Genomic DNA, 144,179 nt, shown 5'->3' on the forward strand with positions numbered 1-144,179 from the left:
CTCTCTTAATTTTTAGCTTTCGCTCACAGTTCTCCAGTAGAACTCCTAACCTCATCTCTGGGTCGACGCCAGACTAAGCACCTGTCCTTGAGGCTGAGGTAGTAGATTGAATAGTTGTGGGGTATATGTCCTCCCTCTGAGATAACTATACAATCTACTGTCTTTCCTAAGGAGACAGACTGATCGTCAATACCCCTGAAGATTGACCGTTCTCCCCTGGCTGTCCCACCCATCTTCCCAGCCTGGACACCTGCCTGCAGCCTGTCTCTGCTCTTTGGGGAAGTTACACCATTAGCATATCACCTCCATTTATACCCATTCATAGACTGTTCAAGGACAAAATGAGGATGGGTAACATTTCCTTTGTTAGACCACCCAATGCTTTATTTGGGTTATTGGGGCCTGTTGTGTTTGAGTGAAAGTGTACTTTAGGGCGAGTGTGTTTGTGTTGTCGCCTCTCGCTGTATCTGTTTGAGTGTGTTTTAATTACATTCCCCCTTCATCCGTCAGTCTTTCAGGTGAATGTGTCCTGGCGAGGTGAGGTAGTAGGTTGTATAGTTTGTGGGAGGGATTTAATCCTATTCAGGTGATAACTATACAGTCTATTGCCTTCCTTGAGAGGCACAATGACTGTCGGCAGCAATGAGGAACTCCACAGAAAGCTACTCTCTGAATTCCTCAGTGCATTGGATGCAATCTCACTATGATAAAGCAACTGCTGGAGCACTAATGTGTTTATAGCCTCGCCAGCGCCACTTGGTGGCCAAGGAGCAGCAGGACTCCAGAGACCTCGGAGGTTCACGATTCAGAGCTACTCATGAATGAAAGAATATGAAATGCACTCAATAGAGAATGCATGTGTTACAAAACTTAAACTATAAGGGTTGGTTCTCAGGAACCAAATCAAGCCCTAAATAAGTGCTTTTAGGCTTGTTTTATGGTAACATTATTCAAGGTGTTATGAATTAATACAGGTTAAATAAAGCTATTAAACTAGCATCTAGTCTTTTAATCAGACTTTTTAGGGCATTAAAGACATCTGATTACTCCTACTTTCAATTCTGAAGATTGTTTTGTTAGTAACTATACATGTTATAGGGATATAAGCCTTATTTTGTAGTCAGTAACCATACATGATATAGGTTTATACATTTACTGCCAGTCAATTCAAAAGTTGCTGAGAGGGTATTAGGGTCGTTCCACAAAAAGAGTGCCTTTTTGCGTCCCTTTGATATTTTAAGTAGAAATTGTGCACCAATATTTAATTTTTAAAGCCTGTTACACTAAATGTAGTGCCTTTTAATATAGACCACATGGAGAATTCAATAATCAGATATGTTATGTGAATAAAGGCTTGCTAAAGTGCCCCTTTGTCAACCCTGTGTCACTTGTGTCACAAGATTTCAACCCCCTTACTCCCCAAATGTCTATAAATTGGAAAGTTAAAAAGCCAGATTTCATCATGGGGGACAACTACATCTAAATTTAGCACAGCGATGGTACTATTATCACAATGACTTGAACAGTTACAGTCTGTAGCTACTTCTCTTTAAAGAAAATATAAACAACTGCCAGGAAGGTCAGTTGAGGTCTGATACAGAGTACCCAGCCATTTTATCACTATGGCAGGAACACAATGCATTTGTTCATCTATTGCAATATGCCACATCGCAATAATAAAAAACATATCCCACTGCCATCTAGTGTGCTTACACAAGACTAGGGGAATATAGGGATGTGCTGCAAGCCAATAGATATTAATCAAGACACAATATTGTCATTACAACATTTGTATAATACATCAAATGTAATAGTATGTATTTTACAAACCATTTTGAAATAAAAACTTTACTTTAGATTGGATTTCTTAATCTCAGAACATATATGATGATATCGAAGAATGTCAGAGAGCTATTTGTAGAGGTCTACAGACTCTTAACGTTAAACACAACCTTATGTGAAAAGTTGAAGTGTGGTTGTGTTAAAAATAACTGTAATCATAAAAAAGGTAATTAGAGAAGTATTTATTTATTGGATAACTGTAAGGTAGTACATCTTATTTCCAATTCTGGGAAACCCCTGTGATACAGTACATTTGAGGAACTGGCATTTAGACACAGGAAATGCAACATTGAAATGAAACTTACAAGCTTTTCATTCTCTCCTTCATTCACAAGAAATGCTATTTGCTGCGATATGCCAAAACCATTGAACAATGCAAAAATAAAATACTTTGACATCTCTCCCTGACCTATAACAGTTATACAACAGGTGGGTCTAATCCTGAATGCTTATTGGTTAAAACTGCATTCCAGCCGGTGTCTATTCCACAAGTTACCACCGGCTAAATCTATGATGTTAAAACACCTATTTACTCTGTTCCATCTGACTGCACAATCCACTGTCTCATCAGCCCAGCCAAGCAATTTATAAACTTGATCTCCACTATAAAAAGCATCTAGACCCTATCTCACATTTCATTTAGACTAACATTTATTTTTCAACAGCTGAGATTTGTATAAATCTTACTGTCTGTCTCACTGACATTTGCAACATTGTTTCCATATTAAAATTCGATCTCCAGATGTCCCATAGTAATGATTGTGTCGGGACGAGACAGGCAGCGTTTCTCAGCCAGTCGAAATAATGAATCAGCATGCATAATTTTTATGGATATATACAAAGGTCAAACGAAACGAAGTGCAGCTAGTTTGCAGTCTTTCCAGCTTCAGTTTGAAGTGATTGCGTTAGGTGTGTTGTTGGCTAACTCCTCTTAGTGTCCTAACGAGTGAGCACATTTTCTATGCCAGGCAAAATCGCGCCTCATTAGCTCATTGTTATGGATATATCCAAATAAATGCTAGTAGAAAACAGCTTCAACAAATGTAAATGCAGCTACTTTGCTGTTATTCTGGCTGCACTTTTTGACGTGACTGTAAGTTAGCCGTAGTTGACTAGCTAGCAAGCAAGGGATAAGATCATTGCCAGCCAGTATGGCAATGGAACATTTAGAACGAACGACTGGGTCACGTCCATAGATACAGAACAAAAAGACTGAACGACTGGGTCGCGTCTCTAGCAACCGAACCGATAGAACGAACGACCAGCCAGCTTGGGTAGCAACCCTAGATTTGTGTCGGGACTATATCTTGTGGAAGGATGAAATAGTATGAATAAATTCATAAAAATAAAGTTTTTAATGAAAATATGTCAATCATTATTTTAATATGTTGGTAACCCGTTGCTTAAAAGTGATAATGCCCTCGAAGCCGGTGTTCGGGGGATATATTGGCAAGGTTTGCTAACAACACCTGTGCCAATATATCCTCCAAACACCGGCTTCTCAGGCATTAAAACCCTAGAACTATCACTTCTTACTACACTAGAGTAAAGATCTTTACATATCACTAACTAACATATCACTAACTAACTGTCTTTTATTCACAATGTTGAAAACATCAGTCATGTCTGGCTGCACTAGTGTTGCTGCTGAAATTCTTCTCAGGGGTCTGGTTGCTGTGAGAGCCCAGATTGTCCTCTTGACACACAAAGAACCTCCTCCAGATCTGCAGGTACGCTTCCTGGATCTTGCAGATATTGAAGGCATAGATGGCTGGGTTGACAGCTGAATTGGCAATAAATAGGCTAAGGAGGTGTGAAAACCAAAACTCAACCACATGTAAATATTATGTTTCTGTAGTCAACATAAAGAAAAGCTTTGCAGCATATCTCACTGACAGAGAGCAACACATCACTTTTAACTTTTTAAACGTTATTTATACAATGCATCAGTAGTGTGTTAAAGTATGTATTTTATTTATACAATACTTGAAGACTTTTACATTGAAAATGGTATAATGGTATTGCAGAGATGGTAATATTCCATAGAGTTAGATAGCATTATTTGCATTTTATGTCCAAATCATCTTAAAGTAACTTTCTTAAAGTAACCCGTAGACACTTTGGGATGATTTGGACATAAAACACCCCACAAAGTGCTAATATCTGGGATACTGACTTGCATTGGTTTTTGGACACAAATGCTAACAACTTAGCATTTGGAGACAGTGGCCAGGTAAACAATACCAAAAGCTCAGATTGCTGTCTTACCTTGTCCACCGCTATCAGGGTAAGGAAACCAATGTCATTTTGTAATTTGGGTGAACTATCCTTTTAAACACTCTTCTTTCCTGCATCATTGTCCTACTCCTCCTCCTGTTCACTTTCAGTTTCATTCTCAGCATGCAAAATGCTACCATAACGCCAACATGGTAAAGGAAACCTGTGCTGAAATACATTGGCAAAAGCTCTTCATTATATGTTTAATAACCTCTCAAGCTGACATTAGAAGGATTTTGTGCCTGTATCGGCTATGCCAGGTAAATCTAGAGAGGGCTATGAAGAATAGAGTAGGGAGAGTGGGGTAAGTTGAGCCTTTTTTACATTGAGCATCACTCCGTCAAGGGAAATATAGTATTCTTTCTAACAGATATCTATATTAAGGCCCGGTTCTAGCCTTTTGGGTATATGAATATGACACAACATAATTTTGGCCAGTAATCGCCCCTATCTCTAACTTCCTGGTCTCCTCTCCTCAGGGTGCATTTCCTGCTGGGTGGTCGTCATGGAGACTTTAAGTTCCTACCCCTGGTGGGTTACTCCCGGTGTTACGAGGCACTGCTCCCAAAGGAGAAGATTAGGGTGGAGGCTGTGAAGGAGTACAAGAGGGACCATGGAGGGGTTAGGGACCGACAGGGACAACACAGTTCCTGTCCCAGGCCTCATTCATCCCAACACTTGTAGACACCAGCCAGGGGGCCCCCTCTTGACGGTGGAGAGAAAAATGTGAGTTGCATTTCCTGCAATTCTACACATTTTGCCATGGGGCGTAGAGAAGATGTTGCAGTTTTAAAGGCCCAGTGCAGCCAAAAACGGGATTTTCCTGTGTTTTATATATATTTCCACACTATGAGGTTGGAAGAATACAGTGAAATGGTGAACATGATGATAATGCCCTTTTAGTGTAAGAGCTGTTTGAAAAAAACGGCTGAAATTTCAGCCTGTTTTGGTGCCATGGAAAACATATACATGTTATTCAAAACATTATGCAATTCTACTCATTCTACTCAACAACAAAATATCTACCCATTCTGCCATGGGGAGGAGAGACATATTTGCAGTTTTAAAACTCATTTTATGCAATTCTACATACAGTGGGGGAAAAAAGTATTTAGTCAGCCACCAATTGTGCAAGTTCTCCCACTTAAAAAGATGAGAGAGGCCTGTAATTTTCATCATAGGTACACGTCAACTATGACAGACAAATTGAGAAAAAAAATAAAAAAAATAATGGTGGAAAATAAGTATTTGGTCACCTACAAACAAGCAAGATTTCTGGCTCTCACAGATCTGTAACTTCTTCTTTAAGAGGCTCCTCTGTCCTCCACTCGTTACCTGTATTAATGGCACCTGTTTGAACTTGTTATCAGTATAAAAGACACCTGTCCACAACCTCAAACAGTCACACTCCAAACTCCACTATGGCCAAGACCAAAGAGCTGTCAAAGGACACCAGAAACAAAATTGTAGACCTGCACCAGGCTGGGAAGACTGAATCTCCAATAGGTAAGCAGCTTCGTTTGAAAAAATCAACTGTAGGAGCAATTATTAGGAAATGGAAGACATACAAGACCACTGATAATCTCCCTCGATCTGGGGCTCCACGCAAGATCTCACCCCGTGGGGTCAAAATGATCACAAGAACGGTGAGCAAAGATCCCAGAACCACACGGGCGGACCTAGTGAATGACCTGCAGAGAGCTGGGACCAAAGTAACAAAGCCTACCATCAGTATCACACTACGCCACCAGGGACTCAGCTTAAGCCAGTACATGTCCAGGCCCGTCTGAAGTTTGCTAGAGTGCATTTGGATGATCCAGAAGAGGATTGGGAGAATGTCATATGGTCAGATGAAACCAAAATATAACTTTTTGGTAAAAACTCAACTCGTCGTGTTTGGAGGACAAAGAATGCTGAGTTGCATCCAAAGAACACCATACCTACTGTGAAGCATGGGGGTGGAAACATCATGCTTTGGGGCTGTTTTTCTGCAAAGGGACCAGGACGACTGATCTGTGTAAAGGAAAGAATGAATGGGGCCATGTATCGTGAGATTTTGAGTGAAAACCTCCTTCCATCAGCAAGGGCATTGAAGATGAAATGTGGCTGGGTCTTTCAGCATGACAATGATCCCAAACACACCGCCCGGGCAACGAAGGAGTGGCTTCGTAAGAAGCATTTCAAGGTCCTGGAGTGGCCTAGCCAGTCTCCAGATCTCAACCCCATAGAAAATCTTTGGAGGGAGTTGAAAGTCCGTGTTGCCCAGCGACAGCCCCAAAACATCACTGCTCTAGAGGAGATCTGCATGGAGGAATGGGCCAAAATACCAGCAACAGTGTGTGAAAACCTTGTGAAGACTTACAGAAAAGCGTTTGACCTGTGTCATTGCCAACAAAGGGTATATAACAAAGTATTGAGAAACTTTTGTTATTGACCAAATACCATAATTTGCAAATAAATTCATTAAAAATCCTACAATGTGATTTTCTGGAATTTATTTTCTCATTTTGTCTGTCATAGTTGACGTGTACCTATGATGAAAATTACAGGCCTCTCTCATCTTTTTAAGTGGGAGAACTTGCACAATTGGTGGCTGACTAAATACTTTTTTCCCCCACTGTATGTTCTTTATTTTGTAATTACTTATGCCATGTTAATATGATATCTGGGTGAGAATGACTAACAAAATCAATGGGGATCCCCTGGAGGTCAGGCCCTGTCTACATACTGTATATTTCAGGATGTTGTGTATCCCTGGTAATAATCAGATTTCATGTAAACATTACAGTTTTGAAAACATAGCTTGTCCAAAAAAAGTGGTCTCTTGGCAGAACTTACCCCAGGTATAGGGTAAATTGAGCCGCAGGACAGGGTAAGTTAAGCTGCCTACAGATTTCTGTACTAAATGAAATATTACCACTACCTTTTTAAAACCATGTCTATCTTTATTTTCCACACCCAATTCAACACAATCACAATAGCTTTTTTGTCTTTTAATAATTTTAAGCATATTTTGACACAGGCTTAACACCTAACAAACACTTTGTACTTTAAAAAAAATGCACTGCTGTCATTCCTTGTACATAGAATGCTTACCGGGTAAAGAAAACCAATATATAATTTTGTCATTTGGGTGAACTACCCCTTTAACTTTTTACTGCAGTGGGCTAAATCAGGTTCACACAGAGTGTTTGTCTTAAACAAATCTACTTTGTAACAAAGATATACACCTCACACACATGGTCATGGGCTTAAAAAAGAAGACACCATGTCAGATATAGAGTTGAAATGTATTAAATTTTGAGTTTGCATCCCAATATTACACTTTATATACATCATAGAAGACTGAAATATAACAAAACTGTTTGACATAGAAACATTGGATTTTTGGCAACAGCAAAATAAATGTTTTTTTATTAATCATGAAATTATGAAAAATATGAATAACATTCCACCCATGAGGCCACAAGATCATTTGACTGCAGGAAAGGGCTACGGTTAAAGCTGAAATCTGCGTGAGGGGAAACAGTGCCACAGTTTGCCCCAGCAAATGTGTTATTGTTTTTGTTTGGTTGATGAAAACATACTCTGACGTTCTATCGCGCGTGCAATTATGTCAGAGGGAAAAATAAATGTTTGAAGTAACCTTTTTGTTGTTATAATATCGCAAACGGACATGGCAGTTTCACCATTAAGGTTTAAGCTTTAAGGTTAAGTATAATATTGTGATGTTAAGGTAAGGGTTAGGGTTAGGGAAAGGCATAAAAGGGAACTTTGCTAGCGTACCGCGGTCCGCTGCCATTAATTTTCTGCCGGTCTGTTACAAACAGAGGGTGCATGATAGTACATGAAGGATTACTTGTCATATACTGTTTACATGTATTATGACGTTATATAATGTTTAAGAAAATCAACAAATTGCTGAATTTCTGTGGCAATACTTCCACAAATGTCACTCTAGCGACGTCCCCCTCTGTCTCACACTGACAAACAATATAGGCTACCTATCGACACGTATGGAGCAGCCCGTTTGTTTGGTTTTATCTGTTTCCAAATCAGACAAACTCACGCATATTTATTGATCCTTTTCTTGTATTTCTACCTTTCAGGAGGTCTGTAGGGCTGATTTAAAAGCGACTAAAATTTAGCATGGATTGTGTGGGCAGTCTGGAGTGTAGTAACGCCACCATCTATCACAGACAGACATAGCTTGTGCCATTCAAAGCATGGAGAAAAGACAAATCCAACATGTGGTCAGTTGTATAGTGATTGATAAAATCAATGAAAACTGAAGTAAAAACATAAAAATAACCAGTTTGTCAGCTAAAGTTTTAGTAAAGAATGTAAATATAATGTGAGTATGGTTTTGATGATAAGATAATGCTCATTATGATATTAATGATGTAGACCACTTCATCTGATCTGCATCCCTGGGATTATCTTTTTCAAAGTATCAGAGAATAAATATGTGGGATTATCATTCAACACATCATTAACTATCCCTTGCTCACAACGTTAGGGTTGCTGCTGATATTGTTCTCAGTGGTATGATTGCTCTGAGAGCCCAGGTTGTCATCGCGACACACAAAGAACCTCCTCCAGATCCTCAGGTACGCTCCCTGGATCTTGTGGATCTTGAAGGCATAGACGACTGGGTTGACAGCTGAATTTGCATGGGAAAGGAGGATGCCCACATAGAAGGCTGTGTGGGGTATGTCTGACGGGCTGCCAAAGTAGGCAGTACAGTTCATAATGTGCAGGGGGAGCCAGCAGAAGGCGAACAGCACCAGGACCAGAGCCAGGGATCGGGCCAGGCTCCTCTCCTTCCTGAAGTAGGTGTGGGACTGGGCCCCGTGCCCCGCTTTCTCCCTCAAGTTCCTCCAGATGGTACAGAAGATGCAGATGTACAGGACAGCCATGACAATTAACGGGGTGAGGGTGCAGAGGAAGAAATTGAAGTAAACAATGTATGACATGGGGATCACAGCCAGGAAATGGCAGAGGATGGTGGTTGAGTTCTCTGAGTGAGACAACGTTTCACGGTTGTTCCATCCAAACATGGGAGGGAAGCTCAATATAAAAGCCACAAACCAACATGTTGTTACCACCACCCAAGATCTTCTCTCTGTTACCGTCTTTTTGTATCTGTTGAAGCAGAAAAGTTATGATGTTTTAATGAATTGCTTTGCAAAAGAAAACAAGGAATCTGATTCCACCCATGCATGACTTTCTGTCTTAAAATGTGGTTCACATGGGACACAGCTAGGAGAATAATATTTCCAACTGTAAACATCCTGAAATGTCATCATAACAGCTCACCTGAGAGGGATGAAGACGCGTAGGTATCGGTCCACAGCAATGGCTAGCAGAGACAAGACGGAGGCCACTGTCAACATGATGACCACACAGCTAATGAAGAGACAGACATTGAACGAGGAGTGCACCCGTCCATCCACCAGCACAGCCAGCGGCATGGCCACAGAACCCACGAGAAAGTCAGCCACAGCCAGAGAAACGATAAAGCAGAAGGTGGGCTGCCGCAGAGCACTGCTTGACCACACTGCCCAGATAACCAGCACATTCCCCAGGCAGCAGGCAATGGCGATCAGCACCTCCAGCACTGTGTAGACCACCTCTCCTCCAGACATCATGTCAGCTGTCCAATGGAAGTTTACTCTATGACTGAGTATGCTTTATTGTGAATTCCTCCTCCAGGGAATGTACCAGCACTTTTGGTTTCTTGGATCTGCAGGCTTTTGAGGAAGTTTTCTTGCTCAATGAAAAAGTTCATGAAAATGCTACGCCCCCTTGCAATTTACCCTTTGGTGGGTGTTCAATTTACCCTTTGGTAGAGATCTGAAAGCACAAATACATAAAAACATATATATTACAAACATTCATACACCTGCCGAGCAAACATTATAGCCACTTGACAATACATGTTAATTGTTGCTGAAAATTAAGTAAAGTTTTAGATATCCTGTGTCATAATGTTTGTAGACCATTGTTTCAGAGGCATGTTTTTTAGAACATCTTTAAATTTTTGCTTTTCCTGGCCTGAGAAACAGGAAATATGAAAACACAATGCTACCACAGCTAGATATTAATAGCCTCGCAAATCGGCCTGATCTCCTGAGCTTCCATATATGGTTCGCTGCACGAATACAGTCTTGTCATTGATATCAACCAATCAGACCAATGAACCATATGACTTAGTACCAGAGCGCCGTTTCAGTACATTCTCTAAGACCTAAACCTCAGCTGGAGTATAAAGGGTGTGACCATTGAGCAAGTTGAGGAAGCTAAACTCCTAGGTATAGCATTGGATGGCCAATTATCATGATCAAGTCATATTGACAAAGTTGTTGTGAAGATGGGCAGGGGTATGTCTGTTATAAAAATATGTTCTGTGTTTTGACACAAAAAAAAAGTATCTGGTCTTGTCCCATCTTCATTACTGTCCAGTAATATGGTCAAGTGCAGCAAAGAAAGACTAGCAAAGCTGCAGCTGGCTCAAAACAGAGCAGCACACCTTGCCCTTAACTGCACATACAGAACTAAAATCAACAACATGCATGCCAGTCATTTCTGGTTGAGGGTTGATTAGAGACTAACTGCTTCTCTTCTAGTATTTATGAGAAGTATTACTGTAATGAAAATTCCAGATTGTCTGCATAATCAAATAACATTTAGCTCAGACACCCATACATACCCCACTAGACATGCCACCAGGGGTCTCTTCACAGTCCCCAAGTCCGAAATGAATTCACGGCAACGCACAGTATTATACAGAGCCATGATCACATGGAACTCCCTTCAATCTCCAATTGCTCAAGCAAACAGCGAAATTACTTTAAAAAATGTTTTTTATTAAACAACATCTCATGGAACGGTTGGGACTGTGAGGGGACACACACAAACACAAACACACGCACACACTGTCACGCTCTTGCTCGGGGGACTCTTAAATGTTGAGCCAGAGTGTGGAGTTTCTGTTACATTTTCTATGCTTTTGTTCTAGATCGTTTATATCTATGTTGGCCAGGGTGGTTCCCAATCAGAGACAGCTGTAGCTCGTTGTCTCTGATTGGGGACCATACTTAGGCAGCCTGTTTGGCACTAGTATTTTGTGGGATCTTGTTCCGTAAGGTTTTGTGTATAACCTAGGACTTCACGTATCGTTTCGTTTGTTGTTTTGGTTCGTGTGTGTACTAATAAAGAATGTACGCTTATCACGCTGCGCCTTGCTCCGTCTCATCAGTCGACGATCGTGACAGAAGATCCCACCACCAGAGGACCAAGCAGCTTTCCCAGGAGGAGAAGTTGGCGATGTCCCAGGTGGGCGAATGGTGGTCTTGGGAGGACATATTCGCGGGCAGAGGGCCATGGGCAAAAGTAAATGCCCAGGCAGGAGAGGAGAAACGGCGCCAACCGTGCCGACGACGGACACGCGAGAGGCAACCCCAAGTAATTTTTTGGGGGGGGCACACAGCGTGGACGACGGGGCTGCTGGAGGCAGCTACAGGACGAATCGGCGGACTAGGAGAGGAGGCCACCAGGTTTGGGGGGCTGGAAGGGTGGTTGGCAGAGCCTAGAGGTAGAGCAGAGCCAACTCCCCGTACTCAGGCTAGGCAGCGTGAGACTGGGCAGGTTCCGTGTTATGCGGAGCCACGTACTGTGCCGCGAGTGTTCCGGCACAGTCCTGTACGTCCTGTGCTAGCACCACGAACGGGTCGTGCTAAGGTGGGCATGCATCCAGGACGGAGTGTGCCGGCTCAACGCTCGTGGCCTCCAGTACCCCTCCTCGGTTCCGGATATCCTGCGCCAGTGCCACGTGCTGTAGTGCCAGTACGAGTGCACAGCCCTGTACGTCCTGTGCTGATGCCTCACACAGATTGTGTGGAAATAGGCATTCAGCCAGGACGGGTTGTGTCAGCTCTCTGCTCCAGACCTCCAGTCCGTCTCCACAGTCCTGTGGAGTTCCTGTCCCTCGCACCAAGCCTGTGGTGCGCGTCGTCAGCCCGGTCCGGCCTGTTCCTGCTCCCCGCACCAAGCCTGTGGTGCGCGTCGCCAGCCCGGTCCGGCCTGTTCCTGCTCCCCGCACCAAGCCTGTGGTGCGCGTCGCCAGCCCGGTCCGGCCTGTTCCTGTCCCTCGCACCAAGCCTGTGGTGCGCGTCGCCAGCCCGGTCCGGCCTGTGCCTGCTCCCCGCACCAAGCCTGTGGTGCGCGTCGCCAGCCCGGTCTGGCCTGTTCCTGCTCCCCGCACCAAGCCTGTGGTGCGCGTCGCCAGCCCGGTCCGGCCTGTTCCTGCTCCCCGCACCAAGCCTGTGGTGCGCGTCGCCAGCCCGGTCCGGCCTGTTCCTGCTCCCGCACCAAGCCTGTGGTGCGCGTCGCCAGCCCGGTCCGGCCTGTTCCTGCTCCTCGCACCAAGCCTGTGGTGCGCGTCGTCAGCCCGGTCCGGCCTGTTCCTGTCCCTCGCACCAAGCCAGTGGTGCGCGTCGCCAGTCCGGTCCGGTCCGGCCTGTTCCTGCTCCCCACACCAAGCCAATGGTGCGCGTCGTCAGCCCGGTCCGGCCCGTTCCTGCTCCCCGCACCAAGACAGTGGTGCGCGTCGTCAGCCCGGTCCGGCCCGTTCCTGCTCCCCGCACCAAGACAGTGGTGCGCGTCGTCAGTCCGGCACGGTCCGTGCCTGTTCCACCGGTGCCTGGTCCGGCACCGGTCAGCTGCTCCACACCAGAGCCAGAGCAATCCGCTCCACCGGTGTCCAGTCCAGCTCCGGCCAGCGGGGCCAGACCTGACCAGGGGCGCTACGGGGGGGTAGAGAGAGAGTGGTGGTCACGCCCGGCCCCTACCCCATTGTGTTGGTGTGGCGCGGTCGCAGTCCGCGCCTTTGGGGGGGGTACTGTCACGCCCTGGCTCGGGGGACTCTTAAATGTTGAGCCAGGGTGTGGAGTTTCTGTTACATTTTCTATGCTTTTGTTCTAGATCGTTTATATCTATGTTGGCCAGGGTGGTTCCCAATCAGAGACAGCTGTAGCTCGTTGTCTCTGATTGGGGACCATACTTAGGCAGCCTGTTTGGCACTAGTATTTTGTGGGATCTTGTTTCGTAAGGTTTTGTGTATAACCTAGGACTTCACGTATCGTTTCGTTTGTTGTTTTGGTTCGTGTGTGTACTAATAAAGAATGTACGCTTATCACGCTGCGCCTTGGTCCGTCTCATCAGTCGACGATCGTGACACACACAGACACACTCTAACACACATTTTCTTTTATTTGTATTTTTTGTATTATTATAATTTTTTGTTGTTGTATTATTTGTATTATTTGTATATAATTGTATTTACATTTGTGTCTCTGTCCTCTATCGGTGTATCAGTGTTTTGTTACTTTTTGTGGACCCCAGGAAGAAAGCTAATGGGGATCCAAACAAACAAATAAATATACAAATATACATGCGTCTGTTCTATGTATGTAAACAACATTACTACTAGCAGCAGTTGTCAAGGAAGCAGGTCCGTGTAACTACTTAGCATGTCTGTACACGATTCTTGCCATCTTTGTCACGAAAATGTGCGCATAAAAGGAACCTTAGCGAACACCAAGAAAGTATTTGATCCAACATAGGCAGCAAACGACTGATATAATTAGGATTAACATTGCCTCAAGTTCCAGGACGATCGATTAGAATTGATTAGAAGTGCTTTCACTTGGTTGGTAGAGTAGTAGAGGATTTTGCCATTTTTAAAAGATGGCAAGAAGCAGAGAAGGAAACAAGTCCCAATGTCGAAGCAACAACTTCAACAGCTGACAAACGGGACCGAGAGCCGACACCTTCAAAGACCCCCCAAGGGCTCTAAAAACGTTGTGTCCCAATCCCCAAAACCCAGCTCGGACGAAGTTGTCAAGGCCATCTACCGAGATGCCCACACAGCATAGTCTGAAGGAGGTAAATTGCAAAGTGCATCTGCTCAATTAGGGACTATTACTGCTTTTCAACAGTCATTTAAAAATATTACAGCTAGAATCTACTCAATGATTCTAGAACAATACAACTTAAGTAGCATACAACTGTATTACACCTTGTCAGTCCAAATCCAATGTTGTGTATTTCATTATTTATGATGGTTTTGTCATTTGAAATGTGTGTACAGGAGATTAGTGTAGAGGAGAGCAGCTCTTATAAAAGGGAACTTTATTGCCAGAGGAGATATGTAAATGATGTGGTTTTGTGTCCATGCAAACCATCACAAATATCCACTTGGAGTAGAACCAAGGAGCCACTGTCCTGCACAGGTACTCCATGGGGAAGTTTCCCCTAGGTACAGCTATAAAATCTGCTTCCCCTCCCCTAATGCTAACCTTAACCATTAATGGGAGAAAAGTTAAATTTACCCAAGATCAGCGTCTAGGGGCAAATTTACCCTACACCTGAATAAGCAGGAGGGGCGTTGTGGCCAGATTAGATTACTACATGGGGTTGTGGGATAGGCAGTAGTGTGAGGTGTTAGATGGTGCGAGAGGGACAGCAACAAATGTGGAATTCCCAACACGGTATGTCACAGTATACAAGATACATGTCAGTATGTGTAGTTAATCACAATGTTAATCATTAGGCCTATCACATGTTATGAGACAGTTAGGCCTACTACTGATGAACCCTTGGCTTTATCTTTCAGGGTCTGGGTCCGAACATGACTGAGCAGACAGGATTAGCAAGTCTATTGGTGTCCTCAAGGAATTGATGGACACTGCAGATGCTGACTTGGAGGTGTCAAAGTCTAGTGGCATCCATCATGCTGCTCGCCAGACCGAGGACATTCTAGCCCTTGTGGAGGTCGTCATGGAGGCAGAGCTGTTCAAAAGCCAACCAGGCAAAGAGTTCACGACATTCCCTGGTTTTAACGGAAACATTCTAGCTAATGTCAAGTAAAGTGAGTTGTGCGGGTGGTTAAGGTCCAAATGGTAAATATAGCTACATAATTTCATATCAAACAAGTGTGCGCTTGTTGAAGCTAGCAGCTAGCTAGCTAGTAGTGCATACATGTAAGTAAACAACCTGAAAGACGATAAGCTAGCTAGCTATATGCCTTGCTCGCACCTAACATTATAACATTAGCAAGTAATGGACAGATGACTAATGTTTGCAAGTCCATAACTAGCTAGCTATGTAGCTATGTTAATATTAAACTTTCTGAACAAGACTCTCATTGTTGGATCTTATTTTCTTTCAACCAGGGGAAAGGGTGCAAAAGGGGAGCCAGCCTTTAGAGAGCTTTGCAAAGCAGGGAGAACTCAGAGGGTGAATAAACCTTGTCATCAAATACACCGAGTGCCAGTTCATGTCCTGGGCCGATAGTCATAAAGCGTCTTAGAGTAGGAGTGCTGATCAAGGATCAGGTCCCACCTGTTTGTAACTTCCTAAATATGGGCCTTGTTAATTTTCACTTCCTTTTCAAACCTATCCTGTAGCACTCAAATTCAAGAGGAAGCCTAACCAGCTGATTTCCCATAATGAATCATGACAATATCTTTAGGTCATGCTGAGTGGAGGGCCTGTAAGTTTGTGAGGGACATGTGATAACACAGTCATGCGCACTTTTGATATGAATTGTGTTAGCTAGCTAAGATGATGGATAAAATAAATGTGTGTTTCGCATATACACCACCGTTTAAAAAATATTACATCAGGAAACACAGCAGTGTGTCTATAATATTTTCAAGAACATCAGACATGACTCAGCTTTTCCTTTTAGAACTTTCCCTAACTTTAGGCTATAATGGTTATGATTACTGATGCATTGGTTCCAGTGGAGGCTGGTGGGAGGAGCTATAGGAGGACGGGCTCATTGTAATGGCTGGAATGGAATTAATAGAACGGGGTCAAACAAGTGGTTTCCATATGTTTGATGTGTTTGATACCATTCCAGTTATTCAATTCCAGCCATTACAATGAGCCCGTCCTCCTATACCTCCTCCCACCAGCCTCCACTGATTGGTTAAATTTTTTGTCTTGCAGGTACACCTGTGTTGTCGCTTCGTTTGATAACAGTCTCAATTGTCAACATTTACAAGCAAACAAAAACAGGGAGAAGGGAGAATCTGTAGACATGCTAAGATAAAAGACATACTCTGCCAGAATTCAGCCAGCCTTCACAAGAACATAACATGCTGTATGCAAATATGTCCCCTTTTGTGTTTTACACCTCTAGCAGAGGAAAGACATTTCTGAGTGCATGTTATTTGGCATATAGTGGATGGTCTTAAACTGCAGTAAATTATGTCTGAGATTATATGAACATTACTGAGCATTCAAACATACAGTGGGGAGAACAAGTATTTGATACACTGCCGATTTTGCAGGTTTTCCTACTTACAAAGCATGTAGAGGTCTGTCATTTGTATCATAGGTACACTTCAACTGTGAGAGACGGAATCTAAAACAAAAATCCAGAAAATCACATTGTATGATTTTTAAGTAATTAATTTGCATTTTATTGCATGACATAAGTATTTGATACATCAGAAAAGCAGAACTTAATATTTGGTACAGAAACCTTTGTTTGCAATTACAGAGATCATACGTTTCCTGTAGGTCTTGACCAGGTTTGCACACACTGCAGCAGGGATTTTGGCCCACTCCTCCATACAGACCTTCTCCAGATCCTTCAGGTTTCGGGGTTGTCGCTGGGCAATACGGACTTTCAGCTCCCTCCAAAGATTTTCTATTGGGTTCAGGTCTGGAGACTGGCTAGGCCACTCCAGGACCTTGAGATGTTTCTTACGGAGCCACTCCTTAGTTGCCCTGGCTGTGTGTTTCGGGTTGTTGTCATGCTGGAAGACCCAGCCACGACCCATCTTCAATGCTCTCACTGAGGGAAGGAGGTTGTTGGCCAAGATCTCGCGATACATGGCCCCATCCATCCTCCCCTCAATATGGTGCAGTCGTCCTGTCCCCTTTGCAGAAAAGCATCCCCAAAGAATGATGTTTCCACCTCCATGCTTCACGGTTGGGATGGTGTTCTTGGGGTTGTACTCATCATTCTTCTTCCTCCAAACACGGCGAGTGGAGTTTAGACCAAAAAGCTCTATTTTTGTCTCATCAGACCACATGACCTTCTCCCATTCCTCCTCTGGATCATCCAGATGCTCATTGGCAAACTTCAGACGGGCCTGGACATGCGCTGGCTTGAGATTTTAATCCATGACGGCGTAGTGTGTTACTAATGGTTTTCTTTGAGACTGTGGTCCCAGCTCTCTTCAGGTCATTGACCAGGTCCTGCCGTGTACTTCTGGGCTGATCCCTCACCTTCCTCATGATCATTGATGCCCCACGAGGTGAGATCTTGCATGGAGCCCCAGACCGAGGGTGATTGACCGTCATCTTGAACTTCTTCCATTTTCTAATAATTGCGCCAACAGTTGTTGCCTTCTCACCAAGCTGCTTGCCTATTGTCCTGTAGCCCATCCCAGCCTTGTGCAGGTCTACAATTTTATCCCTGATGTCCTTACACAGCTCTCTGGTCTTGGCCATTGTGGAGAGGTTGGAGTCTGTTTGATTGAGTGTGTGGACAGGTGTATTTTATACAGGTAACGAGCCCAAACAGGTGCAGTTAATACAGGTAATGAGTGGAGAACAGGAGGGCTTCTTAAAGAAAAACTAACAGGTCTGTGAGAGCCGGAATTCGTACTGGTTGGTAGGTGATCAAATACTTATGTTATGCAATAAAATGCAAATTATTACTTAAAAATCATACAATGTGATTTTCTGGATTTTTTTTATAGATTCCGTCTCTCACAGTTGAAGTGTACCTATGATAAAAAATTACAGACCTCTACATGCTTTGTAAGTAGGAAAACCTGCAAAATCGGCAGTGTATCAAATACTTGTTCTCCCCACTGTATCTGTATCCATTAATCATCATCATCAATAGCTTCCACCAGGACTTCCTCACATCTTTGTTTTACATGCTTTGTGTCATTGGGAAAAGCCTCTATCAAACCTTGTTACAGTTTGGAGGTTTGTCAGACTGCCTTAAAATAGTTTGAATCTTTGAAGCATCTGGCTTGTCCAGTGTTTGCTGGACAGAGAGAATAAAGTGTTGTATCTGCAAAAATTCACCTTAGCTCCGTCACAGACTGGTCTTCCCTGGCTGCCTGACCCTGCTGAGGCCCGTCACCATCTGCTCCTCCTAAGATGAGGCATGACAAAGAATTACCTTGGTGTACATGTATACATTATGTTATCCAAGAATAGAATCAATGGCTCAATAATTGAAATAACCATTATTTCCAGATCCCAGACTGTAGCTTTAAAATTAAGCTGCTTTCCTGTAGCTATTGTAGGTCTACCCATCAACTCAAGATGGAACTTTGTATCATTCACTGATAATGTGAATACACTGTATACTGCAAAATGTACCCTGAGCTCCGTAGACTGGTCTTCCCTGGCTGTCTGGCCCTACTGGGACACCTGTCACCATCGGATCCTGCTAAGACATGATGATCATAGTGTTGTGTACTGATGGTGCACCATGACAGTGAAGCCTGTAGAGCTGTTTATTACTGTGTCAGTGTGAAAAGTAGGGAATTAGCTAAGGAAACTGACAAATCAATAACATTACATTGCGATACTGACTCTAATAAAAACTCACATTGCACAAAAGAAACGTAAGAATGATCAATCTTCAATCGTTTTGCCGCTGGTTTCATTGTTTGATTCAGGTCTCTACGATTCGGAGAGGGTCCTGTCAAGAGTGCACTCATAATCCCTTCCTGTCTAGTTGTAGCCACTGTGGTCTGGGACGTAGATGTGGACATTCGACAGGCTGTGGAGAGGGAGCCTGCACCCACTACCTGTCCTCCTGAGCGCATCTACATTCCCACAGGGATAAGGGATCGGCTGCTGACCTGGGTGCACACAGCTGTCGTCGCTGGACATCCAGGTATTTCTCGTACTACTCAATCTATCTCCGAGAAGTATTGGTGGCCTACCTTGGCGCAGGACGTTTTTCGCTATGTCAATTCCGGTTCCGTATGTGCTCAAACCAAATCCCCCCCTGCACGCTCCAGCAGGGAACTCCTTCCCCTTCCCGTACCTCAGCGTCCCTGGTTTCATCTATCCATTGACTTTGTCACTGATCTCCCCTCCTCTGACGGTTTCACCACCATTTTGGTGGTTGTGGATAGATTTTCCAAATAATGTTGTTTCATCCCTGTCTCTGGTCTCCCTACTGCTCTCCAGGTCGCTGAGGCACTATTCCAGCAGGTCTTCCGGCATTATGGCCTTCTGGAGGACATAATCTCCGACAGTGGCCCCCAATTCACATCACAGGTATGGACAGCCTTTATGGAGAAGCTCGGGGTAACGGTCAGCCTCACTTCTGGGTATAGGCCTCAGTCTCACGGGCAGGTAGAGAGGATTAACCAGGAGCTGGGGAGGTTCCTTCCATGGGCGGAGTACGCCCAGAATTCGTTACGTCAATCCTCCACCGGGCTGACTCCCTTCCAGTGTGTTCTGGGTTTTCAGCCGACCATGGCTCCGTGGACCCCAGGCCAGACTGACGCTCCTGCGGTGGATGAGTGGTTCAGGCATGCAGAAGTGTGGAGCGAGCCCACGTGAGACTCCAGCGTGCCGTCCACCGTCAGAAGGAGCAGGCAGACCGCCACCGCAGTGAGACTCCCGTGCTCCATCCTGGGGATTGTGTCTGGCTCTCTACCAGGAACCTCCCACTCCGCCTGCCCTGCAAGAAGCTGAGCCCCCGGTTTGTGGGGCCGTTCAAGGTTCTCCCCCCCAGACTTCGAGGGAGGTCCCGCCAATGCCGTCAGATCCTGACGTTGTGGGGATCGGCTCCAGTACCTGGTGGACTGAGGGGTACGGCCCAGAGGAGCGCCTACTTTGGTCACGCGTCAGACATACCCCAACAGGCTTCATACGTGGGCATCCTCTCCCGTGTCAACCCAGTCCTCTATGCCTTCAAGATCAGCAAGATCCAGGAATCTGGAAGACTTTCTTTGTGTGTCAAGATTACAACCAGGCCTCTCAGAGCAACCAGACCACTGAGAACAATCAGCAGCAACCCTAATAGAGCGGACAGAAATATTGACAGAGATGCTACACAGTTGATGATACATGTTAATAGTGTAGGCAGCCATAAGAGGTGATAGTCCCTTAGCAAAGAGCATCAATACCTTATTTAGAACCTGTATAACTATAAGGGAAATCTATTGCCAAGGGTTTATAAATAATATTTGCATATTGTTTTAAAAAATGCATCAAAGTAAAAAAGGTGAGAATAAAAATGGACATTGGGCAGGAGAAGTCAAGTGGGTGGGCACTTCTAGGTTTCATTTGACTGTTATAGATGTCCTGTCCTTTTCTATGATTAAGTTGCTCAGAAATAGAAATACCATGCAGTATTCGCCAGTTAACCAATTCATGTCTAATCTTTAATGTAAAGGTGTATGTTTGATGGGCAGATGAAACAAGAAAATACAAATTGCAATCTCATTTAATGATTTGTTTGCTTCAGCAATAAATAGTTATATATTCAGTTTGATCCAGTTGAGTGACAGCGGCCAGGGATGTGGGTCGTTGTTGGGTAATGTTGCACTATGTTCCAGTACAGATGTCAAATGTTTATACCCACAATCCCTTGGGGGTCACAAGGGAATCAACACTTTCACTTCTCCTGTAGGACATATTGCTGAGTTATACTTAAATTCTACTGAATTTATGAAAGCAAGAATGACGTCCCCCAACGAAGCAAACACAAATTATTACAAACACAATAACCACTATAAGAGATGAAACATTTACACAAACATAAAAAGTAACGAGATAGCATGCTTACCAGTGGCTCGGTTATTTGTCTTTGTGTAATATTGATATCTTTCTAGCTTGTAGACAAACTTTTAAATTGAATATACCTCTGACACAGTGATTTTCCTATGTCTAGTCTAGTCTGTCCAATAAGCCCCAGCCCATAACTGAAGCTGTGTGGGCGATAATGCAGGAGCAGCTTGTGCTCCTCCTAGCCTTCTGAGATGCTATTGGTATTTTGCTTTCAATGCCATTGTTGTATTGCTGGCTCCCCCAGAACAGAACAACGATATCTGGTGACTCATTGTGCTTTATGTTTCACCATTGGAACACATTCATCCAGTCTACGACCGTCTTCTCTGTATGGAGGTGCATTAGCGCAGTCAAAATAATATAGCAAGTGCTATATGTACTGTAGCTTCAGAGCTGTATTAGCACTAATGGGTTGTTGGAGTCATCCTTTATCTCTAGAATAGGATGTTTGGTGAGGATGTGGAGAATATTGCACTCAATTGGTAACCGGTAATAGGACCACTTCACCACAGCCACATAATCCCCTGAGGAACCTGACGGATAGCTGCATATCTACTAATGTAATACATTACTGCTATTCATAGTGATACAGTCTCAGAGGTGTAATCACTGGACAGTTGTTTTCTGTTGCAAAACGTACCCAGAGGTCAGAAGTGTAGTGCCATTTCATTTCAACGAGAGGTCTACTGTAGATAGTATACAATTTAGCAAGACTTTCTCCAAAGGAACTCCACTCCAAAGTACATACATTTTTCATATGGGTGGTCCCACCGGGAATTGGACTCACAATCCTGACATTGCAAGTGCCATGCTCTAACAACTGAGCCACTCTACTGCTAGACTACATTATACTTACAGGTTGGTTTATCAGTGGTCCGTTTGAGTAAAATGTTCTCATTGGCCTGAAACAGCTCTTCTATAGGTGTATTATAAATTATACAATGGGTGGGTCTAATCCTGAATGCTGATGGGTTAAAACCGCATTCCAGCTGGTGTCTTTTCCACAAGTTTCCACCGGCTAAATCTATGATGTTAAAATGCCTATTTACTCTGTTCCATCTGACTGCGCAATCCACTGTCTCATCCACTATTAAAAGCATATAGACATTGTCTCACATTTCCCGTAGACTAACATTTCGTTTTCAACAGCAGATATTTGTATAAACCTTGCTGTCTGTCTCTCCAACATTTGCAACATTATTTCAATATTCAAATTCTATCTCAAGCTGTCGCATAGTAATGAACTTGTCGGGAGTCAGGAGTCAGAATGAGACAGACAGGCAGGTTTTTTTTTTTTTTTTTAGTCATTTTTAGCAGACGCTCTTATCCAGAGCGACTTACAGTTAGTGAGTGCATACATTTTCATACTTGCCCCCAGTGGGAAACGAACCCACAACCCTGGCGTTGCAAGCACCATGCTCTACCAACTGAGCTACAGGGGACTTTTCTCAGCCATTCAAAATCATGAATCAGCATAATTTTTATGGATACAAAAATAGAAAAAAACTGGCAAAACGAAGTGCAGCTAGTTTGCAGTCTTTCCAGCTTCAGTTTGAAGTGATTGTGTTATGTGTTGTTGGCTAGCTCTTCTGAACAACAGTGTGCTGACGAGAGAGCACATTTTCTATGCCAGATGAAATCAGGCATCATTAGCTCATTGTTATGGATGTATCCAAATAAATGTCACTAGAAAACAGCTTAAACAAATGCGAATGCAGCTACTTTGTTCTTATTCTGGCTGCACTGTTTGACTTGACTGTAAGTTAGCCGTAGTTGGCAATATAACATTTAGAACGAACTACTGGGTCGTATCCAAAGATACAGAAGAAAAATACTTAATGACTCGGTTGCGTCTCTGGCAACCGAACCTATAAAATCAACGACCAGCCGGGTTGGGTAACAACCCTAGATTTGTGTTGAGATTATATCTGGTGGAAGGATGAAATAGTATGAATACATTAATCAAAATATGTATGATGGGTAAATCCCGCAGGGTTTTGAAATGCATAAATAGGTGCTACTGTCTCATCTCTCTCTCTTTCGATTCGGGATTTTGATCTGCTCCTATGAGTCTGCCACTTAACTTTACATTGTGTATTTGTGTACCTTCGGAATTTAGCGGTGTGGGCTGTGGCCTGAACCATAGCCCAGTTTAGGAATAAACCTGTGTTCTGCCCTGCACATCTATATTACGATTATCGCTCTGTCATAGACACACACACACAAAGCCGAATATCCCTGGGACCAATGTTCCTCTAAATTGCGCGCGTGCGCGGCGGTGCACCTCCTCCAGGACTGCGCAGAAGAAATGCCATGCCACGCAGAGACGCAAGAGATTTAACTTCACTGAGTTCGTCCCATTAGTTTGCACTATATAGATTAACGTTTTTTCTGTGATCGAATCAACATTATATCAGCCCCTTTTCAATGCAACAAACCAAACCAAATCTAACTTGCAAGATTGAGTCTGTGATTTTGTTGTATGCAGAGCCAGAGCGCAACGGAGTAGAATTCTATTGGCGGGGGTAGCCCACAAGCGGTCTTTCAATCACCCGCAAGTGAATGCGCTTTTCAGATCAGTTCACATCAGAGCGCAGAGCCGCGCGTGTGTACATTTGTTTCTATGCTTTGCTAGTTAGCGAGTTATTAGCCCAATTATAGATAAGTATAGGTCAGCAATGGGGAGTTACTGCTTCCTATAAGAGCACAAAACGAGTAGGCCACATTTCAAACTATCTTTGAAAAGCCAGTGAAGTAAAAAGCTTAGGTCTTAATTAAAGGGACAGTGTTGTATTTTGAGAGGCTTGAATATGCAAATAAGCCAATAGTCAGAGGGGGAGCCTACATTGTCTAATTCTCTGTTGTAACAATGTACGCTGGGAGTCGGGAAGCAAGTACAGGGAGTGCATTTAATGATCAAAAACAAAAAACAAGAGTAGCATACAGACAGGAACAGAGTAACAGAATCAAAAACGCCTGGGGAAGGAACCAAAGGGAGAGACATATATAGGGGAGGTAATCAGGAAGGTGATGGAGTCCAGGTGAGTCTGATGAGGCACTGGTGCACGTAACGATGGTGACAGGTGTGCGTAATAAAGAGCAGCCTGGTGACCTAGAGGCCAGATGGGGCATATACGTGACAGTACCCCCTCACTGACGCGCGGCTCCAGCTGCAGGACGCTGACCAAAGGGACGATCCCGGGGATCAGGAGCGGATCGTCACCTCTGCTAAGGCGCGGGAACCTGTCGAGCCGGCTGAGGCGCGGGAGCCTGTCAGAGCCGGCTGAGGCGCGGGAGCCTGTCGAGCCAGCTGAGGCATGGGAGCCTGACGAGCCTACCAAGTCTTGTAAACCTGTCGAGCCAGCTGAGGCATGAAAGCCTGACGAGCTAGCTGAGGCATCCTCAGTAGACACGGCAACGGACGCTTGACGGGCCAACCGGGTCTTGTAAACCTGACGAGCTGGCTGAAGCATGGAAGCCTGACGAGCCAGCTGAGGCATCCCCGGTATCGGCACCCGGACCCGACGTCACCTACACCAACAAAAAAACAAAAAACACTCCCTGATGCTTCCCTTTGGTGAGGTGTTATTCTGTAACAATGTACGCTGGGAGTCAGGAAGCAAGTACAGGGAGTGCATTTAATGGTAAATGAAACAAAACAAGAGTAGCGTAGGAACAGAGTAACAGAATCAATAACGCCTGGGGAAGGGACCAAAGGGAGTGACATATATAGGGGAGGTAATCAGGAAGGTGATGGAGTCAAGGTGAGTCTGATGAGGCGCCGGTGCACGTAACGATGGTGACAGGTGTGCGTAATAAAGAGCAGCCTGGTGACCTAGAGGCCAGAGGTTGAGTATACAGTGGGGAAAAAAAGTATTTAGTCAGCCACCAATTGTGCAAGTTCTCCCACTTAAAAAGATGAGAGAGGCCTGTAATTTCATCATAGGTACACATCAACTATGACAGACAAAAATGGAATTTTTTTTCCAGGAAAATCACATTGTAGATTTTTAATGAATTTATTTGCAAATTATGGTGGAAAATAAGTATTTGATCAATAACTAAAGTTTCTCAATACTTTGTTATATACCCTTTGTTGGCAATGACACAGGTCAAACGTTTTCTGTAAGTCTTCACAAGTTTTTCACACACTGTTGCTGGTATTTTGGCCCATTCCTCCATGCAGATCTCCTCTAGAGCAGTGATGTTTTGGGGCTGTCGCTGGGCAACACAGACTTTCAACTCCCTCCAAAGATTTTCTATGGGGTTGTGATCTGGAGACTGGCTAGGCCACTCCAGGACCTTGAAATGCTTCTTACAAAGCCACTCCTTCGTTGCCCGGGCAGTGTGTTTGGGATCATTGTCATGCTGAAAGACCCAGCCACGTTTCATCTTCAATTCCCTTGCTGATGGAAGGAGGTTTTCACTCAAAATCTCACGATACATGGCCCCATTCATTCTTTCCTTTACACGGATCAGTCGTCCTGGTCCCTTTGCAGAAAAACAGCCCCAAAGCATGATTTTTCCACCCCCATGCTTCACAGTAGGTATGGTGTTCTTTGGATGCAACTCAGCATTCTTTGTCCTCCAAACACGACGAGTTGAGTTTTTACCAAAAAGTTCTATTTTGGTTTCATCTGACCATATGACATTCTCCCAATCCTCTTCTGGATCATCCAAATGCACTCTAGCAAACTTCAGACGGGCCTGGACATGTACTGGCTTAAGCAGGGGGACACGTTTTGCACTGCAGGATTTGAGTCCCTGGCGGCGTAGTGTGTTACTGATGGTAGGCTTTGTTACTTTGGTCCCAGCTCTCTGCAGGTCACTCACTAGGTCCCCCCGTATGGTTCTGGGATTTTTGCTCACTGTTCTTGTGATCATTTTGACCCCACAGGGTGAGATCTTGCGTGGAGCCCCAGATCGAGGGAGATTATCAGTGGTCTTGTATGTCTTCCATTTCCTAATAATTGCTCCCACAGTTGATTTCTTCAAACCAAGCTGCTTACCTATTGCAGATTCAGTCTTCCCAGCCTGGTGCAGGTCTACAATTTTGTTTCTGGTGTCCTTTGACAGCTCTTTGGTCTTGGCCATAGTAGAGTTTGGAGTGTGACTTTTTGAGGTTGTGGACAGGTGTCTTTTATACTGATAACAAGTTCAAACAGGTGCCATTAATACAGGTAACGAGTTGAGGACAGAGGAGCCTCTTAAAGAAGAAGTTACAGGTCTGTGAGAGCCAGAAATCTTGCTTGTTTGTAGGTGACCAAATACTTATTTTCCACCATAATTTGCAAATAAATTCATTAAAAATCCTACAATGTGATTTTCTGGATTTTTTTCCCTCAATTTGTCTGTCATAGTTGACGTGTACCTATGATGAAAATTACAGGCCTCTCTCATCTTTTTAAGTGGGAGAACTTGCACAATTGGTGGCTGACTAAATACTTTTTTCCCCCACTGTACGTGACATCTGTATGGTAATAATAATTAATTTCATTTTGTAAAGTGGTTTCTTGCATCATACAGCACAATACAATGCAATTTACAGTCACCTATTTGGCCCATGGTGTTACAGACCAAGTAAAAAATTAAAATATCAAGGCCTTCATAATGTAAAAACTTTTTTAAAAAGTCTCATGCAATGTAGGCCTGCATTGAACACCACATATACTGTAGGCTATATCATAGAAATCAAAAGCTATTTCCATGTGAAAATGTTATGTGATTCGCTCCATTGGTTTTGTTGGTAGGCCTACATTATGCTCAAATAGCCACAATAGCCTATTGGCTACTGTGTAAAACTGTAAGGGTACAGCCTCAGTGTTCACTGTAAACGCGCGCCGGAAGTTGCACAAAATTCTCACAATGTTCAAGTTTCCGCTCACAAGACCTAAAATTTGCTCAGTGCCCCAAAACATTACAGGGAACATTGCCTGGGACCCTCTCTGCAGATGACGTACAGCACATGGGAAAAGTGATACCATCTCCAATACAAGTGAGATACTGTTGTGTCTGCTCACCAACACGCTAACGCACAGAGCACAGTCTGAGGTCGGAGGCAATGTTCCCCAAAAAAGTCCTGAGTCATCGGTTTCCTCAAAAAAAGGGAGTATAAAATGAATGTGTTTACAGGCAGACGTTGAAACTTCTGCTCTCCTTAATGGATTGCGAGGGGCCATCACAGAGATTGCTTCATTACTGCATCCTTTGAAGTGGCTGCCAACTGCCAGGACTTTCTGATTCAGAGATGAACATTGCCTTACTGTGGTTTAGGATAATTAAATGTTTTCGGCTATAGGCTTGCTTAGCCTCGAACGAACCATCCAGGCTCGCGAGATCAGGATGGTTCGTACGAGGCTTGCTGGCAGTCATCAAAATTCTGCAATGCCACTCCAATTCATTTCAATGCATATGATATGATGTTTCAATAAGTGAATGTTTTAATTGTGTGTGTCCCTTTTCTGGCTCCATGACTATTCTAGCAAAGAGCTGGTCCAGACTGTTTAAGTTGATGCAGCGAAGATACTGAATGAGGATTGATGTACAACTGGTGGGCTGTTAGCCTGTGTGAAGTTCAAGTAAAAAAATCACAGAAAAGGATGATGATGTTTTCAGATGATAAAAAGGAAGAAAATGTGTGTTGAAATGTATTAATGAGCATAAATGTGATACAATCACAATAATCTGCCTGCTGATATGGAATAACATAATGGAGTGGGTACTGTTAAGCACTAATGTACTATTCGAAACTTACTATCATTCTCACAAGTTAATTAGCTGGGGTATGAAATTAAACCATGGATTGCACCTGAATAACCACAAATCATAACTTGCACATTACTTAATTCTAATTCCTCCCATGTATCTTATGTATTGATGCTTTTCTGATTGAGAAATCAATATCAGCAGTGTAGGTTAGCCTTAAGACTGGGAAGCACTCCAGTCACACGAAAGATGATTCATTTATTAATTAATTCACCTTTAAGGCAAAAAGGCATGGTATAATATTTATCTATGGGGGATTTAAGGCATAGAAGTAAAAACATCACATCGCTTACAGAACATTTGGACACAGTGTACGGTCCATTAATTTATGCAAAGCTATTTGAGAGGATGACAGCGGTCTTGGTTAGCACAAATGCGTGGGGGGCAGAATGTTAGTTTGGTTCTTCACAAATCTTCTTGGGTAAGTGTCACGGTCCTGTCTGCAGTGCATCTCAGATGACAGAGTACTAAAAACTTAAGATGGCACCTTGGCACTCCAACTTTCATTTGATACCCTGTTAGCTTGAGTGGCACTGCCGAAAGCATCCAATCTCACAAATGCTTATTTTATAAGACCCACCTGTCAGACCACAGTCACAGCTCCCCTCTATAACACACACACAAACACACACACATACACACTTCTGATGGTATGTGAGGAGCTCGCTACTGTTCCAGAGGAGTGAAGGGAGGAGGTGGTGCTGCAGACTGCTGCAAAGAGAACGAGGCCCCTCCCTTGTTTCAGAGAGAGCCTCTCTCCAAGAGTGAGAGCAAGTGAGGAGAAGGAGGAGAGGAGGAGAGAAGCAGGGGATCAGCCTGTCAGCCAGTCAGTGTGGAGCTAAAAGAGGATGCTGGACATTCATCTCCCCAGATCCCCTCATTGACGAAGGGCCCACTCAGTCAATGCCAGGTCAGCGACAACCCACACTTCTCTCAACAGCAGCAACTCAGAGGGAATACGCAGAATGGAAGAAGACACAATGAAATTAGTTGAATCCATAGGACCAATTGAAGAAAAACCTCTTAAACCATTTCCAATCTGAGGCAAGCAAAGGAGAGATCTGAAGACTTTTAAAATGTTTTCCTCTCCCGGTATCAAGCCACGGGAGCATGTGGACATGATGTACATCTCCATCGAGACAGCCATCGCCCTGGCCTCTGTGCTGGGCAACGTGCTGGTGGTGCTGGTGGTTTGTGTAAACCGCGCCCTGAGGGACACCACGTTCTGCTTTATCGTGTCTCTGGCGGTGGCCGATATTGCTGTGGGAGCCCTGGTCATCCCCCTGGCTATAGTGATCAGTCTGGGGCTGAAGACTCAGTTCTACACCTGCCTCTTCCTCTCCTGTCTGCTCCTCATCATCACCCAAGGCTCCATCCTGTCTCTAATGGCCATCGCCATCGACCGCTACCTCCGGGTCAAGATTCCCATCAAGTGAGTCCACCGTATAGCCACCAGTTGCATGCTATTTACTAAACAGTCTGAAAAACAACTGCCAAATTCATGACACAAAAATGTACTGTAACTGCATCAGATTAAATACACTCATCTTGTCTGCAGCACCACCTGTAATTAAATTACAGTATATTAGGGGTTTAAAACTTTTAATAGAGGATTGTCCATAATGAGATGGATTTTGCTTGAGGGCAACAAATTAAGTATTTTACTGTATTCCAAGTGAGGACCATTTTCTGTTAATTCTAATTACACATTGCCTTCAGAAAGTATTCACGCCACTTGACTTCCACATTTAGAATTTAAAATGGATTAAATTGAGATTTTGTTTCACTGGCCTACACACAATACCCCATAATGTCAAAGTGGAGTTATGTTTTTCGAAATTAATAAAGAATGAAAAGCTGAAAAGTCTTGAGTCAATAAGTATTCAACCCCTTTGTTATGGCAAGCCTAAATAAGTTCAGCAGTAAAAATGTGCTTAACAAGTCACATAATGAGTGTGTGTGCAATAATAGTGTTTAACATGATCTTTGAATGACTACCTCATCTCTGTATCCCACACACAATTATCTGTTAAGGTCCCTCAGTCGAGCAGTGAATTTCAAACACAGATTCAACCACAAAGACCAGGGAGGTTTTCCAATGCCTCACAAAGAAGGGCACCTATTGGTATGTGGTTAAAAATACAAAAAGCAGACATTTAATATCCCTTTGAGCATGGTGAAGTTATTAATTACACTTTGGATGGTGTATCAATACACCTAGTGACTACAAAGATACAGGCGTCCTTCCTAACTCAGTTGCTCAGGGATTTCACCATGAGGCCAATGGTGACTTTAAAACAGTTACAGAGAACTGAGGATGGATCAACAACATTGTAGTTACTCCACAATACTAACCTAAAAGACAGAGTGAAATGAAGGAAGCCCGTACAGATGAAGGAAGCTTTTACAGAATAATAAAAAAAAAAAACATGCATTCTGTTTGCAATAAGTAAAACTGTAAAAATATTGGCCAAAAAATGAACTTTATGTCCTGAATATAAAGCGTTATGTTTGGGGCAAATCCAACACAACACATCACTGAGTACCACTCTTCATATTTTCAAGCATGGTGGTGGCTGCATCATGTTATGGGTATGCTTGTCATCAGCAAGGACTAGGACGTTTTTTTTGGGATCAAAATAAACGGTACTAAGCACAGGCAAAATCGTAGAAGAAAACCTGGTTCAGACACTCAGAGACAAATTCACCTTTCAGCAAGACAATAACCTAAAACACAAGGCCAAATATACACTGGAGTTGCTTACCAAGATTACATGTAATGTTTCTGAGTGGCCTTGTTACAGTTTGGCTTGAAAATCTATGGGAAGTCTTGAAAATGTCTGTCTAGCAATGATCAACAACCAACTTGACAGAGCTTGAATAATTTTTTTAAGAATAATGTGCAAATATTGTACAATCCAGGTGTGCAAAGCTCTTAGAGACTTACCCAGAAAGACTCACAGATGTGATCGCTGCCAAAGGTGATTCTAACATGTATTGATTCAGGGGTGTGATTACTTATGTAAATTACATATTTACTTTCTGAAGGCACAAAGTTTTGAGAATGACACAAATACTAATTTTCACAAAGTCTGCTGCCTCAGTTTTGATGATGGCAATTTGCATATACTTCAGAATGTCATGAAGAGTGATCAGATGAATTGCAATTAATTGCAAAGTCCCTCTTTGCCATGAAAATGAACTTAATCCCCCCCAAAACATTTCCACTGCATTTCAGCCCTGCCACAAAAGAACCAGCTGCTATCATGTCAGTGATTCTCTCGTTAACACAGGTGAGAGGGTTGACGAGGACAAGGCTGGAGATCACTCTGTCATGCTGATTGAGTTAGAATAACAGACTGGAAGCTTTAAAAGGAGGGTGGTGCTTGAAATCATTGTTCTTCCTCTGTTAACCATGGTTACCTTCAAGGAAACACGTGCCGTCATCATTGCTTTGCACAAAAAGGGCTTCACAGGCAAGGATATTGCTGCTAGTAAGATTGCACCTAAATCAACCATTTATCGGATCATCAAGAACTTCAAGGAGAGAGGTTCAATTGTTGTGAAGAAGGCGTCAGGACGCCCAAGAAAGTCCAGCAAGCGCCAGGACCGTCTCCTAAAGTTGGTTCAGCTGCAGGATCGGGGCACCACCAGTGCAGAGCTTGCTCAGGAATGGCAGCAGGCAGGTGTGAGTGCATCTGCACACACAGTGAGGCAAAGACTTTTGGAGGATGGCCTGGTGTCAAGAAGGGCAGAAAAGAAGCCACTTCTCTCCAGGAAAAAATCAGGGACAGACTGATATTCTGCAAAAGGTACAGGGATTGGACTGCTGAGGACTGGGGTAAAGTCATTTTCTCTGATGAATCCCCTCTCCGATTGTTTGGGGCATTCGGAAAACACCTTGTCCGGAGAAGACAAGGTGAGCGCTACCATCAGTCCTGTGTCATGCCAACAGTAAAGCATCCTGAGACCATTCATGTGTGGGGTTGCTTCTCAGCCAAGGGAGTGGCTCACTCACAATTTTGCCTAAGAACACAGCCATGAATAAAGAATGGTACGAACAAATCCTTCGAGAGCAACTTCTCCCAACCATCCAAGAACAGTTTGGTGACGAACAATGCCTTTTCCAGCATGATGGAGCACCTTGCCATAAGGCAAAAGTGATAACTAAGTGGCTCGGGGAACAATATTTGTGTCATTTTCAAAACTTTTGACCACGATTGTATATGTGGACTTTTTTTTTTTTTAAAGCCTTGTTTGTATTGATGTGTGAGGGATACCAAGGGAGTATGCGGTAGCAATGTACACTATATATACAAAAGTATGTGGACACGCTTTCAAATGAGTGGATTCGGCTATTTCAGCCACACCCGTTGCTGACTTGTTTAAAATCGAGCACACAGCCATGCAATCTCCATAGACAAACATTGGCAGTAGAATGGCCTTACTGAAGAGCTCAGTGCCTGTCAACGTGTCACCGTCATAGGAAGCCACCTTTTCAACAAGTCAGTTCGTCAAATTTCGGCCCTGCTAGAGCTGTCCCGGTCAACTGTAAGTGCTGTTATTGTGAAGTGGAAACGTCTAAGAGCAACTCAGCCATGAAGTGGTAGGCCACACAAGCTCACAGAATGGGACGACCGAGTCCTGAAGCACATAGCGCATAAAAACTGTCTGTCCTCGTTGCAACACTCACTACTGACTTCCAAACTGCCTCTGGAAGCAACGTCAGCAGAACTGTTCATTAGGAGCTTCATGAAATTGATTTCCATGGCCAAGCAGCCGCAGACAAGCCTAAGATCACCATGCGCAATGCCAAGCGTCGGCTGGAGTGGTGTAAAGCTTGCCGCCATTGGACTCTGGAGCAGTGGAAACGCGTTCTCTGGAGTGATGAATCACATTTCACCCTCTGGCAGTCCGACGGATGAATCTGGGTTTGGCGGATGCCAGCAGAACGCTATCTACCCCAATGCATAGTGCCAACTGTAAAGTTTGGTGGAGGAGTAATAATGTTCTGGGGCTGTGTTTCATGGTTCGGGCTAGGCCCTTAGTTCCAGTGAAGGGAAATCTTAACGCTACAGCATACAATGACATTCTAGACGATTCTGTGCTTCCAACTTTGTGGCAACAGTTTGGGGAAGGCCCTTTCCTGTTTCAGCATGACAATGTCCCCGTGCACAAAGCGAGGTCCATACAGAAATGTTTTAACGAGATCGGTGTGGAAGAACTTGACTGGCCTGCACAGAGCCCTGACCTCAACCCCATCGAACACCTTTGGGATGAATTGGAACGCTGACTGCGAGCCAGGCCTAATCACCCAACATCAGTGCCCGACCTCACTAATTATCTTGTGGCTGAGTGGAAGCAAGTCCCTGCAGCAATGTTCCAACATCTATTGGAAAGCCTTCCCAGAAGAGTGGAGGCTGTTATAGCAGCAAAGTGGGACCAACTCCATATTAATGCCCATGATTTTGGAATGAGATGTTCGACAAGCAGGTATCCACATACTTTTGGTCATGTAGTGTATCTGAGGAGAATTTCTCTCAGACTGCTGGAAAGCCATATATCACCGCTTAGTTGAATAGAAATCAATGGGCCAGACATTGAAAGCTTTTAAGTATATTAAAATGTTCCTGTCCGTCCCAAGGAGTGATTTTTAAGGCTGTTTCGTTAGGCATTTTTGGCAGAGTTTTTGGTGAGTCTTATTTATTTTTAGTGTTATGTGGACAGGGGACCAACCCACTGGGTACACACTAGTTGAATCAACGTTGTTTCCATGTCATTTCAATTAAATTACGTTGAACCAATGTGGAATAGACGTTGATTTGACGTCTGTGCCCAGTGGGAACTTACTATTAAAGGGAACGGTTCTTTCATTTTGCTGTGTGATATAAAATGATCATACATTTTGTTTAAATTGTATTGGTTTCATAGTGCCACCTTTTATTTTCTCACATAAAAAATCGGGAAAGGAATGTAGACGCTTGCATTTGCTTAGCTCTCAGTATTTTGCATTCTAAAATCAATACGTGCCAAATAAAAATCCATATCTTTGTCCTGAGGAAATTTGGTGGCACTTTTTGAATCACCTTCAATGCATATATGAATGCATTGTGCTTCTGTCACAGAATAAGTTTGACACCCTGTTATCTTAAGTGGCACTTTCTATTTATTTCTATTTTTATTTAACCTTTATTTAACTAGGCAAGTCAGTTAAGAACAAATTCTTATTTACAATGACGGCCTACCAAAAGGCAAAAGGCCTCCTGCGGGGGCGGGGGCTGGGATTAAAAATAAAAATATAGGACCAAACACACATCACGACAAGAGAGACTCTACAACACTACATAAAGAGAGACCTATGACAACAACATAGCATGGCAGCAACACATGACAACAACATGGTAGCAACACAACATGGCAGCAGCACAACATGGTAGCAGCACAAATCATGGTACAAACATTATTGGGCACAGACAACAGCACAAAGGCAATAAGTAAATAGGGACAACAGTTTGACAGTCCATGAATTAATTTAATTCATAATGCTTTAAACCGAGATTGTGCATCATTGTTATTCATAACAGCTCATACTTTGCTACTTATAACAACATGTACTGTAAAAATGCATGCCTAATGTATCTATCAAGCATTTCACACAGGTGGCTTATGAAAAGGGTTTCTAGATATATCTAAGCTAAACTTTACCTCCAACTGTTTTGTATGTTGTATGTTTGACTGTATAGTTTTTCAAACCGACTTTGATCGTTCCTCTGGTCCTCTTCAGGTACAGCATCATCGTGACCCAGAACAGGGCATGGGTGGCAGTGTTCCTGTGCTGGCTCCTCTCTGCCCTGACCGGGCTGGTGCCAATGTTGGGCTGGCACAACGAGCACAGTCAAGGTAACCTCAGCACCACCAGCGATGACATAATAGTTTGCAAGTTTACCACGGTCATGCGCATGGACTACATGGTCTACTTCAACTTCTTCGGCTGGGTGGTGGTTCCTCTGACCATCATGATTGCGCTGTATGCTGAGATCTTCAGGGTGATCCGGAAGCAGCTCAACATGCGTGCCGAGGCCACCTGCGACACAAGCAAGTACTTGCACAAGGAGCTAAAGCTAGCCAAGTCCCTGGCGCTAGTCGTCTTCTTATTCGCTCTGTGCTGGCTGCCCCTGCATGTCATGAACTGCATCCTCTTCTTCTGCCCGGAGTGTGGGATGCCCAAGAGCGCCATGTACGTGGGCATCTTTATGTCCCATGTCAACTCTGCCGTCAACCCGCTGGTCTATGCCTTCCGGATACAGCGGTTCCGCGCCACGCTAGTCCAAATTGCCCGCCGCTGCATGCTGTGCAAACAAACGGAGACCAGCCCCTGCCCCAACCAGCCCAGCCCGCCACCCCTGTCTGAGAAAACTCCAGTCCACCCGTAGCCAGGACCTGCCCTGTTTCTATGCTTTTCCTGCAGAATAGTTGTGTCAAAGAAGTAGCCGTAGTGCAATAATGATTAGACTTGTGTAATGCAACGTGTGTGAGACATCCAGGATGAAGGAAACAGCATGTGGACTGCAGTCTATTTTGTAATGGCCCCCAATTAGTGGAATGAACGCAAAAGAAAGAGCACTTCACTGAATTATGGAAACTAAATCAATTTACATTTGAAATAGGCCCCTCCTGGGAAAGACAATCCAGGAAACAGGAAGACTTTAAATAAGAATTAGCCCAGCCCATATCTGTTATTTCACTCACTGACGCCAGCTGCAATTCATATTGAACAATTTGCTTTATAACGAGATCCTTGTCAAACTGCCCTGTAGCACACTAACACACCCTTGGACTCCTTCATACAAATGGCTTGCTTCTAAATTTGAATCATACAACAAACATGTATGCCTTCTGTGGTATTCTGTGTCAATCTGAGGTATGATATTTGGACCATTATTGTTTTTATGAAATTGTCTATGAAAATGATAATCCTCTTTCAGCTTTATTGCCAAGCTAGTGGTATGTATATTGTAACAAAAATAACGATTTACAAGAGTTGGTTCAATACTACTGTGAAATCCCATGAAGATCACTCAATATGCCTATTTCCGTTTTACAGTCAAGCTATTGTCCATCAAGATCCACAAAGGAAATGTTCTGTAAACCAAGCTCCAACGATTATTCTAAAGAAGAATGCTGTTTGCAGGTAAAAATGCTTTGTTTGAGAAGACAGATCTCTAGTATTTTCTACTGATCTTGGTTGTGCCATAATTTTCATAACACTGACAGGGTGTTGGAAAAGGCTCCGGGCATCTGAGTGAGCCCGATTTAATTCCAGAGTGAATTAATTACATGCAGTATATTATGGCTGTGTGATTTATACAACCCTGGAAAACCTTTATGCAAGCCATGCAAGCCTTTGTCAGTTCTGCTTTGTCATCAACTTGACCCTCACAAGGTACTTCTGTATAACTGATACACATGGGGGTAGGGGTAGGAAAGAGAGTCTAGGGATATTGTATTTGCATTAAAAGTTAATAAAAAATAATATCCTACTAATTACACACTAGCTAAATTGCTTGACAATCTGCTTCATCAGCATTGTTTTATATGGCTATCAGAGTATGGGATTTTTTGAGATTCTGATTTTACCTCCAAATGTTTCCTAAAAGTAGAGATACTGAAAGCATGCACTGTCCTTGTTTATTATGTACTTCTACATAATCTTTATTACAAAGTATAAACACATCTGTGACTGAGGAGCATGCCAAACGTGGGCAACCCACCACTTGGCAAAACACACCTCAGAAACCAATCAATCCTGAGCCCAAAGGTGGTTAGCACCTGACCCCACTGATACAGAGAGTGAAGTGGTGGACTCATGTAAAGAGATGGCTCAGATCCTGCATGGAACTGTTAGAAATGGACTGGACATGGGGGAGGTGACTGATGCAAGGGCTTGTGCAATTTGCTCCTGTCAATCATGCTGTCTGTGAAAGAGGAGACTAACCTGATTGACAAAAGCCAGTTTTCCATGTTCATTCTCTCTCTCTCTCTCTCTCTCTCTCTCTCTCTCTCTCTCTCTCTCTCTCTCTCTCTCTCACAAGCACTCCCCCGAACAAAATACAAATCTTCAGAAAGGACACTAGCAGTATTGGTGCTGTAAAACTAATCACCAGACAATCTGCATTTCTCTCCCTCTCTCGTTATTCTTTAGTTTTGTGAATGTTGAAATCTTGAAATCTTGACAGGATTTAGGGTGACGTGATTCATAGAATCGCCCAATGGAGGAAGTCTTAAAGAAATGGCGCAGGAAGACCCACGTGCTGCTTGGGGAGGTTATCTACAAAATGTGGTGGGTGTCAAACGTGCATAAGATTAAGGCGTTTTTGATCGACTTTGCCACATACCTGTTCACCCAGGATGAAGGGGAGGAGATGATTGAACTGTATGCCTATTGGACAGTATGATATCCTCATGATTACCTGAGGATCACCACACCAGACATTACGATTTGTCAGTAGGCCATTTTGCTTTGACAGAAATATTTGAAATGTGATTAATTGTTTTCTGTTTGTAAATCCTGTTTTTGTTTGTTACTGAATGTGTGCATCAAAATCAACTAGATGTACTCTGAATAATCATCTAAACTCTAAGATTGTCAATTACTCAATAAACTAAACTGTGTAATGAAAGTGTGCCTGCTGCCACCTGTAGCGGCAAAACCATAAAAGCTACCAACACCAATACAACTTTAAAGGTCAATTGCCCCTTAGAACCAACTTCTCTGGTTTTAAACAGCCTATGTCGCATAGATATTAGTCAGAAACATTAATTGTAGTGTCAAAATTGACTACCAAGTGTAAATAGGATAATTATGGTCATAAAGTCAGGCTCGTCCAAAACAGAGTTTTGTAAGTGAGTTTGTCAAAATTTACTGGAGGGTTGGGTATGGATTACTTACATGCCCACTTTTGCCAATGATGCCCAATTGCCCAGAGATAACACGTTGTGGTCCGCCCCCCAGCTGCCATGTGGACATTTGATGTCTGTATATAGATGTAACGCTCGCACATTTTCTTCGGCAAATAGGAGTGCAAATGGGCTTCCATCAATTTGTTCAACAATCTTGGGCAGATGGATAGGATATGGATTACATCCGACTAGCTTCTACTTGGGCTATCAACCGTCAAACCTAAAACTGGCGTGTTGTTGATAAGTAGCTAAGTTTTGTTTATAGCTAGCTACGTTACGAAGCATGTGATAAATGTACTCACTCAAACTGTCAAAACGAACCCAAAACTTTACACAATGTTAGACACGGACACAAATGATCTGTTTGGCGTGTTAACACACTGGTGGTTTGTTGTAACCGAGTATTGGTGCTAAACCGTGTTATTGGAGGCTGGCATGCTAGTTGGCTATGGCGTCATAGTATTCGGTGCCCTGGACGGTTTTCACAGAAGAATACTGTACCAAGTTAGCTAGCTGAATAAACTAAGTTAGAGTCTATTCCTAGAAAACATTGAACCGCTGTAGTTTACAACAATAATAATTTCTAAAGTGGAAGTTGGGAGAGTTATATTTGAGTGTTTCAGTGAAACATAAGTGAGGGAGGCCCCGCTCTCTCGCTTTCCCAGATGTTTAGTTCATTTCATTCCGATCTCCTGTGCATTATTGCAGCCTTTTTCTATAGCCTGTCAACTATGTGTCTGTCTATCCCTGTTCTCTCCTCTGCACAGGCCATACAAACGCTTCACACCGCGTGGCTGCTGCCACTCTAATCTGGTGGTCCCTGCACGCACGACCCACTCTGCCTTGTTGGCCGTTCTGCGGCCAACAAGGCAGAGTTCATCTCAGCCTATGCTACCCTCCAGTCCCTCGACTTCTTGGCGCTGACGGAAACATGGATTACCACAGAAAACACTGCTACTCCTACTGCTCTTTCCTCGTCTGACCATGTGTTCTCGCATACCCCGAGAGCATCTGGTCAGCGCGGCGGTGGCACAGGAATTCTCATCTCTCCCAAGTGGACATTCTCTCTTTTTCCCCTGACCCATCTGTCTATCTCCTCATTTGAATTCTATGTTGTCACAGTCACTAGCCCATTCAAGCTTAACATCCTTGTCATTTATCGCCCTCCAGGTTCCCTTGGAGAGTTCATCAATGAGCTTGACGCCTTGATAAGTTTCTTTCCTGAGGATGGCTCACCCCTCACAGTTCTGGGTGACTTTAACCTCCCTACGTCTGCCTTTGACTCATTTCTCTCTGCCTCCTTCTTTCCACTCCTTTCCTCTTTTGACCGCACCCTCTCACCGTCCCCCCCTACTCACAAGGCAGGCAATACGCTTGACCTCATCTTTATTAGATGCTGTTCTTCTATTAATCTCACGGCAACTCCCCTCCAAGTCTCCGACCACTACTTTGTATCCTTTTCTCTCTCGCTCTCCTCCAACACTACTCACTCTGCCCCTTCTCAGATTGTATTGTGCCGTCGCAACCTTTGCTCTCTCTCCCGCTACTCTCTCCTCTTCCATCCTATCATCTCTTCCCTCTGCTAAATCCTTCTCCCTCCAATCTCCTGATTGTGCCTCCTCAACCCTCCTCTCCTCCCTTTCTGCATCTTTTGACTCTCTATGTCCCCTATCCTCCTGGCCGGCTCAGTCCTCCCCTCCTGCTCCATGGCTTGACGACTCATTGCGATTTCACAGAAGAGGGCTCCGGGCAGCCGAGCGGAAATGGAGGAAAACTAGACTCCCTGCGGACCTGTCATCTTTTCACTCCCTCCTCTCTACATTCTCTTCCTCTGTTTCCGCTGCTAAAGCCACTTTCTACCACTCCATTTCAAGCCTCTGCCTCTAACCCTAGGAAGCTCTTTGCCACCTTCTCCTCCCTGCTGAATCCTCCTCCGCCTCCCCCATCTCTGTGGATGACTTCGTCAACCATTTTGAAAAGAAGGTTGACGACATCCGATCCTCATTTATTATGTCAAATGACACGGCTGGTCCTGCTCACACTGCCCTACCCTATGCTTTGACTTCTTTCTCCCCTCTCTCTCCAGATGAAATCTTGCGACTTGTGACGGCCGGCCGCCCAACAACCTGCCCGCTTGACCCTATCCCCTCCTCTCTTCTCCAGACCATTTCCGGAGACCTTCTCCCTTACCTCACCTCGCTCATCAACTCATCCTTGACCGCTGGCCATGTCCCTTCCGTCTTCAAGAGAGCGAGAGTTGCACCCCTCCTCAAAAAACCTACACTCGATCCCTCCGATGTCAACAACTACAGACCAGTATCCCTTCTTTCTTTTCTCTACAAAACTCTTGAGCGTGCCGTCTCTAGCCAACTCTCCTGCTATCTCTCTCAGAATGACCTTCTTGATCCAAACCAGTCAGGTTTCAAGACTGGTCATTCAACTGAGACTGCTCTTCTCTGTGTCACGGAGGCTCTCCGCACTGTTAAAGCTAACTCTCTCTCCTCTGCTCTTATCCTTCTAGACCTATCCGCTGCCTTTGATACTGTGAACCATCAGATCCTCCTCTCCACCCTCTCCGAGTTGGGTATCTCCGGCACTGCTCACTCTTGGATTGCGTCCTACCTGACAGGTCGCTCCTACCAGGTGGCGTGGCGAGAATCTGTCTCCGCACCACGTGCTCTCACCACTGGTGTCCCCCAGGGCTCAGTTCTAGGCCCTCTCCTATTTTCTCTATACACCAAGTCACTTGGCTCTGTCATATCCTCACATGGTCTCTCCTATCATTGCTACGCAGATGACACACAAATAATTTACTCCTTTCCCCCTTCTGATAACCAGGTGGCGAATCGCATCTCTGCATGTCTGGCAGACATATCAGTGTGGATGTCAGATCACCACCTCAAGCTGAACCTCGGCAAGACGGAGCTGCTCTTCCTCCCGGGGAAGGACTGCCCGTTCCATGATCTCGCCATCACGGTTGACAACTCCATTGTGTCCTCCTCCCAGAGTGCAAAGAACCTTGACGTGACCCTGGACAGCACCCTGTCGTTCTCCGCTAACATCAAAGTGGTGACCCGATCCTGCAGGTTCATGCTCTACAACATTCGCAGAGTACGACCCTACCTTACACAGAAAGCGGCACAGGTCCTAATCCAGGCACTTGTCATCTCCCGTCTGGATTACTGCAACTCGCTGTTGGCTGGGCTCCCTGCCTGTGCCATTAAACCCCTACAATTTATCCAGAACGCTGCAGCCCGTCTGGTGTTCAACCTTCCCGCCTAGCGAACAGTTTTTTTAATTATATGAGAAAATAATATTCACATTTATTTGGAACGGCAAGCCAGACAAAATTAAACGGGCCTATTTATATAATGAATATGAATTCGGAGGACAGAAATTAGCTTAGTGGTTAAGGGCGTTGTGCCAGTAACCGAAAGGTCGCTGGTTCTAATCCCCGAGCGGACTAGGTGAAAAGTCTGTTGATGTGCCCTTGAGCAAGGCACTTAACCCTAATTGCTCTGGATAAGGCTACCCGGACTATTTGTCTACCCGGACTAATCATGGCTACCCGGACTATTTGCACTGCCCCCCCACCCCCACCCACCACCCCATCTTTTTACGCTGCTGCTACTCTGTTAATTATTTATGCATAGTCACTTTAACTCTACCCACATGTACATATTACTTAAACTACCTCAACTAGCCGGTACCCCCGCACATTGACTCTGCACCGGTACCCCCCTGTATATATAGCCTCCCTACTGTTATTTTATTTTACTTCTGCTCTTTTTTACTCAACACTTTTTTGTTGTTGTTTTATTTTACTTTTTTATAGAAAAAATAAATGCACTGTTGGTTAAGGGCTGTAAGTAAGCATTTCACTGTAATGTCTGCACCTGTTGTATTTGGCGCATGTGGCCAAAACATTTTTATTTTATTTTATTTTATTTGATGTGTATTGCACTGTTGATTGGTGTTTTTGGGCATTTTCTCATTATTTGAGAGCTTCAAAAATACAGCTGAAAGAAGCCAACTTTGAATGGCAGTCCCCAAGCGAAGGGAGGTGGCTTTGCGTGTTCTAATTCATGACGTGACGCTGATTATTGGCTGTGTGCAAATTTGGCGCAATATAAAATAAGAATTTAAAGAACAACAATAAACAATACCGTTACGACCTTTGCGGTCATTCCCTTGTGAGAAGGCAGTGTCAATGCAAGATCAAGTTGTTCAAAGTAGCTAGAGAGGACTTCATAATGAGAGACAGAAATAATGATAGGAAAATATTAGTCTTCAATCGAGCTACGTTTGCTTCAGTTGAATCCCATTAATGAGAGGAAAGAAACGCAAAACTGGCACCTGTCAACTTGTTCATTTCAGTTATATTATTTGTCCCTCCTCTTGTATTAAGAGATGGAGTACAGACAGGCTACTTTAGGATACTTTCTGAATGGACATTAGTTTTTACAAACTGCCCCCTGTAGGCTAATTCTTAATTGTTTTAATTCAATTGAGTCGATGGCGGCTGGTGGTTTTTATTCTAGGTGTGAAGACATTTCAACATCATGTCTCTAAGATAAAAGGCTACACTGATCACCTGTGCTTGGCTGCCAAATGTATAGGTGTCCCAATACTCTCAGTCGGTATTAGATAGAATGTCGCTGCCCCGCCCGCCTGTGGGGAAAACAACCTGTGGTTACCTAGGTGACCCCATTGGCTCACAGCAAAACCTTCACCTTTTTCAAACACAACTTTCTTTTTGTCTGCTTGTTTTAGTCAATTACAAAACTACAATTTATGAAAAGTACAACATGTCTAAAGATTAGTTTTCAACATTACCTGCTCCCGAGCAATCTCACTACTAAACGTAATATTGTAGGGCTTCCCTCATGCTGGTGCTAGCAGCCATGTGAGTGAGTGCTAGCTAGCTAAGGACCGGAACATTAAGCTAGCCAAGACCAACAACACAAACGGACGTTACAGCTACAAGTAGTGAATGGAGTTACAAACAGACTATACTAAGTTACATTTCTTACCTGTGATGAAACGTTTTCCACGCACATAGCTAGCTACGTGTAGCCTACTTGGACACTGGTTCCCCACAATTTCCCACTCTCCCACGCCGAATAGCCTGAAGCTACAGGGCTCTTCTCACAGGTTATATTTCCCAAGGTGGGAGCATTGAAAACCGTAGGTTGAGATTTTTGACCAACAAAGCAGCTTTTTGGCATGTTTTGTTATTTCTGTGTAACAAAACATCGTCTATAAAGTTGTCTCTTTGTTTTCCCCAATTTGTGGTCGGGGGGAATTCTTTGTTATTACGTGAATATCGACTCGGACTATAGGCCTAATATTTAAATTGAAGAAATGTGATCATAATCATTATTTTAGCGATCCATGGTAGACGTCCTCTGACACATTTGGCCCCCCACCCTGCTGATGTGAGCTGCTGGACAGCACACTTGCACTTGATATGTGTTTATGGATGAGAAAGTCAACTTGCCATTTCCAAAAAGGAGCTCAGTGGGGAATTGGGAATTCCCTACTTTGCGATCTGTTGCCTAAATCAACTGCCAGGGTTTCATTAAATAGGCAGTATACTTATTTAAATGCACATTTAATTAAACTGATACATTTGGCGATGTTCAGTAGCAGCAGCGTAAAAAGATGGGGTGTGGGGGGCAGTGCAAATAGTCCGGGTAGCCATGATTAGCTGTTCAGGAGCCTTATGGCTTGGGGGTAGAAGCTGTTGAGAAGTCTTTTGGACCTAGACTTGGCACTCCGGTACCGCTTGCCGTGCGGTAGCAGAGAGAACGGTCTATGACTAGGGTGGCTGGAGTCTTTGACAATTTTGAGGGCCTTCCTCTGACACCGCCTGGTATAGAGGTCCTGGATGGCAGGAAGCTTGGCCCCAGTGATGTACTGGGCCGTACGCACTACCCTCTGTAGTGCCTTGCGGTCGGAGGCCAAGCAGTTGCCATACCAGGTGGTGATAAAACCAGTCAGGATGCTCTCGATGGTGCAGCTGTAGAATTATTTGAGGATCTGAGGACCCATTTCAAATCTTTTCAGTCTCCTGAAGGGGAATAGGCTTTGTCGTGCCCTCTTCACGACTGTCTTGGTGTGTTTGGACCGTGATAGTCCGTTGGTGATGTGGACACCAAGGAACTTGAAGCTCTCAACCTGTTCCACTACAGCCCCGTTGATGAGAATGGGGGCGTGCTCAGTCCTCTTTTTTTTCCTGTAGTTCACAATCATCTCCTTTGTCTTGGTCACGTTGAGGGAGAGGCTGTTATCCTTGCACCACACGGCCAGGTCTCTGACCTCCTCCCTATAGGCTGTCTCATCGTTGTCGGTGATCAGGTCTACCACTGTTGTGTCGTCGGCAAACTTAATGATGGTGTTGGAGTCGTGCCTGGTCATGCAGTCATGGGTGAACAGGGAGTACAGGAGGGGACTGAGCACGCACCCCTGAGGGGCCCCCGTGTTGAGGATCAGTGTGGCAGATGTGTTGTTACCTACCCTTACCACCTTGGGGCGGCCCGTAAGGAAGTAAGTCCAAGATCCAGTTGCAGAGGGAGGTGTTTAGTCCCAGGATCCTTAGCTTAGTGATGAGCTTTGAGGGCACTATGGTGTTGAATGGTGAGCTGTAGTAAATGAATAGCATTCTCACATAGGTGTTCCTCTTGTCCAGGTGGGAAAGGGCAGTGTGGAGTGCAATAGAGATTGCATCATCTGTGGATCTGTTGGGGCGGTATGCAAATTGGAGTGGGTCTAGGGTTTCTGGGATAATGGTGTTGATGTGAGCCATGACCAGCCTTTCAAAGCACTTCATGGCTACAGATGTCAGTGCTACGGGTCGGTAGTCATTTAGGCAGGTTATCTTAGAGTTATTGGGCACGGGGACTATGGTGGTCTGCTTGAAACATGTTGGTATTACAGACTCAGTCAGGGACATGTTGAAAATGTCAGTGAAGACACTTGCCAGTTGGTCAGCACATGCTCGGAGTACACGTCCTGGTAATCCGTCTGGCCCTGTGGCCTTGTGAATGTTGACCTGCTTAAAAGTCTTACTCACATCGGCTACGGAGAGCGTGATCACATAGTCATCCGGAACAGCTGGTGCTCTCATGCATGCTTCAGTGTTGCTTGCCTCAAAGCGAGCATAGAAGTGGTATAGCTCGACTGGAAGTCTTGTGTCACTGGGCAGCTCGCGGCTGTGCTTCCCTTTGTAGTCTGTAATAGTTTTCAAGCCCTGCCACATCCGACAAGCGTCAGAGCCAGTGTAGTACAATTCAATCTTAGTCCTGTATTGAGTCTTTGCCTGTTTGATGGTTTGTCGGAGGGCATAGCAGGATTTCTTATAAGCGTCCGGGTTAGAGTCCCGCTCCTTGAAAGCGGCAGCTCTACCCTTTAGCTCAGTGCGGATGTTTCCTGTAATCCATGGCTTCTGGTTTGGGTATGTACGTACGGTCACTGTGGGGACGACATCATCGATGCACTTATTGATGAAGCCAGTGACTGATGTGGTGTACTCCTCAATGCTATCTGAAGAATCCCGGAACATGTTCCAGTCTGTGCTAGCAAAACAGTCCTGTAGTCCTGCATCTGCGTCATCTGACCACTTTTTTATTAACTGAGTCACTGGTGCTTCCTGCTTTAGTTTTTGCTTATAAGCAGGAATCAGGAGGATAGAGTTATGGTCAGATTTGCCAAATGGAGGGAGAGCTTTGTATGCGTCTCTGTGTGTGGAGTAAAGGTGGTCTATAGTTTTTTTTTCCGCTGGTTGCACATTTAACATGCTGGTAGAAATTAGGTAGAACGGATTTAAGTTTCCCTGCATTGAAGTCCCCGGCCACTAGGAGCGCTGCCTCTGGATGAGCGTTTTCCTGTTGACTTATGGCCTTATACAGCTAATTCAGTGCAATCTTAATGCCAGCATTGGTTTGTGGTGGTAAATAGACAGCTATGAAAAATATAGATGAAAACTCTCTTGGTAAATAATGTGGTCTACAGCTTATCATAAGATACTCTACCTCAGGCGAGCAAAACCTCGAGACTTCCTTATTATTTGAATTTGTGCACCAGCTGTTGTTTACAAATATACACAGACCACCACCCCTAGTCTTACCGGAGTCAGCCGTTCTATCCTGCCGATGTAGCGTATAGCCCGCTAGCTGTATGTTGTCCATGTCGTCGTTCAGCCATGACTTGGTGAAACATAAGATATTACAGTTTTTAATGTCCCGTTGGTAGGATAACCGTAATCTTAGGTCATCCAATTTATTCTCAAATGATTGAAGATTGGCTAATAGGATAAATGGGAGTGGCAGTTTACTCGCTCGCTGTCGGATCCTTACAAGGGACCCCGACCTACGTCCACGATATCTCTGTCTCTTCCTCATGCAAATGACGGGGATTTGGGCCTTGTCGGGTGTCTGTAGGATATCCTTTGCGGCCGCCTCGTTGAAGAAAAAATCTTTGTCCAATACGAGGTGAGTAATCGCTGTCCTGATATCCAGAAGCTCTTTTTGGTTATAAGAGACGATGGCAGAAACATTATGTACAAAATAAATTACAAATAACGCGGAAAAACACACATAATAATACAATTGATTAGAGGGCTGTAAAACAGCAGCCATCTTCTCCGGCGCCATTATTATAACTCATTGTGATATTCATGAAATGTATTTGGAAGTAACTAGCTACAATCTCACTGCTAAAACAAATGATGCAGGGAGTTAGTGTATCATTTCAACTTTCATTTGTTGGCAAATAAACATGTTTCAATAAAACAGTAGATTAGATTAGTCTGTGAATGTTGCGAAACATTAGATTAGTCTGTCAATCAGTATGCAGTAACAGTTATGGCAATGTGTGACATACACTGAGTGTACAAAACATTAAGAAGACCTGCTCTTTCTATGACATAGACTGACCAGGTGAATCCAGGTGAAAGCTATGATCCGTTATTGATGTCACTTGTTAAATCCACTTCAATCAGTATAGATGAAGGGGAGGAAACAGGTTAAAGAAGGATTTTTAAGCCTTGAGACAATTGAGAAATGGATTGTGTATGTGTGCCATTCAGAAGGTGAATGGGCAAGACAGAAAAGTGCCTTTGAACGGGATATGGTATTAGGTGCCAGGCGCACCAGTTTGTGTCAAGAACTGCAACACTGCTGGGTTTTTCATGCTCAAAAGTTTACCGTGTGTATCAAGAATGGTCCACCACCCAAAGGACATCCAGCCAACTTGACACAACTGTGGGAAGCAATGTAGTCAACATGGGCCAGCATCCCTGTGGAACGCTTTTGACACCTTGTAGAGTCCATGCCCCAAAGAATTGAGGGTGCCATCCGTCGCCATCCGGCTCGCCCTGCTCCGCGTCCTCCTGGTCGTCCCCGAGGTCGGTGTGCTGCTGGAGCTGCGCATCAAAGGGGGGTACTGTCACGACTTCCGCCGAGGCTGCCTCCCATCCTTGTTCGGGCAGGCTTCGGCGTTCGTCATCACCGGCTTACTAGCCACTGCCGCTCCATATATCATCATTCCATTTGTCTTGTCTTGTCAATCACACACACCTGGTTCTTATCCCCTCATTAGTCCATGTATAAGGGTTCCCTCTGCCCCCCTTGTCCTTGTGGGTGATTTTCTAAATGTGAGAGTAGTGTAGCTCGGTGGAGCTCCTCATACTTTTTTATTGCCGGGGTAGATATTTCCCCTGTGCCTGTTATTGTTGGAGCTACCGTTACCTTGTATTGCCAGGGTAGACTTTCCCCTGTGCCTGTTTCATTTGTCGCTATCCAGCGCTATTTGTGTACGACGGAATAAACTCTGCCTTCAGTGAATACCCTCCTGCGCCTCACTCCTTCTATCACACTCATCACAGCCTTGATGACAGCTTTGCACACTCTTGGCATTCTCTCAACCAACTTCACCTGGAATGCTTTTCCAACAGTCTTGAAGGAGTTCGCACATTTGCTGAGCACTTGTTGGCTGCTTTTCCTTCACGCTGCCGTCCGACTCATCCCAAACCATCTCAGTTGGGCTGAGGTCGAGGGGTTGTGGAGGCCAGGTCATCTGATGCAGCACTTCATCACTCTCCTTCTTGGTAAAATAACCCTTAAACAGCCTGTGTTGGTGTGTTGGGTCATTGTCCTGTTGAAAAACAAATGATAGTCCCACTAAGCCCAAACCAGATGGGATGGCGTATCGCTGCAGAATGCTGTGTTAGCCATGCTTGTTAAGTGTGCCTTGAATTCAAAATAAATCACAGTCAGTGTCACCAGCAAAACACAGCCACACCATAACACCTCCTCCTCCATGCTTTACATGGTGGGAACTACACATGCGGAGATCATTTGTTCACCCACACCGTGTCTCACAAAGACACAGAGGTTGGAACCAAAAATCTCAAATTTGAACTCCAGACCAAAGGACAAATTTCCACCGGTCTAATGTCCATTGCTCATGTTTCTTGGCCCAATCAGGTCTCTTCTTCTTATTGGTGTCCTTTAGTAGTGTTTTTTTTTGCAGCAATTCGACCATGAAGGCCTGATTCACACAGTCCCCTCTGAACAGTTGATGTTGAGATGTGTCTGTGACTTGAACTCTGTGAAGCATTTATTTGGGCTGCAATTTCTGAGGCTGGTAACTCTAATGAACGTATCCTCTGCAGCAGAGGTACCTATGGGTCTTCCATTCCTGTGGTGGTCCTCATGAGAGCCAGTTTCATCATAGTGCTTGATGGTTTTTGCTACTTCACTTGAATACACTTTTAAAGTTCTTGAAATTGTCCGTATTGACTGACCTTCATGTCTTAAAGTAATGATTACCAAATAGGGCTATCTTCTGTATACCCCCCTACCTTGTCACAACGCAACTGATTGGCTCAAACGCATTAAGAAGGAAAGAAATTCCACAAATTAACTTTTAAAAAGGCACACCTGTTAATTGAAATGCATTCCAGGTGACTACCTCATGAAGCTGGTTGATAGAATGCCAAGACTGTGCAACTCTGCCATCAAGGTAAAGGGTGGCTATTTGAAGAATCTCAAATATAAAATATATTTTGATTTGTTGAACACTTTTTTGGCTACTACATGATTCCATATGTGTTATTTCATAGTTTTGATGTCTTCACTATTATTCTACAATGTAAAACAATTTAAAAATAAAGAAAAACCCTTGAATGAGTAGGTGTGTCCAAACTTTGACTGGTAGTGTATTTCATAAATATATTTACATATTCGATTTTTGTCATTTTAAAATATGTTTTAAATGTATTTACATGTATTACTTATTAATATGTGGTAGTATGCATTTTACATACATGTTATATTCATATATTTATGGACAATATATTAATATATATTGATATACGGTATGTGCAAGAAATGTAATTAAATGCATGTCAAATGTAATAGAAAAAAGGCACACATCACAAACAATTAAGACAGACAAAATGGTTTTCCCTTTGTGAGCTCAGAAACCCAGCCCTCACTACAAAACGATCTATCTCACTAGCAAGCAACACATTGCTTGGCAAGCAATATTTAACATTAACTTACTAGCTTTGGCAATTAAATTATATCTAACACATAGTTACATGACATATTAACTCAGAGCTTTAATATCTAAAACATTCTTACCTTGGTCAGTCATGTTATGGTGGCATGCTAAATGAGCTAGCTAGCTGTCTAACTAACTGTGTTAGCTAGCTTGGTGAAAACTCTTGCTTGCAGGCAGTTGAAGAAAACATATTCTTCCTCTGTCACCCCTATTCATGATTTTAGTGGAAAACGATGTCCGAACTCCGAAGGTTTGTGCTAGCTAGCTAGCTACTGTGTGTGTTTGCTCATGCCAGAAGGGCTGGCTGGAAGTGGAAGGGCTGGGGTGGTCCTATGTAAAACAATAGATCACGATTCATTCAATTCTAAACGTGAATATTCAACCAGCGTAGGGTGCCACCTTGAAGTTGAGGGCAGAGCCCCTTCATTATCGACGCTGTGCTGACACATCAACGCATCCATTCCAGACTCTCAAGTCAGGAAGACTTCGAGAGCTGGTGTCAGCCAGACTAAGCTAGCTTCACTAAACTCATATGAATGGGAAAAACAAACTTGTTTTTCACTTGGTCAAAACACTTCAATAATACATCAAAATCACCAGAAAACTCATCACAATTTAGATAAACATGTTAACTCTAGATTTGGACAACGGAACCATGCTTATAAATGTTACAAACCTGAAAACAGGATAAATAACGAGACACTGGGCTTTTCTTCCAACACATGAGGCAAGTAGAGAGGCACGTGCCTGCAGCTGTTGAGAGTTTATGTGACCTGCACATTCTGGACATTTCTTGAAACTTGTTAATGCATAGTTGGGAATTTACTATCCCTGAAATTCCCTTGTCACGCAAGTGTTTCGGGGATGCGCAGGAGTGTACAGAAATCCACATACTCGCATGGGAAATTCTCACCCATGACCGCGCAGCTCAAATTTCACGGGAATATAGCAGATCCGATTTAACCCAGAAATCCTGCTTTTCATGCAATGGTGATGGTCCATGTTATCACTATTTTAAAACGAATATGTGTTAATAAGGCAGTAAATATAGTACAGAAAATGCATGATTTCAGTGGAATGCACATTCCCCTTATCGGCATTGTAAAGATCTGCCACATTTCTCCTTTGAAAGATAACTAACTGAGTCATTGGATTACGATTATATAAATGTTTCTAATAATTGCAACAAAAATCCCCATCGTCTTATGCTGTGAGTGACAACAATTGTAAGCATGTCATTATTTTACTAAAATGTATATTGTATCCCTCCCCCCCCCTTCCCACCCCTTGATGAAGAATGTTGTTAGCTTTAGCAAGCTACCTAGCTAGCAGTAACTGTGTTGTCTTGAAGCTAAAATGTAATGAGTGCATTATACTGATCAAAATTAAGCCTGGTTTGTTTGAAGGTAACTTTGATAAGCTAAAGTTGTAAGGTAGGCATACTGTATTCATATAAGAGGGGTAATCGTTCATTTTTAATAGGCTTACGTTACTTGATGAAGAATGTTGTTAGCTTTAGCAAGCTAGCTAGCTAGCAGTAACTGTGTTGTCGTGAAGCTAAAATGTAATGAGTGTACGGACGAGGAAATAAACCCTTTAATTGTCCGACATGGATGTGAATTATTGCATTATTCAAGCGTGTAATGTGGTTTGGTTGGTTGCATTATTCAAGTGTGTAATAAGGTTAACATGAAAAGTTGCTTGCATAGTTGAATAGTTTGTTAAAAACATGCTTACTGGCTGGTGGCTATGCTGGGATATTTACGGTAAATTTGAGCTGCGGAGCAAGAATGTCCATTGCCAAGCCCCTGAACCCTCTCTTGGCAGCAACAGGTGACAATCAGTTCTGAGAGTGCTGATCGACAGACTGCATACAAATCTTCAGGAGGGACATTCAAGCAGTATTGGTGCTGTAAAACTATAATTACCAGACGTTCTGCATTTCTCTCATTGTTCTTCAGTTTTCTCACCGTTGAAATCTCGAAATCCTGAAATCCTGAACTAGAGGATTTCGGGTGATGTAATTCATAGAAATGACTGATAGAGGAAGTCTTAATGAAATGGTGCGGGGATACGGGGTAACTGAATATGAGAGGGAGACGGTGGCCGATAGGTCCTTGGAGGAGGATGCCTTGCTACAGGCCATGTGGGGGATGAGCAGGATCGAGGACGATGGTACACTTAATCTGCATTCTCATCTTCATCATCATCTCCGTCATCTTCTCCCTCTGTGTGCTGTTTGGGGTGAACGTGGTGGATGTCAAAACGTGGTGGGTGTCAAACTGGCATTATTCGACTTTGTCACATACCTGTTCGCCTAGGATGAATGGGAGGAGATTATTGAACTGTAGGCCTATTGGACAGTATGACATTGGCAGAGATTTACATTTTACATTTTAGTCATTTAGCAGACGCTCTTATCCAGAGCGACTTACAGTTAGTAAGTGCATACATAATTTTTTTGTTGTTTTCATACTGGCCCCCCGTGGGAAACGAACCCACAACCCTGGCGTTGCAAACGCCATGCTCTATGAACTGAGCTGCTACATCCCTGCCGGCCATTCCCTCCTCTACCCTGGACGACGCTGGGCCAATTGTGTGCCGCCCCATGGGTCTCCCGGTCGCGGCCGGCTACGACAGAGCCTGGATTCGAACCAGGATCTCTAGTGGCACAGAGATGATTGAACTGTAGGCCTATTGGACATTATGACATTGGCAGAGATGATTGAACTGTTGGCCTATTGGACAGTATGACATTGACAGAGATGCCTAACACACCCACATGATTACCTGAGGATCAACACACCAGACATTATTATTTGTCAATAGGCTACTTTGCTTTAACAGAAATAAGGGGCCCAAACCAGAGATGTTCTGTTCTGGATATACTCAAGGTCAGTTTGACACAAAATATCATAGCCTACCGCTAGCCTGAATAACAAATTCCCAAAGAATAATTTAATTTCATCATGGCTTCAATTAATGCTGGACGAAATGTGTTTTTGTTGAATATCATGTTGTTGTCCTAGATCCTAGATTCCTAGAACCATTTATGGTGATAATGTATAATACATACCGACACTTCAATCGTCAGTAGCATCTTGTCCAAGCAGATTTGTTTTGACCAGACGTGATGATGGACCAATAATATCAGGGCACTGCACATTCCTGTATCTTCCGGTGAAGACCCTCTCTCCCAACATGTGCTTCAGTAAGTTTGGCTTCTTAGCATTCATAGACATGGTTATCAACTGTACTGCAGAATGTAAATCACAGAAAATAGATGTTTTGGTGGCAGCTGCAAAGAAGTATTTGGGTGTACGAGATTTTACTGCAGAAGAGTTACAAGGTGTATTGAATGATAGTATCCCGTCCTCCCAGGCTGCCGGCTGCTGTGGAATGAAAACCCCAGAGACATTGCTTGCTGATTATACCCTAATTGTAGACAGGAATACAATCTCTGACCGGCTCTTCCGTACAGAGCATATTGCTGTTTGCGATTCTGCCGCATGTAGGAACTTTGGCCATGACAAATCACTAATGGTCGACAAATCTTGGTATTTGATGATCAGGATCCTGATAATCGACTTTTCACCATTAACACCTACAACATGATTCAAGGTTTAGAAGCTGAACTTATCCTCTATATACATGAGTTTACATCACTGAAAGTGCTAGCAGACACCTTGAAAGAGAATGGCACACTAACTGCTACACTTCAATCAGAAGATAGACCTGATGAGAAATCAGTTCATTCCAAAAGTCCCCCCACCCTCATATCTAAACAAGCCACAATAGCAGACATGGAGAGTGAAACCTGTCTCAGGGCTTTGGGAGTATCTCCCTACTGGAGGTAGAGGTGAATGCGCTTGGAGGTGAGGTGACAGTTCTGAGGTTAGGATAGAGAGGAGCTGAGAGAACCTGGCAACGGTCGAGAGCATCATGAGGAGAGAGGTAGCTGACATCAGGGAGGAGCTACAAAGAGAGTTGTCAACACTCATAGAATTGCTACAACACAGAGAAAAACTGGAGCCTACCACTACCCTCACTACCACACCCTCACGTCCCCTCATCGGCAGTAACAATACCTCTCACTGTGAACCTCCGGAACTCACACAGACTCAGCACAAGAGGTCAGTAACCAGAACCAGAACAACTCCTCCTCCCACACTAGCACATTCCCCTTATCAGATAGGTCTGACCAGACCTCCCCAAGATCCTCACATCCCAGCCCCAGAGCACCAGCGAAAGAATGCTGAGACCCTCAGGAGAGAGGAAGACAATGAAAGGCCACCTGTGGACCCCACCCCACTCCATCCAAAGAACATCACTCGAGACACCACAGTCCACAACAGCAGCACACAGGCAGAGCACCCTATGGCCTTCATTTTTGTCAGAGAGAAACAACTATTGCCTGGCATGTCAGTCAGAAAGCTATGGTGCCCAACAACAGCAAGTGCCTTGAAAGGTCTGTCAAGCAATAAATTAAATGGGGCCAAACATATTATAATTCACACAGGTACTAATGATTTGATGGCAATGAGATGACATGCAGCTCCTGCAATGCAGCAAGTGGCAGCCATAGCTGCAGAGAGATTTCCTAATACCAAAATCACTATGTCCACCCTGTTGCCATGAGGAGATGTGCCCTTCCACATTATTCAGAGCAACAACACTGAGCTGTCTAGAGGCTGTGCTCTCTTGGACAACGTTTACCTAGAGAACCACTGTGAAATTCACCCCCAACTGATGTACGACCTAGTACACTTGAACAAACAGGTTGTCAAGGTGTTTGCTAGGAAACTGAAAGAAACTGCTCTGGGACAAAGCAAAAACCAAAATAAGAGCAACTCTGCCATACATCCTCCAAGATCACAATCACCAACCACCAGCCCCCAACCAGAAAGACCAGCACCACCCTACACCACCGGGCCACATCCAGAGAGGCCAGCTCTACCCTGTACCACCAGGCCCCATCCAGAGAGGCCATCTCCACCCTACACAATCAGGACCCATTCAGAGAGGCCAGCTCCACCCTACAGCATCGGGCCCCATCCAAAGAGACCAGTACCACCCTGCACCATCGGGCCCCTTCCAGAGAGGCCAGCTCCATCCTACACCATCGGGCCCCTTCCAGGGAGGACAGCTCTACCCTACACCATCAGGCCCCAACCAGAGTGGCCAACACCATCCTGCACCATCAGGCCCCATCCAGAGTGGCCAACACCATCCTGCACCATCAGGCCCCATCCAGAGTGGTCAACACCATCCTGCACCATCAGGCCCCATCCAGAGTGGACATTGATATATTGATCATATCTTCACTAATGCTGCAGAACTTTGCTCCAAACCAAAATCAGTTCCCATTGGCTGTAGTCACCATAGTATTGTGGGAATAACAAGGAAAGACAAAGTACCAAAGGCAGGGCCTAAAGTTATTTATAAGAGATCACACAACTACTGACCTCTCATCTACTGACCACAACTACTGACCACAACCACACAACTTCTGACCACAACCACACAACTACTGACCACAATCACACAACTTCTGACCACAACCACACAACAACTGACCACAACCACAAAACGTCTGACCACATCTAGTGACCACTACCATACAACTTCTGACCACAACCACACAACTGCTGACCACAATCACACCACTTCTGACCAGAACACACAACTACTGACCACAACCATACAACTTCTGACCACATCTAGTGACCACAACCATACAACTACTGACCACAACCACACAATTTCTGACCACAACCACACACCTTCTGACCACACAACTACTGACCACTCATCTACTGACCACAACAACTGACCACAACCACACAACTTCTGTCCACAAGTACACAACTGCTGACCACATTTAGTGAACACAACCACATAACTACTGACCACAACCACACAACATCTGACCACACAACTACTGACCACAACTACTGACCATATCCACATGACTTTTGACAACAACCACACAACTACTGAGCACAACTACTGAACCACAACTACTGACCAAATCTACTGACCACTACGGACTATCGATGACAATTCAAAAGGATTTCACTATTCAAATAATATAATTAAAGTACAACTTTTTAAACTTCTTTCACTACCACAAAATACTTTGAAAGAGCTTTAGCAAGCCCCACAACATTACTTGTAAAGTTGCCATCTAGTTTCAATAACTATTTCACTGGTGAAGTGGACAAATTGAGAAGTGAAATGACAACATTGAAGAGTGAACCATCATATTTCTATATTGAAGATCAAGTTTGTGTGGAAGAGGTAAAAAAAAAAAGATTGTTATCCATCAATAATTATAAGCCACCAGGTATAGACAACCTAGATGGGACACTATTGAGAATGGTAGCAGACTGTATTGCCACCCCTATTTGCCATGTCTTTAACCAAAGCCTAAAGGATTGTGTGTGTCTACAGGCGTGGAAGGAAGCTAAAGTCATTTCGCTACCTAAAAATAGTAAAGCACCCTTTGCTGGCTCTAACAGCCGCCCAATCAGTTTGCTGCCTGTTCTTGGTAAACTGATGGAGAACATTGTATTTGAACAAATACAATGCCATTTTTCAAAGAACAAGTTAACTACTGACTTTCAGCATGCATATAGGGAAGGGCACTCAACTTGTACTGCACTGACTCAGATGACTGATCATTGGCTAAAAGAAATGGATAATAAGATAATAGTTGGAGCTAGGGCTGTTACGGTGACCGTATTACCGCCACACCAGCAGTCATGAGTCATGACCGCAGTCAAATTCCACGTCACCGCTTAGTCATGGTAACTAGGCTTCACCAAGCCCTTATGCTGCTGATGGTCATTAGTAGCCTACCAAACTTGCTAACTGCCTGGTACTCAGCACTCTACTCTTATCACTCTGACATAAATGCAAATGTTTTCAAAAATCAAATCAAACACTTCATGAGAGCCCATGAGCTCATGTTGCGCAACATTTCTATAGGCTATGCATTGCGTGAGAAAACAGTTTTGATGGCTCTATTAAAAAGAGGAGGATCCCATCAGTTTTCTATAGGCTAGGCCTACTATATTTATTTATCAACTTTCCTAATATTAAGCACATTGCTTCACTTTACAACAGGAGTATAGCCTACCTGGCTGGCATGAAAATTAACTATGGGAAAAGCGTCCTATATTCTCTATTTAAGTGCATAGATTACATTTTAAAAAATCCCATGCCCCTGTTCTGAGACAGGTGTATGATAATGGTCCATTCTAAATCAAAACTAATTTCACACATATATTATTTAGTATATGTAAAGACAACATTCAATTATGAATAGTCTGATGGGTGAAAATATTAGCCTTTCACTTGTGAATGATGTATTATCACTTGTGAATGATGCCCAGCGTGTGCAGTGAGGCAAGAAACAGCGCATGCCTTTTTTAGCGACTTTTTCAAATCATACCTCATGTAGCCTAGCCTATATGTTTTGATACGTTTTGTATCACAACTAAAGAAGCCAAATAACTTCTTAAAATGAAGCACATTCATCCGCTTTACAACAGGTGTAGAGCCTAACTAGCATACATAGGCGGCGCGTGAGTTTCAAGTTTGGGAAAGATCCTTTTCACCATAAAAATGCACCTTTATAATAAAGCATCACATTTTTTAAATTATTTTATTTATTTAACCTTTATTTAACCTAATGCATAATCACATTTACTGTCACCTTTGAGAACAGTGTTTTCCTGCTAATTGATTGCATTTTGGAACATTCGTGCTTATAGCCTACTGCCGTGTGCGCATTGCTGCGCTTATAATGTGAAGAAATAGCCTAATAGTTTATCAACATTTTAAGGTAAACGTTCTGATCTGTTGCATCAGCCTCATTGCTTTTTAAATGTTTTTTGATTCGAGTGGTTGTATTAATATGGGAACTATCGCATCCCTCAACTGTCCAAGAGTATGTTTGGAATATTTAGGCTATTTCTTGCACAGAAGGACAAATTGACCAATAGAATAGGTCAACTTTTGTACTATGGGGGATAGTAGATTGACATAGGCTAGTGTTTTTGCTGTTCGTTAGGCCTACTCATCTTGTTGGCTGACAAAAGGAAGGCTAAATGTGGACAGTTCTTCTAACAACTTCAATATCCGCCTCGGAATGTGATAAGAGGGACACGCGCAGTTGTGTCCCAGATGTGTCTGTCTTCACTTGTAGCCCACTTCTTAGCTGAGATGCCTGTGAGAAGGACCTGATCACATGACAGGCATTGGCTAATAAGAATTTAGATATCTGAGAGAGCCATGTGAGGTAGCCGGGAGAAGGGAATTATAATTGTTATATTCAGCCCAAAGGCACAACAGCCACTTTGGTCGCAAAAGGCATTACGGCCACACAAGGGGCATGCCGCCGGGAAATTCGAGTCCTGGTTTGAATATTATCAAGTGCTTGTCAAATTGTGACTGAGAGACTGAGGAAGTGTGTGAAGCCTGCACAAGAAACAAAGCAGAGCTCATGCCTTTCATGCAACTTTTTTCAAATCATCATTAGAGTCGCATCATGCAGCCTTAGAATGTACTAAAAATCAAAACATATAGCCAAACTTTGTAACAAAACTAAAGTTGCATAAATAACTCTAAATTAAGCATAATGTTACATAATGGCGCTGGAGGGGATGGCTGCTGTTTTACGGGCTCCTAACCAATTGTGCTATTATGTGTGTGTTATTTTGTACATAATGTTTATGCCACAATCTCTTACGACCGAAAAGAGCTTCTGGATATCAGGACAGCGATTACTCACCTCGTACTGGACAAAGATTTTTTCTTCAACGAGTCGGACGCGAAGGATTTACTTCAGACACCCGACAAGGCCCAAATCCACGTCATTCGCAGAAGAAAGAGACAGAGATATCGGGGACGTAGGTCGGGTTGCCTTGTAAGGATCCGACGGTGAGTGAGGAATCTTCGTCTTCCATCAGTCCTATTAGCCAATCATTGGATAACAAAATTGAAGAGCTACGATCATGAATATCCTACCAACAGGACATTAAAAACTGTAATATCTTATGCTTCACCGAGTCGTGGCTGAACGACGACATGGATAACATACAGCTGGCAGGGTTTACATTGTATCGGCAAGATAGAACAACGGCCTCCGGTAAGACAAGGGGTGGCGGTCTATGTATGTTTGTAAACAACAGCTGGTGTACGAAATCTAATATTAAGGAGGTCTCGAGGTTTTGCTTGCCTGAGGTAGAGTATCTCATGATAAGCTGTAGGACCACACTATTTACCAAGAGAGTTTTCATCTATATTTTTCGTAGCTGTCTATTTACCACCACAAACCGATGCTGGCACTAAGATTGCACTCAATGAGCTGTATAAGGCCATAAGCAAACAGGAAAACGCTCATCCAGAGTCGGCGCTCCTAGTGGCCGGGGACTTTAATGCAGGGAAATTTACATCTGTTTTACCAGTTTTAGCATTTCTACCAGCATGTTAAATGTGCAACCAGAGGAAAACAAACTCTAGACCACCTTTACTCCACACACAGAGACGCGTACAAAGCTCTCCCACGCCCTCCATTTGGCAAATCTGACCATAATTATATCCTCCTGATTCCTGCTTACGAGCAAAAACTAAAGCAGGAAGCACCAGTGACTCGGTCAATAAAGAAGTGGTCAGAAGACGCAGATGCTAAGCTACAGGACTGTTTTGCTAGCACAGACTGGAATATATTCTGGGATTCTTACGATGGCATTGAGGAGTACACCACATCAGTCACTGGCTTCATCAATAAGTGCATCGATGACGTCATCCCCACAGTGACCATACATACATGCCCCAACCAGAAGCCATGGATTACAGGCAACATCCGCACTGAGCTAAAGGGTAAAGCTGCCGCTTTTAAGTAGTGGGACTCTAACCCGGAAACGTGTAAGAAATCCCGCCATGCCCTCTGATGAACCATCAACCAGGCAAAACGTCAACACAGGACTAGGATCGAATCGTACTACACCGGCTCCGGAGCTCGTCGGATGTGGCAGGGCTTGCAAACTATTACAGACTACAAAGGGAAGCACAGCCGCGAGCTGCCCAGTGACACAAGCCTACCAGACAAGCTAAATCATTTCTATGCTCGCTTCGAGGCAAGTAACACTGAAGCATGCATGAGAGCATCAGCTGGTCCGGATGACTGTGTGATCACGCTCTCCGTAGCCGATGTGAATAAGACCTTTATACAGATCAACATTCACAAGGTCGCAGGGCCAGACGGATTACCAGGAAGTGTACACCGAGCATGCGCTGACCAACTGGCAAGTGTCTTCACTGACATTTTCAACCTGTCCCTGACTGAGTCTGTAATACCAACATGTTTTAAGCAGACCACCATAGTCCCTGTGCCCAATAACACTAAGGTAACCTGCCTAAATGACTACAGACCTGTAGCGCTCACATCTGTAGCCATGAAGTTCTTTGAAAGGCTGGTCATGGCTCACATCAACAACATTATCCCAGAAACCCTAGACCCACTCCAAATTGCAAACCGCCCCCACAGATCTACAGATGATGCAATCTCTATTGCACTCCAAACTGCCCTTCCCACCTGGACAAAAGGAACACCTATGTGAGAATGCTATTCATTGACTACAGCTCAGCGTTCAACACCATAGTGCCCTCAAAGCTCATCACTAAGATAAGGACCCTGGGACTAAACACCTCCCTCTGCAACTGGATCCTGGACTTCCCAATGGGCCGCCCCCAGGTGGTAAGGGTATGTAACAACACATCTGCCACGCTGATCCTCAAAACGGGGGCTCCTCAGGGGTGCGTGCTCAGTCCCCTCCTGTACTCCCTGTTCACCCATGCCTGCATGGCCAGGCACGACTCCAATACCATCATTAAGTTTGCCGACGACACAACAGTGGTAGGCCTGATCACCGACAACGATGAGACAGCCAATAGGGAGGAGGTCAGAGACCTGGCCGTGTGGTGCCAGGATAACAACCTCTCCCTCAACGTGATCAAGACAAGGGAGATGATTGTGGGCTACAGGAAAAGAAGGATCGAGCACGCCCCCATTCTCATCGACGGTGCTGTAGTGGAGTAGGTTGAGAGCCACATCACCAACAAACTATCAGGTCCAAACACACCAAGACAGTCGTGAAGAGGGCACAACAAAGCGTATTCCCCCTCAGGAGACTGAAAAAAATTTGACATGGGTCCTCAGATCCTCAAAAAGTTAAACAGCTGCACCATTGAGAGCATCCTGACTGGTTGCATCACTGCCTGCTATGGCAACTGCTCGGCCTCTAACCGCAAGGCACTACAGAGGGTAATGCGTACGGCCCAGTACATCACTGGGACCAAGCTTCCTACCATCCAGGACCTCTATACCAGGCGGTGTCAGAGGAAGGCCATACAAATTGTCAAAGACTCCAACCACCCTAGTCATAGACTGTTCTCTCCGCTACCGCACGGCAAGCGGTACCGGAGCGCCAAGTCTAGGTCCAAAAGGCTTCATAACAGCTTCTACCCCCAAGCCATGAGACTCCTGAACAGGTAATCAAATGGCTGCCCGGATTATTTGAAAATCTTGTCTGCTAATTGAACTAGTGTAGCCCACAGCCATTTGGCATAGCCATGTCAGGGCCTAACATAAGGACAACTCAGAGTATGCTATTCTGTTCTTCTGAAATAGACAAAAAAAATTTCATATCAAGTATCTTTAGACCTGTCTAAAATACAGTAAATAATGGATTTATTGTGATGGTGTAGGCTACATTAAATTGATTGATTTGACTTTTTAAATTGTAGATGTTCCTAAGGTCTACATCAGTGGCTTGTAGGCTATGTGGGATGCCAGGAGATGGTAAACGTGTTTATGTTAATTACCAGTTATTTGTTTGACAATCACGGCTGACAAAATTTCATGACCGTCACAGCCCTAGTTGGAGCTGTATTGTTAGATTTCTGTACAGCCTTTTGATGTTATTGATCATATTTTTATTTATTTTTTTACTCACTTGTTATGGCTTTACATCACCTGCCATCACATGGTTGGAGAGTTACTTATCCAATAGAACTCAGAGAGTATTCTTCAATGGAAGCTTCTCTAACAGCAAATACAGTATGTACTGTGCGATATCCCTCGGGGCAGTTCCCTTGGGCTGTTAATCTTCTCTATTTTTACAAATGATTTTCCACTTGTCTCACAAGCTTAAATGACTATGTATACAGATGGTTGCACATCACCACCTATTGCCAGTGAGCTTACTGAGACTTTTAGTTACAGTGTTTTCAGAGCATGCGCAGACCAGCTGGCTGGTGTGTTTACAGACATATTCAATCTCTCCCTATCCCAGTCTGCTGTCCCCAAATGCTTCAAGATGGCCACCATTGTTCCTGTACCTAAGAAAGCAAAGGTAACTGAACTAAACGACTATCGCCCCGTAGCACTCACTTCTGTCATCATTAAGTGCTTTGAGAGACTAGTCAAGGATCATATCACCTCCAATTTGCTTACTGCCCCAATAGATCCACAGACGATGCAATCGCCATCACACTGCCCTACACATCAGGACAAGAGGAATACCTATGTAAGAATGCTGTTCATTGACTATAGCCCAGCATTCAACACCATAGTACCCTCCAAGCTCATCATTAAGCTCGAGGCCCTGGGTCTGAACCCCGCCCTGTGCAACTGGGTCCTGGACTTCCTGACGGGCCGCCCCCAGGTGGTGAAGGTAGGAAACAACACCTCCACTTCGCTTATCCTCAACACTAGGGCCCCACAAGGGTGCGTGCTCAGCCCCCTCCTGTACTCCCTGTTCACCCATGACTGCGTGGCCAAGCACGCCTCCAAATCAATCATCAAGTTTGCAGATGACACAACAGTAGTAGGCTTGATTACCAACAATGACGAGACAGCTTACATGGAGGTGGTGAGGGCTCTGGGAGTGTGGTGCCATGAAAATAACCTCTCACTCAACGTCAACAAAACAAATGAGATGATCGTGGACTTCAGAAAACAGCAGAGGGTGCACCCCCCTATCCACATCGACGGGACAAACTGAAATGGACCACCCACACAGACAGTGTGGTGAAGAAGGCGCAACAGAGCCTCTTCAACCTCAGGAGGCTAAAGAAATGTGTCTTGGCACCTAAAACCCTCACTAGATGCACAATTGAGAGTATCCTGTCGGGCTGTATCACTGCCTGGTACGGAAACTGCACCGCCCACAACCGCAAGGCTCTCCAGTGGGTGGTGCGGTCTGCACAACGCATTACCGGGGCCAACTACCCGCCCTCCAGGACACCTACAGCACCCGATGTCACAGGAAGTCCAAAAAGATCAATAAGGACATCAATCACCCGAGCCACAGCCTGTTCACCCCATTATCATCCAGAAGGCGAGGTCACTACAGGTGCATCAAAGCTGGGACCGAGAGACTGAAAAACAGCTTCTATCTCAAGGCCATCAGACTGTTAAACAGCCGTCACTAGCACATTAGAGGCTGCTGCCTATAGACATAGACTGGAAATCACTGGGCACTTTAAGAAATGGAACACTAGCCAGTTTAATAATGTTTACATATCTTGCATTCCTCATCTCATATGTATATACTGTATTCTATACTATTCTACAGTTTCTTAATAATGTTTACATATCTTGCATTACTCATCTCATATGTATATACTGTATTCTATACTATTCTACTGTATCTTTGTCGATGCCGCTCTGACCACGCTCGTACAGATTTATTGCGTTGCTCAGTTATACACTGCCAGTCAAAAGTTTGGACACACCTACTCATTCAAGGCTTTTTCATTATTTTTACTATTTTTTACATTGTAGAATAATAGTGAAGACATCAAAACCATGAAATACACATATGGATTCATGTAGTAACCAAAATATATTTTATATTTGAGATTCTTTATATACCCTTTGCATTGATGACATCTTTGCACACTCTTGGCATTCTCTCAACCAGCTTCATGAGGTAGTCACCTGGAATGCAATTCAATTAACAGGTGTGCCTTCTTAAAAGTTAATTTGTGGAATTTCTTTCCTTCTTAATGCGTTTGAGACAATCAGTTGTGTTGTGACAAGGTAGGGGGTGTATACAGAAGATAGCCCTATTTGGTAAAAGACCAAGTCCATATTATGGCAAGAACAGCTCAAATAAGCAAAGAGAAACGACAGTCCATCATTACGTTAAGACATGAAGGTCAGTCAACACGGAAAATCTCAAGAACATGGAACATTTCTTCAAGTGCAGTCGCAAAAACCATCAAGCTCTATGATGAAACTGGCTCTCATGAGGACCGCCACAGGAATGGAAAACCCAGAGTTACCTCTGCTGCAGAGGATAAGTTCATTAGAGTTACCAGCCTCAGAAATTGCAGCCCAAATAAATGCTTCAACGAGTTCAAGTATCAGACACATCTCAACATCAACTGTTTAGAGGGGACTGTGTGAATCAGGCCTTCATGGTCGAATTGCTGCAAAGAAACCACAACTAAAGGACACTAATAATAAGAAGAGACCTGCTTGGGCCAAGAAAAACGAGCAATGGACATTAGACCGGTGGAAATGTGTCCTTTGGTCTGGAGTCCAAATTGGAGATTGTACTGCAATACGAATATGAATATGTATACATGAATCGTGTGTAAATAGTATTTTTTGTTGTCTCTTGGTGTCTTTCCAATATACACTGAGTATACCAAACATTAAGAACACCTTCCTAATATTGAGTTTCCCCTCCGCCCTCAGAACAGCCTCAATTCGTCGGGGGATGGACTCTACAAGGTGTCAAAAGCGTTTCACAGGGATGCAGGCCCATGTTGGCTCCAGTGCTTCCCAAAGTTGTGTCCAGTTGGCTGGATGTCCTTTGGGTGGTGGACCATTCTTGATATATACGGGAAACTATTGAGCGTGTAAGAATATTCAAAGTTGAATATACACAATGCAGAGGACTAAGGGTCAAGAGAACTAGTGGTCAAGAGGATTAGTGGTCAGTAGTGGACTAGATGTCAAGAGGGAATTAACAGAATCTTTGTAGGGGTTCCAACCAGCGACTCATAGCTACATGTGGCAAGTTTTAATTGGTCCAAATGGTCTATACATTGAGCCTGAAACAGGATACTTGGGGGTTTGGCCAGTAGCCCAATTTTATTGCAAGTAATTCTAATTGGTCAGCCACAAGCTAGGCTTGAGGCTATAAACTACATCCTGTCTCTTTGTTCAGTGGAGAAACATTGAGAACAGGGAAGAATGAACATCTACCATCTACTTTCCTGCATAACAACTATGATTTATTCTCTTTGAATAAATATATTTTTCTCCCCCTGATTTGCTTTGGGATCTGTGTTATTGAAAAACAACATCAACTGTTAACAAGTGTGAAAAACCCAGCAGCATTGCAGTTCTTGACACTCAAACCGATGAGCCTGGCACCTACTACCATAACCCGTTCAAAGGCACTTAAATATTTTGTCTTGCCCATTCACCCTCTGAATGGAACACATACACAATCCATGTCTCAATTGTCTCAAGGCTTAAAAATCCTTCTTTAACCTGTTTCCTCCCCTTAATATATACTGATTGAAGTGGATTTTACAAGTGACATCAATAAGGGATCGTAGCCTTCACCCGGATTCACCTGGTTAATGTATGTCATGGAAAGAGCAGGTGTTCTAAATGTTTTGTATACTCAATGTATAACTCTTAGTTGAATTTAATGTAATATCTTATGTTGTTCTTGTCTAGAACTGTTCTGTACTTTGTCATGTATTTGTACTTTTTATGTGGACCCCAGGAAGAATAGCTCCTGCATGTGCAGTAGTTAATGGGGATCCTAATAAACTAAACTAAACTGGTGTAGGATCAGATAAGGCCAGGGCAGGTCCTGGCCATTCTGCCACCCTAGGTGAGACAAAAATATTGCCACTGCCCCCCACGCCCTGCACAGTGTTGCCAACTAATTTTCAGGGGAAGTTGCTAGAGGCAGGTTGATTTGTTGCTAAAAGCTGCTAAATGACGTTGTGACGTCATTGCGTGATGGCGTCGCTACGTAATAACGTAAAACTGCGTTATTACGTAGAATACACAATAACGGTACTCAAATTGACTGGCCATCTCGGTGACAAATATGATTTGACATTTGTTAGTTTAGATTTGTTTGTTTATTATCACATATTTGTATTTGTAAAAGTAATATAAACACAACACGTTTGATATGATCAGATATTTTTATTTTGAAACACAACACATTTAATTATTGAACAATTACATTTTATTTATTTTCTTATTAACTAGTAAACCTACACATTCTGAACAATTATAGGTTTTAAGCAGTGTATTGGTAGTTAGTTAACATGCTACCTAACTGATCAACAATTTGAAGTACAAGCTAATAACAAGGTATATATGCTATCTTATTGAACAAGCAACTTAACTCAAATAATGATGTGTGCACTAGGCATCTCTCTCCAGCGCTCTCCAGGTTGTTGTTCTGCTTGGCTGGCCTGCTGCTGCCTGTGCACGAGCTGAGCGCCTGCTGCTGACGTCACTCACAATGCACTTTTGAAGCCAGGCACGTGTATTGTGACTGAGTGTGCGACATAGAAAATCGTTTTTGTGTTATTTAGAGTCAAAATGCGTGCATTTTAGCATTTTAGTCACTTTTCAAAAGTTGCTAAAAGTTCCAAATACATTTTTAAAAGTAGCTAAATTTGTTGATAAGTGATGTAAAAAAAAAAGTTGCCAGGATAGTCTGAAAAGTTGACTAAATTGGCATCACTGCTGACCACGCATAACTAAAATAGTCCCAGTAAGCAAAATGATGTTGAAAAGATGTCTAAAATACGTATTTTCCAGACATTGAAGTTAGGTTCAATTTAGGTTCTGAATGAAACGTGAAAATATGTATTTTCCCGGACGTTGAAAATAAGTATTTTTTGGATGTTGAAATACATATTTTCCAGATGTTGAAATCAGGTTCATTTTCAGTTCTGAATGAAAGTTGAAAATACATAATTTACAGATGTCTTTGTTTGGACCAAATCAAGGCTGGTCCAGACCGGACCAAATCTGAATCAAACGTAGACGTCTATGATTGGTTCCGATTTGATCCGGACCATACCAAAGACCTATGTCCGCAGACATTGAAATCAAGGCCGGACTGCACCAAATCTGAACCAAACATAGATGTCTATGTTTGGGTCAAATCAAGGCTGGTCCAGACTGGACCAACAGCCAACGTCAGTGGACGTGGAAATCAAGGCCGGTTTGGACTGCACCAAAAAAAAGACTGCTGGTCTGGACAGGACCAAAAAAAGATGTCCAAAAGACGGCGTCGGTCCGTGCTTGCTGGGGTGTAGCCTACCATGTCGGAACCAAATTTGATGAATGCCCATCCATGTGTTAGGCCCACCGTTTGTAAAACAGGCCATTGCATTGGCTTTATTAGTCCTGATTCCTATGACTAATCAATTTGCCTATTTAAACTCTGAATATCAGCTACCCAACTTTAACGTTATCCTGAGCCTATTTGCAATGTGTTTACACAGCGGGAAATGCAGAAGTATTAAATTTTTCGCTGTGATCAGCTCCTCAAAAATGTACGGACACAAACTTTAAACCACTGATCATGACAATTTAGGCCATGGGGTGAAAGTCCTGGACAGCAGTTGTGAGTAGCCTGATTATCAATTCCATATTGTCCATTTTACTTCGACCTGTCCTGTTTTTAGGATATGTTGTTTGTTAACATGTCAGCACATTTTTTATTTGATTGGGCACCATTTAGGTTAGGCTATTTGATCATGATGTAAAATGATGTAAAAAGTCTGTCTTATTACATTGTTGTGTATTTTATCTCCAGCCTGTAGGCTACAGAAAAGGACACGTACTCTTTCTACCATATACAGTGGGGGAAAAAAGTATTTAGTCAGCCACCAATTGTGTAAGTTCTCCCACTTAAAAAGATGAGAGAGGCCTGTAATTTTCATCATAGGTACACGTCAACTATGACGGACAAAATGAGAAAAAAAAATCCAGAAAATCACATTGTAGGATTTTTAATGAATTTATTTGCAAATTATGGTGGAAAATAAGTATTTGGTCAATAACAAAAGTTTCTCAATACTTTGTTATATACCCTTTGTTGGCAATGACACAGGTCAAACGTTTTCTGTAAGTCTTCACAAGGTTTTCACACACTGCTGCTGGTATTTTGGCCCATTCCTCCATGCAGATCTCCTCTAGAGCAGTGATGTTTTGGGGCTGTCGCTGGGCAACACGGACTTTCAACTCCCTCCAAAGATTTTCTATGGGGTTGAGATCTGGAGACTGGCTAGGCCACTCCAGGACCTTGAAATGCTTCTTACGAAGCCACTCCTTCGTTGCCCGGGCGGTGTGTTTGGGATCATTGCCATGCTGAAAGACCCAGCCACGTTTCGTCTTCAATGCCCTTGCTGATGGAATGAGGTTTTCACTCAAAATCTCACGATACATGGCCCCATTCATTATTTCCTTTACACGGATCAGTCGTCCTGGTCCCTTTGCAGAAAAACAGCCCCAAAGCATGATGTTTCCACCCCCATGCTTCACAGTAGGTATGGTGTTCTTTGGATGCAACTCAGCATTCTTTGTCCTCCAAACACAACGAGTTGAGTTTTTACCAAAAAGTTCTATTTTGGTTTCATCTGACCATATGACATTCTCCCAATCCTCTTCTGGATCATCCAAATGCACTCTAGCAAACTTCAGACGGGCCTGGACATGTACTGGCTTAAGCAGGGGGACACATCTGGCACTGCAGGATTTGAGTCCCTGGCGGCGTAGTGTGTTACTGATGGTAGGCTTTGTTACTTTGGTCCCAGCTCTCTGCAGGTCATTCACTAGGTCCCCCCGTGTGGTTCTGGGATTTTTGCTCACCGTTCTTGTGATCATTTTGACCCCACGGGGTGAGATCTTGCGTGGAGCCCCAGATCGAGGGAGATTATCAGTGGTCTTGTATGTCTTCCATTTCCTAATAATTGCTCCCACAGTTGATTTCTTCAAACCAAGCTGCTTACCCAGTCTTCCCAGCCTGGTGCAGGTCTACAATTTTGTTTCTGGTGTCCTTTGACAGCTCTTTGGTCTTGGCCATAGTGGAGTTTGGAGTGTTATTGTTTGAGGTTGTGGACAGGTGTCTTTTATACTGATAACAAGTTCAAACAGGTGCCATTAATAAAGGTAACGAGTGGAGGACAGAGGAGCCTCTTAAAGAAGAAGTTACAGGTCTGTGAGAGCCAGAAATCTTGCTTGTTTGTAGGTGACCAAATACTTATTTTCCACCATAATTTGCAAATAAATTCATTAAAAATCCTACAATGTGATTTTCTGGATGTTTTTTCTCAATTTGTCTGTCATAGTTGACGTGTACCTATGATGAAAATTACAGGCCTATCTCATCTTTTTAAGTGGGAGAACTTGCAAAATTGGTGGCTGACTAAATACTTTTTTCCCCCACTGTACTATATCTGCTGCTACATGATTTATGTTAGTTGGATGGAACATTGGTGGAGCGTGGCAGCAATGTATCTCTGCAACAGCACCTTGGAGAGATGCGCCGGGAATGGACAAGCAAAATACTTTGGACCCCTGCCTTAGACAAAGTGGCCACTGTTTATCAAAGGGCGGCATCAACATTCACCTAAAAAGCCCATATGCCACTGGTTGAGAGAAAATGTCATTGTTTTGGGGCAAAATTATGTGAGGTTTTATGTGTTGTTGGAGGTGTGTCTTGGTCAGTTTAGCTCAGAAAATGCTCCACTCTTTAAATCTACCGCTATAGGCGGCTGCCTAATCCTGCCTAATGAGCGGACCAGCCTCTGATAGGGCCAAAGTAGTGAAATAGTGGTGAGGTTTTACCTCTAAAGTATGTTTGCGGTCCGCCATAATACCATAGAAGAAGACCCTCACTCCTTGTTTATTCTCAAAACACATTGGATGAGAAAGCCAGAGGTCCCGCCCCTCTGACCTTCTCCTCCAATGGGTTTATTCTCAAAACACATTGGATGAGAAAGCCAGAGGTCCCGCCCCTCTGACCTTCTCCTCCAATGGGTTTTGAGAAGAAGGCAGGAGAGATGACGCAAGTGCTCTGATTCATGTGCAGTGTTGATGAGTCTCCAGTCCTTTTAGCTCAAGTAGCACACAAGACTTGCTTTATGAGGTCCTACAAATCCATGGGAGGATTAGACAGATGGGTATACAGATAAGATTTACTTGTGTCCCAGTCCATGTGGGGGTGGAGGGGAACGAGGCAGTTGATGTACTGGCTAAACAAGCACGTAGTAGCGGGGATGTTGATGTTGTAGTTTCAATGAGCAAGGCAGAGGCTAAAAGCCTGATATGGATAGTGAAGGTGAAGAGATTGCAGGAGCAGTGGAATAGAGATAATAAGGGAAGGCATTTATTTCAAGTACAGAGGAAAGTCGGGGAGGGGAGGACTGCAGGAAGGGACAGAAGATAGGTTATTTTTACAAGATTAAGGGAGGGACACAGCCAGTTGAATAAGACGTTAAATGTGATTGGAAAGCACCCAACAGGAAAGTGTGATTATTGTCAGGAAACAGAGACCGTGGAGCATGTATCGCTACGGTGTGGGCAGTATCAAAGGGAAAGAGAGAGGATGAGATCTAGAATGAGGGAGAAGGGGATACAGGAAATTTGTTTAAAGAGTATATTGAGTAGAACGTCATTAGATATAGTCTGAAATATTTTGTTATCTTTTTAAAAAGCAACGGGGCTGGCAGGTAGGATTTAGTTTCTCCCTGTCTCTGGCCCACACTCCAGTACAGTAGGTGGCGGTAATGCACCATAACGTTGGATGCCAACCACCGATAAACCCCACTGAAGAAGAAGAGATTCTTCCCTTCCGGAAAATTCAGCGTGACCGACGTTTCGTGTCTCTATAGACTTAAAGTAAGTTCATCTATATAATACGTTTTAGACCATAAACATTTGATTCAGTATTATAGTTAAGTTGTACTAATGTTCAACTATATCAGAAGCCATTCTGTACAACAAGAAAATGTACGACTTTAGCAAAAAAAAGGACGTGCTAGTTCAAAGCTAAGGCAGAGAAGCTAACGTTAGCGAGCAACACTAGCTGCTAACATGACACCATTGCATCAAATTGCATGAGCACCACGAACACATTTTACTGTCTTTATCTGTATGTGAAATCTTACTCGTAATAACGTTTTTACAATGACCCCTTTGTTGCAGCATTGACTTGAGTTTTCACTTGTCATGAGTCTAGTCAAATGTTAACTGGCTAATTAATAGCTAGCTAGTTATTAGCCGCGCATGCTCCGATACTGTCCCTCTCTGGCGCGGCATGCTAGCTATGCGCTTATTTACATATATTACATTTTAGTCATTTAGCAGACGCTCTTATCCAGAGCGACTTACAGGAGCAATTAGGGTTAGTCGGCTCGGGGATTAGAACCAGCGACCTTTCGGTTACTGGCACAACGCTCTTACCCACTAAGCTACCTGCCGCCGTCATGTTACTTATGACAGTAACATGGTCGTTACTAGTTACCACAGTCATAATTATGGCTAAACCCCGCCTATTTAAAAAAATGTATCTTCTTAAAATCTGATTTTAAACCTAACCCTTAACTAAACCTTAACCACACTGCTAACCTTATGCCTAACCCTAAACTTAAATTAAGACCAAAAGGACATTTCAGAGGACATTTCTCCAAAAAGTACAATCTTTGTCCCCATGTGCAGTTGCAAACCATAGTCTGGCTTTTTTATGGCGGTTTTGGAGCAGTGGCTTCTTCCTTGCTGAGTGGCCTTTCAGGTTGTACTCCTGAGTGGCGCAGTGGTCTAAGGCACTGCATCGCAGTGTTAACTGTGCCACTAGAGATCCTGGTTCGAATCCAGGCTCTGTCGCAGCCGGCCGCGACCGGGAGACTCATGGGCGGCGCACAATTGGCCCAGCGTCGTCCAGGGTAGGGGAGGGAATGGCCGGCAGGGATGTAGCTCAGTTGATAGAGCATGGCGTTTGCAATGCCAGGGTTGTGGGTTCAATTCCCACGGGGGGCCAGTATAAAAAAATATGTATTCACTAACTGTAAGTCGCTCTGGATAAGAGCGTCTGCTAAATGACTAAAATGTAAATGTAAATGTTATGTCGATATAGATACTTTTGTACCGGTTTCCTCCAGCATCTTCACAAGGTCCTTTGCTGCTGTTCTGGGATTGATTGCACTTTTCGCACCAAAGTACGTTCATCTCTAGGAGACGGAATGCATCTCCTTCCTGAGTGGTATGACAGCTGCTTGGTCCCATGGTGTTTATACTTGCGTACTATTGTTTGTACACATGAACATGGTACCTTCAGGCATTTGGAAATTGCTCGCAAGGATGAACCAGACTTGTGGAGGTATACAATTTTTTTCTGATGTCTTGGCTGATTTCTTTTGGTTTTCCCATGATGTCAATTGAAGAGGCATTGAGTTTGAAGGTAGGCCTTGAAATACATCCACAGGTACACCTCCAATTGACTCAAATGATGTCAATTAGCCTATCAGAAGCTTCTAAAGCCATGACAACATTTTCTGGAATTTTCCAAGCTGTTTAAAGGCACAGTCAACTTAGTGTATGAAAACTTCTGACCCACTGGAATTGTGATACAGTGAATTATAAGTGAAATAATCTGTCACTAAACAATTGTTGGAAAAATTACTTGTGTCATGCACAAAGTAGATGTCCTAACCGACTTGCCAAAACTATAGTTTGTTAACAAGAAATTTGTGGAGTGAATGAAAAACGAGTTTTAATGACTCCAACCTAAGTTTATGTAAACTTCCGACTTCAACTGTAGGTAATAATAATAATATGCCATTTAGCAGACGCTTTTATCCAAAGCGACTTACAGTCATGCGTGTATACATTTTTGTGTATGGGTGGTCCCGGGGGATCGAACCCACTACCTTGGCGTTACAAGTGCCGTGCTCTACCAGCTGAGCTACAGAGGACCATAGATCATAGTCAGTGTTTTCCACTAGCACCGCTATACAGCCGATTATGGAATAATTTTCAGCAGTGTACTTTTCCCACTTAACTAGGATACTTTTCAATTCTCTTGTCAGAAAAAAGTCTGCTGAGCCCTCTCCCGCTAGAATGAACAATATGCATCTTCTAGCAATCTATTTATAGGACAGGCGCCTGTCAGTCACAAGGTGAGCGCTGACAGCGAAACTGCTGGTTTGACAGTCTGCTGTCTGTCCTGCCTCTCGGTACCTTGGTGTGTGTTGTGTGGGCTGTGGTTGCAGTCAAATGTCTTAACACAGAAGGAGAGAGCACAGTGCTGCCGACTCTCACGCATTGGCCGTGAGATACGCATTTCACTCGCTTACATGGCACACCTTATTTCTCATGCATTGAGAAAAGTCCTGCTTTTATTTTCTATTTAATCCGCTATGTTCAGTGCATAAACTTTTCAACTGTGCTTCCAAATTGTTTTTGAAATCAGAACATATAATATGCGTCTGCAATTCAACATCACGAGCGCTGTAACTGTGGCAGCTTCACCGGGGAGTTCCATAATCTTCTTGCCATCGCACTGTGGCAGACTGGACAGGCGCGTTCTTTCTCCGCTGATCAAATTTTATGGCCTGAATGCATAGTGCCAACTGTAAAGTTAGGTGGAAGAGGAATAATGGTCTGACCTCAAACCCATCGAACACCTTTGAGATAAATTGTAACGCCGACTGCAAGCCAGGCCTAAAGGCTTTTATAGCACCAACTCCATATTAATGCCCATCATTTTGGAATGAGATGTTTGAAGAGCGGGTGTCCACATACTTCTGTCATGCAGTGCATTCGGAAGGTATTCAGACCCCTTGACTTTTCCCACATTTTGTTACGTTACAGCCTTATTCTAAAATGGATTAAATTATTTTGTTTTTCCCTCATCAGTCTACACACAATACCCCCATAATGACAAAGAAAAAACTGTTTTTTAAAAACATTTTAGCAAATTTATAAAAAATAATGAACATATCATATTTACATAAGTATTCAGACCCTTTACTCAGTACTTTGTTGAAGCACCTTTGGCAGCGATTACAGCCTCAAGTCTTCTTGGGTATGACACTACAAGCTTGGCACACCTGTATTTGGGGAGTTTCTCCCATTCTTCTCTGCAGATCTTCTCAAGCTCTGTCAGGTTGGATGGGGAGTGTCGCTGCACAGCTATTTTCAGATCTCTCCAGAGATGTTCGATCTGGTTCAAGGCTGGGCCACTCAAGGACATTCAGAGACTTGTCCTGAAGCCACTCCTGCGTTGTCTTGGCTGTGTGCTTAGGGTCGTTGTCCTGTTGGAAGGTGAACTTAGCCCCAGTCTAAGGTCTTGAGCGCTCTGGAGCAGGTTTTCATCAAGTATCTCTCTGTACTGTACTTCGCTCCATTCATCTTTGCCTCGATCCTGACTAGTCTCCTAGGCCCTGCCGCTGAAAAACATCCCCACAGCATGATGCTGCCACCACCACCATCCTTCACTGTAGGGATGGTGCCAGGTTTCCTCCAGACATGACGCTTGGCGTTCAGGCCAAAGAGTTAAATCTTGGTTTCATCAGACCAGAGAATCTTGTTTCTCATGGCCTGAGAGTCCTTTAGGTGCCTTTTGGCGAACTCCAAGCGTGCTGTCATGCGCCTTTTACTGAGGAGTGGCTTCCGTCTGGCCTGATTGGTGGAGTGCTGCAGAGATGGTTGTCCTTCTGGAAGGTTCTCCCATCTCCTCAATGCAACTCTAGAGCTCTGTCAGAGTGACCATCGGGTTGTTGGTCACCTCCCTGACATAGGCCCTTCTCCCCCGTTTGCACAGTTTGGCCGGGTGGCCAGCTCTAGGAAGAGTTGGTGGTGCCAAACTTCTTCCATTTAAGAATGATAGAGGTAGGGCTGGGTGAAAATTCAATTTAATGTTTTTGCGCGATATTCCAAATGTCTGCTTGTTTTCATGTCTTTTTGGTCTCTTTCCCCCCTCCTTTGCTGTGCAACTTCCCATTTACACCAGAGATATGTATATAATCACAAGATGCTCATGTCTCCGCCCTAACAATGGGAATTATTAGTGGGTTTTATGGTTGTGGAAGGCATATATTCAGCCTAGGTATAATTTCACAAGCTCTGAGTTCATTAGGTTATTGCTGACTGTTTTAAATGCAGTGTATTTTAACTTTAATTGTAAAAAGGGGAAAAAAGGCTTATTTAGAGAACATTAAAAACGCATACAAAGCTCTCCCCCGCCCTCAATTTGGAAAATTTGACCATAATTTTATCCTCCTGATTACTACTTACAACGAAACACTAAAGCAGGAAGTACCAGTGACTCGGTCAATACGGAAGTAGTCAGATGACGCGGATGCTACGCTACAGGACTGTTTTGCTAGCACAGACTGGAATATGTTCCGGGATTCATCCAGTGGCATTGAGGAGTATACAACTTCAGTCACCAGCTTCATCAAAAAGTGCATCGACGACGTCGTCCCCACAGTGACCGTACGTACATATCCCAACCAGAGGCCATGGATTACAGGCAACATCTGCACCAAGCTAAAGGCTAGAGCTGCCGCTTTCAAAGAGCGGGACACTAATCCGGACGCTTATAAGAAATCCCGCTATGCCCTCAGACGAACCATCAGACAGGCAAAGAGTCAATACAGAACTAAGATTGAATCCTACTACACCGGCTCTGACGCTCGTCGGATGTGGCATGGCTTGCAAACGTACTATTGCAAATGGACTACAAAGGGAAACCCAGCCGCAAGCTGCCCAGTGACGCGAGCCTAACAGATGAGCGAAATGCATTTTATGCTCGCTTCGAGGCAAGCAACACTGAAGCATGCATGAGAGCACCAGCTGTTCCGGACGACTGTGATCACGCTCTCCGTAGCCGATGTGAGCAAGACCTTTTAACAGGTCAACATTCACAAGGCCGCAAGGCCAGACGGATTACCAGGACGTGTACTCAGAGCATGCGCGGACCAACTGGCAAGTGTCTTCAATTACATTTTCAACTGACTACTGCCCCGTAGCACTCACGTCGGTAGCCATGAAGTGGCTCACATCAACACCATCATCCCGGAAACCCTAGACCCACTGCAATTCACATACATTTACATTTTAGTCATTTAGCAGACGCTCTTATCCAGAGCGACTTACAGTTAGTGAGTGCATACATTATTTTTTTCATACTGGCCCGCCGTGGGAATCAAACCCACAACCCTGGCAAACACCATGCTCTACCATGCTCTACCAACTGAGCTACATCCCTGACATACATTCCCAACAGATCCACAGATGACGCAATGTCAATCGCACGCCACACTGCCCTTCCCACCTGGACAAAAGGAACACGTGAGAATGCTGTTCATTGACCATAGCTCAGCGTTCAACACCATAGTGTCCACAAAGATCATCACTAAGCTAAGGACCCTGGGACTAAACACCTCCCTCTGCAACTGGATCCTGGACTTCCTGAAGGGCCACCCACAGGTGGTAAGGGTAGGTTAACAACACATCTGCCACGCTGATCCTCAACACGGGGGCCCCTTAGGGATGCGTGCTTAGTCCCCTCCTGTACTCCCTCTTCACCCACGACTGCGTGGCCAAGCACGACTCCAACACCACCATTAAGTTTGCTGACAACACAACAGTGGTTGGCCTGATCACCGACGACGATGAGACAGCCTATAGGAAGGTCGTCAGAGACCTGGCAGTGTGGTGCCAGGACAATAACCTCTCCCTCAACGTGAACAAGACAATGGAGCTGATGGTGGACTACAGGAAATGGAGGACCGAACACGCCCCAATTCACATCAACGGGCTGTAGTGGAGTGGGTCAAGAGTTTCAAGTTCCTTGGTGTCCACATCACCAACAAACTATCATGGTCCAAACACACCAAGGCAGTCGTGAAGAGGGCACGACAACACCTTTTCCCCCTCAGGAGACTGAAAAGATTTGGCATGGGGCCCCAGATCCTCAAATTTCTACAGCTGCACCATCGAGCGCATCCTGACCGGTTGCATCACTGCCTGGTATGGCAACTGCTCTGCATCCGACCATAAGGCTCTATAGAGGGTAGTGCTTACGGCCCAGTACTTCACTGGGGCCAAGCTTCCTGCCATCCAGGACCTATATACTAGTCGATGTCAGAGGAAGGCCCAAAAATTGTCAGACACCCAAGTCATACTGTTCTCTCTGCTACCGCATGGCAAGCGGTACCGGAGCGCCAAGTCTACGTCCAAAAGGCTGCTTAACAGCTTCTACCCCCAAGCCATGAGACTGCTGAACAATTAACAGCCTTTAACCCCCCGTTTGCTGATGTCAATGTTGTGAACAGAGTGCCCCCATGGTTGTGGTAGGGTTATGGTATGGTCAGGCATAAGCTACGGACAATTAACACAATTGCAATAATATTTTTGTTCAGTGTAGAATTTCATGAAATTAGCTCTAAAACAAAAAAAAATGTAATAGGGGTTTACCCCCAACGTCCCGCAACCCCCCCGGCTAGTGGTGGAGCCAATGACATTAATGATATCTTGGAGTGATATTCACTATCTTCAAAAGTTGGCAGCCCTGGGAGCATGAATTTGCATGTCCCATATAATGTGGTAACGATGAGTCAATCATTTAGCCTATTGTTTTCTGGCACATTCATGTATTTTCTTTCGCGTGCAGGGTCCGACATTAACGCTGACCCGGGGCCAGTAAAAACATGTTGGTCTGGAAGGTGGATCTCGTCAGTCACTGACTTGAAAGGGCCAATAACTTTTCATCGCATTTTTGCATTCCAGTTCAAGATTTACCTGCTCTGTCGCAGTCTACCATTCAAAACCATCGAAGACTACATGTGTAGAAGTCATGCTATTTGTATTTGAGCGAGTCACAACTTCTGGAGCAGGTTGATGCCTTCACACATTAAACGCAAGCTGTCCCATCAATCTACTCTCTGAGCTTTTTTCTTTTAGGGAAAGTGATTTACAAAAGTAAACTTTCAATAGTGAACATACTATCAAATTGCGGGCTACTGTTGCAAAAAGAAAGCTACAAAAAGATGCCTAGCATTCAGCTTGGCTAGCCTACTGTAGCCATGACGATATCAGTGTTGACAATGGAGTAGTCAACTGCTGCTTTCTGTGTAGCAAAGCTCATGTCAGCTGCTTCATTCTTCAATCATACCTGAGAAAATGCCTCTTAAAGGCCCAGTGCAGTCAAAAATATAATTGTCTTGTTTAATATCATGTTGTACAGCTGATGAATAACACTGTAAGGGTGTGAAAACATTTGATCAGTGTTATTTCCTGATAGTTGCTGGTTGAAAATACAATCTAGTATTAGAATGTACCAGAGGCCTCCAAAATCAAGCTTGTTCTGCAAACATTTCTTAACCCCCCCCCAGCATGGGGAGCCTGGCTTACAACTTTTTCTATTTGGCTGGCTACTCCATGTGCTTGTGGAAAACACTGTAGTCATTGCTAATTAGGCTACTCATATCGTCACATGGACGTGGGTAATTCCAATCTGAATATCCACAGAATGCATGTCACGTAGACCAATATATCTTATAATCCAACTAATAGTTTTTTCTTCTCCATATCTCTTGCAGAATGCGTTACGTGGCCGCTTACCTCCTGGCTGTGCTCGGTGGCAACACCAGCCCCTCCTCCAAGGACATCAAGACCATCCTGGGGAGTGTTGGAATCGAGGCCGAAGATGAGCGCCTAGACAAGGTATGGCACCATTTAGGGAGATCCTGTCTTGTGTTTTGATAAGAAACTGAGTTACTTTTGTTTACTTGGACACTTGCACGATGGAGGCCTCGGTTTACACAGTAACTGGTGATAATTAGAACCCGAATTTGTCTTCACAGGTTGTCGCTGAATTGAATGGAAAAGACATCAATGAAGTCATGAACTCTGGTGAGGCATTTTCCCTTATGTCTTTGATTTGACTCGTGAGTTCATACAAGGTCATAGCTACAGAATGGTTAATGTTACAGATTGGCTAATGGAAAGCCTCGCAAGGAATTGTCAATTTATTGGGAAAAAATAGAATTACAGGGGGCCATTTGGAAAAAAACTAATCCTGTCTGAATCGTCCTCTGGAATAACAGACATTCTGGATTAATAATTACATAACCAACGTTCTCTAGTAATACTAGTCCCGTGCGAATAGGTCTTTGGTCACATGCATGCGATGCATACATGTGTCACGTAAAGAGCGCAAGGGTTGAGGGAATAGGGAATGCTTTTCCTAAACAAATGAGGAATTTCGGTAACAGAACTTTTCAGTCAGAAATGGCTGTAATTATGTTGCAGTTTTTCCAACATGGACAGCGCGATAAACACGTTGATGTTCTGTGGCGGTCGCTGCAGCAGGGAGGAGAGAGGGACAATGGGTGCTAGTCACAGTCACTCGCTGTCTTTTTTATTAATTTTTATACACAGCACAGCAAGTCTGAGCCTGGCACAATCAAATCAATTGCTGGTTGGACTCCCTCTAGTCATTTGTGTCTTAATTATTTAATCAAACCGCATAAACCGCTTAAAGCATCAGACAAGCTCAGTGAATATAGTTGACTTGATTAAAACAAATAGGATGTGTCAATATATGGAAAAATACACATTGAAAAATGTTGATCAATCGAATGGTTGAAAGAACAGACGAATCTTGGTCGACAAAGATTTATTTTGTGTCGGGGACATCCCTACTTTGGACAATAGATTGCATATAGGCACAAATGTCATCAGTCATTAATTCACTGTTCATGTTAATTTATTACCTGTCATTGAATTGGTCCTTTATGCTTTGCAGGCCTCTCTAAGTTGGCCTCCGTGCCAGAAGGTGGTGCTGTAGGAGCTCCTGCTGCTGCTGCTGCAGCTGGGGTTGCTCCTGTTGCTGGTAAGCTCTAAATCTCTCATGTCTCTCCTTTTGTCTCGCATCAGGTTCCACAATAATTATAGGGAGCCAATAATTTCAATGGACTGAAACACATTTCTTTGAAACGAATTGCATTAACCTCTACGGGATCGGTGTCCCATATACGGGACGGTTGAGCTAACGTGCGATAATGTATTAGCATGACTGTTGTAAGTAACAGCAAACTTTCCAGGACATAGACATGTTTTATATGGGCAGAAAGCTTACATTCTTGGTAATCTAACTGCACTGTCCAATTTACAGTAGCTATTACAGTGAAAAAATACCATGCTATTGTTTGAGGAGAGTGCACAACAACAAAAAACATATCACAGCAACTGGTTTGATACATTCACCTCTGAAGGTAAATAATGTACTTACATTCAGTAATCTTGCTCAGATATGTCATCCTAAGTGTCCCAGAGATAAAATGTAGCATAGTTTTGTTTGATAAAATCAATTTTTATATTAAAAAATGTGGGAACTGGGTTCTACAGTTTGAACCCCGCCAGGCCATCTAGATGTGTGAAAGTTAGTGTATAAGCTAATGATCCATCATGTATGACATTCCTGGGAGTGTGTAAACTTACATTTTGTATTACCGTATCATTTTTGTATGTTCTCTATAGTTATGTACTTGAAAATGTATCAATTGACCAATTCCTCACATTTGGGCAGACTTGAAAGAAAATAGTCCAGTATTGCAATACTTTACTGGATCAATCTGAAACGTTGCACACACACTGCTGCCATCTAGTGGCCAAAATCTAAATTGCGCCTAAACCACAATTATATTTACATTTTTACATTTTAGTAATTTAGCAGATGCTCTTATCCAGAGCGACTTACAGGTAGTGAGTGCATACATCTTTTCCGAACCCACAACCCTGGCGTTGCAAACGCCATGCTCTGCCAACTGAGCTACATCCTGTGGCCTTTCTCTTGCATTTCAAAGATGATGGAACAAAAAATAATAGAAAACGCATGTTTTTTTGTTTGTATTATATTTTACCAGATCTAATGTGTTATATTCTCCTACATTCATTTCACATTTCCACAAACTTCAGCGTTTCAAATGGTATCAAGAATATGCATATCCTTGCTTCAGGTCCTGAGTTACAGGCAGTTAGATTTGGGTATGTCATTTTAGGCGAAAATTGAAAGAAAGGGTCAGGTCCTTAAGAGGTTAAATAACATATTTAGAGGAAAACGCTTGTGCTTGATATTACACTGTTATTGCATTTCTGGAAATTAACTATGCGTTTTGCGGATAGACTCCCAAACATGAAGCTAACCTATGTTTGTGCTGTGTGTGTCTGCAGCGGAAGAGAAAAAGGAGGAGAAGAAAGAGGAATCTGAAGAGGGATCTGATGACGACATGGGATTCGGCCTCTTTGATTAATTGTTATTCTGTGAGAAGTGAAAAAACAATAAATAAAAAATATTGCAATTGTTACCAGAAAGCCATTATAGTTATTTTTGTTATATGTCCATCACTTTATCATTATTATAACTGTTCAGTATTGTAGGAATGTTAAAGAGAATGTTACAATGACACAAACACTGTGTAGCCTACTAAAATATTGACCTTTGCCTGAGACAAACTTGAAAAGACAGGCAGAATAATGCTGTTTCTTTTGTTGAGTACCAAACTGCATTTTTTTTTTGGTAGTGGCAGTTAGAATTTGCAGATCCTGCAAGAAAAGGGGAAACCTTGTTGGATTATAAGATATGAAGAACTGTAAACACCTGGGAGACTAGGGGCCTGCTATGACTGCATGTGTTGGTATGGACCTCCACCAAAGTTTCCCATCCCTGCTTTAACTGCATGACACAAGTGTGACATGCTTTTTCTTAGTTTGTTTTAACATTTCTAGGTACACTACAAATACTTTGTGGATGTGATGCGTTTGTTTTGAAGACAAATGACCCCATCACAGGAATTTGTGGTAGACTAATGATAACTGTAGTCATTAAAATTCATAAATAGGCCAGGGTAAAATGTTTAATCAAATCCAAATCTGTTTCAGAAATGAGGCACCCTCTAGTAAGGATGAGAAACATTCATTCCCAGTCCTCTTTGGGGACTGACACTGATTTACAGCCTGTCCTCTTTGGGGAGTGACAGATTTACAGCTTGTCCTCTTTGGGGAGTGACACTGATTTACAGCCTGTCCTCATTGGGGAGTGACAGATTTACAGCCTGTCCTCTTTGGGGAGTGACACTGATTTACAGCCTGTCCTCTTTGGGGAGTGACACTGATTTACAGCCTGTCCTCTTTGGGGAGTGACACTGATTTACAGCCTGTCCTCTTTGGGGAGTGACAGATTTACAGCCTGTCCTCTTTGGGTAGTGACACTGATTTACAGCCTGTCCTCTTTGGGGAGTGACAGATTTACAGCCTGTCCTCTTTGGGGAGTGACAGATTTACAGCCTGTCCTCTTTGGGGAGTGACAGATTTACAGCCTGTCCTCTTTGGGGAGTGACAGATTTACAGCCTGACCTCTTTGGGGAGTGACAGATTTACAGCCTTTCCTGAAAGAAGAGGAAGAATCGGGAGGACGAGAGGGAAAGTATTAACAGGCTCAGAGATCCAGAGTTACCTGAGGAGTGGAGTTACCATGGCCTGGAGGACCTGAGGTGGAACCTGAGCTCTCTAGAGAAGGCTGTATATCTCAGCCTGCCCCTATGGGTCCAGGGAGGTATGCTCACCCACACCACATCACCATGTCATGCCACTGCTGCGTTGTTAGTGGGCCACAACATTTGCCCTGAATTCAACTGTCCCGTTACCGAGGCTATGCGCAGAGATGGGTGTTGGTTTGGTGAGACAATTATTAACATTGCTCGATAGTAAAACATAAATCAGATTCATATCTCATTCAGGTTTTGTTTAGTGGTTTCTCACTTTTGACAGCACAACACAATATGTGGTTGTGCTGGTTTTGTCTGCTATTTCAGCATTGCTGTGTAACCTCATGGCCAAATGTGGCGTAAACAACTTGTTCTTCCCAGCCCGTCTGCTGACCTACTTACCTACTGCTACCCATCTCCTCCTTCGTCCATGTCAACTTCAGGTGATGTTCAATACTAGTGTCTATACAAACAACAACCAAGTTGAATTTCTCATTAGAAGAAAACAAGTTACCTTACCCCACTGAATCCTTAAGTGACTGAATATAAAAAGTCCATCTATCAAAGCTGATGTGTAAAACATGATAGCATAGTTATGAATAACACCAATGTATAAGCTGCATTATCAAAACTTCTGTAGAGAATTCATAGACATGTCAGGGGATTTCCTTGGGTATACGTAGCTGGGAATGGATGACTCAGGAAATGAAATGCATTGCTTACAGTACATATTCCATTATTATATGCTTTATCCCTGTGCTATATGAACACCAGAAGCTGCTATTTATTACTGACAAGTACATGTACTGTAATATTCCATTATTAGTTGCCCATCCCTGTTCTATACTTATAAAAATATAAATGCATCATGTAAAGTGTTGGTTCCATGTTACATGAGCGGAAATAAAAAAATCCCTCAAATTTTCCAGATGCACAAAAAGTGTATTTCTCTCCATTTGTTTGGCACACATTTGTTTACATCCCTGTTAGTGAGCATTTCTCCTATGCCAAGATAATCCATCCACCTGACCGGTGTGGCATACCACACAATACAATGCCACAGATGTCTCAAGTTTTGAGGGAGCATGCAATTGGCATGCTGACTGCAGAAATGTCCACCAGAGCTGTTGCCAGAGAATTTAACGTTCATTTTTCTACCATAAGCTGCCTCCAACGTTTCTTTAGAGCGTGTTCCAGTTCTCGCCAATATCCAGCAACATCGCACAGCCAATGAAGAGGAGTGGGACAACATTCCACAGGCCACAATCAACAGCCTGATCAACTCTATGTGAAGATGTCGCGCTGCATGAGGCAAATGGTGGTCACACCAGATACTGACTGGTTTTTTGATCCATCTATTGTTTTAAGATATCCGTGACCAACAGATGCATATCTGTATTCCCCATCATGTGAAATCCAAAGATTAGGGCCTAATGAATTCGATTGACAGGTTTCCTTATAGGAACTGTAACTCAATAAACTATTTTAAATTGTTGCATGTCGTGTTTATATTTTTCTTCAGTGTATATGAAAACCAGAAGCTGCTATTTATTACTGAACAGCAGATGTCATTGTGTTAAAAGCTCTGAGTAATGTAACCGTTTTTTGACACAATTTGGTGAAATCCCCAAATGCTTTAGAAAGCATTGTTATACCAACACTATTCTAGGGCAAAACTATAGATGTTCTGTACAGTCTACCCCTTAGTTACATAACTACCGTTAAGTCTCTTTCGGTCACGCTTGTGTTCATACCATATTACCATTGGTACACTTGTCTGTTTAAACTTTTGATCACATGTACATCCCCCAGGGTGCTGTGTTGGGTACGCCAGGTCCCAGAGAAGGCCCTGTGGCAGGATGTCAAACTGGTTGTGCCTTTTTTTCTAAAGTTCTCTCGCCCCAAGAGGAACCTTGTGTACAGGTAAGACGCATCAGCTCATGCTTCACTGATAGACGTGACCAACTGTGAGATCATATTACCCATAACTCTTAGCGATCCCAGTTACTGGTAATCATGTGCCACACAAACACCATGTTATTATTGTTATTGGCAAGAGCATCCCCACCGGGCAAGAATTGATTGAGTCACCATTGGTTATTTCAACATACTGGTTATCACACGATATCAAAAAGGCTGATTAATCTAACTTCAATCTTTTTTTTTTTTGTCAGGTTAACCCTGATGTCAACCAACTATTGACTACAGGGTTTCTAGGTGTGGTTCATTTTAAACGGTTCATTTTAATGTCTCTTCTACTTTTCCATAACACTCTCTGTAAGGCTAGTGCAGTAAGTGCTCTCTCTTACACACTGTTTTGAGATACTATTAGGTTGTGGCCCTGTGGTCCTGTCAGATTATGGCCCTGTGGTCCTGTCAGATTATGGCCCATACCAAAGAAACACAGACACAGTCTAAGAGTCCAGAGAAGCCTCCTCCACAGCCGCGCCATCGCTCTGTACTGCGGTTCCAGCTCTCTAGCATCAACACACCTTACACAACCGAGACCCACAACACCCATCAACACACTTTACACAACCGAGACCCACAACACCCATCAACACACTTTACACAACCGAGACCCACAACACCCATCAACACACTTTACACAACCGAGACCCATCAACACACTTTACACAACCCGAGACCCACAACACCCATCAACACACTTTACACAACCGAGAGCCACCCTGATCCACCGGGCTTCTCCCTCCTCTTTAACCTGGAACTAGCGACGGACAATCAGCCCAACAACCTTATTGTCCCTAGAATTTCGAAGCAAACGGCTGGAGGCAGGGCTTTCTCCTATAGAGCTACATTTTTATGGAATGGTCTGCTTATCCATGTGAGAGATGCAGACTCGGTCTCGACCTGTACGTTTTTACTGAAGACTCATCTCTTCAGTAGGTCCTATGATTGAGTATAGTCTGGCCCAGTGGTGCGAAGGTGAACGGCAAGGCACTGGAGTGACGAACCGCCCTTGCTGTCTCTGCCTGGCCAGCTCCCCTCTCTCCACTGGGATTCTCTGCCTCTGACCCTATTACAGGGGCTGAGTCACTGGCTTACTAGTGTTCTCCCATGCCGTCGCTAGGAGGGGTGTGTTAAGTCGTGCCAGGCTTTTTTCGCTATACTCGACTTGGTGGGTTAAGTCGCTGACGTAATCTTCCTGTCCCGTTTTGCGCCCCCTCGGGCTCATGGGGTGGAGGAGATCTTCGTGGGCTATACTTAGCCTTGTCTTAGGGTAGTAAATGTGTGGTCTGTTGATATCCCTCTAGTGGTGTGCGGGCTGTGCTTTGGAAAAGTGGGTGGGGTTATATCCTGCCTGGTTGGCCCTGTCCTGGGGTATCGTTGGACAGGGCCTTAGTGTCCCCGACACCCCCGTCTCAGCCTCCAGTATCTATTCTGCAATAGTCTGTACCTGGGGCTAGGGTCAGTCTGTCCTATCTGGTGTAATTCTCCAGTCTTATCTGGTGTCCTGTGTGAACTTAAGTATGCTCCCTCTAATTCTCATCTCTCTCTCTTTCTCCCCTCCCAGAGGACCTGAGCCTTAGGACCATGCCTCAGGACTACCTGGCCTGATGACTCCTGGCTGTCCCCATCCCCAGTTTACCTGGTCGCGCTACTGATCCAGTCCCTGCTGTTTTGCCAGTGGCTATGGAACCTTGACCTGTCCACCAGATGTGCTACTGTACCTTGTAGTGCTGCTGCTCCAGTTTCAACTGTTCTGCCTGCGGCTATGGAACCTTGACCTGTTCACCGGACCTGCTATGGCCCCTCCCTCTCTCTACCGCACCTGCTCGACCTCTGAATGCTCAGCTATGAAAAGCCAACTGACATTTACTCCTGAGGTGCTGACCTGTTGCACCCTCTACAACCACTGTGATTATTTGACCCTGCTGGTCATCTATGAATGTTTGAACATCTTGAAGAACGATCTGGCCTTAATGGCCATGTACTCTTATAACCTCCACCCGGCACAGCCAAAAGAGCACTGGCCACCCCTCAGAGCCTGGTTCCTCTCTAGGTTTCTTTCTAGGTTCCTGCCTTTTCTAGGGTGTTTTTCCTAGCCACTGTGCTTCTACATCTAAATTATATTGCTTGCTGTTTAGGGTTTTAGGCTGGGTTTCTGTATAAGCACATTGTGACATCTGCTGATGTAAACATGGCTTAATAAATACATTTGATTGATTGCTTGAGGTCTCTACTCCACCACTGCCAGAGGCTGCTGCCACTGGAGTTTGGCACCAGCATTGAGGAGACCCTGGCCTCCCCACACATCTCCTACACAGAAGAGGAGGAGAGGATGTCCCTGGGAGGAGGGGAAACTCCTGGCCCGAGCTGTGATGTTCTCGGCAGATGAATAGCAGACCTAAGCCTCACCTAAAGACATTCTAGGTTTGATCATATTTACTGAAAGTATTTATTTATTCACATTATTTATTTAAGCACAAGTTGTTTTGTGTATGTTTTTATCTACTCATTCACTTAAAAACCTTCAACAGTTCTAAAGTTAACTCTCAACCTCTACAGCAAATTGTGTTCATGTGTTTAATTGTTTCTTTGTTTCTATTGGTCCAGATAATGGGTGTGGCTAATTTGACACCGGTGATTTTAACTATGGTCATTAGGTCACCATCCATTTTAAATAGGTGTGCCCAAATCAAAGACAGTAAAGTATAAAGATAGGCTGAAACTGCTTCTCCAGGCCTTCAGAGTGCCACAGCAGTCTAAGGCACTGCATCGCGGGAGTTGCAGTGATGGGACAAGACTGTAACTACCAATTGGATAAAGGGGTAAAAAGTACAAAAAATCTAAAACAAATTAATCAATCAATCAATCAATCAATTTTATTTTATATAGCCCTTCTTACATCAGCTAATATCTCGAAGTGCTGTACAGAAACCCAGCCTAAAACCCCAAACAGCTAGTAATGCAGGTGTAGAAGCACGGTGGCTAGGAAAAACTCCCTAGAAAGGCGAAAGCCTAGGAAGAAACCTAGAGAGGAACCAGGCTATGAGGGGTGGCCAGTCCTCTTCTGGCTGTGCCGGGTGGAGATTATAACAGAACCATGCCAAGATGTTCAAAAATGTTCATAAGTGACAAGCATGGTCAAATAATAATCAGGAATAAATCTCAGTTGGCTTTTCATAGCCGATCATTAAGAGTTGAAAACAGCAGGTCTGGGACAGGTAGGGGTTCCATAACCGCAGGCAGAACAGTTGAAACTGGAATAGCAGCAAGGCCAGGCGGACTGGGGACAGCAAGGAGTCACCACGGCCGGTAGTCCCGACGTATGGTCCTAGGGCTCAGGTCTCTCAGTTGGCTTTTCATAGCCGATCATTAAAGAGTTGAAAACAGCAGGTCTGGGACAGGTAGGGGTTTCGTAGCCGCAGGCAGAACAGTTGAAACTGGAATAGCAGCAAAGCAGTTTAATAAAACTGCTTCTCCAATCGAAATCCCCGATCACACTTGTTGTTGTAGGCGATGTGATGGCGACATTGGCAAGCTAAGCTCATGCGTACAAACACGTCATCGGCTCTAATGGTCATCTCGCACCGAACTACGCAAGTGCAGGCCATCCATTCAAAGGCACTCCTTCGATATAAAGTAGTTTTTGACACAAATGAAAACGTGTTCGTCACTTTCACGAGGTTGGAGTAATAACATGTTTAATTACTTAAGACATTGACTCGAATCTAGGTTGTGCCTTTAGATTTTGAGAAAATTAACAACTAAGGAATAATTTTTCACTTCTCTCATTGACTTCTCAAACCCCAAACCCCAGCCTGGTCTGTTTCGCAAGCATTCCCAGAAGTCTCACGATGTTGCGCCTCTGGGTTTAGAAACTCTGTGCTCAAATGTTTGTCAGGGAATGTCTGTTAAAGAGCGCCTGCCCCTAAAAAAACAACTAATCCCTTTGAAAACGGCCCATCAATATGAGTCAGAAACATTTATTCTAGTGTCAAAATTGACTAAAAAGTGTAAATAGGATAATTTTGGTCATAAAATCAGTCATCTAAAATGGAGTTTGGGACCTCAGTGCATCACAATGACCACGTTTACATGCGCACCAATATCCCGTTATTATTCGGGATACTTAAGTATTCTGTTTTTGAGTAGACACATGCAGTATATAAATTGCTAATTTTTCATTAGTAGTTCTTCCTTTGACTGAAAAAAACAACAGAAAAACTGATGAAACTAAAGATTGTGCTGAGATGTCAATAACAAAAAAGTGTAAATACAAGTATGGTGCAAAGTTCATGTAATTACTAGTGCACTGTCTGTAATAAAGCCCTTTTGTGGGGAAAACTCATTCCGATTGACTGGGCCTGGCTCCCCAGTGGGTGGGCCTGGCTCCCAAGTGGGTGGGCCTATACCCTCCCAGGCCCAACTATGGCTGTGCCCCTGTCCAGTCGTGAAATCCATAGATTAGGGCCTAATGAATTTATTTCAATTGACTGATTTCCTTATATGAACTGTCACTCAGTAAAATCGTTGAAATTGTTGCATGTTGCATTTATATTTTTGTTTAGTATAATTATACTTCCTAGAAATATTGCTACATAAAGTTATTTTCAATAGCTTGCTTTTCTTATTCTTTCAGGTGAAAGGTACAGGGGTCATAAGTACAATTTCCAGAAACAAGGCACTACCGTAGCACTCATTCTACTAATCAACTCATCATCAAACCTTTGATTAGTGGAATCAGGTGTGTAGAGCTAGGGCAAAAACCTTTGTGTCCCAAGAACCAGGATTAAGAAACGGTGCTGTAACTGTAGAGGAATAACCTATGTACCTGTACCTTGTAGCAGGGTAGTTAGTAAAGGCAGTTACAGTACATAGTACTTACCACTAATGGTAAAATGTATGCATACATGATTAGTCGCTTTGGCATATATTATAATTCAGGTAAATAAATACAGATTGCACCGAAAGTGGTAAGAACTCCATATTGCATATCCATGACTTACTAACCTGTAAACATAGTAATTACACAGATTACCCTAGTGTAGATTTACTGGTACAAGGCCTACTATAAGTGTTGTGTGTGATGTTCCCTTCATGACTTGCCTCTGGGTTTCATTTTAAGTAATCTATTTTAAGTAATCTATTCCATTTGTGTCACAAGGAATCGAGGAGCACTCCATGTGCTTTTATACCACCAAGAATGTTCGGTTTCCCCTGCAGTGGTTAGTCTTATTTGCCTGTGACGGTGTATCAATGATTAGGATCATCATATTTATGCAACGTCTGATCTGGATTAACCTGAAAAGCAACATAAATGTCATTAGAAACATATTTGGTCTTCCTTGAGTCACCTGGTGACAGCACTGTGGTTACAGGTCATGTAGAGTCTGGTTGGGTACAAAACATGTTTTAACTTAAGAAAACAGAAGGCTGGCTCTGGCCTCTGGTGTTGTTACGTGTGTCACAGCAGTACCCCCACAATCCCTTCTGACCTCTCTAGTTTGGTTTATTTGCACATAATTACATTCATTTGAATAGAAGAGAAAAAAAGGTCTGACTCTCGCCTCTGGTGTTGTTACCTGTGTCTGTGTGAAGCGGTTCTCTAAGTAGCGGTGGCCCATGCCCATGATGTGGCCTTTGGAATGCCTGGAGAGACAGGCCACCCTGGCTGTGAAGTCCAGAGTGAAGGCAAGCTTGACCAGCTCCGGGGCGTTGACGGGCCCAGGCCCAGCAGTGTGTCGTGTCTGGCGGCTCTGGCCTGTAGGGGTCTCTGTCTCCACGTACGTATCAGCTAACTGCTGGAAGGTGCTGTAGGACAGCTTCTGGAAGAATGAGCTCAAGCTGGGGTTCTCCTTCAGCTATGGAGAGAGGACATACTTTCATGACCATAGAATATAATTCGTTATTATCCATTAGGAAATAGCAAGTTTAGACTCAAATCCAGACCTGTTTTGTGCTAACGTTCCACTCATTGTAGTCTGTGTAATTTACCAAACATGTTTGGCATATGTCAGATTACAAGAAGTGGAATGCTAGCACAATCAGACTGGTACCCAGGCTATAGCAAGCTATCCTAAATGTGAAAGATGCATTGAGTGTCAAAGAAAGACTGTGTTAAGTTTCTCAAATGCAATCTTTTTTTGTAGGTTTTAAACATAAACCTTGTTATCAATGATGTCTCCTTGCTGCTTCATCAGAACAATGATCCTTTTGATGACTTCCTCTGGAAGAAATGGATAGAAAACATACAGTAGGTAAACATACAGGTAACTGCCAAAATAAAGAAAACATCAAATGTCTTAATAGGGTGTTGGGCCACCACGAGCCAGAACAGCTTCAATGCACCTTGGCATAGATTCTACAAGTGTCTGGAACTCTATTGAAAGGAAGCGACAACATTCTTCAATGAGAAATTCCATCATTTGGTGTTTTGTTGATGGTGGTGGAAAACGCTGTCTCAGGCGCCGCTCCAGAATCTCCCATAAGTGTTCAATTGGGTTGAGATCTGGTGACTGAAACAGCCATGGAATATGGTTTACATTGTTTTCATGCTCATCAACATTCAGTGACCACTCGTGCCCTGTGGATGGGGGCATTGTCATCCTAGCCATGGTAGCCAAAATAATGGCCTGCCCAGCATTTTTATGCATGACCCTAAGCATGATGTGATGTTAATTGCTTAATTAACTCAGCAACCACACCTGCGTGGAAGCACCTGCTTTCAATATACTTTGTATCCCTCATTTACTCAAGTAGTTCCATTATTTTGGCAGTTACCTGTAGTAACTCTACATTAGACAGTTGTGCTGTATCACATGAACTTTACAGCTTTATATATCAAATGTGTATGTTGCTATAGAATGTGTCATTTTTATTATGAATAGATAAGACATCAATACACATGAGAACATTGATACTTACCATCTGTAAGAGCTGTGTCTGTCTCTTTTACCTCATGCACAATCTTCTCCAGCTCTTCTGAAACTTTCTCATAGTACGAGTCAGTAGGCCAAACACTCAAAACCGCTGTAAAAAGTAACAAGAATGGTCATTGTCTTTGCAGTCTTTTTTCATGCAATAACTGTCTAATAACTGGACTACCAACTAGTGCCCAAGTCAACTAGGGTCCAATTTCCCCAAAACATTATTAAATCGAGTCCAAGTCCACGCCCGCATTGAAATCTATTTAGCATAATAAAAAAAAAACATCAAAATCAGTCTGTTTAAATTAGAGATATCTATCTCAATCCACCACATCCGTCGATGTCGGCCTTACGCATTTGCGGTGGAAGGTTGCAGAGCTACAGTGGTGTTTGTCAGACCAGGAGACATCCTGAAAATTGGTCTTCTCACGAAAGCGTCTGAAGCGTCCAAACTGTTTGACCTAATATGACATCTCTATGGAAAGATGAGACTCTACGACCCACACAAGCGTCATGGGACCCTTCTGATCTGCCAAATTCTGTCTGGAATGTCCAAACAGTGTGGGCTACACACTAATATGTAAATAATTTTTTTTATATACACTACCGTTCAAAAGTTTGGGGTCACTTTCCTTGTTTTCGAAAGAAAAGCAATTTATTTTCTCCATAAAAATAACATAAAATTGATCAGAAATACAGTGTAGACATTGTTAATGTTGGAAATGGCTATTGTAGCTGGAAATGGCTGATTTTTAATGTACGAGATCTTCAGTTTATTGGCAATTTCTCACATAGAATAGCCTTCATTTCTCAGAACAAGAATAGACTGACGAGTTTCAGAAGAAAGTTATTTGTTTCTGGCCATTTTGATTCTGTAATCGAACCCACAATTGCTAATGCTCCAGATACTCAACTAGTCTCAAGAAAGCCAGTTTTATTGCTTCTTTAAATCAGCACAACAGTTTTCAGCTGTGCTAACATCATTGCAAAAGGGTTTTCTAATGATCAATTAGCCTTTTAAAATGATAAACTTGGATTAGCAAACACAACGTGCCATTAGAACACAGGACTGATGGTCGCTGATAATGGGCTTCTGTACGCCTATGTAGATATTCAATAAAAAATTAGCCGTTTCCAGCTACAATAGCCATTTACAACATTAACAATGTCTACACTGTATTTCTGATCAATTTGATGTTATTTTAATGGACAAAAAATGTGCTTTACTTTCGAAAACAAGGACATTTCTAAGTGACCCCAAACTTTTGAACGGTAGTGTACAATGAGAGTGAGATACAGAATAACAACAAAAAAATCCAGACAAACGCATGTCAAAAATGTTATAAATTGATTTGCATTTTAATGAGGGAAATAAGTATTTGACCCCTCTCAATCAGAAAGATTTCTGGCTCTCAGGTGTCTTTTATACAGGTAACGAGCTGAGATTAGGAGCACACTCTTAAAGGGAGTGCTCCTAATCTCAGTTTGTTACCTGTATAAAAGACACCTGTCCACAGAAGCAATCAATCAATCAGATTCCAAACTCTCCACCCTGGCCAAGACCAAAGAGCTCTCCAAGGATGTCAGGGACAAGATTGTAGACCTACACAAGGCTGGAATGGGCTACAAGACCATCGCCAAGCAGCTTGGTGAGAAAGTGACAACAGTTGGTGCGAATATTCGCAAATGGAAGAAACACAAAAGAACTGTCAATCTCCCTCGGCCTGGGTCTCCATTCAAGATCTCACCTCGTGGAGTTCTAATGATCAAGAGAACGGTGAAGAATCAGCCCAGAACTACACGGGAGGATCTTGTCAATGATCTCAAGGCAGCTGGGACCATAGTCACCAAGAAAACAATTGGTAACACACTATGCCATGAAGGACTGAAATCCTGCAGCGCCCGCAAGGTCCCCCTGCTCAAGAAAGCACATATATAGGCCCGTGTGAAGTTTGCCAATGAACATCTGAATGATTCAGAGGAGAACTGGGTGAAAGTGTTGTGGTCAGATGAGACCAAAATCAAGCTCTTTGGCATCAACTCAACTCGCCGTGTTTGGAGGAGGAGGAATGCTGCCTATGACCCCAAGAACACCAACCCAACCGTCAGACATGGAGGTGGAAACATTATGCTTTGGGGGTGTTTTTCTGCTAAGGGGACAGGACAACTTCACCTCATCAAAGGGACGATGGACCGTCAAATCTTGGGTGAGAACCTCCATCCCTCAGCCAGGGCATTGAAAATGGGTCGTGGATGGGTATTCCAGCATGACAATGACCCAAAACACACGGCCAAGGCAACAACGGAATGGCTCAAGAAGAAGCACATTAAGGTCCTGGAATGACCTAGCCAGTCTCCAGACCTTAATCCCATAGAAAATCTGTGGAGGGAGCTGAAGGTTGGAGTTGCCAAACGTCAGCCTCAAAACCTTAATGACTTGGAGAAGATCTGCAAAGAGGAGTGGGACAAAATCCCTCCTGAGATGTGTGCAAACCTGGTGGCCAACTACAAGAAACGTCTGACCTCTGTAATTGCCAACAAGGGTTTTGCCACCAAGTACTAAGTCATGTTTTGCAGAGGGGTCAAATACTTATTTCCCTCATTAAAATGCAAATCAATTGATAACATTTTTGACATGCGTTTTTCTGGATTTTGTTGTTGTTATTCTGTCTCTCACTGTTCAAATAAACCTACCATTAAAATTATAGACTGATCATGTCTTTGTCAGTGGGCAAACGTACAAAATCAGCAGGGGATCAAATACTTTTTTCCCTCACTGTATATATACTTTTTTATACCTACAGGGGTCCTAGAATTCAAAAATCAAATAGCAAAATTATCCATGGTATGACCATCTTAATACAATTCCATATGTTAGCTTACCCCCCACCCCACAAAGTTGTCTATTCAATAGCTACCAAAAAGTAAAGTTAACGTTCATCATAAATATCAATAGTTGATTCTTCTGCCTATTGTATCTCTGTTTACAGGTCTATATTTCCAAAATGCTTTAAGATATCCTAATACTATTTGTTTGTGTATGTAGGGCAGACAATTGACTACTTTTTTAGCAATATCAGAGCTTGCAATATTGGGTTACATGAGTTTATGTGGCCCCACCCCCCTCCAGCCAGGCATTATTCTGCACTGTTTGAGTTAAGGGGGTGTGTCACAATATCTATCAATGTAACCACTTTTGCAGTAAAATATTTGTATATAACCATCAACTTCATATATGGGAAACCTTAGAGATATGGAAAAACATGGTTGTACTTTGTTATACCCCGGCTAGGGGTATCTCAAAAACGAAAGCCCATTTTGAGGATTGACCATTAGCCTAATAGGCCAACCTGGATTGAGGAGTTTTAAGCTAAAATGATTGCAAATCCACAAAATCTTATGTTTGAACAAAAGGACAATAATAAGAAAACATGCAATACAGTGTGTGATAATAATTACTTAGGGTGCCATGTCCTCTCAAACCTACATTCAACTCCAGTAATGTCAGTGGTGTTGGCCCTGTCCCGAGCCGATGGTCTCTTTACAGACCCTCTGTGGCTGTCAATCTTGCTTTTTCTCAGGGATAGTGTCCTCATGGAGCTCCTTCGCCTTATGGATTTCTTTTTCTGCAAGGTTCCTCGTGACAGTCCATCTTTCTCTGTGCCAGACTCCTGCTCATCTTTCTTGTCACTCCCCTTCGCCGAGAAGAAACCCAGGAAACCTTTCCAGAGAGAAGTCTTTTTGCTCTTCTTCTTGCCCTTTTTAGACTTATTCTCCAGTTCAGTAGACGTCTCATTCTCAGCAATGTCAGCAGGCCCAGGGTTTTCTACTCGAGGCACATTTGGTATAGCAACTTCCTCGTCAGGTGGTGTGCTACTGGCAATACCCACGTCAGGTGTGCTGGGCTCCAAGGTGATCAAGGTGTCTCTAGAATGCCGGCGGACTCTTCTGTGTTTCTCTGACAGAGTCACCCACTTCTGAGGCTTTGTTGGTGACCTCTGGTTCTCACGTGTCCCGTCATTTAAACTGATGCTGCGCTTCACATACACCTCCAAGAGGCGACAAGTGTCCTTGTGGCCAATAGATAGCAGCTGGGCGTTTTTGGGCATGGCCTTTTCTGTAACCTCCATGACTGATACCTACAATAGATAATGCAAATGATTTGTTTTTTTCATTACTGTAAAGATGACTAGATTCATGAATGTTCTTCATTCAACATTATGAGATGTCACAATTGCAGAATTGTCTTGGATGTTGTTCTGGTTGGTGTGGTTTCACTTTTAATGCTCAGCTTAAAGTAAAGTCTGCATGATTGAAATTGTTCATTTAAAGTTTCATAAATTCATTAACTTTGTAGCCAACAGAAATCCGGCTACACCCACGATTAGCACAACACTGGGTCCGAATACTGTAAATTCAATAACATTCATAACAGTTCTCTGGTCATAGTATTTTACGCAATATTGATCTGACTTCTTCCTGAACAGTAGGCTATTCACCAGTGCCATTACCCCTTTCAAAATGCAATTGCCTATGTTAATATGTCAGTCGACAACATGAAATAATAGAATATCGTAGGCTACTCACCTTTTTACGAACTGTCTGTCTAGCTTTTCCTTCCCGTTAAATGTGTTGATTCCGACGTGTTGTCTTGGTGAGATATAGGTCCTTGCAATACGGGATCCTTGGGGCGTCCAACTCTGACGTCACCCCAATGAAGTTGAAATTTAAAATGGTTAAGGTAAGTGTTAAGGTTAGGGCAGCGTTTCCCAAACTCGGTCCTCCACGTTTTGTTTTTTGCCCTAACACTACACAGCTGATTCAAATGATCAAAGCTTGATGATTAGTTGATTATTTGAATCATCTGGGTAGTGCTAGGGCAAAAACCAAAACGTGGTCCCCTTGGGGGACCGAGTTTGGGGAAACCCTGGGTTAGGGTTAGGATAATGGTAAAGTAGGGGTTAAGGTTAGGATTAGGGTTTAGGGTAGGGACGTCTCAAGGATTCCGCATAGCATTAACCATGAGATATATCCATACCTAAAAATGATCTAATTTCACACCCAAATTTGGACCAATTATTTATACACTAGAATACAAATAGGGGGCGCTGTGTTGAAGCCACCATGAGTCCATCTTGGCACTCCCCCACCGTTGTAAAAAATATTTTGGAAGCCATATACATGCATTTATTAATGTCTTAATTCGTTTTTGCCACGTTTATTCTATGCATACTTTTAAATTATACTGTGTGAGCTAAACATCATATATATTTTTACAAAAAATTTTAAAAGTATATATATATTTTAGATTACTAATGTTACTGTCCCCACTACAACAACAAATACTTAAATACATGTAATTTTGTCCTTTAAATATTTAATTGAAATACTGTAGAATTCCAGTCATTCCTATAGAGGACTGCTCCTACTGGGAAGTGCCAATATGGTGGCTTCAAAACCTCTCAATTGCCAATATATAGCATCAAAATCCAGGGTTTATATACATAATTGGTTTGGACATGTAACCCAATATTGCAAGCTCTGATATTGCAAAACATGTGGAATACAAGTTGTCAATTGTCTGCCCTACATACACAAACAAACAGCATTAGGATATCTTAAATCATGTTGGAAATATAGACCTGTAAACACACAGACACAATAGGCGGAAATATCAACTATTAATATTTATGATTAATGTAAACTTCACTTTTTGGTAGCCGTTCAATAGACAACTTTTTAATTCAAATGTGCTCTCATTCAGTGCTGTACGGTCCTGCCTGACAAAAATACATACATTATCCTCTAAAAGTCGTTGGGGGTTCTACTAAGCTAACATATGGAATTGTTTTAAGATGGTCATAGCATGGATCATTTAGCTATTCATTTGGAATTTTAGGACCCCTTTAGGTATAAAAAATAAAAAGAAATATATATATTTAATAAAATATTGAATTTGGGCTTTACTACTATAACCCATAGAAACACATTGAATAACACATTCATAAATGGGAAAGAATACAGTCAAAATCATAAGGAATAAGGTTTTGAAGTATCTGTCCTATATCTAGGACATATAAGAAAGCTCAGGAAATATTTGTGTTTTTTTTGGACACATATTTAACCCCTTATTTTTGTTGGCAAAAACTACCTCCATATTTCCATTCATTTGTATCGGTTACCTTCAGACGAGTCCTGTGACAGTTATGGAGGTCATAGAGCAAAACGGAGAAAACCATCTTGTTCGTGAGAGTCTCATCTTTCCATAGAGAGGTCATATTAGTTTGAATGCTACAGACATTTTCGTGAGAAGACAATCAGCAATTGGATCATCAGTGATTTGATCGTTTCTAACCAATCAGAGTATCAAAGCCAATGCCGAATTTTCAAACCGCCGCTTTACCCACGTGTGTTCTGGCTCTGACCTAACCCATTGGTTTCTGGACCAATCAGATGGCCCTGAATGTGTTCGCATTCAGTGAAGGGTCAGGGAGGTCACGTACTACGTAGACTCATTGCAGAGAATAAACTAACGTCCGTAGGCGTGGCATTTGGCCGAAGCAAGGAGTCTGGGTAGCCAGGCAATGCTGTATTGTCCTGCCTGAGAAAAATGGATACAGTCACACATTCTTTTTTAATGTTGTGGCTATTGTAATCAGCTATAAGGCAAGTGGGCTCAGACACTGAAAACTGTCATTTTTTCCAGTCAAAGGTTCCGCTGTGGATTTGATATATTTAGCCCCTACTCTTGCAATTACACAAGGGCCCCACCTAGATTTGACTCTAAATCCAATATGGAGTCCAAAATCCAATATGGCTGCCACATTACCATTAAATGGTAGTTTAATTACCTGTATATGTACCAGTGGAGGCTCCTCAGAGGAGGAACGGGAGGACCATCCTCCTCAGTGAAATTTCATAAAAATAAAAATAGTGAAACACTAAAAATATAAATATATTCATATGTCACCAAATAATTGATTAAAACATTATTTTGCAATGAAGGTCTATAGTAACTTCAACAGCACTCTCTGGGGTTACATTCATGGCGGGATGTAAATGTAAAATGTTCTTTGTCTAAAATAAATCACTGCACAAAAATAAATCACTGCATTTGACTCACACAGTCACTTACTCACCTCGTCCACTGTGTGTGTGCCTCTCTGTGACATAAGCTAAACATCTAGCTGGCTAGCTCATCATGTCTCAGTCTAAACTGTACACTCAAAAATACAGAAAGGAGTGGGAATCAAACCCTGAATTCAAAGGCTGGTTGAAGCCGTTTATTGGAGATGATACACGGGCATACTGCCTGTATTGTAAGGCTGATTTCTACGCCAAACTTAGTGATGTAAAAAAACACATGACAACTCAAAAACATACTCAAAAGGCAAAGCCTTATAACAGTTCCACCCAAAACAAGCTGCCATTTATGGTTAAAATAATTGACTCTGCAAAAAAGGCTGAGGCCACCATGGCATTAGCTATCGCTGAACACTGTTCCATGCTGGCATGTGATCACATTGGAGAAGCATGTAGAGCTGCTTTCTCAGACTCCACTGCTGCTACCCACTTCAAAATGCACAGGACAAAGTGCACATAAATGTTTAATGGTGTTCTAGCACCATACTTTCTGAAAAAGTAGGTTGCAGATGTCGGTGACCAGCGTTTCAGCCTCCTCCTTGATGAGTCCACGGATGAAGTGTTTCTAAGTACCTGGGGGTTGTGATAAGGTACTTTAGTGACACCAAGCAGACAATTGTATCAACATTTCTGGGGCTTGTTGAGTTAGAGGGAGGAGATGCCAAATCTATAGCCCGTGCTGTTCTGGCTTTCCTCGAGAAGTGTTGTTTTAAAAAAGAGAAACTCCTGGGGATATGGACTGACAATGCCTCTGTTATGACGGGGATTAACAATGGGGTCCATAAAGTGCTGAAGGAGGAGTATAGCCTCAAATATCTGGTTCTTATTCGCTGTGTGTGCCACTCTCTGCAGCTTGCTGTAAGTCATACTTCCAATGACACCATCCCCCGTAGTGTGGAGTACTTGGTACGAGAGACTTATAACTGGTTTTCAGTGTCTCCAAAGCGCAGGGAGGCCTACAAGGCCATATATGAGACCATCAACGGTGGGGAGAAACCTTTACAGATAACCATGGTGTGTGCCACACGTTGGCTCGCCATTGAACCCGCGGTTTCACGGATTTTGGACCAGTGGGAGGAGCTTAGGCAGCATTTCGCAGTCACCAAGTCCAGTGAACACTGCTACATGGCTGAGGTTTTATACTCCATGTACAGTGATCCTCAAAACATATTGTATCTGACTTTTTTGAAGTCAGTGCTGGGTGGGATACAGTTGGCCATCAAGGCTTTTGAGGGAGAGCAAGAAGATCATCTTAAGCTATTTGACAGCTTGGTTAGCCTGATCAAGTCTGTGAGCAGCAGGATGCTGAATCTACTGGCAAATGTTGATGTACTCAAAGGGCCAATAGATGGATACATCAATCCCAAACCGTACCTTGTTTACCTTTTTGAGTCAAAGGCAGCTGAGCTCCACCTTGCGCCTGAGGATGAAAACAATGTCCAAAAGTGGTGTGTAGCCTTCACCATCTCCCTCACTAATGAGTTGAGGGTGAGACTGCCGGACAACATCGAAGCATTGCAGTACATGTCAGTTCTCAGTGTGGAGGACACTCTAAAGCCCTGGAGAAATAGAAAAAATAGCCAAGCTCCTTGCCTACTCCCCTGCAGAGATAGACAAGATTGTCCAGTAATGGCGTGCCATCCATCTTAGTAAATGGAATGAGACAAAAAACACACTGGGCTTCTGGAGTGAGATTTGGAAGTTCAGGGATGCAGCCGATATCAACCCGTTTCAAGAACTTGCTATGGCTGCTGTGTCTGTGTTGTCCTTGCCACACTCGAATGCTGAAGTCGAGAGAGTATTCAGCCAGATGAGTGCGGTAAAAAGCAAACTTAGAAATCGGATGTCCTTGCAGACCCATAACTCCATCCTGTACATTCGATATGCACTGAAGCTGTCTGGTGAGGCTTGCTATGAGCACCAGCTGCCTGATAATGTTTTGCAGCTTTTTGGCACATCAGCTGCTTACTCATTTAAGTCAGCTCCCTCAGTTGCTGAACCTGCCATAGAGAGCCTTGACCAAAATGACGATGACCCACTCTTTCTGTGACAAAGGTCTGCGTATTCAAACTGCGCAACACAACGAGGAAGTAAGAAGAAACAGGGATGTTCTCAAGCGCCTTATCAACACCACTGCATTTTTGGGCATGCAATAATTGGCTTTTAGAGGGCACGACGAGAGGGAAAGTTCTGCTAAAAAGTGCAACTACAAGGAGCTTGCAGAGGTAATTGCACGTTACGATGCTTTACTTGCTGAACATATGGAAATTTTTTGTGTCTTTTCTGGGATGTCGAAATCAATTCAGAATGATTTGATAGCTTCCATCGCATCATCCATTACAAGTTAGATTAAAGAAAGAGGTTGATGCATTATTTAGCAAAGATGATAACACATAATCACTCCGGACAGACACAAGCAAAAACTCATTACATAAATCTTGCAGCAACCTAGGCTACACCTAAACATTAGAGATCTGACATGCTGTATGGGATGAAAATGAGAAAATGTTTCAGTCTGATCAACTGTAGGCTACTAATAAGAGCAGCTGCATACAGCCTATGTGCGCTGTCCATTTGGTCAGGGTAACTAATTGGTAACGTTATGTATTTATTTATAGTAGTGTTGACAGATGTGAGTTAATTTTTTATAAGGCCTACAGTTGCATTGGCCTGCATGATGCAAACATGCATAAAGCAAGCTCAGCCTGTGAGTTCTATTGTCTATCAGTTGTTGTCTCTGTCTCTGGGTAGAGGAAACCCCCCTCCTAATCTAGTCTAAATATAAGTCATATGAACAAGTATAAGGTTGCTGCAGTATGACAGGGTTTTCATCCCCCAAGGGCCAGCCGTTTTTCCAGTTTTTTTATAACCATGTGAACTGATTAGGAAAAACTGGGCCCATCATAGCCCTTATAAAACCTTTTTATAACTGATTAATCACTGTCATACCTTATAGGGTCCAGAGTCTGGTTAGGTTAACAGATAAGGAAAAACTCCGGCCCCAGCGGGTAAAAATTGCCCACCCACTCTGGAACCTATGGTGCCACCAGTCTGCTTGCAGTTGTCAGTTATCGTCAGGTATATGGATGATCAGGGATTTATTCAGAAACGTTTCTTGGGCTACTTTGATGTGGGCGAGATGCGCAGTCTGTGTTTGACTTTGTGAATTTTGAGATGTCTGAGTTTAACTTCATGGAGAAACTTGTAGTTCAAACCTGCGATGGCACAGCTGTAATGGAATGTATCTGCTATTTGTATTTACAGCTAAGTCCCCTCCTGTTCTCTGATTTAAGAGGTGATGACCACTCCACTACCAATGTCAACTCTCTCCTGACATGAACTGAAGCCAAGTCTCATGTGCCCGGTCATCCACTGGCACATTGAATGTTTCCTTTCCAAGCACTGTGAGTACCCCTATCAATTTTCTCTCATTACTGTAGTCAATCACATACACAAACACAATCACATTATTACACATCAATGATTTTACTCCTTGCTTGGACTAACTCATTCTTAGCTCTTTTGTCTAACTATTTAGTGTGTTGTGTTATTGTTTATTGTCTTCCCAGTCAAATCCTGTCCTGCACTGAAGTCAAGCCTCTGAACACCTCAACTCATGCCTCATACCCTCATTCAATCACTGCTGTGATCCCTTCCCAACACTGTGTAAGTAGCCCTCTCTTTCCCATTCCCCATAATATTGTACTATAAATGTCTTTATTAAATGCTTTAGGTTAAAATAATTAGTCTTTGACGATTTTTGAAACACATTTTGTCATCTCCGTGCGTTCCGCGCCTATACCATGGGTCTCCCATCCTCAATTTTTCAAGTCACCAGCCTCCACTGATATGTACATGTTTTAAATTAGACATTTTTCAGATTTGTGTACTGTACTTATGACCTGTACTCTATTTTTGTGTACTTCAACTATGTTACGAATCCAATATGCCCACCATATACACTCAAACACCTTTGTCTGGATATATAAAAAGGCAGCAGACTGCTTGGCATGGCAACACCAAGTATTCCAAGTCACAAGCATCTTTTAGGATCAATGAGGCAACTGGGAGGCTCCAACGAAAGGAAAGAGAATCCAACCCTGGACTCTGACACCATCTCTCTAGCTCTACAACTTGCCCCTACTGTGGTATAACTTGCCCCTCCAGGAATGGGCTTTTATGTCACCTCCTCATCATTTAGAAGTGAGCTTTGATTCGTTGCTAGTCCAATACGTCTGCCTGAATCAGGCCTGGAACTTTATGATTAAGCCCTATTTGGATGGAATAGGTTTTACTGGGGGAGCTCAGGTAATGTAATTATGTGCACGAGCACAAATTACCACATCCTGTCATGCCTGTGTTGCCTGTTTTCTGTTCTGGAGTCTGTTTCCTGAGGTTCCTGAACGCACCCTGTCTGGTTGCCAGGCGACGAAGCTAGGCGGGAGATCTCTCTATTACCCGCACCTGCATCTCATCAGCTATCTGCACACCTGGTCCTGATCATCACCTCTCCACTTCATAAGCTCTGACCTGACATCCATTCCCTGCCGGATCGTTAGCCATGAACAGTATGTTGTGTCAGCGTATCAGCCTCAAGTTTACTAGAGTTAATTTAGTTGTTTTGTACTTTTTGCTTGCCGTGTACTCACCTCCGTTTACTCTGTCTACAGTCATTCTCCCGGAACATTCACCCCACCCCTGCCTGGTCGTCGGTGGCTTCTGTGATACCATTGGATCTGCCTATTCACTCCCACCAACTCACCTCCACTGCCAGCTCCGTCTCCTGGATTATTCTGCTCCCACCTTTGAGTCTGTAAATAAATACTCACCTTCGTTCTACTCACCTTGTCCTGGTCTGCTTCTGGGTTCTGCTTTAGAGAATCGTGACACATCCCTAATTGTAGTCCCGTCCGAATCTGCCATGTCAGATTAGGTTATTATCCCATCCCTAAAAAACAACAGTTTTTCGGAAAACTCCCAGGTCCTCTGATAATACTTATCCTGTGCGAATCGTCATCCCTGTGTTTGGAGGGATATTAGAGAGTTTAACAGGTGCTGCACCCAGTTTGGGTAAGAACATGGGAACAAATTGATGTTTAAATCAAAGTGCTATGCACGTAGTCTAAAGATAAATGATCTGTTTTGTCACATATCAACTTTCCTAGTGCCATACTTCTCTTTTAAAAGATGAAGTGGACGATATTGTGCCTTTGAATTGATAAATTGCCAAATACTTCAGGTAATTAAATGTCTGCATAGGTTACAGTTTATGGTTATTATTGATATGCATTATTATTTTGACTTTCTCCGAACTGAAAGCCATTAGGCCAATATTACACAGTAAATTTGAAAGTGTTAAATCAACACTTTAAGTGTTAAATGTAACACTGTCAGCGTGTACATATGGTCCCACTCTACACAGAGTAAAAGGTACACTGATCAAAGTGTTACATTTCTAGTGTTGATTTAACACTGTGGAGTGCAAAAAGTTAACACTGCACTATACTGGCCGGTGTTGATCAAATTTAACACTAAGAGGTAATCAACACTTTGAGTGTTATAGTGACACACTAGTGTTGACCTAGGGTGACTCCTATTAGAGTAAAAATGTGTTTACTCTATTCAGTGTACATTTATTTACTCTTCCCCCAGGTAAATGTAAATTATATTTTGTAAAAGCACTTGGAATTTCACAAACTCAAGCAAAGCTGTTTCAACATTCAAATATGTTTATTATGACCAAACCATAAGTCTCAGCCCTGGCTTAAACTGTTATCAAGTGACAGTATGGGACAATGTAGTCAAAAAAATCCCTTGCTCTGTATGACATGAGCAAATCAAAAGGTTTGTGGTACATGATATCGTTTACATGAAATACCTTGCATGGTGGACTTCGCTTCAAAACAACTTTAAATGCATGCCAATGATCATCAAAACATAAGGTTTCAAGAGCTGACCCAACCAAAAAAACATTTTCCTCTTTCAGAACAAAGAGCCTTAATTTTGTAAAATACTGGAATTTCAATGACTACTTCACCACATATGACCAAATCAAGACAATATTCTGTACCATGGTGCTTTACCCATTTAACTGACAAAACATTTGTGTGCACTGAGACATTCAACTTCGCAGCAATCTCATGGCCTTCGTTCAGGTCATTGAGCCTTGACATCTTTCCTGGACCTATAGCTAGTCTATCCTTGCTGAACGTTACCCAGTTATATGCCATGTCATTTAGGTGTTTCTTGGCTAAGGTCATAGTGACATTCTTAAAACTCTTCAGTTGTTTAAAAAAAAAAATGTTTTGCCATGTAACGCATACCACAAGTGAAGAATGGGCCCAATATTCCTTATACAACAAGGATAATCTATCATGAAGTGGTGTTTCGGTAACAGATTTCTATCAGGAAACAAATACTTGAAAAGCCTATGATGTTCAGCAATTAAGTGCTTCAGATAGATAGTAATGTTGTCTGTTAGTATAGGAGAAAACACAATATTTCAAATTTGTAGTAGTAACAGAAGCAGCTGCCAGTATTTATCATCTTTCTGTGCCAGATCACCAAATATCAATGGCAAATTATGGAGAAGACACCAAGACTGAATAGCATTAAGACCCAAATCATTGCTCCCATCATCCAATTTGACTGCAGGTGGACGATTCCTCCTCTCTGTGTAGCCATAGTTAAATGAATGAACTCTACCGTACACATCTTTAGCAGTCACAAAGTTGGCTTGTATATACTGTAACACAAGTTTTACCTCAAATTGTGCAACTCCTTCTCAAATGTAATGCATTATATCAACAGAAAATTGTCTGTAGTATTGAAGTACTGCAGAGAGTTCAATAAGCAAGCATGCTTCACACCGTACACATGAGGTAGTGTTGGGTTTTTTCTGAATAGTTTGACAATGGTCTGAGTGCATGTGTTTTGTTCGTAAAGTCACTCTTGGGTCATCCTCAGAGAACACAGCTTGAAAATCCACTTTCTCAGTGAGGCAAAAACGGCAACAATAACAAGCACTAAATGATTCCACAAAACCAAACAGGCAATGTATACCAAAATTATCTCCAGGTACTTGGACAAAACTGCCATGTATACAACCACTGAAGAAGGGAACTTCAATACCCTCAGTCTCAAGCACTTTGAAATTGCTTACTATTGGCTCAAGAATGGAATCAAATCCATACGTTTTAAGGTCCTGGGTATGGAAGAGTGCACATAAGGGAATATTTACCAAAATTGAATTTAACTTTGGGGGAAAATGTCTCAAAGTAAAGTATATACCTCCCAACTTGTGAATAACCTTTTTTGATCCCAATGGATTAGCAGTCTCGAAGTCGTCATAAAAGAGTTGAATTTGCAATGCATTTTTCTCTTTAGAAAAGAGAGGATGTCTCTTCATATATAGTCCATCTTCCAAATCAAAGTAAACTCCATCTTGTGTTTGGGTTCTTCATAACTGACTGCTATGTCTCGAGAATTGTAACGTAAGAAAATGTATCAGTTATGATCATAAGTTCCAGTAGTTTTGTTTCTTCTATTGTCAAATCTAACACCAAGGACCTTTTCAACTGGTTGTACTGTTCCCCATTTTCGTATGTAATATGCACTTCGTTTTGATACCGAATTCAACAATGTGAAAGGATTTTCAATATCCTGAAAAGAATGTTGGATTTTTTTTTGACAGTTTCTGTGTCTTTTGAAGATATACATGTAAGAGCGGTCGCTTTAGCTTGACCCTGTATCTCTTGAACTGCTTCTTCCATGGAAGATACAAAACTATTTACAGTCGTCTGACCTACACCTGCAGCCTGCAGTTGTGCAATAGCAGATGCACACATATCAAGTGTGTTCTTGTTAGGTATTGGTACAACATGGTTACAACTAGAATTTGAAGGAAAATCAGCATTATGCTGATTATCAACGGCTGTATCAGCATCCAAGTTAGCGTTTAACACAATTTGACACTCTCCGGAATGTGCCCTGTTGAAATGCTTCCTAAAGCCTGAAAATGTACCAAATACACAACAACGATTTGCTTGACTACATTTTAGTCTAAGAGTTCTACCAGGGCACATTCCATGCATCAACTTGAGATGCCTCACGAGCAAGTTGGTACTTCCATAACTAGCATGCCAAACAAAACATATCGTCATAACTTAATCGGCATTAGTGCAGGAGTCTAGCTCTGAGCTCAGCAACCCTTGGAGTCTCCTTAACCTTCCCAATGTCTATGTTGTACACAGTTGTCTGTATGAAGGTGTACATGTTGCGCAGCATTGTATTGTTGTAACGATTCCGGCAGTCTGAGTCGGTTCCGTCTGTGTATTAGTTTTTCTGCTCGGGATCTCCAGTTTCCCGAGGGTTCTGGAACGCTCCCTGCCTGGTTGCCGGGCTACGTTGCTAGGCGGGAGCTCTCCTGATTTCCACACCTGCATTCCATCAGCAATCTGCACACCTGGCCCTGATCATCACCTTCATAAGCTCTGACCTGACATCCATTCCCTGCCGGATCGTTAGCCATGAACAGTATGTTTATCAGTGGATCAGCCTTAGAGCATGTAGCGTTAGTTTTGTTGTTTTGCACCTTGTTTGCTTGTTTTGTACTTACCTCCGTTTTGTTCCATCTGCAGTCACTCATCCGGAACCTTCACCCAACCTCTGCCTGATGGTCGGCGGCTGCCGAGCCATTACTGGACCTACCACTGCACCCTCAACAACCCATCCACGCCACCCGCTCTGTTCCCTGGATTGTTCAGCCTCACTCGTGGATCTATTAAATAAACACTCACCTTTGTTTCAACCTACCTTGTCCTGGTCTGCTTCTGGGTTCTGGCTTAGTAAACCGTGACAGAACGATCCGGCCAGTAATGAACCCAGCGGACCTGGACTCTGTTCGCCATGCCATTACCCATCAGGAGAAGATGTTGGGCCATCATAGCACGGTACTACAGGAGATCGCGTTGTCAGTTCGGAACCTTTCTACCGGTCTGACGGAGGTCCAGAACCAGCGCAAGTTTCCGGTGGAGGATCCACTACCGGTTTCACCCATCTCGCCTGCCGCTTCTGGAGCTGTGTCCTTCCGTGAGCCCAAGGTTCCGACGCCGGATAAATATGAGGGGGAGCTGGGAAGATGCCGTTCCTTCCTTATGCAGTGTGGGTTAGTGTTCGATCTACAGCCCTACTCTTATGCCACAGACAAGGCTAGGATAGCCTTTGTGATTGAGTTGCTGCGTGGTCGAGCGCTGGAGTGGGCTTCAGCCGTTTGGGAACGACAGGATCCCTGCATGGCTTCATACCAGGGGTTCACGGCCGAGATGAGGAAGCTCTTCGACCATTCCGTCCGAGGGAGGGACGCAGCTAGGCGCCTGTTTTCGCTTCGCCAAGGAACTCGCAGCGTGGCCGACTTCGTGATCGAGTTCAAGACGTTGGCTGTGGAGAGTGGGTGGAATGAGGAGTCTCTGCAAGCGGCCTTTTACCAGGGTCTGTCGGAGCAGCTCAAGGATGAGTTGATCTCCTATCCGGAGCCTAGTGACCTGGACAGCTTGGTAGCCTTGTCTATTCGGGTGGATAATCGAGTCCGAGAGCGAAGGAGGGAGAAGCAATGGGTCCCGTCCAACCGATCAGCTTCTCAGGTTCCAGTCGGGTCGGGGATTGGACCAGAATACGTCGATCATCGTCCACCACACAGGATTAGTGGAGAGGTCCTGTCTCCCGATTCTGAACCCATGCAAGTGGGGCGGCACGGGTTAACCAAGGAGGAGCGCCAACACAGACGTAGGACTAACTGTTGCCTCTACTGTGGTGGTTCGGGATATTACCTCGCCACTTGTTCCCGGCGGTCGTCAAACTGCGCGGCTCGCTAAAGTTGGGAGGACTTTTAGCGAGCCAGTTTCGACCTCTCAATACCTCTGTCAGACCCCGTTTCCCGGCTACCCTTATGAACAGGAATCAGAACTTAGCGATTAACGCTTTTATCGATTCAGGTGTCGATGGAAGCTTTCTTGATGCCGAGTTGGTGGAACAGCTGGGGCTTTCCAAGGAGCAATTGCCGGAAGCCATTGAAGCTACCACTCTGGACGGCAGTAGTCTGGCACGTATCACGATGAGGACTGAACCGGTTAAGATGCTGTTGTCGGGGAATCATTCTGAGATGATTTCATTCTTCATTCTGCCGTCTTCCCATGTTCCTCTGGTCCTTGGATACCCCTGGCTGAAGGAACACAATCCCACGTTCGATTGGGTGACGGGCAAGGTAACGAGTTGGAGCCTTGATTGTCATGCTAACTGTCTCAAGACTGCCTGTCCCCATTCGGTTCCCAGTCAGGTGATTGAGGCTAAACCCCCAGATTTGTCCCTGGTTCCCGAGACATATCACGATTTGGGGGAAGTGTTCAGTAAGCAGAAGGCTCTGTCACTCCCTCCCCACCGACCATATGATTGTGCCATCAACCTGTTCCCTGGAGCTGTCTACCCCAAGGGAAGGTTATACAGTATCTCCCGACCTGAACGTGAGGCTTTGGAGACCTACATCAAGGAGTCCCTAGCTGCTGGTCTCGTTCGTCCCTCGTCATCACCCCTGGGGGCAGGATTCTTCTTTGTGGGTAAGAAGGATGGCTCTCTTCGACCGTGTATTGATTATCGGGGGTTGAATGACATCACGGTCAAGAACAAGTATCCCCTGCCCTTGATGAGTTCTGCCTTCGACTCCTTACAGGGTGCTACGGTGTTCACCAAGCTAGACCTACGCAATGCGTATCACATGGTCCGGATCAGAGAGGGGGACGAGTGGTTGACGGGTTTCAATACACCGATGGGTCACTTGAGTATCAGGTGATGCCGTTTGGACTGACCAATGCTCCAGCGGTATTCCAGAGTATGGTGAACGGCGTCCTGAGAGATATGATCGGTCTCTTTGTGTTTGTTTACCTGGATGACATTCTGATCTTCTCGAAGGAACCTTCCGACCACGTCCAGCATGTCCGGCAGGTTCTGCAGCGATTGTTGGAGAATCGCCTGTTCGTGAAGGCCGAGAAGTGCGAGTTCCACGCCCACACGACATCCTTTCTCGGGTACATCATCTCCAGGGGAGAGATTAGGATGGACCAGGAGAAGGTTAGAGCGGTTCTGGAATGGGCCCAGCCCGGTACGAGATTGCAGCTCCAGAGATTTTTTGGGGTTTGCGAATTTCTACCGCAGATTCATCCGGGATTACAGCCGTGTGGCCGCTCCGTTAACTGCCTTGACTTCCAGTATCAGGACCTTCAAGTGGAATCCGGAGGCGGATCGAGCGTTTCTGGATTTGAAGAGGCGATTCACCAACGCACCGATTCTCTCTCAACCGGACACGGCCCGTCAGTTCGTCGTTGAAGTGGACGCGTCTGATGTGGGAGTTGGCGCCATCCTGTCGCAGCGATGCTCCACGGACAGTAAACTCCATCCCTGCGCCTACTACTCTCGTCGCCTTTCGCCTGCGGAGAGGAACTACGATGTGGGTAACCGGGAGCTTCTCGCGGTGAAACTTGCCTTGGAGGAGTGGCGCCACTGGTTGGAGGGGGCGGAGCAACCGTTTATTGTCTGGACTGACCACAAGAATCTTGCTTACGTGCAATCGGCTAGACGTCTCAACTCCCGTCAGGCCAGGTGGGCGTTGTTTTTCGGACGATTCAATTTTTCCCTGACGTTCCGACCTGGATCTAAGAACGGCAAGGCGGACGCCTTGTCCCGGATGTTCTCCAAGACGGAAGAGAGTGGGTCCAAGACCGAGACAATTCTCCCCCGGAACTGCGTCGTGGGAGCAGTTATGTGGAAGATTGAGGAGGAGGTGATGGCGGCCCTTCGGACGCAGCCCGGTCCCGTAACGGTCCACCCGGTCGGTTGTTTGTGCCTGAGTCGGTTCGTCCTGCTGTCCTCAAATGGTCCCACGCCAGCAAGATGGCTTGTCACCCTGGCGTGGCTCGGACGATGGCGTTTCTTCGCAGACGTTTTTGGTGGCCTGCCATGGCCGAGGATACTCGGGGTTTTGTTGCTGCCTGTCCAGTGTGTGCGCAGAATAAGAGTACCAATCAGCCCAGCTCTGGACTACTTCACCCCCTTCCTATTCCCCGGCGACCATGGTCGCATCTGGCCCTGGACTTTGTCACTGGGTTGCCCGCTTCTGAGGGGAACACGGTCGTTCTGACTATCGTGGACAGATTCAGCAAGTTCGCCCACTTTGTGCCAATTGCCAAGCTTCCCTCTGCCTCGGAGACGTCCGAGATCCTGGTTAGGGAGGTTTTCAGGGTCCACGGTTTGCCCAGTGATATCGTTTCCGACCGTGGCCCTCAGTTTACCTCTGCTGTCTGGAAGTCCTTCTGTTTGGCCATTGGAGCTACAGTCAGTCTCACATCTGGTTTTCACCCCCAATCTAATGGTCAGGCGGAGAGAGCCAACCAGAAGATGGAATCCACGCTACGCTGCCTTGTCTCTTCCAATCCCACCTCCTGGGTCTCTCAGTTGCCTTGGGTTGAGTATGCCCACAATACTCTCCCTACATCTGCCACTGGGATGTCTCCCTTCCAGTGCCTGTATGGCTACCAACCTCCCTTGTTCCCTTCTCAGGAGAAGGAGCTCTCAGTGCCCTCTGTTCAGGCCCATATTCGTCGTTGCCACCGGACCTGGCATCGGGCCAGAAAGGCACTCCTTAGAGTTTTGGACCGGTATCAGCTCCAGGCGAATCGTCGCGGATCCCCGCTCCCACCTATACCATCGGAGATAGGGTCTGGTTGGCCACACGGGATCTTCCTTTACGGACTGAGTCTAGGAAGTTGTTACCGAAGTTCATTGGTCCGTTTGTGGTGGAGAAGGTGATCAATCCGGTGGCAGTTCGACTCAAACTACCGAGGACGCTCAGAGTCCATCCCACCTTTCATGTCTCCTGCCTCAAGCCTGTTTTCCTCAGTCCTCTGTTGCCCCCCTCCGCCTCCTCCTCCTCCTCCTCGGATGATCGGAGGTGGTCCTGCCTACACGGTGCGACGCATCATGGATTCCAGACGGCGGGGCCGGGGTTTCCAGTATCTCGTGGACTGGGAGGGGTATGGTCCTGAAGAGAGGAGTTGGATTCCGCGGCGACAGATCCTAGATGCTGACCTCATTCGTGACTTCTACCGCCTCCATCCTGGCGCTCCGGGAGTCCGCCCGGTGGCGTTCGTCGGAGGGGGTACTGTAACGATTCCGGCAGTCTGAGTCGGTTCCGTCTGTGTATTAGTTTTTCTGCTCGGGATCTCCAGTTTCCCGAGGGTTCTGGAACGCTCCTGCCTGGTTGCCGGGCTACGTTGCTAGGCGGGAGCTCTCCTGATTTCCACACCTGCATTCCATCAGCAATCTGCACACCTGGCCCTGATCATCACCTTCATAAGCTCTGACCTGACATCCATTCCCTGCCGGATCGTTAGCCATGAACAGTATGTTTATCAGTGGATCAGCCTTAGAGCATGTAGCGTTAGTTTTGTTGTTTTGCACCTTGTTTGCTTGCTTTGTACTTACCTCCGTTTTGTTCCATCTGCAGTCACTCATCCGGAACCTTCACCCAACCTCTGCCTGATGGTGGCGGCTGCCGAGCCATTACTGGACCTACCACTGCACCCTCAACAACCCATCCACGCCACCCGCTCTGTTCCCTGGATTGTTCAGCCTCACTCGTGGATCTATTAAATAAACACTCACCTTTGTTTCAACCTACCTTGTCCTGGTCTGCTTCTGGGTTCTGGCTTAGTAAACCGTGACAATTGTAAGCAGTACCAAAAACAAAGTGATTCTTGAAAAGCTCATCGAAGACACCAAGAGCACTCGTTGACTTGCACGGCAATGCTCACTTGTCCAGGGTGATGAAGTAAGCATGGATGCTGCTCTTCCTGGTCTCGACTGCAAGAAGATATGGTTGGCAGCTCTGGTCAATCGCATCAAGGTGCTCATTATTTCATCATAACGGCTGCAGCACTGTCCAAGAATAAGAATGCCAATTCAAACCTTTTGGAATATCACAAGATGCTGTTCAGCTTGGGATGCAGACATCTTGCCTGGTCTTTTGTGGCCTTGTGATGAAGGAGGAATCAAATGGAGCAGGAAAAGGATGGATGTAGTTGGCCACCTCTCCAAAAACTTGGCTGATGTTCCCTCTCCAAACAGCAGAACAAAATCCTCTTCAATCTGAAACAAATAAGACAAAGAACAAAACATTAGTTTTGTGCAAGTCAATTTCTTTCTCACAAAACATTCCACTTTAACCTCCAAAACAGAGTTTGAGTAAATCACCAGCATACATAGACACTGGGCCAATTGTGCACCGCCTCATGGGTCTCCCGGGTCTGTAGTGACGCCTCTATAGCAATGTGATGCAATGCCTTAGACCGCTGCGCAACTCGGGAGGCCTTACTACATTTCTAACGGGTATTTTCATCTCTGTCATGAAACCACTGGTATTTGCGGTGCGCTTTTGATAAAAATTGCATTTTGGAACATTCACGCATAACCTACTGCTGTGTGCGCATTGCTGTTCATCAACATTTTAAGCTAAACGTTCTGATCTGTTGCATCAGCCTAATAGGTTTTTTTTGTTTTTGTTTTTGTTGTAGTGGTTGTATCGTCCCACAACTGTCCAAGTGTCTCTTTTAGAATATTTATTTCTCGAAAAGAACAACAAGTTGATCAATAGAATAGGTAAACTGTTCTACTATGGGGGATAGTAGATTGACATAAACTAGTGATTTTGTTGTTCGTTACACATCTTGTTGGCTGAGGAAAAGTACATTTTTAGGGGGCATTACGGCAACACAAGGGGGCATCGACAGCCATGGCTGTCGATGCCGCCTGGAAATTCGAGGCCTGCCCTGAATCCAACATGACCTTCTGCTGGCACACTGCATTTGTGATGCACATTGGGATGTTCCGGTGCACTCCTGTTTGGGTTGAGCTGGCGCATTGCTTCTTCCAGACAATCATGTCCACTATCCTGGCTGTCTGCCCTGGAGTTGCCGTATATGCTGACTTAGTGACATTTATGGTGGATGGGGTGGATGCAACCACACATGACAAGCGCATAAGGCCGTGTTCACTACAATGAACCAACACAACCTGACACTCATTGACAAGAAGTGGCATCAACTTATTGGGCCTTCACATGTCACAGGAATTGCACTTATCCAATGTCAATGCCATCCTGAGTCTCCCAGAACTGTCCTTGATAGGCCCACTCCACTATCAGTCCTCCCCTCATGCAGTTACTAGAGACAGAGACACCATGGAACTGGACTCACGTGAAGAATGAACTTTCATGCTGGGGTGTCTCATGCATTGGTCTGGGAAACTGCAGTAAACCCAACATCCCTATAAGGACATTTGCCATTTATTGCAAACAAGAGGCACCTTAGGATGGTAAAACTTGCTGTATGTGATCATTTATGGTGGCTAGGGATTGACTGTGAGATAGCGGTCTTTGCGCTCCTCTGCAACCCTTTTACTGTCCATAAACCCATAACAGTTTAAGCTCTGTCTAAGCCAGGAGGGGTGGGGGTGGGTTTCTCCTAAGCTATATGGAATCTTTTTAAGAAGGTCATACCAAGGATCATTTTGCTATATGTTTTTGAATTTTAAGATCCTTTGAATTATCCCCCCTAAAAAAATTGCCCGTACAAACACATTGAATAACAAATTCACTACATGGAACAACAGATAGTGCCAAAAAAAGTTGGTTCTGAAGTGTCTGTCCTAAATCTGAGAGATATAAGAAAGATCAGGAAATAGTTTGGGCTACACCCTCAGTGGAAAGGTGAGACTCTCACAAACACGTACATGTCGGTTGTTTTGCTCCAGGACGCCCACAGGCCTCACAAGACTAGTCCGAAGGTCCCCTGGTACCAGTTTTAAAAAAACATGGACGTGCTGTTTAGTGCCTAAAAATAAGAGGTTAAATACATGTAAAAAAATAAAATAATAATAATCCTGATCTTTCTTATATCTCTCACATATAGGACAGACACTTCAGAACAAACTTGCTTTAGATTGTTTTGGGGGAACTATCTGTTGTTCCATGTAGTGAATCTGTTCTTCAATTTGTTTGTATGAGCTAATAGCATTAAGGCCAAATTTTGTTGATACTTCAAGGGGTCATATAATTCTAAATCAAATAGCAAAATGATCCTTGGTGCGACCTTAAAACATTTCCATATAGCTTAGTAGAACCACCCAGCTTAGACTAATGGGTTAATATCAGCTTCCAAAGGAAATAAATAAATACTGTATGTAGGATGTAACCTGCAAGACTTGCCATATTCAACATAAAAAACTCCACCCACAGCCGAATTGCAGTGCCTTCAGAAAGTATTCAAACCCCTTGACTTATTCCACATTTTGTTGTGTTACAGCCTGAACTCCAAATTGATTTTCTCACCCATCTACACACAATACCCCATAATGACAAAGTGAAAACGTGCAAATTTATTGAAAATGAAATATCTTATTTACATGCAGTACCAGTCAAAAGTTTGGACACACCTACTCAAGGGTTTTTCTTTATTTTTACTAGTTTTTACATTGTAGAATAATAGTGAAGACATCAAAACTATGAAATAACAAATATGGAATCATGTAGGAACCAAAAAAAGTGTTAAACAAATCAAAATATATTTTATATTTGAGATTCTTCAAATTGTGTCGACACAATAAAGCCTCCCCTCAGGTAGGTTACCCTCCCCCTGACTCCCTCAGGTAAATATTGGGCATGCAAAAGTGACACTGCAACACACGGCACACTGAATTATTCTGATATGTCACTGCAACAAGATAGTTATTCTAAGGGAAGGCACTGAAAACAATATGGTTAAAGGCACTACAATCTCGCTCTGGTGCTGCACACAATATGGGACCCACCCTTGACCCTGCTCTACTCTTCCAACTGACACTACTGCTATGAGACAAAATAGGGAGGTGGAAAGCCAGACAAGACAACATATAGAAAGGCTCTAGGGCCCAACGAGAACCATATCACCACAAAATAAAACATTCTCTGTATGGCGATATCCAGATCCGCACAGCTCCCTGTCCTGGAACGCGCCTGGTCTGAGACTCTGCTTGGCAACGTCACTGATGGCCCCGCCTCCGGTGCTAAATGAGAGGAAGACAGACGGCAGGAAAACTGTCGACAATGGTGGCTTTCAGTGGTGTGGCAAAATTACCCAGAGAGAGAAAGAGTAGTGTAAGTGGAACACAGGAAGAATTACATCCCTTACTTGGCAGAGCTAAAGCTCCTAGATGTGCGTTGTACCAATGCCTCTCTCGTACCTCTGCTCGTATCACCACTCAGCTCCCCAGCCCCAGTTCGTAGTCAGCACAGCCGCCGACTTCCTCACTCTAATTTGCCAGTAAGACTTCTCGTCCTGCAGACACTGGTCCAGTGTGATCACAGCAAACAGACAAGACATGGACACTTGCATAGGGGACCAATCCCAAAGGAGAGACCTTCTCCGGTCAACTCCCAGCCCTGAACACCACAAAACACAGGGCTTTTAAAATTAATTATCTCTGGACCTACAGACTGGCCCACCTCCCTTCCCATCTAGGGGCCCAACCACCTCACCTCTAGCATCTTGAACCATTGGGGGAGCAGCGGGTGCTTCTCTGGCCAGAGGAACAGCAGGGAGTCTGACTGGTTACCATGTGTAGTTGTGCCAGTCTGGCCTAGGGGCCTGGTTCAGCTGAACATTGTCTGGTTGGCGGGGGGTCGGTGGAGTTGCATCTGGGTGCAGTCTGAAGGTTGGGTAGGGGCAAGGTCAGATATGAAGGACTGGCAGTCCAGGCCGAATGTGTCCTAGAATGACAAAAGGCTGCGGTTCCCATCGGGGGGCTAGTTTACCCTGATCACATCGTCTGAAGTTCCGCAGGAGAACCCATTCACCAGTCATTAATTGAAGGCCCTTCGCCCGCATGTCGTACCGCTGTTTGTCTCACTCCTGCTGACGTCGGATCCTTGCCTCGATCTGACTGTAGGCCCATCGTAGCTGGTCATGATGGTGCCTCACCCATCCATCTAGGTCCATCTGCAGCATCGGGCCTCCACACCTGAAATCACATTAACAGGAAGACGGGCATGCCTGCCACACATTACAAGGAATGGGGTAAGCCCGGTGCTGCTATGTTCAGTGTTGTTGTATGCCTGAAGAAGCATGGGTAACTGCTCTGGCCAACGCATCTGCTCATTTTTCCCCAGTGACCCAAGGAGAGATAACAATGTTTGATTAAATCGCTCACAGGCCCCATTGCCCTGAGGGTGGTAAGGAGTGGTGTGGATTCAAAAGCTGCCCCCTGATCAGACAAAATCCGCTCAGGACAACCCCAATGTTGCACTACAGCTGACGAGCAGGTAAGGGTAAGTATCACTAGGCCGACCCAGAGTTACAGTTGAAGTCGGAAGTTTACATACACTTAGGTTGGAGTCATTAAAACTCGTTTTTCAACCACTCCACAAATGTCTTGTTAACAAACTATAGTTTTGGCAAGTCAGTTAGGACATCTACTTTGTGAATGACACAAGTAATTTTTCCAACAATTGTTTACAGACAGATTATTTTAATTTATAATTCACTGTATCACAATTCCAGTGGGTCAGAAGTTTACATACACTAAGTTGACTGTGCCTTTAAACAGCTTGGAAAATTCCAGAAAATGATGTCATGGCTTTTGAAGCTTCTGATAGGCTAATTGACATCATTTGAGTAAATTAGGGGGTACCTGTGGATGTATTTCAAGGCCTACCTTCAAACTCAGTGCCACTTTGCTTGACATCATGGGAAAATCTAAAGAAATCAGCCAAGACCTCAGAAAAAAAAATATTGTAGACCTCCACAAGTCTGGTTCATCCTTGGGAACAATTTCCAAATGCCTGAAGGTACCACGTTCATCTGTACAAACAATAGTATGCATGTATAAACACCATGGGACCACGCAGCCGTCATACTGCTCAGGAAGGAGACGCGTTATGTCTCCTAGAGATGAACGTACTTTGGTGCGAAAAGTGCAAATCAATCCCAGAACAACAGCAAAGGACCTTGTGAAGATGCTGGAGGAAACAGGTACAAAAGTATCTATATCCACAGTAAAACAAGTCCTATTTCGACATAACCTGAAAGGCCGCTCAGCAAGGAAGAAGCCACTGCTCCAAAACCGCCATAAAAAAGCCAGACTACGGTTTGCAACTGTACATGGGGACAAAGATCGTACTTTTTTGAGAAATGTCCTCTGGTCTGATGAAACAAAAATAGAACTGTTTGGCCATAATGGCCATCGTTATGTTTGGAGGAAAAAGGGGGTTGCTTGCAAGCCGAAGAACACCATCCCAACCGTGAAGCACGGGGCTGGCAGCATCATGCTGTGTGGGTGCTTTGCTGCAGGAGGGACTGGTGCACTTCACAAAATAGATGCCATCATGAGGAAGGAAAATTATGTGGATATATTGAAGAAACATCTCAAGACATCAGTCAGGAAGTTAAAGCTTGGTCGCAAATGGCTCTTCCAAATGGACAATGACCCCAAGCATACTTCCAAAGTTGTGGGAAAATGGCTTAAGGACAACAAAGTCAATGTATTGGAGTGGCCATCACAATATTCTGACCTCAATCCTATAGAACATTTGTGGGCAGAACTGAAAAAGCGTGTGCGAGCAAGGAGGCCTACAAACCTGACTCAGTTACACCAGCTCTGTCAGGAGGAATTGGCCAACATTTACCCAACTTATTGTGGGAAGCTTGTGGAAGGCTACCCGAAATGTTTGACCCAAGTTAAACAATTTAAAGGCTATGCTACCAAATACTAATTGAGTGTATGTAAACTTCTGACCCACTGGGAATGTGATGAAAGAAATAAAAGCTGAAATAAATCATTCTACTATTATTCTGACATTTCACATACTTAAAATAAAGTGGTGATCCTAACTGACCTAAGACACTGATTTTTTTACTAGGATTAAATGTCAAGAATTGTGAAAAACTGAGTTTAAATGTATTTGGCTAAGGTGTATGTAAACTTCCGACTTCAACTGTAGATAGTCAATAGCCAAAATCTCCAATGGGTAACTAGTAGTGATCGGCGCTAGGGGTGTCCTTACCCCTGGTCCCTGTTTCCTCTGCACACACTGATCCAATGTCTCATGTCATCTCCTAGCCGGGGCCAGTAGAATCCCCGCCTCAAAGCTGCTTCGCTTCGGCCGGTAATCAAGTGTCCAATTGAGGTGTGGTGGCTCTCCCACAAGTCTTTGGTGGCAGTGTTAGGCACCAGGAACTGCCACCGCCAGGCGTCCTCAATTTCATCACAGACTCTCCGGCCAAGATACCATCCCGTAGGGCTAGAGAGTCCCATTCTCTCCACCTTCGCCTTTCACCTCGGTTGACCCTCTATGCTAGTGATCGAAGGTGTGGATCTTCCTGTTGGATCCTCCCCCAGCCAATCCCCAGCTACCTGTCTGATTAGCTAACTTGCTGCAGGTGCGTCTGATCACACCAGCCCCACCACCCACGTATCCACTTATCTAACAATCCATCTCGTGACATCTATGTAAGGTCCCACAGTTGACAGTGCATGTCAGAGCAGAAACTATACCATGAAGTTCAAGGAACTGTCTGTAGATCACCAAGATAGAATTGTGATGAGGCATGTACTCTATCTGGGAAAGGGTATAAAACAATTTCTAAAGTGAGGAACATTTCCAAGAGCACAGTGGTCTCCGTCATTGGGAAATGGAAAAAATATGGAACTACCCATACTCTGTTTAGAGCTGGCCGTCCGACCAAACTGAGCAACCGGGCAAGAAGGACCTTGGTCAGGGAGGGGACCAAGAACCCAATGACCACTCTGACAGAACTACAGAGTTCCTTGGCTGAGATAGGAGAACGTGCCAGAAGGACAACAGTCTCTACAGTACTTCACCAATCTGGGCTTTATGGGAGAGTGGCCAGAAGGAAGCCACTCCTGAGAAAAAGGCACATGATAGCACGCCTGGAGTTTGCAAAAAAGCACGTGAAAGACTGAGAGCATAAGGCAAAAGATTATGTGGTCTGATGAGAAAAACATTTTACTCTTTGGCTGAATGCAAAGCGCTATGTCTGGAGAAAACCAGGCACAACTCATCACCCATCTAACACCATCCTTACTGTGAAGCATGGTGGTGGCAGCATCATGCTATGGGGATGCTTTTCAGCGGCAGGGACTGGGAGACTGGTAAGGATAGGGGGAACAATGAATGGAGCCAAATACAGGCAAATCCTTGATGATAACCTAGACAATGACCCCAAGCATACAGCCAAAGCAATGTTGGAAGGGCTTCAAAACAAGAATGTGAAAGTCCTTGAGTGGCCCAGCCAAAGCCCAGACTTGAAGATTGCTGTTCACCGCTGCTCCCCATCTAATTTAACAGAGCTTGAGAAAATCCCCAAATCCAGATGTGCAAAGCTGATACAGACTCAAAGCTGTAATCACCGCCAAAGGTGCTTCTACAAAGTATTGACTCAGGAATGTGAATACTTATGCAAATGAGATTTTCTGTATTTCATTTCCAATAAATAGTGAATTTTTTTGAAAAACATGTTTTCACTTTGTCATTATGGGGTATTGTGTGTAGATGGGTGAGAAAACAAATATTGAATTCATTTTGAATTCAGGCTGTAACACAACAAAATGTGGAATAATTAAAGGGTTATGAAAACTTTCTGAAGGCACTCTTTCACAGACTTTCCTTCACAACCAGACAACCAACCATTCCACTACTGGAGTATCCCCAGCCTCATTCAGGCTGGGATAACATTCCAGTTAGTCAATGGGTCTCTTTGGTATGAAAGCTGTATCTGCTGACTGCTTATAGAGAACTGTAGAAATGGAAACTGATCACCCCAGAGCCCCAGTCATACAGGAAGGATACTACCCTTGTCACTACAGCTTGCCCACAATGACCAGTTAGCTGTGCAAGCTGGTCTGGCCCCAGAACTGCAACCACAATCACAGGAGGCTGCTGAGGGGAGGACGGCTCATAATAATGGCAGGAATGGAGCTAATGGAGTGGCATCAAACACATGGAAACCATGTGTTTGATGTATTTGATACCATTCCACTGAACACAATTCTGAAAAAATGCCTCTCATTTACAAAATTCATATACAACATCACACTAAATCCATTTTTTTATTTTAGGCAGGTCTAAAGAAACATGTTATGAATTAAATGTATTTCAGAAGACCAGAATATGAGTTGGCCTACTGTATGTTATCTGGCTATGCTCCATGCCATAGGCTGTAGGATTATTTGTTTAGCAGACACAATATGCTTATAAGTCCCATGCCATTATTTTATATTATATGGTTTTATAGTTAGAAGAATATAATTGAACTTAGCTGAATAAAATAGAAATGACTGTGCATATGAAATGGCTATGTTGAGCGTATAAGGGATAATTTGAAACTGGTCCTATATGCTAGATTTAGAGTTATTTGGCAACTTCAGTTGTGAATGATACAAGCCGTAGAATGCCTTATAAATATATATAGGCTGCATGATGCGACTATAGGCTACTGATGATTTGAGAAAGTTTCAAAAAAGGCTTACGCTCTGTTCCTTGCCTCAGGCTGCACATGCTTTTCTTTCATCAGGTGATCATATTTTCACCCATTAGACTATTCTCAATTTAATCTTGTCTTTACTAATATGTCAAATGTGTTTCAATTTAGAATGGCCCATTATCAAACGGGCAGGAACAGGGGCAGGGGAAAAAATACATATCATCTGTATGCACTTGAATATCAAATGGAGGCCACTTTCCTGCCTGTTTTTTTTCTTCACTAATGTTGGGTAGGTTACTCCTTCATTTCGTAGCGTGACAGATGATATTCTGCCCAAACTATGTATGCCATGGGCTCTCCAACCCTGTTCCTGCAGCTATCCAGTGCTTAATTTGGGAAACCAAGTGACATCTGTTCGGGAACATTGATAGTAACATGTTTTCACCACGAAACATATTTCATTAAACTGTTGACATTCTCTCTCTCTGCATGCTGGAGAAAGGAATGAAGGAGAGAGGGGAGGAGATGGAAACGCATGGTGGTGAGATATTCTGTAGCTTATTCTATTCCTCCTCTGTTCCTCTGGTGATGTAGAGGTTAACCCAGGCCCTGTAGCCCCCAGTATCACTCCTACTCCCCAGGCGCTATCAGTTGTTGACTTCTGTAACCGCAAAAGCCTTGGTTTCTTGCATGTTAACATCAGAAGCCTCCTCCCTAAGTTTGAGTTATTCACTGCGTTAGCACACTCCGCCAACCCTGATGTTCTAGCAGTGTCTGAATCCTCGCTTAGGAAGGCCACCAAATATTCAGAAATGTCCATTCTCAACTACAACATTTTCCGTCTAGATAGAACTGCCAAAGGGGGCGGAGTTGCAATCTACTGTACAGATAGCCTGCAGAGCTCTATCATACTATCCAGGTCTGTGCCCAAACAGTTTGAGCTTCTACTTCTAAAAATCCACCTTTCCAGAAATAAGTCGCTCACTGTTGTCGCTTGCTACAGACCACCCTCAGCCCCCAGCTGTGCCCTGGACACCATATGTGAATTGATTGCCCCCCATCTATCCTCAGAGTTGGTATTGCTTGGTGACCTAAACTGGGATATGCTTGACACCCCAGCCATCCTACAATCTAAACTAGATGCCTTCAATCTCACACAAATTATCAAGGAACCTACCAGGTACAACCCTAAATCCGTTAACATGGGCACCCTCATAGATATCATCCTGACTAATTTACCCTCTAAATACACTTCCGCTGTCTTCAACCAGGATCTCAGCGATAACTGCCTCATTGCCTGCGTCCGTAATGGGTCCGCGGTCAAACGACCACCCATCATCACTGTCAAACGCTCCCTAAAACACTTCAGCGAGCAGGCCTTTCTAATTGACCTGACCCGGGTATCCTCGATGGATATTGACCTCATTCCGTCAGTAGAGGAAGCCTGGTTGTTCTTTTAAAAATGCTTTCCTCTCCATCTTAAATAAGTATGCCCCATTAAAAAAAAATCAGAACTAAGAACAGATATAGCCCCTGGTTCACCCCAGACTTGACTGCCCTTGACCAGCACAAAAACATCCTGTGGCGTACTGCATTAGCAATGAACAGCCCCCGCGATATGCAACTTTTCAGGGTTGTCAGGAACCAATATACACAATCAGTTAGGAAAGAAAAGTCTAGCTTTTTCAAACAGAAATTTGCATCCAGTCCATGGAGAATAAGAGCACCTCCTCCCAGCTGCCCACTGTACTGAGGCTAGGAAACACTGTCACTACCGATAAATCTACGATAATCGAAAATTTCAACAAGCATTTTGCTACGGCTGGCCATGCTTTCCACCTGACTACCCCTACCACAGCCACCAGCTCTGCACCCTCCGCTGCAACTTGCCCATGCCCCCCCCATGCCAAACCCACTGGCTCCAGGTCATCTATAAATCACTGCTAGGCAAATCCCTGCCTTATCTTAGCTCATTGGTTACCATAGCAACACCCACCCGTAGTATGTGCTCCAGCAGGTATATCTCACTGGTCATCCCCAAAGCCAACACCTCCTTTGGCCGCCATTCCTTCCAGTTCTCTGTTGCTAATGACTGGAACGAACTGCAAAAATCTCTGAAGCTGGAGACTCTTATCTCCCTCACTAACTTTAAGCATCAGTTGTCAGAGCAGCTTACCGATCACTGCACCTGTACACAGCCCATCTGCAATTAGCCCACCCAACTACCTCATCCCCATATTGTTATTTATTTTGCTAATTTGCACCCCAGTATCTCTATTTGCACATCATCTTCTGCACATCTATCATTCCAGTGTTAATACTAAATTGTAATTATTTTGCACTATGGCCTATATATTGTCTTACCTCCATAACTTACTACATTTGCACATACTATAGATTTTCTATTGTGTTATTGACTGTACGTTTTTGTTTATTCCATATGTAACACTGTCTGGTTGTTGTTTTTATCGCACTGCTTTGCTTTATCTTGGCCAGGTCGCACTTTTTCTCAACTGGCTTACCTGGTTAAATAAAAGCAAACAAATAATTTAAAAAAGTAGGCTAATGCCTATTAATTATGAAAAGCAAAAAAATGCCCTATAACTAGGCTATTCAAAATAAAATACAAATTCACTAATTGTTGGCTAACTCTGAATTTGTTTAATTTAGGCAAAAACTATTATGTACCAAAGATATCTTAAATCATTATTTTTTCAAATGTTTTTCTGCCATGTGTAATATGTGGTAGTCTATGCATTGTATGACGGCACAATCATTATTTTAATTCAGTTTTTTTTTGGCCTTGGTCTCATACACAGTATAGGCCTATGCATAAGCTCTAATATGCATATGGGTGTTTTGAATTAATCATCACCTTAGAAAGCGCTGTCCATTTTGTTGTGAGGCTTTGACACAACATCCACAATGATCATGTTTTCCACTCAACCTGTTGTTGAACTTCTTTCCTCAAGTACAATTTTACTGTGGTCATGACTCATGACTGCCGGTGTGGCGGTAATACAATCAACACAACAGCCCACTAGCTGATATGTTACAGGTTCATCTGATTTCTTCTCAACAGTAGGCCCATCCTAGGGCTTGTTTACAGTTTTGATGTTGTCTTGCTGGTCTAAGAGGGGAAATTACGGAGTTGGTTTTAGTTAACCTGAATTAAAATAAGGCTATAAATAGGCTACCCCATAAAGAAAATAACCTGGCCTGTATCATAATGATGGTTTGCAACCAGAAAGAAAAACAGAAGCCTCACCCTAAGGGTATTTTCCCTTGTTTTATGATTGGCCATACTTTTTACTGTAATTGCAATATGTGGATATGGGGAAATGCATGTAAACCCTGATTAGAGTTGTATTGCTGTCGAAGCAATAAAGGATTCCATCTGAATCTTTGGACCTCTGATCATACTGGCAAGTGGTTACACTTTAGCCTACTGATAAGAGTTTAATGACTGCAGGGAAAATGTGAGTGACTACTTTCGTGTGGCATTTGGACTTCCAGTTCAGGGCATAATGAATTAGGCCTAACATATAGGCTAAGCCTAAACCTTTAGGGCTGGAGAAAGGAAAACATGTATATTTAATTGAATATGCTCATTTTGGGTAGGGTCTTTATGGTGAGGAGATGATGCAACATGTCCCAACCTGGCCTCAGAGCAATTTTGCATGTTCCCACGCAGTGCTGTGCAACCAGGTCTAGAAGTGCAACTTAGGAAATGCCACACCAAGAGGAAGAGAGACTTCCAGACAGAAATGACTGACAGCGGCCTCAACCATGACCTGTGACCTGGAAAAACTTGCCCCTAACTGAGAAAGATGGAGAACATGTGTCAATGGCCAATGCTTCTTATGGGCACCAAGGACTTAAGTCAAGTAAGTCTTTACATCACCCTGAAGTTACCTATATTCTCTGAAAGCCACTGATAATTGTGACTACTGCAGATTTCCAAAGAAAGTGATCAAGACACAACTAGGCTACAGTATGTGGCAGTATTGGATGGCGATACAGTGCATTTGGAAAGTATTCAGACCCCTTGACTTTTTCCACATTTTGTGACTTTACAGCCTTATTCTAAAATGGATTAAATACTCCCCCCCCATCAATCTACACACAATACCCCATAATTACAAAGCAAAAACAAGTTTTTAGAAATCTTGGCAAATGCATTAAAAATGAAAAACTGAAATATTACATTTACATAAGTATTCAGACCATTTACTAAGTACTTTGTTGCAGCACCTTTGGCAGCGATTACTGCCTCGTCTTCTTGGGTATTACATTTACATTAACATCATTTAGCAGACGCTCTTATCCAGAGCGACTTACAAATGGGTGCATTCAACTTATGAGAACCACTTTTTTTTTATGGTGGGTGGGGGAAGAAGGATTACTTTATACTATTCCAGATATTCCTTAAAGAGGTAGGGTTTCAAGTGTCTCCGGAAGGTGGTCAGTGACTCCGCTGTCCTGGCGTCGTGGGGGAGCTTGTTCCACCTTTGGGGTGCCAGAGCAGTGAATAGCTTTGACTGGGCTGAGCGGGAACTGTGCTTCCGTAGAGGTAGGGGAGTTAGCAGGCCAGAGGTGGATGAACGTAGTGCCCTCGTTTGGGTATAGGGTCTGATCAGAGCCTGAAGGTAAGGAGGTGCCGTTCCCCTCACAGCTCCGTAGGCAAGCACCATGGTCTTGTAGAAGATGCGAGCCTCAACTGGAAGCCAGTGGAGTGTGCGGAGGAGCGGGGCACACCTGTATTTGGAGAGTTTCTCCCATTCTTCTCTGCAGATCCTCTCAAGCTCTGTCAGGTTGGATGGGGAGTGTTGCTGCACAGCTATTTTCAGGTCTCTCCAAAGATGTTCGATCGGGTTCAAGTCCGGGCTCTGGCTGGGCCACTCAAGGACATTCAGATACTTGTTCCGAAGCCACTCCTGCGTTGTCTTGGCTGTGTGCTTAGGGTCTTTGTCCTGTTGGAAGGTGAACCTGAGTGCTCTGGAGCAGGTTTTCATCAAGTGATTTCTTTGCACTTTGCTCCGTTCATCTTTCCCTCGACCCTGCCTAGTCCCTGTCGCTGAACAACATCCCCACAGCATGAAGCTGCCACCACCATGCTTCACTGTAGGGATGGTGCCAGGTTTCCTCCAGACGTGACGCTTGGCATTCAGGCCAAAGAGTTCATTCTTGGTTTCATCAGACCAGAGAATCTTGTTTCTCATGGTCTGAGAGTCCTTTAGGTGCCTTTTGGCAAACTCCAAGCGGGATGTCATGCCTTTTACTGAGGAGTGGCTTCTGTCTGGCCACTCTACTATGAAGGCCTGATTGGTGGAGTGCTGCAGAGATGGTTGTCAATCTGGAAGGTTCTCCCATCTCCACAGAGGAACTCTGGAGCTCTGTCAGAGTGGCCATCAGGTTCTTGGTCACCTCCCTGACCAAGGCCCTTCTCCCCCGATTGCTCAGTTTAGCCGAGCGGCCAGCTCTAGGAAGAGTCTTGGTGGTTCCCAACTTCTTCTATTTAAGAATGATGGAGGCCACTGTGTTCTTGGGGACCTTCAATGCTGCAGATATTTTTTGGTACCCTTCCCCAGATCTTTGCCTCGAAACACTCCTGTCTCGGAGCTCTACGGACAATTCCTTCGACCTCATGGCTTGGTTTTTGCTCTGACATGCACTGTCAACTGTGGGACCTTATATAGACAGGTGTGTGCCTTTCCAAATCATGTCCAATCAATTGAATTTGCCACAGGTGGACTCCAATCAAGTTGTAGAAACATCAAGGATGATCAATGGAAACAGGAGGCACCTGAGCTCAATTTCGAGTCTCTTAGCAAAGGGTCTGAATACTTATGTAAATAAGGTATTTCAGTTTTTTTATTTGTAATAAATTTACAAAAAAATCAAAACCTGTTTTCGCTTCGTCATTATGGGATATTGTGTGTAGATTGTTTTTTATTTAATCCATTTTAGAATAAGGCCGTAATGTCACAAAATGTGGAAAAAGTCAAGGGGTCTGAATACTTTCCGAATGCAATGTATCGACAAACTTGCCTGTAGTGGCATACACATCTAGAGTCCATTGAAAATATTTGCTGCACTCCTCATATTCAAAGCTACATTATTTGAAATGCAATCCTTTTCCATCACAATGGTATCACATTAATCATGAAATTGACTACAGTTTATGATTGTGACCTGAGATGAATGTGAGAAGTGGAGATGATTACTTCAGACTTCAGTTAATTTGATCTGAAATGTATTTTTGACTGTTAATATTGTGGCTGTGATTTTCATTTTTTATGACCACTTGCTTCGGTCTTGTTTAAAGCCTGGTAATTCATTTGCTACGGTCAAGGCCAGAATACTAACTTTTTTCCTATTTTGTTGCCTTACAACCTGGAATTAAAATGGATTTTTTGTTTTTTTTTATCATTTGATTTACACAACATGCCTACCACTTTGAAGATGCAAAATATTTTTTATTGTGAAACATACAAGAAATAAGACAAAAAAACTGAACTTGAGCATGTATAACTATTCACCCCCCCCAAAGTCAATACTTTGCTTGGCACATCTAGCCACTTGTTTTTTTGCCCATTCTTCAAGGCAAAACTGCTCCAGCTCCTTCAAGTTGGATGGGTTCCGCTGGTGTACAGCAATCTTTAAGTCATACCACAGATTCTCAATTGGATTGAGGTCTGGGCTTTGACTAGGCCATTCCAAGACATTGAAATGTTTCCCCTTAAACCACTTGAGTGTTGCTTTAGCAGTATGCTTAGGGTCATTGTCCTGCTGGAAGGTGTACCATTCACCTTTTTATTTCTTACACACCATAGCACTTAGCACGCCATCATTATAGTCTAAAAATCTGTAGGCTACACATATTGTATGACATACAGGCCTCAATCAATCAATCAATAATTCAATCAAATGTGTTCATGTACCCCTTTTTTAGCTTCACAACTGCAGTATCATCATCAGTTTTCACTAAGTGCTTGCACACAAACTGAACAATGTGCACATACTATTATGTTTTTTCTCTTCTTATCACTAGGGATTTAAATGGCATGATCATGACCTGCATATTGAGTATGTCTGCTGACTCACTGTGTCGTATCCACATTCTCTGTGAACACTGGGGATGGTGTGTAAAGCCTCTCAATAGCTTCCTCTGAGTGAGTACGTGCTGCACCATCCACCCTGTGTGCCTCAGATACACCCACTCTCTTCTGCTTTTCAATGCATATACTGTAACTGTAAAAAAGAGAGAAGTGAATCAAACATTTGTTGCCTTTCGAAATCCCTGAATTATACATGGCTGAAGTTTCATTTTCGCTGTTCTCCTTTTATGTAAAGCACTAAAACCAATAGGCTAAGTTTTATAGACACCTTGATGTTTGTGGAAGACACTTTCACACATCTTTGTGAATTTCCATCTCCGTGGAGATGGACTAATAAAGTAATATTACGGGATATTTTATTCTATTCTATTCTGTGCTCAGTAAGTTCTGTACACGGGCTGACCTTATAGAAAGGTTACAGAGCTAGTAGTTAACAGCTGGCTGTCTCATGTAAGGGATATTCAGTTATTTCTCTCCTGAAATACCTACCGGAAACTCATACAGTTACAGTGGCGGACAGAGTGGCGTTGACCTTAGCCAGTCTCTAAATCTGGCCATTATAGGGCTGATCCCTGATGTTTGACCATCAGTCAGATCATGAAATTATGAAAGGATTATGAAGGGCTCTCTCATAACTGGATTATATTTAGTGAGGATTTAATTTATTGTACCTTTTCAATATGTTGGGGACATCCTCAGTGTCAAATCAATTTGATATTTACATTCCACAGTAGACTATGTATTATTTACTATTTATTGAAACGGAAATCAACTAGTTATGCAGTAATGCTCCAATGCCTCGGGATGTCACCCCAAACACTGTGAAACACAATAAGAGAGTTGTGTGATCATAGATTGATAGTCAACCTAACATTTGTGCAAAACACACCAGCTCATAGAGCTGACATTCCCTTTTCTACATGACAAAGTATCATGTTGTTTCTACACAATATATTTCTATCTAACGATCCAGGCCACCTTGCCAGGAAGTGACTCCAGCTTCCTTGTCACAGGCACCATAAGCCCTTGTCTTGCTAACTTCCTCATACCACCACCCTACTTACTCACCGGGCATTCGCCTGAAGACAGAAGCCACACGCTCATATCTTTCTAAAAAACCTTTAGCTGTGACATCCATAAATTGAGACTTTAGGTAAACCTTCAATTCCACCAGATGTCACCTCAAAACACTGAGCACAATAACAGAGTTTATCATTGTGGTGGCTAAGTGATCACATAGATTGATAGTGAACGCAACATTTGTGCAAAACACACCAACTGTTCAATTGAGGAATGCCTTTACATTTGTCTGTATTAAGATCAATAGTCATTTTAGAAAGGACCTTGAATGTGGTCTATTATTGTATGGTCTCTAAAGTGACAGGTTGGCCTTCATATGATGCACACCAAAATTAAAGTAAATGAGGTGTGAACAGAAAACCTGGAGATCATCATGTTCCCAATGGAAAAAGTATGACAGAGTAATGATTCACAAACGCTATTTGTGCTGGGAGGCGCAGTTGAAAGGGTATTTGTTTAATAATTTATCTTTCAAATGCTCATTTCAATATCTCACTATGGGAATTAGCTCCAGGCGGATCACTACACGAAGAACCAATCACACGATGCCTGTCGGAGACAGACGGGTCGAGTGGTGAATGATGTGAGCCCCTCCCTCCTTATAAAGAGCCACTCGCCCGTCTTCTGGTAATTCTCTCCTCTCTTCCTTGTGGAAGATCACTACAGCTCCTGAAGCTGTCCTCAGCACGACTTGAATCCTGTCTTCCTACTTAACTGTTCTCAGGCGAACCGCAAGGTTAACGCTGCTGAACGTAGGACCTCAGCTCTCGTCCTTTGTGTTGAAAAACTGACCGAAATGAACTTTTTTTGCGTGTAGAAATAGCTATTTTTCTACCCACTAAGTTCCCTGTGGTAGCTAGCGTCACACAGCTAGTGTTGGGATCTATTTTCTTATGGCTGGATGTGATGCCTAGCTTAGAAGGAATGCATTAATGATTAAACATAATGGGTTTGTACTGTACTGATATAAATTGTTTAACCTAACAAGCTGTGATTAATGTGAGGAGCTGTTTTAGGGAGTAGGGGGAGATAAGAACTTGTGTCTCACATACACGAACACTGCCTCTTTGTGATCTATGAACCGTCCAAGGACGTAGGTACAAAGAGTACAGGGGAACAGTGTCTATGGGTGCTGACTCGAGACAGGGTGTGATGATAACAACTTATGCCTGGCAACAGTGTGCAATGGTAAAGCGCCAAGGGGCTGGGACCAGCCTGTGCACCAACGATTGGCTGAGTAAGTCTAAACCACGCTCAGTCTCTACTCTGATTGGCCAGCAGGGAGCGGGAACTATTTCTGTCAGAGTATTTGAAGAAGAACTTAGAACAATGGATCAGTTCTCTGAGTGCCCTGTGTGGTATTTTAGTGGACCCGTATATACGAACATCATATTTACCATTGAAGTGGTTTGCATTAATTAAAATACTAGTATATCTTAGAAGTCGTGTTGACCTCTTTTGTTCCTAATACCAGATTTGAATTGACGCAACTTAACACTAGCTACTGAGACTTGACTAGCTTTCGCTGCAAGGCTTAGCTAACCTGGCTAGCTTGCCACAAGGACAGCTATACCACCAAACTAGCCTTTCTAACTGGAAAAGTAGAATTGCTAGCTCTCCTCTCTTGTTTTGTTCAGCCCACGTTACCTCGTGCCATGTTGACTAGACTGACCGCCCTAGCTTTACAGCTCGACGGTCGTGAGAAACACTTTATACGTCGAGAGACCATGGGTTAGCACAAGCTGCAAGGCATAAGCTAACTTGGCTAGCTCGCTTGAAAGCAAGCTATTTTTCCTTTTCTTTCTTTTTTACTGTCCCTCCATCTTATGCCAACATAAGTTCTTTTTAAATCTTGGTTCCAATAGTTTATATTGTTTTCTAAGAGATTGTCAGTTGGATAGGCTCTCTGCAAGGTTTTGTAGATCTTTCCAATCATGTGAACATCCTTTTCTGACTCAAATAAGTTTCCCTCAAGGTTGCTCTGATTTCGAAAAGATTTCAAATATAAATGTTGTAATATGTAACTTTTAAGTTGCATGTATTTGAAACTATCTACATTGGTCAGTCCAAAATTACTTTTTTAATTCTGTCATGGAAATATATGTATTTCCTGTTACCAAGTCATTTACGGTTTCTATGCCTTTAGTTTTCCATGTGGGCCAATTTATCGATGAATTCTGAAAAGTTATCCAAGGATTATTCCTTAAGGTTGTGTTTCTAGTGAGTGATATTGTTTATTGTAAAATACGTTTCATTTTCTTGCATATTGTTAAAGTGTTCTTAACTATGAAGTTGTTAATGTTGTTAGCTTTATCCTTTGAAAATAGACATGTAAAAAGATTCTGGGGATGAAAATGCGCATCTTCAATATGTACCCATTGTTCCTCTTTAGTGCATTCAACTGTCGCAAGTAAAAGCCTTGGGTAGAGTGTTGATACAATTCCAAGTCTGGATGGTTAAAACCACCCTCAGACATTTTTTATTTGAATTAATGTATTTTTATTTTTATATTGAATATTTAAAACATACAATCTACTTGCAGTGAAGCCGCTCAACATCTACATCACATTAGTCATCTAACAGACTCCCATCCAGAGCGACCCACAGAAGCAACCAGGGTCAACGCCCTGCTCAAGGGCACGTCGACAGAGCTCCCATAAGGTCAAAAAACGGGGACCCGAACCAGCGACCCGTCAGTCACCGGCCCAAGCTCCCAACTGCCAGGCCACCATCCAAGATCCCCCCACAGTTCCCCAACAGCTGTCCCTCAAACATACGAGAACCCCCCCCCCACACACACACACACACACACACACACAGTCCCCCCGAGAAAAATAAAATAATTCAATTTACGTGTGTGTGTGTCCGTGTATGTGCACGTGTGTGCATTTGAATGAGAGTGTGTGTATATGCATGTGTACAAACACCTGCACGGCATCGGCCTCATGCAACACTGCCCCTCAGTGTCATTCAAACATACTTTTTGTTCTGTTTTATTTTGACTTCATTTTTTGCTTTTATCTTTGACCGTCATTCTATCCCCCGCCTAGCAACTCCACTCCCACTTGTCTCCAATTCCACATCCCAACCCTCAGCTTCCCTAAGCCCATCCCACCAATCTCTGCTGGCCACCCTCTTTGGAATTCTACGCACCATATACAGTGGGGAGAACAAGTATTTGATACACTGCCGATTTTGCAGGTTTTACCTACTTACAAAGCATGTAGAGGTCTGTAATTTGTATCATAGGTACACTACTACAGTGAGAGACGGAATCTAAAACAAAAAATCCAGAAAATCACATTGTATGATTTTTAAGTAATTCATTTGTATTTTATTGCATGACATAAGTATTTGATACATCAGAAAAGCAGAACGTAATATTTGGTACAGAAACCTTTGTTTGCAATTACAGAGATCATACGTTTCCTGTAGGTCTTGACCAGGTTTGCACACACTGCAGCAGGGATTTTGGCCCACTCCTCCATACAGATCTTCTCCAGATCCTTCAGGTTTCGGGGCTGTTGCTGGGCAATACGGACTTTCAGCTCCCTCCAAAGATGTTCTATTGGGTTCAGGTCTGGAGACTGGCTAGGCCACTCCAGGACCTTGAGATGCTTCTTACGGAGCCACTCCTTAGTTGCCCTGGCTGTGTGTTTCGGGTCGTTGTCATGCTGGAAGACCCAGCCACGACCCATCTTCAATGCTCTTACTGAGGGAAGGAGGTTGTTGGCCAAGATCTCGTGATACATGGCCCCATCCATCCTCCCCTCAATACGGTGCAGTCGTCATGTCCCCTTTGCAGAAAAGCATCCCCAAAGAATTATGTTTCCACCTCCATGCTTCACGGTTGGGATGGTGTTCTTGGGGTTGTACTCATCCTACTTCTTCCTCCAAACACGGCGAGTGGAGTATAGACCAAAAAGCTCTATTTTTGTCTCATCAGACCACATGACCTTCTCTCATTCCTCCTCTGGATCATCCAGATGGTCTTTGGCAAACTTCAGACGGGCCTGGACATGCGCTGGCTTGAGCAGAGGGACCTTGCGTGCGCTGCAGGATTTTAATCCATGACGACGTAGTGTGTTACTAATGGTTTTCTTTGAGACTGTGGTCCCAGCTCTCTTCAGGTCATTGACCAGGTACTGCCGTGTAGTTCTGGGCTGATCCCTCACCTACCTCATGATCATTGATGCCCCACGAGGTGAGATCTTGCATGGAGCCCCAGACCGAGGGTGATTGACCGTCATCTTGAACTTCTTCCATTTTCTAATAATTGCGCCAACAGTTGTTGCCTTCTCACCAAGCTGCTTGCCTATTGTCCTGTAGCCCATCCCAGCCTTGTGCAGGTCTACAATTTTATCCCTGATGTCCTTACACAGCTCTCTGGTCTTGGCCATTGTGGAGAGGTTGGAGTCTGTTTGATTGAGTGTGTGGACAGGTGTCTTTTATACAGGTAACGAGTTCAAACAGGTGCAGTTAATACAGGTAATGAGTGGAGAACAGGAGGGCTTCTTAAAGAAAAACTAACAGGTCTGTGAGAGCCGGAATTCTTACTGTTTGGTAGGTGATAAAATACTTATGTCATGCAATAAAATGCAAATTAATTACTTAAAAATCATACAATGTGATTTTCTGGATTTTTGTTTTAGATTCTGTCTCTCACAGTTGAAGTGTACCTATGACACAAATTACAGACCTCTACATGCTTTGTAAGTAGGAAAACCTGCAAAATCGGCAGTGAATCAAAGACTTGTTCTCCCCACTGTATAACTATGCTGTGATGTTTAACATACAATTTGAATCTATTTAATCGAATAGAATCCACAGATTGCGAGTTTAAGATAGTAAAAGTATTTAAGAGTATTGGTATATTAGTAATTGACTGACCCGGTTTCTCCAGATCTCCCAACAATACTATTTCTAGGGTCAATTTTGGATCAATGTTATGCATTTTCAGCCATTTTTGAACCTGAGACCAGAAACAGGCTACCTGAGGGCAATACCAAAACAAATGGTCTATTGATTCTGTATCCTCACAACAAAATCTGCAGAGCTGCGATGATTGTATGCCCCAAATATTCAAAATTTTGTTGGTGGCAAGAATGATGTACAATAATTTTAGCTGAAAAGCACAAAGTCTTGAATCTTGCGTCGTTTTATATATCAACTCATACACACTGTACCATGGAATCGGTACATCAAAAATCTCTTCCCAACTATTTTGCAATCTGTATGGCACAGCTGTCAACATCCTGGTCCTCAAATGAAACTGGTATACCTTCCTATTTATGCTATTTTTATTCCTCCGCCAGTTTTGATCCTTTATATTGGGCAGACAGACCAGCTCCCTACCTCCTCCCATTGCCACCTGCCTCCTCCATTTTTGGGGTAATGCTGTAATCAATTGGTTGTAATCTTGGATTGAGCAGACCTTCCCATACAATTCTGATAACTCCATGAAAGACATAACTCTACCATTCCAATTTACAACATCATTTAAAAACAAAATACCCTTTTCAAACATATTTTCCATAAATACAGGTATTTTATCAACCAGCACATTTGAGGTCAGCCAAAACATTTGTTGTAATGTTTGTTTTATCTTTTCAGGGGAACGAAATTGAAATTGAAGCCAGCTCTGCATTGCTTGTTTGAAAAAGAGAGATACTTTGAAAAAAGTTTCATTTTGAATTAATCGAAAATGAGACAAGGCAATCTGCACAAAGGCAAAAAGGCCATTTTTAAACAATGGATGAGCTTTTCTTAGTAATCTACTTGAGAACCATTTAGTGCTTTTAGATGTAATAATCTCAACCCACCTAGTTCATATTCATTATATAGATAGGCATGCTTTATCTTGTCTGGTTTAGCATCCCAGATAAAGCTAAATATATATATTTTTCTCATTATTTGAAAAACAAATCATCAGGAGTAGGCAGCGCCATAAGTAAGTGAGTAATCTGAGATATGACTAAGGAGTTAATCAGGGCAATTTTTCCATAAATAGATAGGTATTTACCTCTCCATCATTGCAGGATCTTGTCTATTTTTACTAGTTTTCTATTGAAATTCATTGTAGAGAGCTCATATCTTTTGTGATCTGAATACCAAGTATATCTACTTCACCGTCAGCCCATTTTTATAGGTAAATTGCAGGGTAATGTAAACGTAGTATTTTTTAAAGATCCAATACGTAATATTGTACATTTATCATAATTAGGTTTTAGTCCAGAGTCCACCCTCAGACTTAGGATGATGCAAAACTTTCCTTTTTATTCTATTCATTTAATTTAATTTGCCCATATAAAGTCTATTATGACAGAGTATACTTTTTTAAAGAATGTCTTCGGTGGGGTAATTGGTATTGCCGAAAATACAGTGAGGGAAAAAAGTATTTGATCCCCTACTGATTTTGTACGTTTGCCCACTGACAAAGACATGATCAGTCTATAATTTTAATGGTAGGTTTATTTGAACAGTGAGAGACAGAATAACAACAACAAAATCCAGAAAAATGCATGTCAAAATGTTATGAATTGATTTGCATTTTAATTAGGGAAATAAGTATTTGACCCCTCTCTTTAAGAGTGTGCTCCTAATCTCAGCTCGTTACCTGTATAAAAGACACCTGGAAGCCAGAAATCTTTCTGATTGAGAGGGGGTCAAATACTTATTTCCCTAATTAAAATGCAAATCAATTCATAACATTTTTTACATGCATTTTTCTGGGGTTTTTGTTGTTATTCTGTCTCTCACTGTTCAAATAAACCTACCATTACAATTATAGACTTCTCATTTCTTTTTCAGTGGGCAAACGTACAAAAGTCAGCGTGCACTGTGCCCGGCCCGCCACAGGAGTCGCTAGTGCGCGATGGGACAAGAGTATCAGGTACTTGGGGACAATAGAGTCTAGATTGTGTTGGGGGGAAGGGGAAGGAATATTGTCTGAACTTATGATAAGCTGGTCTTGGGTATCACTGTATGTCGCCTGGTGTGCTTGTCTATTTTTTCTGCTTCTGCCACTCCTCAGGGCAGTTGGCTCTCTTTCAACTGAAAAGGTTTCCTGCATCCTGTTCATGGCTTCATTGGCGCTTGTGAACTCCATTCTCTGTGTTCCCTTTTATTCCCAGAGTACTGCTGGGAATCGGAGTTGAGACTTGATCCCTTTTTCCTCAAGTGACTGTCTGATAGGAATTCATTGCTGGCATTTTTTCCTCAGTCTAGCAGATAGGTCCTGCACGAATCGAATAGACTGGCCCTGGACCTTAATCACTTTTCCCCTCTGTGCCCTCAGAATGTTGACTTTGGTCTGATAGTTCCACGGCTTAAAGATTACCATGCAAGGGTATTTAGTGTTCTTCTGCTTCACGCCGATCCGATGGCATCGCTCCAGATCTTCCTACGACACATCCACGCCAAGCTCCTCCGATATCAGCTCGATCACTTAGATGATAAGGTCCCCTTTTTCCTCGTCCTCCGGTAAGGACAAATATTTTGTCTAGATCTTTCTGGCTGATCCAGTTAATCTTCTACAGTTTGCACCTTTGTTTCCAGAAGGCCAATTTTGTTGTCTTGTTCATCCACACGCCGGCACTGTATATGCATATCTGACTCGATAGACTCTACTTTCCTCAACTTTTTTAACAACAGATTGTAACAGTTTGTTTGTTTTGGTGAGCATTGAGAGCATTTTAGCTATGTTTTCCTGCATATCATTCAGCTGTTCGCTGCTCTTTTGCATCTCCAAGTTGTTCTTTGTCTTCTCCTCTAAGGGAAGCCATGGCTTGTTGGGCTCGAGTCTCAGGGTCGCTTTACTCACAGATTGGTTCAGATTGGCTCACTCTCTCCCGGTTACTTGGTGATATATTGATATATAGATTTTAAAGGCTTCATTTAAACTATATTGTCTGGTTTCTTCATAACCACAGTCCTGTCGGTACAAAATGGAGCTACTCTCTCCCCATGCGTCCAATCGGTACACGCATAAACCTCTCCCTGTGTTCTTACTTGGTTCTTACCTGCACATACGGTAGCATAAGCATTGCTAGCTAACTCTGAACGAGTTCCCTACCAGCCCAGACAGTAGCATTGCCCCTCGTGTAGTACAACCTATGTTCACTCATTTGTGTTGACTAGACTGACTGGTTTAGCCTCTCTGCATTACGGTCGTGGGAGATGTTTTACCTGAAGACGAATACCGACGCCGTTCTCTTCGGCTAGCACTATGCTAGCCATAACAACCTTAGCCCACAAGCTGGTTGCTAGCTAGCTAGTGCCTACACTAGCCCACCACAGCTATAGCGTTCATACACAATGCTCACTTCAGTTAGCCATTAGTCGCGAAGCATCTAATAAGCTAGCTCACACCAGGCTAATTCACAGCAGGTACTACTGGGTTAGCAGGTATTTTTCCACAAATTGGGGACATAGGAAGGGTAACAGTGGCTTGACCATGGTCCAACCTGACTCCCCCGGTTCAACGAATAATAGCCACTGCTACTCCACCCGAGGTAGCCACTCGAATCCCCTTGCTCTTGCGCTGGCAGCTCAATGATGCTGAGAAGCCAGCTGCTATAGGCTCTTCCACCTACGGAGGAATTGCAAGCTTGTTCTCTCGTTTAGTACATCTAACATTTACTATTTCCGTTGGCTAAACTGACTTGTTACACCTCACCGTGCTATTTTCAAAAGAGACTATCAAGACCTAAGAAGCAACGCTATTCACACGGTTTTCTTCGGCTAACATGGTGCTAGCTATAGCTAGGCTATTAGCCCACTGCGTGAACCCTAGCTACCCTGCTGAAAAAACAGCATAGACCAGCCTAAATTGACCAGCATGGTCTAGCTGGTTAGGCTGGCTGACCAGCCTATGCTGATGTATGCTGTTTTTTTCAGCAGGGTAGCTAACACAAAAGCCTCATGACTAAGCATCGACTAGCACATGCATAACACGGTTAGCAATACTTTTCTCCCAGAGTTATTATGGGCCTGGTACCCCATGGGAAACAGGCAGCTCTCAGGCAGCTCTCGAACAAGTCCTGCAAGTTTTGTAAGGTTTACCAAGTACCGACCCATGCTAGCTTAAGCTACGCTACAAGCCCTCACGGCGAACGCTAGCTAGCTAACCACTGTCTAGATATTGCTAGCTTGGCTCTCGTATTAAGTTGCGTAGTGCCTAGTAACTGAACCTGTCACACCATGTGGTGATCCGGTCCACGAGACAGCCTAAAACAGGCTAACTAACGCGGCAAGGCTTGTTGTTCCACTGCTAACCTAGGTGAAATGCGCACATGGCCTACCTCAGCTAGCACAACACTAGCTTAGGTCCCTTGCATAGATCACATAACATTCAGTTGTTTTTGTGCTTACTTACTTAACTGGCCCCACCTACTAGGTTCTCCGGTCCAAAAGACTAAAAAAACTGGTCAGCTACCACGTAAAGGCTAGCCTTGCCACCACCTGCACCGCAGACCCGGGTACCGTGGCAACTCGGTCTCCCCCTCTACGAGGCTCCGCAGCAGGGATAGGGCAGTTCACTGGCGCCAGTGTTAACTGACCGACCTGCAACACAGAAGGCTGCAAACCCACAGTCCAAGTCTCAGGACAGGAGCAGACAGTGGGGGAAGCTGTCCTTCACTGCTGCCGCATCATGGTCCTGCCCGGTGATTCCCCTGGAGGGAAGAAGGGGCAACCGACCTAGGGTTTCCTTCCCAAGTCGCATAGAGGTGCAGCCAACAGTTCACGCCGTATCCTGGCCTGTCTCCTCTCAGATGGAGAACCCCTCCCCCACACACACACATCTGCGCTCCTAAAACCCTACTCCCCCCGTGCAGCGGCTCATTCCTATGCATCTGCTCACAGGGAAGATGAGGGGCCTCACTTAACCCCCAAGTGCCCTTTGTGCCACAGCTCTGTCTTCGGCTCTTTCTACCCTTTTTAACAAACTATAGTTTTGGCTAGTCGGTTAGGACACCTACTTTGTAAGTAATTTTTTCAACAATTGTTTACAGACAGATTATTTCACTTCTAATTCACTGTATCACAATTCCAGTGAGTCAGAAGTTTACATACACTAAGTTGACTGTGCCTTTAAACAGCTTGGAAAATTCCAGAAAATGATGTCATGGCTTTAGAAGCTTCTGATAGGCTAATTGACATAATTTGAGTAAATTGGAGGTATACCTGTGGATGTATTTCAAGGCCTACCTTCAAACTCAGTGCCTCTTTGCTTGACATAATGGGAAAATCAAAAGAAATCAGCCAAGACCTCCGAAAACAAATTGTAGACCTCCACAAGTCTGGTTCATCCTTGCGAGCAATTTCCAAATGCCTGAAGGTACCACATTCATCTGTACAAACAATAGCATGCAAGTATAAACACCATGGGACCACGCAGCCGTCATACCGCTCAGGAAGGCGACGCGTTCCTGTAGGACTGGTTCCAAAAAGTGATAGGATTTTTCTGTTGGATTCTTGAATTGCACATTATTCTTTTTTAAATTCTTCAATCTCTGTCAAGTTGGTTGTTGATCATTGCTAGACAACCATTTTCAAGTCTTGCCATAGATCTTCAAGTCGATTTAAGTCAAAACTGTAACTAGGCCACTCAGGAACATTCTATGTCGTCTTGGTAACCAACTCCAGTGTATATTTGGCCTTGTGTTTTAGGTTATTGTCCTGTTGAATTTGTTAATTTTTTATCATAAACTCCCTAGTCCTCGCCGATGACAAGCATACCCCTAATATGATGCAGCCACCACCATGCTAGAAAATATGAAGTGGTACTCAGTGATGTGTTGTGTTGGATTTGCCCCAAACATAACGCTTTGTATTCAGGACATTTATTTGGCACATTTATTGCAGTTTTACTTTAGTGCCTTATTGCAAACAGGATGCATGTTTTGGAATATTTATATTTTGTACAGGCTTCCTCCTTTTCACTGTCAACTACGATATAGGATTGTGAGAATCCTATTGGATTCTATTGTAAAAATCACAAATCCTATAGGAGTTTTTGATTAGGTATGTCTTACAACATGCTTGACTCAGCTGATATCAATGTGTTGTTCAAGCAGTGCATGAACAACAGCATGAGCAGGAGAGACTTCATCATGAGTGGCACACGGGCTACAGAGAGACATATGAGGGCCATGGCAGCAGCAAAGATTCCACGTGAGCCATTGTGCACAGCTCCCGGGGAGGAGAAACTGCCAAGTGGGCAGATGCACTCGGAACGGAACCCACAAAACCTGTTTCAGCTGCAAGCGACTTCTTTGTGGGAAGTTTTGCAATCAAGTGAAAGTGGCGAAGATTTGTGCCGACTGTTTGGACAAGATATAACGGCTAAATGAGATCCAACTGTTGCGTCAAGATGCACACCATTCTGTAAGCATGAGCGAGGCCACAAATAATGTGTCCAATAACTGACAGTAATAGACCATTTTTTACCCCTGTCATATCAACACTAATATTCATTATAATGCCGATATTGCCTTTGTACTGATTGTCACTATTCACAAGCATGCTTGACGCTTATACTGATGTTTAGGCTACTGATATCTATGTGGTTTGGGTATTTTTTATTTGTTTTGGCATTATAAAAATAAAATAACACTTTTGAAGTGTTCCAACGTACATGCTTTTTGTTTCATAGTTGTAACAAAGGCACTCCACAAATAAAATAGCTTTTACACTTGAAATTCTGTTTTTTTTAGTGGTTTTTCATTTTTACGTATGTGACCCGTTTCAGGAAACTAGGCATATGTCGCAAGTCACGACTTCACAGGAGAGCCATTTGAACGTTTTTTCTTTATCAAAATGCGTTTTTTTGTTGTTGCAGAAATGCCTTATGGAACATTTGAACTTTCATATGCCTCAATAACAAACATGTATGCCATCTGTAAATACGAATGGGATAATGATAATCAACCATATACCATATAATAATATACAGTTGCGGCCAAATATATTGGCACCCTTGCACTTTTTTCAATAATTCCCTACATCGTATAAAATAATAAATGTTGTATTAAAACATTTCTGATATATTTGATTAGAATATGCAAATTAGGAGACATATCATTAAATATTTGCATATTGCGCTAATCCATTTTTTCTGGACACTGGATGAAGTCATCCTTAATATTTTGGTCTAATTTTGTTAAGACACTCCAGGACCAGACTTGTCCTGAGAAGATTGTGGATAAATACTTTTTAAATCTTTCTATCTGTAAAATACTAAACACATTTTTCCTAAGAAAATATTATCTAGAATTAAAAGATTTACAACATACAGTATGTATACAAAAGTATGTGGACACCCCTAAAAAATTAGTGGATTTGGCTATTTCAGCCACACCCATTTCTGAAAGGTGTATAAAATCAAGCACACAGCCATGCAGTCTCCATAGACAAACATTGACAGTAAAATGGCCTTACTGAAGAGCTCAGTGACTTTCAACGTGGCACCGTCATATGATGCCACCTTTCCAACAAGTGAGTTCGTCAAATTTCTGCCCTGCTAGAGCTGCCCCGGTCAACTGTAGAGTGAGGGAAAAAAGTATTTGATCCCCTGCTGATTTTGTACGTTTGCCCACTGACAAAGACATGATCAGTCTATAATATTAATGGTAGGTTTATTTGAACAGTGAGAGACAGAATAACAACAAAAAAATCCAGATAAACGCATGTCAAAAATGTTATAAATTGATTTGGATTTTAATGAGGGAAATAAGTATTTGACCCCCTCTCAATCAGAAAGATTTCTGGCTCCCAGGTGTCTTTTATACAGGTAATGAGCTGAGATTAGGAGCACGATTATTCGCAAATGGAAGAAACACAAAATAACTGTCAATCTCCCTCGGCCTGGGGTTCCATGCAAGATCTCACCTCGTGGAGTTGCAATGATCATGAGAACGGTGAGGAATCAGCCCAGAACTCCACGGGAGGATCTTGTCAGTGATCTCAAGGCAGCTGGGACCATAGTCACCAAGAAAACAATTGGTAACACACTACACCGTGAAGGACTGAAATCCTGCAGCGCCCGCAAGGTCCCCCTGCTCAAGAAAGCACATATACAGGGCCGTCTGAAGTTTGCCAATGAACATCTGAATAATTCACAGGAGAACTGGGTGAAAGTGTTGTGGTCAGATGAGACCAAAATCGAGCTCTTTGGCATCAACTCAACTCGCCGTGTTTGGAGGAGGAGGAATGCTGCCTATGACCCCAAGAACACCATCCCCACCGTCAAACATGGAGGAGGAAACATTTTGCTTTGGGGGTGTTTTTCTGCTAAGGGGACAGGATAACTTCACCGCATCAAAGGGACGATGGACGGGGCCATGTACCGTCAAATCTTGGGTGAGAACCTCATTCCCTCAGCCAGGGCATTGAAAATGGGTCATGGATGGGTATTCCAGCATGACAATGACCCAAAACACACGGCCAAGGCAACAACGGAATGGTTCAAGAAGAAGCACATTAAGGTCCTGGAATGACCTAGCCAGTCTCCAGACCTTAATCCCATAGACAATCTGTGGAGGGAGCTGAAGGTTGGAGTTGCCAAACGTCAGCCTCAAAACCTTAATGACTTGGAGAAGATCTGCAAAGAGGAGTGGGACAAAATCCCTCCTGAGATGTGTGCAAACCTGGTGGCCAACTACAAGAAACATCTGACCTCTGTGATTGCCAACAAGGGTTTTGCCACCAAGTACTAAGTCATGTTTTGCAGAGGGGTCAAATACTTATTTCCCTCATTAAAATGCAAATCAATTGATAACATTTTTGACATGCGTTTTTCTGGATTTTGTTGTTTTTATTCTGTCTCTCACTGTTCAAATAAACCTACCATTAAAATTATAGACTGATCATGTCTTTGTCAGTGGGCAAACGTACAAAATCAGCAAGTGATCAAATACTTTTTTCCCTCACTGTAAGTGCTGTTATTGTGAAGAGGAAACATCTAGGAGCAACAATGGCTCAGCCATGAAGTGGTAGGCCACACAAGCTCACAGAACGGGACTGCCGAGCGCTGAAGCGCGTAGCGAGTAAACATTGTCTGTTCTCGGTTGCAACACTCACTACCGAGTTCCAAACTGCCTCTGGAAGCAACGTCAGCACAGGAACTGTTCGTCGGGAGTTTAATGAAATGGGTTTCCATGGCCGAGCAGCCGCACACAAGCCTAAGATCCCCATGCTCAATGCCAAACGTCGGATGGAGTGGTGTAAAGCTTGCCGCCATTGGACTCTGGAGCAGTGGAAAAGTGTTCCCTGGAGTGATGAATCACGCTTCACCATTTGGCAGTCCGACGGACGAATCTGGGTTTGGTGGATGAGGAATAACTGTAAAGTTTGGTGGAGGAGGAATAATGATCTGGGGCTGTTTGTCATGGTTCGAGCTAAGCCCCTTAGTTCCAGTGAAGGGAAATCTTAACGCCAGAGCATACAATGACATTCTAGACGATTCTGTGCTTCCAACTTTGTGCCAACATTTTGGGAAAGGACCTTTCCTGTTTTAGCATGACAACGCACCCGTGCATAAAGCAAGGTCCATACAGAAATGCTTTGTCGAGATCGGTGTGGAACAACTTGACTGGCCTGCACAGAGCCCTGACCTCAACCCCATCAAACACCTTTGGGATGAATTGGAACGCTGACTGCGAGCCAGGCCTAATCGCCCAATATCAGTGCCCGGTCTCACTAATGCTCTTGTGACTGAATGGAAGCAAGTCCCAGCAGCAATGTTCCAACATCTAGTGCAAAGCCTTCCCAGAAGAGTGGAGGCTGTTATAGCAGCAAATGGGGTCCAACTCCATATTAATGCCCATAATTTTGGAATGAGATGTTCGACGAGCAGGTGTCCACAAACTTTTGGTCATGTAGTGTATCAACAATTCCCCCTGGGCATGTCTGGAGAACATATCTAAAGATAACCACACACAATTTGGTGAATGCAGATGCTTCTGAAGCTGAGAAAAATTAATTGGGGTGTGGGAAGAGTCTGACTTTCGGGAAATGGCAGTTGAAGACAAGTACACTGAATTTAGACTACCAAATGCCGAACGCCTATTTAGACCCAATCACCATCTCTTCAAATAAGTTACTAAATATTGTCCAGTTTTTAACACTCTATGAAATGGGCTTTTAAATAATTTTTTATTTAATGTAGTGAGCTTTGAAATTATATATTTATGTCAATTTTAGTGGTTAAAATTCATTAAAATTTTGATGACGGTGCTATGATAAACTAAAGAAAATATACATTTGAATCAAGTTTTTGACATTTTTATGTTGAAAATACTAATATTAAAGGACCAAAATACCAACAAATCTGAAAATGGATAGAAAAATGTCATTTCAGCCTCTGGTGCCTGGTCTTAAGCAGGACAGATGTTGGACTTAGGTTTCCTCTCACATGGTCTGGTCATTGACCTCAAGGGACAGCATACTGCAGCGCAGCAGGAGTC

General features: G+C 43.5%; 4 protein-coding genes and 2 long non-coding RNA genes across 6 annotated transcripts in view; 4 read left to right on the plus strand and 2 right to left on the minus strand.

Moving 5' to 3' along the window:
* The window catches only part of LOC121578362, a 24,853-nt gene extending 9,531 nt beyond the window's left edge, over positions 1-15,322 (plus strand). Inside the window, exons 3-4 of the long non-coding RNA XR_006002763.2 lie at positions 4,599-4,845; positions 14,798-15,322. This is a non-coding gene — a long non-coding RNA (uncharacterized LOC121578362). The remainder of the gene's footprint in view (positions 1-4,598; positions 4,846-14,797) is intronic.
* Positions 7,552-10,591, minus strand: LOC121578361 (adenosine receptor A1). The gene is made up of 2 exons (XM_041892703.2): positions 9,439-10,591; positions 7,552-9,264 (listed from the first exon to the last, which is right to left on the minus strand). Exons 1-2 carry the CDS (start codon positions 9,768-9,770, stop codon positions 8,616-8,618), a joined length of 981 nt encoding a protein of 326 aa, XP_041748637.1. The 5' UTR covers positions 9,771-10,591; the 3' UTR covers positions 7,552-8,615.
* Positions 15,323-28,814: 13,492 nt separating the features above from the next.
* LOC121578712 (adenosine receptor A1-like) lies at positions 28,815-36,778 on the plus strand. The gene is made up of 2 exons (XM_041893098.2): positions 28,815-29,170; positions 34,523-36,778. Exons 1-2 carry the CDS (start codon positions 28,815-28,817, stop codon positions 35,169-35,171), a joined length of 1,005 nt encoding a protein of 334 aa, XP_041749032.1. The 3' UTR covers positions 35,172-36,778.
* Positions 36,779-70,132: 33,354 nt separating this feature from the next.
* Positions 70,133-80,715, plus strand: LOC121578363 (60S acidic ribosomal protein P2). The gene is made up of 5 exons (XM_041892705.2): positions 70,133-70,240; positions 77,947-78,070; positions 78,211-78,259; positions 79,155-79,241; positions 80,582-80,715. Exons 2-5 carry the CDS (start codon positions 77,948-77,950, stop codon positions 80,659-80,661), a joined length of 339 nt encoding a protein of 112 aa, XP_041748639.2. The 5' UTR covers positions 70,133-70,240; position 77,947; the 3' UTR covers positions 80,662-80,715.
* A 7,657-nt stretch (positions 80,716-88,372) lies between these two features.
* LOC121578713 lies at positions 88,373-95,460 on the minus strand. The gene is made up of 6 exons (XM_041893099.2): positions 95,376-95,460; positions 94,276-94,927; positions 90,787-90,891; positions 90,027-90,088; positions 89,445-89,723; positions 88,373-89,163 (listed from the first exon to the last, which is right to left on the minus strand). The coding sequence occupies exons 2-6, from the start codon at positions 94,916-94,918 to the stop codon at positions 89,116-89,118; spliced, it is 1,137 nt and encodes a 378-aa protein (XP_041749033.1). The 5' UTR covers positions 94,919-94,927; positions 95,376-95,460; the 3' UTR covers positions 88,373-89,115.
* Positions 95,461-100,040: 4,580 nt separating this feature from the next.
* On the plus strand, positions 100,041-101,538 carry LOC121578714. The gene is made up of 3 exons (XR_006002817.1): positions 100,041-100,156; positions 101,196-101,335; positions 101,501-101,538. It is a non-coding gene; the product is annotated as an uncharacterized LOC121578714 (long non-coding RNA).
* Positions 101,539-144,179: the final 42,641 nt, after the last annotated feature.

This window comes from Coregonus clupeaformis, chromosome 12 (assembly GCF_020615455.1).
Source record: "Coregonus clupeaformis isolate EN_2021a chromosome 12, ASM2061545v1, whole genome shotgun sequence".
Taxonomy (NCBI): domain Eukaryota; kingdom Metazoa; phylum Chordata; class Actinopteri; order Salmoniformes; family Salmonidae; genus Coregonus; species Coregonus clupeaformis.

Excerpts from the sequence above, each read along its gene's own strand:
- LOC121578712 (XM_041893098.2), top strand. The coding sequence starts at position 28,815 with ATGTTTTCCTCTCCCGGTATCAAGCCACGGGAGCATGTGGACATGATG. Across the intron at positions 29,171-34,522 it reads CGGGTCAAGATTCCCATCAA|GTACAGCATCATCGTGACCC; the intron begins GTGAGTCCACCG and ends GGTCCTCTTCAG.
- LOC121578713 (XM_041893099.2), bottom strand. The coding sequence starts at position 94,918 with ATGGAGGTTACAGAAAAGGCCATGCCCAAAAACGCCCAGCTGCTATCT. Across the intron at positions 90,892-94,275 it reads TGACATTACTGGAGTTGAAT|CGGTTTTGAGTGTTTGGCCT; the intron begins GTAGGTTTGAGA and ends TACTTTTTACAG. Across the intron at positions 89,164-89,444 it reads ACCGCTTCACACAGACACAG|GTTAATCCAGATCAGACGTT; the intron begins GTAACAACACCA and ends GTTGCTTTTCAG.
- LOC121578363 (XM_041892705.2), top strand. The coding sequence starts at position 77,948 with ATGCGTTACGTGGCCGCTTACCTCCTGGCTGTGCTCGGTGGCAACACC. Across the intron at positions 78,260-79,154 it reads CAATGAAGTCATGAACTCTG|GCCTCTCTAAGTTGGCCTCC; the intron begins GTGAGGCATTTT and ends TATGCTTTGCAG. Across the intron at positions 79,242-80,581 it reads TGGGGTTGCTCCTGTTGCTG|CGGAAGAGAAAAAGGAGGAG; the intron begins GTAAGCTCTAAA and ends GTGTGTCTGCAG.
- LOC121578361 (XM_041892703.2), bottom strand. The coding sequence starts at position 9,770 with ATGATGTCTGGAGGAGAGGTGGTCTACACAGTGCTGGAGGTGCTGATC. Across the intron at positions 9,265-9,438 it reads CGCGTCTTCATCCCTCTCAG|ATACAAAAAGACGGTAACAG; the intron begins GTGAGCTGTTAT and ends CTGCTTCAACAG.